Genomic DNA, 142,161 nt, shown 5'->3' with positions numbered 1-142,161 from the left:
ATACTTTGTGAAACTGTACACACCTAATGCATCCAATGATGTATGAGCAAGGAGCGAAGAGATAATGAAAAATTCAAATAGCCAACAGACAATCAGAAAACTGGAAATGTGAACCACAATCATTACAATCAGGTACCACTGTATATCTACCACAGTAGCAAAATATGTACATATATTTTTAAACTGATGATGCCACATATTGTCAAGGATACAAACACACACTGCTGTTGGGCATGCCAGCTGGTATATTTGTTTGGAAATCTATTAATACATAGGAGAACTAAACTTATTAAAGCTGAACATGGATATACCCATAAACAAATTCAAGCAATTCTATCTCCCAGTATACACAGAAAGAAATGTGTATACTTTGAAAGACATGGCTAATTATAACAGTCCTATAAGGCATTCTGACTTCCCAACACAGTATCTTCCAGAACACATACTGGAAGATTTTCAATTAGGGACTATGTTGGAATGCTCTTTTTATGTGGATCTTGGCTGGTACTATGAAGATTCCTTAAAGGAACTATGCTGGATATTCAGTGAAATTGTTGTGTCCGTAAGTAGAAATTCAAAGACAAAAAAATCAACAGATTAAACTAGAAAAATGATTAAGGACCTCAATTCAAAACAAAACAACCCAGTACAGTCATGCAATTTTAAAGAACAGGTAATCACAATACAAAAACGAAAAATATATTCTAAAAGAAAATCATCATATAGTCTCACACGATGTAAAAATTCTAAATAAAATAGTAGTAAGTGAAATCAAGTAGTGCATCCAACACACACACACACACACACACCAACGGCTAACCTGAGTATACCTAGAAACAGGAAGAAGTCAAAGAGTCTGTAAGTATAATTATCACAGTATTACAATTAAATACAACTGCAGGAAGAGATGATAAAATGGCATTTGATAAAACTCAGGAGCCATGCCCACTTAGCCACAACAAAGATATTTACTCATAAGTAAGAGAAAACATTAGAAGGCAACTGAGAGTACAATACTGTCATCCTGTCATAGCTAAACAATCAGACTTGGTGACTGAAATTTCCAGCTTTATCGTCTCCTTTAGTTATGGTTGCACCTCCAAATGCAGTTTCACACCCTCAAGATGTTAATAAGTCATGAGAATTGGTATTGCCATAGTGAAGTTTGAGATATGCCAACTTAAACACAGTTGAACAATTTTCTTCACTACTCTTCAGTCTTTTGATAAGCTGATAAGGTACTTTAAGTAGTTCTTTAACAGGGTATTTTAGAAGATGCTGCTTCATAAGCTTCTTTAATCAGAGAATTAATTTCCTTTGTTCCTCAAGTACTATTAAGCACTGGTGGCTTCTGAGACCTACAATTTCAGAAATGGTAGGATAAGGTGCTGTTGCCATATTGCCTCGTTAACATGCAAATATGGTACCCAGGAGGAGTAAAATACTAACTTGTGATGATATATTCTATTAAAACACTCTAAGTATTCTTTGTGTTACATTTTATTATTACAATTATGTGGAATAATGCTGTCAACCACTAGACCATAAACGACTGAACAGAGATACCATGGATGGCCTATCTGCAAAAATGGACATAGAGGTGAGTGCAGATGAAAACAATGACCAAGATGAACCACACACATTTGTCAGTCCAGTTCTGATGTAACTGATTTTTTGGAAATCAGTCATTTTTAAAGGGTCAAATTCTGAGTATATAAGCATTCTTTTATTTCATCATAACTAATATACTTTCATGCTGGCACTAAATCATAACAGCTACCCAGATGAAAATGAAAAGTCACCAATTTTGAGATGCATTCTGATTTAGAAATATTAAATTCTTCTTAGAATTAAGTCATTGTATGTAATTTCCTACTCTAAAAGTCACACAAATCTAAGGTGAACGATCGGAATGAATTAAACTTATACTGATTCTTTTTTTTTTTTTTTGTCAGTTAGCCTGTATTTCCATTTAAACCAGAAAATCTGGGGCTTGGATATTCCATAAAAATTATTTTCTATTGTGCAATCCTACATCTGGATTCTGCTTACTGGTATTTTAATTAAAAATTTTGCATTTACCTGGGTCAGGAAGTTCCCCTGGAGGAGGGCATGGCAACCCATTCTAGTATTCTTGCCTGGAGAATCTCCATGGACAGAGGAGCCTGGCAGGCTGCAGTCCACGAGCTCACAGAGTTGGATATGACTGAAGCAACTGAACAGGCATGCACGCAAATTCAATTAATCTAGCTTTTGCTTTTTAGAGGCTATCTCCATTTAGTTTTGTTACTAGATACATGTTATCCAGATGAGATAGCAAAAAATTTGTTTTTCCTCTTGAAATTGATACCTAAGAAGATGACAATTTCCAACTATTGTTTCTAAAAAATAGATCTTGGAGCAATTTTTTTCAGTCTTTTCCTTTGCTTATTGATCCAAATATGTTTAAATACATTGTGTTGCCTTAAATTAAAAAAAAAAAATCCATATCTCTAATTATATCTTTTCTTATTAATGATTCTACAATGTTGCCAACTTTCTTGACTTTTCCTTATTCAGATTTACCAGTCTGATGAAGTATTGTTATGCCCAGAGTCCGAGTCCCCAAAACTGACAGAATAAGATGTCCACAGCAATGCAAAAGCATAAAGGGTTTTATTGCTAGCTCGTTAGGGCCCAGGTCTCATCCAGCACAGTGGAATCCAACAAGAGCCCCGAGCTCTGAATCACATCTACTTTTATATAGACAGTTCTTTGTTTCTGTAACAGCACAGCTGATTGGTTAAACCGTAGGCGCGTGCGGGACTTTTAAACCTCGCATCCCTATCTGGATTGGCTCGGGTCTGGCGCGGGCTGGGGGGCTACGGGGATTTTTCTGATTGGTCTAGCTACACTGCCTGTGGGAGTTTCCAGTGCTTCAGCTTTCCTAGAGACTAAACCTCAGGCTAGCCTGCCCCTTAGAGCGTGTCCTGGCTCCAGTTTGGTCCTAACAGTATATACATCCTACATATCTTATGAAGTATTAAGTATTCTGCTACTCTAATCATTGTCCAAGGAGTGAAGAATTTCTTATTCTAATTAAGTTACTTTGTAACTTGTCTCCTGTTTTAAAGTATGAATGTTGTCTCTCAACTTATAAAGGACAAAGTTTTCATTTTTAATTTCCAGTCATTCGTTGACTGATACTTTTGTAAAATATAATGATAATGTTATGGCAATATCAAATTTCTATAAAAGTTTCCAAACATTTACTCTCACTTTCTGCATTTATCTCATGATTTACAGGCAATGATTTTATAGACTGGCAGAATGTCTCTGGACAATAGCTGGAGTGGCACTTGTCTAAAGGCCTTCCTACAATTCTAATTCAAATGGCTTCTCATTAGGATGAATTCCCTGATGTATTTTAAGACGTTTACCATGATTACAAGTCTTCCCATACTCCTTAAATTCACAGGATTTCACAGCAGTATGAATTCTCTGATATGCAAGAACCAAACTAAATTTAAAATCTTCCCATATCCCTTTAAGAGTTTCTGATGAGCATAATTTTTCCAACACTTATGAGACTTTGTATTATGAATTAAAGATCTTTACACATTTCCTACATTTAAATGGCTTCACATTAGTATAGATGTTCAAAATCATACAGAAGTTGAAAGGCCTTTTCATAGTCCTCATTTTCAAAATATTCCTCACTATATGAATTTTCTGATATCAGTTATCCATACACAGTTTAGGGTTTTGCACATTCCCTACATTCAAAAGGTTTCTCAAGAGTAAGACTTCTCACATTAAGTAAGTTGTCTATACACATACACAGGCACATTCTTTCACATTTCTTCAGTCATAAAGTTTCACCAGCATCAGCTGCCCCATTTGAATAGGCTGTCCATATAAAGGCTTCGCCACACTCTTTATATTTGTAGCGTTTATCATTATTACATAATTCTTTCATGTTGAACATGGCTTATCCCACAAGTAAAGGTCTTCCCAAATTCCTTACATTGATAAGGTTTCTCACCAGTATGAAATCTCTGATGAACACTAAGTTGATAGTCATTACTGAAGACCTTCCCACAGTCTCTACATTCATAGTATTTCTCACCAGTATGAATTCTCTCATGTTTAACAAGGCTTGAACCCCAACTAAAGGCCTTCCCACATTCCTTACATTTAAAAGGTTTCTCACCAGTATGGATTTTCTGATGTTGAGTAAGGTGATAGCCACGACTAAAGGTCTTCCCACATTCTTTACATTCATAGGGTTTCTCACCAGTATGGATTCTCTCATGTTGAACCAGACTAGAGCCACAATTAAAGGCCTTCCCACATGCCTTACATTTATAGGGTTTCTCACCAGTATGAAATATCTGATGTCGAGTAAGTTGATAGCCACTACCAAAGGTTTTTCCACATTCTTTACATTCATAAGATTTCTCACCAGAATGAACTCTCTCATGTTTAACGAGGCTTGAACCCCAACTGAAAGCCTTCCCACATTCCTTACATTCAAAAGGTTTCTCACCAGTATGGATTTTCTGATGTTGAGTAAGGTGATAGCCACGACTAAAGGCCTTTCCACATTCTTTACATTCATAGGGTTTCTCACCTGTATGGATTCTCTCATGTTGAACCAGACTAGAGCCACAATTAAAGGTCTTCCCACATTCCTTACATTCATAGGGTTTCTTGCCAGTATGAAATATCTGATGTCGAGTAAGTTGATAGCCCCAACAGAAAGCCCTTCCACAAATTTTACATACATAAGGTTTCTTACCAGTATGGATTTTATGGTGCTGAGTAAGTTGATAGCCACGACTGAAGGCCTTCCCACATTCTTTACATTTATAAGGTTTCTCACCTGTATGAATTATCTCATGTTTAGCAAGGCTTGAGCCCCAAAAAAAGGCCTTCCCACATTCTTTACATTCATAAGATTTCACACCAATATGAATTTTCTGATGTTGAGTAAGATGATAGCCACGACTAAAGGCCTTCCCACATTCTTTACATTCATAGGGTTTCTCACCAGTATGAATTCTCTCATGTTTAACAAGGCTTGATCCCCAACTAAAGGTCTTCCCACATTCCTTACATTCATAAGGTTTCTCACCAGTATGAAATCTCTGATGCACAGTGAGTTGATAGGCACTTAAAAAGTCCTTCCCACATTCTTTACATTCAAAATGTTTTTTAGCCATATGAATTATCTCATGTTGAACAAGTTTTGAGCCATGACTGTAAGCCTTCCCACATTCCTTACAAATGTAAGGTTTTTCTTGATTAGGAGTTCTTTGATGTGCAATAAGAGATTCATGCTTTTTGTAAGTGGGCATTTTTTCATAGCTGATTATCACTTGACTGAAGAATCTCTCTTGGTGTCCCTGGAGCCCCTTGAATCTGCTCTTACCCTTCCAGTTATTTTTGAAAATGGATGCCTCGAGCTCAGTGGTTTTACTTCTTTCCTTTATCTTCCACTGGGAAAAATTTATTTCAAAAATGTCCTTTTTTGAAAATGTATTTTTTGTCTCATATGTCGACTCCAAATCTGAAAGAAAACAAGAAAACCAAAACATTTTATTCCCTTTACCAGAAAAAAAAGTCCTTTATACTAGAAGTAAAGACACATTGAAAATAATACTCATAAGTAAACTGAATCAGGAGACTTAGTAAATTCCTAGGCACAAGCCTCTCTTCTGTTCAACAACAAATTCAGTTGTGACTTTTCAGCTCTTGTGATCTCATCATGTTCTTTTTTTTTTTTTTTTGCCTTTAAAAAAAATTTATTTCTTATTAAAGGATAATTGCTTTACAGAATTTTGTTGTTTTCTGTCATCATCATGTTCTGATCTGACAGTTTTCTGGAGGATTCCACAAAGGTCATTTTAACAAGTTCCTCATCATCTTCCTTTGTAAACAGTCTCTTAAACTAAAATGTGCCCTTCCACCAATCAAGTCACTAGGCAAAGAATATTAGGATCTGAATTCAGGGCTGCTCAGGTGAGTGGAATTTGTGGTTCAAGGTTTATCAAAGGAGAAGCCATGAAAAGGAGCCCCAGGAACCTATGCAGGGGTTCTCCCTTGGATCTGTAACCAAATGTTATGCATTCACAGGGTGCCTGGGGTATTGACTACAATCAGAGATTCTAGAAGTTGCACACTGGAAGTCATCCCAGTTCAAATGGAAAGACCTCAATGAACACTCCCAAGCATCTACTCTGAGGCCTCTCAAAGACCATATATTGAAAGTAAGAACCATACCCTGGAGCAATAGTTCTCAAACTTTCTGGTCTCAGTAGACTCTTATACTCTTCAATATTGTGAATCCCTTGCTTGCACATGTGTAAGTGTATCTGCAATACAAGTATACAAATCTAGTGTTTTTGCCTATTGGTGATTGTATAATACCTTGCTAAGCTAATAAATGTTGGATGAGTACTGTGGAAATAATTGTGGGAAGCAATTTTAATCAACGTTAATTGGGCACAGGCCTAAACTGCACTGACTATTGCTATTTTATTTAATAATTTCTTATTGTTTTGTATACAATAACATTTGGATGTGAAGACTGTGTGTATATCCAAAAGGAAGCCAGTATTTAAACTGACCAACCTAATATTACAATTACTTTGAGATAACCAAATATAAACTAAAAGGAGTGCACTTATGTACAACTTAGCCTCAATAAGTAGTTCAACAAATATGAATTGAGCTTCCATTATAATTACTTGGTATTTGAATGTTTTTGTTTAAGGCTCAACAGTGACAGTAAATGAACAGAAGTTTAACTTCCTTTTAGCTGTTTTTTTAAAAAAAAGCATTGAGGACCCAAAAGAGCTTTTGTTTATGTAGGTTATATCTTTTGAAATTAACCATATTAGAAATTAAAACTGAGAAATTTAAAGTTATTAATTTATTTAAAAATGATAAATCATTATGAATTTTATGAAAAGTAACCATATTTGGAAGAAAAATTCCAAAACAAAAAATTAATGAATAACTTCTTAAAATATTTTGTAAGTCTCTTTAATATCTGGCTTAACAGAAGACAACTGGATTCTTTTGCATTCAAACTGGCAATGCTACTTTGGTTGAAGAAATAGCACTGAAGAAAACAGCATATGAAGAAAATCCAGCCTCTAACAGATATGTAATTATAAAATAGCAGAATATTCTATGAGCTTGTTTAAGTAATAGTGGATGCTATTCTTTGATACAGTAAAACATGAGAAATGATGGTTTCTTAAAAGGTTAGTTCCAAGGTGGAGTATGCAACCATACTCATGAATTTTTCATATTATGTTACAGAATCCATTGCACTTTGGATGATTTTTTTTTACCCATGCATAATTCTGTAATATCATGCACTGGTCATTTGAAAAATACTGGTTCACTGAATTCTGCAGATATTTGAAATGCTGACGTATTTTATTACATAATATCAAAGAAAACCATAAGTTAAAAATATATCTACCTCATCAGAAAAATATTTACTGGGAAGCTGTAAACTCAAAATAATGGATATAAGCTTCACACAATTCTAATATTTATTTGAAAGTTTAAATTTTATCATTGGCAATAAATACTCTCAGTTGTTCTTAAAGTGACATGCTCATTTAGAAGAAAATGTTTTCCAACTACTCAAGGCTTCAACCATAGTCTGCCTGTCAATCATTCTTTCAAGAAAAAAAAAAAAAGGGGTGTTCCATGAAAAAAGCAGCTAGTTTAACTCATAATTCAAACATTGACACAGGCAATTTCCTGCAAGGTAACCACTTCACTTCAGTATACAGCAGAAGAGCTTAATGAAGATTTTCTGTCTCATCACACAGAATATTTTCAAAACGCATCCTCAAGGATCAGGATTTAAAAAAATGAGGCCCAAAGCAGGATCTGAAGGTCAGCCAGCATGAGGACGGTCACAACATAAAAGGGTTGTCTAATGTCAGGAGTCAGAATGCAAGCAAGGTAAGGACAAGTGTTCATGTGCCGAGTGACTTGGTTGTCAGCCCAAGGGGGTAAGAAAGGCAATCACACGATCAAGGTCGTGGTGGCAGTGGTAACAGAAGACTGGTTAGTCACAGAGAGTTTGATCAAATAAATACAGTCATCCCTTGGTAGTATCTTGGGGGATTGGTTCCAGAATCCACCTCAGGTACCCAAGGATGCAAAGTCCCATAGTTGGCCTTCCTTTTCCATGGATGTAGAGGCTGTGGAAACGGAGAGTCTACTGTATATTTCTTGAAAAAAATCTGCACATATGTGGACCTGCATGGTTCAAACCCATGTTGTTCAAGGGTCAACTATAAATACATTAAGAATAATGGAACCCAGGTTTTTCATTGTCAGAAAAGGGAGTTAGAAATGGAAGGTGAATAAGCTGAAATAAAACCTGTAGTGTTGAAAAGGCACTGGAGACATCTGTGTGAACTCATGAGATAGATGTAAATGTGTGTACATATATGCATGCATGCATGCATATAAACATATTCTCTCCCTACTCAGTTCACTGAGAGGGCCTAGGGACAGCCATTCCCCAGCAGCAATGAGCAAATCTAGCACTCAGATTCTGGCTTCTAAATACCATACTCAACTAAAAGGAATCAGGGCACCTTGAAGAAAAGGCTGACTTTAGGGCTAGAACATGGAGTTATGTCAGAAAATAAGGAGGTGCTCTAAGTGTGGTGGAGACATGCCAAAGGACACAGAAGCTACTATTTAGAGGGTTCCCATGGATCACATCTGGGACCAGCTCATATATTTTGAGCTTCAAAATAAATAATGGGAAGAACAAATTACAACCTGCTGACTAGAAATCTAACATATGAATAAACTGAAAGTTTGAAGAGGAATACAACATTTAATAGCCTCAAAGTTCCTCCTCATAAAAGCCTCATTAAAGGGATTAATTTCCAAAATATACAAACAGCTCATACAACTCAATATCAATAAAGATAAACAACCCAATCAAAATATGGGCACAAGATCTAAATAAACATTTTTCCAAAGAACACATACTGTTAGCCAACAAGCACATAAAAAAATGCTCTACATCACTAATTACTACAGAAATGCACAACAAAACTGCACTGAGGCACCCCTTCATACCAGTCAGAATGGCCATCATAAAAGTCTCTAAGTAACAAATGCTGGAGACAGTGTGGAGAAAAGGGAACCCTCATATACTGTTGGTGGAAATGTAAAATGTACAGTCACTATGGAGAACAAAAACAGAGGTTCCTTAAAAAAATAGAAATAGAGCAATTATTATTATTCAGTAATCCCACTCCTAGGCATACATATTGAAAAGACAAAAAACTCTAATTCAAAAAGATACATGTACCCCACGTTCATAGCAGCATTATTTATAATAGCCAAGACATGGAAACAACCCAAATGCCCCATCAACAGACAACTGGTTTAAGAGAATATGATATATATACACACAATGGAATATTACTCAGCCATAAAAAGGAATGAAATATTGCCATTCGTAGCAACATGGATGGCTCTAGAGAATATCATACTAAGTGAAGTCAGTCAAACAGAGGAAGACAAATATTATATGACATCACTTATATGTGGAATCTAAGAAATAATACAAATGAATCTATATACAAAACAGAAACAGACTCAGAGACATAGAAAAGAAACTTATGGTTACCAAAGGGAAAAGTCAGGGGAGGAAGAAATTAAGAGTATGGGATTAACAAAACTACTATACACAGAATAGAAAAACAATAAGCATTTACTGTATAGCACAGGGAACTATAGTCAATATCTTGTAATAACCTATAATGGAATACAATCTGAAATATAAATATATTCACATATGTATGTATAACTGAATCACTTTGCTATATACTTGAAACATAATATTGTAAATTTTTATTCAAGAAATAAGGAATGTAAATCAAGAAAAGATGAATGAATTCAGACCGAAACTAAACAATCCAAATTCCTAAGAAAACTACAACTGTATATTATCAAACCTGTGCTTATCTCCGGGGCCAGCACACACTCCTTTACTAACTCTACCCTTCTTAGAGTTCTTCCAATAAAGTTCCTTACCACCTTCAGGGCCTTTGCCCTTCAGTTCATTGTGACTGAAATGTTCCTCCCCCAGGTATTCATATAACCTGATCCGAGACTTCACATTTCTATTCAAAAATGCTTTCCCTGACCCCCTTATCTGAATTAGCTGTATCAGTTTAGTTCAGTTCAGTTGCTCAGTCGTGTCCAACTCTTTCCAACCCCATGAACTGCAGCACGCCAGGCCTCCCTGTCCATCACCAACTCCCAGAGTTCACTCACACTCACGTCCATCAAGTCGGTGGTGCCATCCAGCCATCTCATCCTCTGTCGTCCCCTTCTCCTCCTGCCCCCAATCCCTCCCAGCATCAGAGTCATTTCCAATGAGTCAGCTCTTCGCATGAGGTGGCCAAAGTACTAGAGTTTCAGCTTTAGCATCATTCCTTCCAAAGAACACCCAGGACTGATCTCCTTTAGAATGGACTGGTTGAATCTCCTTGCAGTCCAAGGGACTCTCAAGAGTCTTCTCCAACATCACAGTTCCCATCATTTTCTGTTCTCTTATGCTGCCTGCCTCTCATGAATAACATGTTTCATTACATGATACTATTTATCTATTTATTTACTTATTTATGTTTCTCCCCAATGACACAAAGTACACAAGAATGAGCAAGTTTTATCAATCTTGTTCCTGATGGTATTAGTAGTGCCCAGTATGCAGCCTGGCTAGGAGTAGGAACTCCAAATATGTGGTGAATTGATGAACGAGTATGTATATTCATTCACATACACAAATCCAAAACAGCTGGAAAATAGCTATATCCAACATGTAAGTAAAATGGTTCCAATGGAAACAAAAAAGAATTCCTCACTGAAATGGGAGGGAAATAGAAGAAGAGAAACAAGGAGTCTCAGAAATGAGATCAAGATGAAGTTCCTCTGGTAGCTCAAACTGAGATCTCTATTTTCTCCCAGGTGTCAGGCCTTCACTCTACAGGCCTTGGTCCTTCATAACGAACTTCCAAACACCATCCCAGCTGTTCCCTTTCTCCTCCTGTCTGACCTGTGAGGGTGTTCCCTGGCCTGATGGCTCCCTCCTGCCTTTGCCTTCCTGGGATCTAACTCCTTGCACCTCCTCACATCCCCAACAATTATCCAGGGCTCTTCTCCTTGCTCCAATAATGCTGCTATATATGGCTTAGAAATGGAGTGTCTGGTTGCAGGAAAAGAAATCTCAAATGGTGCAGAGATTTGTTTTTTGTTTTTTTTTTTAATAATAAGTGCAAAACATTTGGTCTAATTTGCAATAAAGGTAAAAATAATATTGACAAAGACTCCAGAGAAGAGAGAAACAGTGGGAATGAGGAACATGAGATCATATAAAGTAGAAAAATGACCTTGTTTTAGGCTCATTCAGGTTCTGGCTCTTTTGAGCAAACAGAACACATAATGGTGGTTTTAAAACACAGATTCTAGAGCCTGACTTCTTAGGTGCAACTGTTGCTACTGTGTCCCCACCAGCTGTGTGACCTTGGGAGGTCATTTAAACTGTGTATGTGTCTCAGTAATCTCCTCTATAAAAAGGGTTAAAAATAGTACCTACCTCATGGGGATGTTATAAAAGTTAAAAACATTCATGTATTTGCTCTGCTTAGTACAGGGCCTGGTTTTTAGTAAGTATAATGTTAACTATTAATGTTATTATTGTTACTGTTGTTATTTTGCTAAGGTGAAAACAAGTTTTGTGAGACATTTCCAGGCTTTAACTCAGTGTAGGATTTAACTTTGTAAAGTGCAAAGTTCAGGTTGTAATTTTCAACTTCAAATATGTTGGAAGTAAAAGAACATGTTCACTTAGTATGTAATGAATTTCTGTTCATTCAGTCCACCACTCTATTAAAGTAGAGAGGTTCTTCTGAAAGCCACAGTGTATCAGGATTTTGTTTCTAGCTGCACTTCCCATATGTGGGTCAGAATATAACAAATGGGAGCAACTTTTTAAGGGGAATAAAAATCACCAGGGACCATAAGTAAATACAGATGCTGGAGTAGGACCTGACAAGCTGCAATTTCTAACAAACCCTGGAAGCAGCTTATCATAGGTGTTTGTGTAACACTTAAAAATAAAAAAGTTAAAACCCCACGTAAACCAAATCATGGCTTCTAATCACTGAGAGAACAATCCACATTATTCCCCGAAACCAACACCACAGCCTGTCACCTGGGCTCTTCCTGTCTCCCTCACTCACTTCTGGGTACTCTCTTTCAGTAACTCTGTTCTGGCCTTTCTATGGTCCCTCACATAAAAGAACCACATAGGCAACGGCACTCCACTCCAGTGCTCTTGCCTGGAAAATCCCATGGACAGAGGAGCCTGGTAGGCTGCAGTCCATGGGGTCACTAAGAGTCAGACATGACTGAGCCACTTCACTTTCACTTTTCACTCTCATGCATTGGGGAAGGAAATGGCAACCCACTCCAGTGTTCTTGCCTGGAGAATCCCAGGGATGGGGGAGCCTGGTCGGCTGCCATCTATGCGGTCGTACAGAGTTGGACACGACTGAAGTGGCTTAGCATAGCATAGCATGACTAGCAAGGACAGAGATCACCTGTAGAAATGCTGATGTTAAACACAGTCTGAAATGTGGTTTCTCTGACAGTAGTTATGAAATAAACATATGCCCCATAATACAAATCCAGCTCCTTGGTCATTGAAGAGAGGCCACTGCAGAAAAGGCCAGAGGGTTGAAGCTCCTGAGGGATGGGATGATCAAGGTGCTCAATGAACCCATTTCTAAGCCAATGAATACCAAAGCATTATTTTGAGAACATGAAGGAGAAATTCACCTGATTTCTTCAAAAACAGCCCTGTAATTCCCACTGGAGACAGCTGATGTTGCAGATAGAAAAGTAAATTATTTCAGGCAGATGAGCTTACCCAGTGAGACCAAGTTGCTGTAGTTCTCCAACATCACATCCACATACAAGTCCCTCTGAGCAGGGTTCAGGAATTCCCACTCCTCCTGAGAGAAGTCAATGGCCACATCCCCGAATGTCACCAAGCCCTAAAACCAAAAACCCACTCATTACTTGTGAAATTAAAGAAATTGAAAAAATATTTCCAAGAGGAAAAAAGAGAGGAGTATGAAGGATAACCTATAAGAAGAAAAAAATATAGCAACCAAGTCAGCTGAAAGCCTGTGAAACAGATGGGTGGGAAAAAGTAAGGAAATTAGTTTGATTAAAGCAGAGTGTCTACATGTTCAAGAAGAAACCTGTTATCGCAGAACTTCCTGTATACTGTGAGATAACTCAGCTGTCCAGATCTGTCTGATACGCATAAAATAATCCCAGTTTCTCTTCTATTAAATAAAAAGTGTGTTGGGGGAAGGGACAGGGATGTTTATGGGTGTGTATACATACATACAACCTGCTAGGTGCCCACTTCATAAATTATATATAGGAATTGCTACACCATCTCATCCCTTTTAAAAAATATGGAAAAAACAAACAAACACTTTTCCCAAATGTACTATAAAATCTCTTATTTTAGAAAAATGATTTCCATTAAATTAAGGATTACCATTAAACCTCAAGTGAATCATTTTGTTAGATTATATCATAGGCATTTTCCTTTTTATAACATTAATTTTTTACTGACGTATAGTTGATTTATAATATTGTGCTAGTTTCAGGTATATAGCACAGGGATTTCAGATTCTTTTCCCTTATAGATAATTATAAAATATTGAGTATAGTTCCCTGTGGTTAGCATTCTTTTCTTATTGTGATGAATTGGATACATAAAACATTTTTATTAGATGCAATTCATTTCATCATATGAACGTACAAGATTAATAACTATTATACATTCAGAGTGAACAAAAGTTTTAAAGATTTTCTTAATTCCAGGAGTCTGTTATCATCCAGTATTTAAGAATTTGGATCCTCTTATGTGGTACCATCAACCATCCATCGCTTAACAGATTCCTTGTTCTCGAGTTGGAAGATACGGATAGAAGATCAGACATGACTCAGATGTCACAACCTGGTCAATAACAAAATGGACTTTGACACTGGTGTTTATTGATAAGGGAATCCCTGGAAAGAACCACTCACTCCCCACTCTAATCCTGAAAGTTTACAAAACATGTGATCTCATACAAACTGAAGCTGAAACTAAGAAATCCTATATTCTAAGTTATCTTTCTGGAAAACTCAGGTTTATGTAGAAGTTCCAAGTTTTCCTGTGTGATCCAAAGGAACCCTCATCACTAACTCATCACACCACAGACTTGTCATGGGAATGAGAAACCCTAATAAAGGAAACAGGGCAGCCCTGGCTGAACAAAGATGGAAGTAATAACAAAAGGCAAGACCTAAGACAGCCTGATATGGATCTGTGCCAGTTAAATACCAAAGCTCTACCAGAGAATACAAAATTGAAACTCTTCCCATGGGTGACCATTCAGCTGGCTAAGGGTAGAGCACCCTGACCCGCTTCTTTGATGGCTGCATATTAGCCTGAAAAAGGAAAACTATTGAGGGAACTTTATCCTTTTCTTTTTCTAGATAGAACATGAATTAATTGGCATCTTGACTTGCAAAAGGAAAACTGTTGCTTTCCAAAGGTCTGAAGTCTTCATTCTCCCCTCTTTCCTCCTCTTTATATGAATCCTCTTCGTGCCTTTGAAAGATGATGAACTCAACCTACTGTTGGTTTTCCTAGTATATAAATAAAAGCGAACTGATTGTTCAGTATATTTCTTTGTGTTATTCTTGGACAGATGCTCAAATATTTCCCTTAGAGGACTCCATCCCTTCACTACTCTTGATGGAAGACTGAGCCACAGGAGACACTGAGTCAAGTGGTTGATAAATACGATGGTGCTGACTGGAAATGGCACAGAGGGCAGACGCTGGGCTATTTGGCATCACCCTTTACTGGAACAGGACGAACTGAGAAGGAGGTTCAAGGAAGGGGTTCTGTTAAGTAGAAAGCTTTAGGGTAATTCAGGAAAAGATCCACATGACCTAAACATCACAACATGTCAAGGAGAAAGACCAACTTACATCAGTCATGGTTCTACAATCCCAGGAACTAATCAGTGCTCCATACGGTTCCTCTATTGGCGAAACACAGAGTCCAGAAAAGCCAGAGCTGCAGAAGGAGAAAGAAGCTTTAGTCTAGGTGTGCTGAAGTGAGCCTGTCCTGACTTAAACAACTGAATAAAAAGACATCAAAATAATAAGAATGATTAACTCTACAGGATATAATTTTTAACTTTCTTCTCTATACATTTCCCGGATTGGTGAATGTTTTCCAACAAACCTGTGTTAACTCTGTCATCAGAAAAATGAAAGTGAAAATTCCTCAGTCGTGTCCAATTCTTTGGGACCCCATGGACTGTAGTCTGCCAGGCTCCTCTGTCCGTGGAATTCTCCAGGCACGAATACTGGAGTGGGTAGCTGTTCCATTCTCCAGGGGATCTTCCCAACCCAGGGATCAAACCTAGGTCTCCCACATTGCAGGCAGATTCTTTTCCACCTGAGCCACCAGGGAAGCCCAAGAATACTGGAGTGAGTAGCCTATCCCTTCTCCAGGAAGTTTCCTGACCCAGGAGTCAAACTGGGGTCTCGTGAATTGCAGATGAATTCTTTACCAGCTGAGCTACCAGGGAAGCCCAATCAGAAAAATAAAGATATTTGCAAATGTAAAAAATTGAGTGACAGGGAATCAGTCATGAAGAAAACTGGACCAACAGGCCCAACACTGAAAATCAGTGGGTCTGAAACAAATGACATCTACCAGCTCCTCAACATCTTGTAGCTGTAGCTCACTACAGTGAGACACTTTCACTGTCAAGATTCTCCTGTGAACGAACACAAATCATTTTTTTCCTTCGAAGTCAGAGCAAGGAAATCTACACACATAAACACAACAATATTTCCTACAGAGTAGATACTTAACAAATGTGGCTACACCATTCTCATTCTTCACTGAATAGTCAATTTAAAACATCTGGATATAATCCTTGAAAAATGTCTTCCAATGCATCTGAGGATTTGAACAATTTGCCATATGAACAGATGGCTACTGACTGAGGAGAAGGACAATAGGGGGTCTCTGGGGAGAGGGCTACATCAGCGTGGTGGGTCATTCACCAGAAGGCCCAGGACAGACACTACTAATGGAGATATTTAAGGTCAAGGAAAACTAAAATTCTCATGATTTAAAAGCAAAGGTGGGACTTCCCTAGCAGTCCAGTGGTTAAGACTTCGCCTTCCAATCCAGGGAGTGTGAGCTCGATCCCTCCGCCAAAAACCAAAAAACCAAAAAACTCCATAACAGGAGCAACGTTGTAACAAATTCAATAAAGACTTAAAAAAGAGACGCAGAGAGAGAGAAGAAACAAAGGGAACTATGAATTAAAAAAAGAAAGACAAATTCACCTGAACCTTGATGTCTAAACATGCAGCAACAAAAAATATGCAACGATTCTTTCCTACTTCTCAGGGTCATCTCAGAAACCCAGCAGCACCGGGGGTGGGGGAGGACGTGGGGGTGAGGGGGGTCGGTAGGGGCGGCGAGAAGGGATGAGAAGAAATCGTGAGACACCAGTATTCCTTGGAACACAGATAGACCTACCTAAAAACAAAACACTTTCGGGGTCACATCTGCCGTAGTCCACACACAAGCAAACTGAATTAAAGGGAAAGCTGCAACTCAGCTGGGAGCAATTCTTGGGGACAGAGGTCTGGTTGCAGTGGTGCTGACACATGAAGCTGGCCCCGCAAAGAGGAATCCTACACATCTTCCCCAGGAGACTGTGATGAGGACGCTTCCAGATGTAAAACTGTAAAATCCTCATCTCAAGACTCGATCTGTGTCTTCTTGCCGGAAACACACATTCTAGAGCTTAATACACCGCTACTTTTCTTGTGGTCCCTTAACTCAGGCAGCGACTAAGAGAGTCTAGAACCTAGAGCGTCCCGCCAAAGCAAACCACACGTACTAACAAGACCACGCACCTCGTCACTTCGTCACACAGTCCCAATCTCGCACACCGTTAGGGAGACACACTGTGGCCCTGTCACGCCGTCTGTCACACACCATTTTTCTGGCTCTCGCTCACACACCAGGCTTGAGGCTCCGGAACAACACACAACCTGTCAGCCGCCGGGCCTTCTCACCTCGAGCGCCTCCCTCCCTCACTGCCATTTCCGACAGGGCGCTGGAGGAGTCCGCAGAGCCCTCCCACCCTCCCGGGGGGCTGACCACTTGCTCCAACGCGACCAACTCACCGCGCAGAGACCAAAAATCTCGAAGACACAGGACAGGGACCCAGAGACTGAGGTTGGTTTAGGCCCAGAGGTTCATGGGAAAGAAGAGCCAGAAAATCCTTAGAGGCTCTAGCGGAGCACTTCGAAGAGCTCTCCGTAAACTCGCCCCGCCCGGAGAGGATTTGTGCCGAAAGACGTCTGGGAAATGTAGTCCGGAGCCAGCGAATCCCCCGGAAGGTGGGAATTTGGACCTTCATCCCAGCATGCAACTTGGCTCCGCCTGTCACAGGCGCCTTTTCTAAAGCCAACCTGAATTTCTGATCTTTGCTGGAGAGAGAAGTTCCGAGTATTGGCCGAACCTAGAGGCTTCGTTGTCTTTGGCGTGGCTGAGGGAGAGTTAGGAAGTTGTCAGCGAACGTCGAGGAAGGCATTCTGAAGTCCAGGGCAGGTGGAGATGGGGGTTATGATAGCTCACTTTGAACGATGTCAGATTTGTGAGCTCCGAAAAAGATTTAGTTTCAGGACTAGGGACCACGCTTGATCACTCAAGAGCTTTTGTGTAGCAGAGTTTTATTAAAGTATGAAAAGGGACAGAGAAAGCTTCTGACATAGACATCAGACAGGGGATGGAGAGTGCCCCCCTCGCTAGTCTTAGCAAGGGAGCTATATACTTTTTAAATTGGCTACTACAATAAATCAAAAGAATGTCTCAAGGTTGTAATGGTCTTACTAGGCCCACTCCCACAATTTACATTTTAAGATGACAGGATTAGTTCATTTCAGTTCAGTCGCTCAGTCGTGTCTGACTTATTGCAACGCTATGGACTGCAGCACACCAGGCCTCCCTGTCCATCACCGACTCCCGGAGTTTACTCAAACTCATGTCCATTGGGTTGGTGATGCCACCCAACCATCTCATCCTCTGTCGTCCCCTTCTCCTCTTGCTTTCAATCTTTCCCAGCATCAGGGTCTTTTCAAATGAGTCAGTTCTTTGCATCAGGTGGCAAAAGTGTTGGAGTTTCAGCTTCAACATCAGTCCTTCCAATGAATATTCAGGACTGATTTCCTTTAGGATAGACTGGTTGGCTCTCCTTGCAGTCCAAGGGACTCTCAAGAGTCTTCTCCAACACCACAGTTCAAAACCATCAATTCTTTGGCGCTCAGCTTTCTTTATAGTCCAATTCTCACATCCATACATGACTACTGGAAAAACTATAGCCTTGACTAGACGGACCTTTGTTGGCAGAGTAATGTCTCTGCTTTTTAATATGCTGTCTATGTTGGTCATAACTTTCCTTCCAAGCAGCAAGCATCTTTTAATTTCATGGCTGAGTCACCATCTGCAGTGATTTTGGAGCCCCCCAAAATAAAGTCTGTCACTGTTTCTACTGTTTCCCCATCTATTTGCCATGAAGTGATGGGACCAGATGCCATGATCTTCGTTTTCTGAATGTGGAGCTTTAAGCCAACCTTTTCATTCTCTTTCACTTTCATCAAGAGGCTTTTTAGTTCCTCTTCGTTTTCTGCCATAAGGGTGTTATCATCTGCATATCTGAGGCTATTGATATTTCTCCTGGCAATCTTGAGTCCACCCTGTGCGTCATCCGCCCAGCATTTTTCATGAGGTACTCTGCATATAAGTTAAACAAACAGGGTGACAATATACAGCCTTGACACACTCCTTTCCCAACGTGGAACCAGTCTGTTGTTCCATATCCAGTTCTAACTGTTGCTTCCTGACCTGCATACAGATTTCTCAAGAGGCAGGTCAAGTGGCCTGGTATTCCCATCTGTTTCAGAATTTTCCACAGTTTGTTGTGACCCACACAGTCAAAGGCTTTGGCATAGTCAATAAAACAGAAATAGATGTTTTTCTGGAACTCTCTTGCTTTTTCAATGATCCAATGGATGTTTGCAATTTGATCTCTGGTTCCTCTGCCTTTTCTAAAACCAGCTTGAATATCTGAAAATTCATGGTTCACGTACTGTTGAAGCCTGGCTTGGAGAATTTTGAGCATTATTTTGCTAGCATGTGAGATGAGTGCACTAGTGTGGTAGTTCGAGCATTTTTTGGCATTGCCTTTCTTTGGGATTGGAATGAAAACTGACCTTTCCCAGTCCTGTGGCCACTGCTGAGTTTTCCAAATTTGCTGGCATATTGAGTGCAGCACTTTCACAGCATCATCTTTCAGGATTTGAAGTAGCTCAACTGGAATTCCATCACCTCCACTAGCCTTCCTAAGGCTCAGTTGACTTCACATTCCAAGATGTCTGGCTCTAGGTGAGTGATCACACCATCGTGATTATCTGAGTCATGAAGCTCTTTTTTTGTATAGTTCTTCTGTGTATTCTTGCCACTTCTTCTTAATATCTTCTGCTTCTGTTAGGTCCCTACCATTTCTGTCCTTTGTTATGCCCATCTTTGCATAATATGTTCCTTTGGCATCTCTAATTTTCTTGAAGAGATCTCTAGTCTTCCCATTCTATTGTGTTCCTCTATTTCTTTGCACTGATCACTGAGGAAGGCTTTCTTATCTCTTCTTGCTATTCTTTGGAACTCTGCATTCAAATGGGTATATCTTTCCTTTTCTCCTTTGCCTTTCACTTCTCTTCTTTTCACAGCTATTTGTAAGGCCTCCCCAGACAAACATTTTGCCTGTTTGCATTTCTTTTTTGGGGGGGATGATCTTGATCTCTGCCTCCTGTACAATGTCACAAACCTCCATTCATAGTTCTCCAAGCACTCTATCAGATTGAATCCCTTGAATCTATTTGTCACTTCCACTGTATAATCATAAGGGATTTGATTTAGGTCATACCTGAATGGTCTAGTGGTTTCCCCTACTTTCTTCAATTTAAGTCTGAATTTGGCAATAAGGAGTTCATGATCTGAGCCACAGTCAGCTCCTGGTCTTGTTTTTGCTGACTGTATAGGGCTTCTCCATCTTTGGCTGCAAAGAATATAATCAGTCTGATTTCGGTATTGAGCATCTGGTGATGTCCATGTGTAGAGTCCTCTCTTGTGTTGTTGGAAGAGGGTGTTTGCTATGACCAGTGCGTTCTCTTGGCAAAACTCTGTTAGCCTGTGCCCTGCTTCCTTCTGTACTTCAAGACCAAATTTGCCTGGTATTCCAGGTGTTTCTCGACTTTCTACTTTTGCATTCCAGTCCCCTATAATGAAAAGGACATCTTTTGGGGATGTTAGTTCTAGAAGATCTTGTAGGTCTTCATAGAACCGTTCAACTTCAGCTTCTTCAGCATTACTGGTCAGAGCATAGACTTGGATTACTGATATTGAATGGTTTGCCTTGGAAATGAACAGAGATATAATATATATTTTAAGATGACAGAATTAGTCAGAAGGTTCTCAAGAAGGAAAAATGTGTCCACAAGCAGGATACATTGTTGTTATATTATCATTCCTACAGAGTTTAAGGGAAAACATATCCTTGAGCAAGATGAGTTGTTTTCTTGTGCAATCATCGGCTCTGGGCTTAAAGAACAAAATGTTTGTCCTTTTCTCCTCCTTGAGAACTCCAGACCCCTCTCTCCTCCTCTGGGACCCTGAACTTCTTGTCAGCCTACCTAGGAATGATTCTCTCAGTTAGGGGGCTTAGGCCTCAGTGAGCTGAGGCATCTGGGGTAAAAGTCATGGAAATGACCCTGAGCTGGGCCACGACGAGCTTCCCTGGGTATGAGAGACTGGAGCAGGGTCTGGCAGTTGAAAAGATGAGTGTGTATTGCCTTAGGTGAGCTTGTGGATGCAATTCGACATCTGGAACACTGTGTAGAGTTGTTTATATTGATGGGATAGTTTCTGCAAGTGTGAATCTCTGTTTCCTAGGCTTCCCTGGTGGTTCAGCTGGTAAAGAATCTCCCTGCAATGCGGGAGAGCTGGGTTCAGTCCCTGGGTTGGGAAGATCCCCTGGAGAAGGAAATGGCTACCCACTCCAGTGTTCTTGCCTGCAGAATTCCATGGACTGTATAGTCCATGGGGTCGCAAAGAGTTGGACATGACTGAGCAACTTTCACTTTCAAAGCAGTTGGTATTAGAGATTATATGCCATTGTTGGGAAACAACAATAAATGGTCATGAATGGATATTGTGACCATGGGGACCTGTGAGAAGGACAGAGACTTGAGGTCTGTGTCTTTGTGTATTTCTTTTAATGTCAGTAAAACTGAACATGACAGTATTTGTGAGATGTTTTTTCTGATAGGTTTTTCTTTTGTGTGAGTACCATGGTGATTGTGAAAATGGGACACTGTCCAGCTGGAATTGAAAAACAGTACAATGTTATCTAACTTGGCATGTTAATTTTTTAGTTTGATTATCTACCAACCACTATATGTGCCTAAGAAATCATGACTGTGTGTTTTGATAGTGAATGATGTGACTGAACAGGACAATAATCCAGTTTCATTACCTCGAAAATAGAATAGTGTCATATCGTCTTGTCAGAGAATCAAATTTAATATGCAGAAAAAGACTTGAAATTAATCTGCCAAAAGATTTGGATATTTTATAGTGAATCAAAGATGTTTTATGGGAAAGAATGCAAATCAGCATAACCTTGAAAAAGAAAAAAGAAATCAAAGTAACAGCCAGTCATGGAATGGCTGAGGTAGGCTTCCACTCTTCTATGATGTTAAGGGAACTTGAGCAAATGACTTTGAAAACCCTGGACTAAAGAAATAAATTCCCACTGGTAGGGGCAGGTAGATTAGAGCAGAGCCCAAATTTAGGGAATCAGATGTCCTATCTTATGGGTCAGATAAGGGATGGAATCTGTTTGAGACGATGTAATTAGTCAGAAAATTACTTGTTTTATTTCTAAAAATGATTATTGCATTTAAAAATATTCTAAATATACAAAATCAAGTTTTTATTTCTTAGGCAGGACCTGTGCCAGTTGCAATGCTGAACCAAAATATCTATAGTTTCTTCTGCCAGACTTTTTTCTCTTATCTGAAATGGTAGATAAAAATAGATGAACAGTTAATGGGCATAGTATTAGGGGAGAAGATAAAACTCCTCTCCTACTGTAATTTCAGAATAAAATTCTAAGCATTCCTGAAAAAAAAAAAAAAGGATTTTCTTTTCTGACCTTTTTTTTGTTGGTTGGTTTGTTTCTCTTCCAAAAGTCTCTCTTTTGCTTCACCCTAATTGGTTTCCTGGGTGTTCACTGGAAGGACTGATGCTAAAGCTGAAACTCCAATACTTTGGCCACCTCATGTGAAGAGTTTACTCATTGGAAAAGAGTCTGATGCTGGGAGGGATTGGGGGCAGGAGGAGAAGGGGACAACAGAGGATGAGATGGCTGGATGGTATCACTGACTCAATGGACATGAGTTTGAGTAAACTCTGGGAGTTGGTGATGGACAGGGAGGCCTGGTGTGCTGCAATTCATGGAGTTGCAGTCAGACACGACTGAGCGACTGAACTGAACTGAACTGAACTGAATTGGTTTCATCAAAATTTTCACTGTCATCAAAATTTTCACTGTCATCAAAATCAACGACATTGATTTCACTACATTGCTTTCACTGTTTTCATTTCACTGCAATAACAAATCCAGAAATGAAACATGCCCACCAGAAGAGGAATGGATAATTAGGTGTGGAGTACATATACAGTGGGACAGTGCACAACAGTGAAAATTACTGAATTTAACAAATATGATGAACAAAGCATTATATACATACAGTATAATTTCATTCATAAAACTTTAAAAAGAAGCAAAACAAGCGATATTTTGTGCACAAGTGGTACATAATAAAAAACAAACATTATAAATTCAGGAATGTGGAAACTACAGGAAGACAGGAAGATGAAGAGATAAGCTGATAAAAGGATTTAAAGTTACTTTGTGTTTTCTATTTCTTGGGTTGTACTTACACAATTATATACTTTTAAAATATATTCATTAGTTATAAAAAATTTATCTGTGCTGAAATTTTAAACTTTTTGATATAGAAATTGAAGGCAACTGTGTTTGTATGAGTGTATGAACAAGGGCAAAGTTATGTATGCCAGATTTTTAACAATATTCGATGCCTGTTAAAAATGTCAAATACAGGACTTCCCTGGTGGTGTAGTGGATAAGAATCTGCCTGGCAATGCAGGGTACGTGGGTTCGATACTTGGTCCAAGAAGAATCCACATGCTGTGGGGCAACTAAGCCTGTGTGCCACAACCACTGAGCCTGCGTGCCCTAGAGCCTGTGCAGCAAACAAGAGAAGCCACCGCAATGAGAAGCCAGTACACCACATCCAGAGAGAAGCCCCTCCTCTCCACAACTAGAGATAGCCCATGCAAAGCAACAAAGACTGAGCACAGGCAAAAAAAAAAAAAAAAATTTAATAAAAATTTTTAAAATGTAAAATACATACATACACCTCTTATTTACATGTATATGTGTCAGAAGAGACTGAGAGCTACTAAGAATCATTATAACAAGGCAATAGATGTCCAGGTGTTTTCATTTGATATGTTTATGCCCTACTTGAATTTTTGACAAAATCTATTTTAGGTAATTAAAGTATTGCCACTCATGCTTTTGGTGGTTCAGCTGTAAAGAATCCACCTGCCAGTGCAGGAGACGTGGGTTCAATCCCTGGGTCAGGAAGATCACCTGGAGAAGGAGATGGCAGTGTTCTTGCCTGGGAAATCTCATGGACACAAGAACCTGGCAGGCTAGAGTCCATGAGGTTGCAAAGAGTTGGGCACAACTTAGTGACTAAACAACACCCATGATTTCATTTTTAATTTGCATGGTATATCTTTTTCCATGCTTTCACTTTCAGCTTCTGTGTGTCTAAATTTAAACTGAATCTCTTGTAGATACAATATAGTTGGATCTTTTTTGTTTATTCTTTCAACAACTCTGTCTTTTGATAGGGAGGTTTAATCCATTGTTATCTAAAGTAATAATTAACAGGGAAGGACTTACTATTGTCATTTTGTTAATTGTTTTCTGTTTGTCTTACAGCTTTTTTGTCACTTTTCCCTTCTTGCTATATTCCTTTCTGTTTCCTTGATTTGTGTGTGTGTGTGTGTGTGTGTGTGTGTGTGTGTGTGGTCAGCTGTCTTTCTCATTTTCTTTTGTGTATCTTCTATATGTGTATTCTTTCAGGTTACCATGATCTCACTGTGGATTACTTTGGATTCATCCTATTTTTGAGTCTATATGGCTTCTTGAATCTTGATGTCATTTATTTTCCTGGATTTGGGAAGTTTGGGGCCATTATTTTTTTCTTTTTTTTTTTAATCCAGGTAACATTGGTTTATAACATTATGTTTCATGTGTATAACATTATATTTCTATTTCTGTATGCACTTAGGCCTCCTTACCACCAAAAATTTAGCTTCCATCCATGACTCTACAGTTGACTGCCTGTGGGGAAGTAAAGATATTGAGTAATAGTCTCTGAACTGAGAAGAAGCTTTGAGACTGGAATATTAAGCAGGCCACTACATAAAGTGCAATTTTAAAGTTCATTGTGGTTAACTTACATACAGTCAGGAAAGATCTGGTAGATGGATGATCCAGAAGCATTCACAGCTGCACTCCATGTCACCAAAAAGGGTGTGGGGTAATTTAAAGGGGTCAAAGCTAAAAATAGAATTTGACTACCAAGTAAAAAGGACACCCACACTGACAGGAATGGGGCATTTTTCCTCTCGCTGATGGGTCTCATGACCACTGACCATCGGCACCAGCAAAGCATTCGACTATTTGCCTATCAGATGAAGGCAAGGGTAAAAATTGATAGAGAGCTTATCTGGTTTGGGTGCATTCCTTGTGAGGAGGCTAAGTTCAGTCACTCAGAAGGGGAAGATGGTAGGACTGTGAGTCTGAGAATGAGCTGACAAAATGGAGTCAGTGTGGTCAAGCCAGACACCCCTTTTAACCACTTCACCTTCTCCCACCCACCAACCTACTCCTTCCCCTCTGGCAACCACCACTCTGTTATCCATGTCTACACATTCAGTTTGATTTGGCTTGTTCGTTTATTTTGTTTTTTGATTCTTTTTTTGTTAATTTATGCCACAATATCCATGAAGCCATATGTTGTTTGTCTTTCTCTGTCTGATTTATTTCACTTGGCATAATTCCCTCAAGGTCCATCCATGCTGTCTCAAAGGGCAGGATTTCACCTTTTTATGGCTCAATAATATTCTTGTGTATCTGTGAATCTCCCACATCTTTATCCATTCATCCATTAATGGGCACGTAGGTTGTTTCCATAATACTAAGATGAACATAGGGGTGCATATATCATTCCTGTTTCTTTTCTAAGGTTTCTAATGTTCTTAGCCCTCGTCCAATTTCTTAGAGATTCCTCCATTTTAATTTCCAACCACTCTACTGAACACTTCACCTCTTCTGTCATGTTTCTAAGTCCCAGTAGTCTTTTTGGTCTTCTATCATTCTTTTGATAGCATACTACCCTTGCCTTATGCATGTAATAGAGTTTCATATCTCACCAACAATATTGCTTACAAACTGTAAAATTTTAGCTTACTTCTTTAATATCGTTTTTCTTCCACGTTATTTTCCCCTATCTGTTTGTCTTTGTCTTTGTTTCAGGATAGAATATTTCTTCAAGTGCCTGCTGGTCCTTAGCTGATCCATTTTAAGGATGAGGCCTTAAAAAGCTAAATCAAATTATATGTAGTAGGGCAAGAATAGTATCAAGTAGGTCTTCCACTGGAATTATTAATAGCTCCCTGTCATATAGGATAATGCCAAGAGTCAATAAAAGTGATCCCTTTTTTCTTGGGTAGAGGAAAACATATTTGCTGCATTGAAAGACAATATGCAAAGAGAAAATACAAAAGCATACAGAAAACTAAACTAAATCACAAATCACATTGAAAAATAATACATTTTAGATGAGTCTACAGTTAAACTCAGTCACTGAATATTGAGTGCTTAAAAAGTGTTGAATGAATGGTAGCTATTTGTAAAAGGACTCTTTGGAGATTTTTGTTTTACCACAAATAACAACGTAGGTTCTGAAGATTTGAGTATCACACCTGATGAGCACAAAGGGGCTGAGAGCTGGAAAACAAGCAGCCAGGAATGCACTGACATTCACTAGTTGCAAGCTGTGGTTGACAAAGCAAGTCATATAAAGTGATAAGATGGAGGAGAGAGAATAAAAGGAAACAAATGAGCTCACCAGAAGCAAGACAGTGCGAATGGCAGAAGCCTCCTGGGATGCTCTGGGAGAGCGACTATTGTGGTAAATATACTGGACTCTCTGCTTATGTCTTTGCAGGAAGAGCACTATGGAACCACTGGCCCAACCCATGGGTACCAAACACAACATATCAAGGAAGGGAAACAGGAAGGCATAGATTGAGGTCAAAAATGAATCAGGCATTTTTGCAGAACACAATCCAAAATGTTGCTTTTCTGTTACATTTGCAGTAATTATCTGGTGAGTCAGTTTCATGGGCACAACAACATTTATCAGGAGATGAACAATCCAACAGAGGGAACAGGCAGGTTGAACAAATTTTGGAGCTTCAAGTTTGAGTTTTGCCCACCTGGAATTACTAGGGCTGATTGTGATAGCCTGGAAGCCACTCAAGAGGCAGGTGGTACAGAGGGAAACCCCCCGGGCCACTCTGTGCGTATAAAAGCTAACCTTACATTCAGCTTCTCCCAGGAAATGTTTCAAACCAAAAGCATCCAGTGTCTGAGGGATTCCCCTAGAGAAAAGGACCAGGGAGTTGGCTAAGGTCAACTGATTGAGAATTACATTTGTGGGCCTCTGACTGTGTTTTGTGAACAAGGTCAACATATAAAAATAAAGGAGTGAAAAATTCCCTAAGAGCCCAACTCCAGTCTGGAAGAGAAAGAGAATCCCCAATACCAACTCACCAGGAGCCATAATGTCAACATCCAGCAGCTTATTTTTTTCAAAGCCAGATGGTCTAGAGGGAAAGATAAGATGTGTGTTATTTTTCCTTCATGTGGAAAATTTTACCTTGATTCATATTTGTAAAATCTTACTTCAGATTTTTGGATATACATATATTGATTAAAACTATCTTGAAAGAATAAACTAGCTATTTTCCAAGTTGTAAATGATTTGCTAGCATTTTATGTGGTTTTTCCAGTAGTCATGAACAGATGTGAGAGTTGGACCATAAAGAAGGCTGAGCACCAAAGAATTGATGCTTTCAGACTGTGGTGTTGGAGACGACTCTTGAGAGTCCCTTGGACTACAAAAGCCAGTCCATCCTAAAGGACATCAACCCTAAATAGTCATTGGAAGGATTGATGCTGAAGCTGAAGCTCCAATGTTTTGGCCACCTGATGTGAAGAGCTGACTCACTGGAAAAGACTCTGATGCTGGGAAAAGTTGAAGGCAAAAGAATGGGGCAGCAGAGAGTGAGATGATTGGATGACATCATTGACTCAATGGACAGGAGTTTCAGCAAATTCTGGGAGATAGTGAAGGACGGGGGAGCCTGGAGTGCTGCAGTCCATGGCATTGCAGAGTCTCACACAACTTAGCAATTGAAGAACAGCAATGTGGCTATGTATTTAGGAATGATGTTTGTCTAAACATGGGCTACACAGTGGCAGAAAATGGGCAGTTATGGCACTAGTATGTCTTTTCTTTTTCCCATTCTGTGGTTTTTAAATTTTAGATTAAATGCCAACTTCTGAACAATCTAGTGTTTTTGGTTTCTCTTAAAAAATTAGAAAATGCTATAGTCATGGCCAGTGTTTTCCCATGAAAAATGGTAAATGGAGCTAGGTAATGTCACCTCTATTGACTGGGAAGGCATCCTCTAATTCACTGTAGTCTCCATGAAATAAGCTTTATTTATTCACGTTAATGGCTTAACCTTGTAGGATTTTTTTTTTTTTGCCACATCGTGCAGCATGTGGTATCATCAGACCTGTGGCCCCTGCATTGGAAGCACAGAGTCTTAACCACTAGGCCACCAAGAAAGTCCCTTAATCCTGTAGGATTTTGAACTGACAGTTTCCTTTTTATAGTAAAAGGCTTTAGGAAATAGAAAGACACAAGATACAGTTTAACAGATATCTATCTGAAAAATGTCACTGAGTTCCCAAAATAAACAAAATATAGAGAATTTGAGTAACGTGCTCAGCCTGCCTGATTTGATAGATTTGAAGGAATAATTTTAAACTGTAAAAAAAATATTTAATTAACTTACGTATTTTGCTTAATTTTGCTTAGGACACTAGAGGGAACATAGCATGAAGATAAAAGAATAAATTAATAAAATAGAAATAAAAGTAACTATACTTGATAAAAGTAGAAAAGATGTAAATGAGACTAATATTGGTAAATGTGGTCAAGAAAGATGATAATTTTGGAGAGAGACCTTTGATATTCTACACTTGTTGCTCCCCTGTATAGTATTTCAAGGGTATATATTGACCCAATATCCATAATATTAGATAATAATATCCTAGGTGGGGATTTCCCTGGTGGTCCAGTGGCTAAGATTCCAGCTTCCAATGTAGGGGGCCCAGATTCCATCTTTGGTCAGGAAACAACATCTCACATCCAAAAGTAATTAAGAGTTCATATGCCACAGTTAAAAGATCCTGCATGCACTGTTTACAACAGCTAGGACATGGAAGCAACCTAGATGCCCATCAGCAGATGAATGGATAAGAAAGTTGTGGTACATATACACAATGGAACATTACTCAGCTGTTAAAAAGAATGCATTTGAGTCAGTTCTAATGAGGTGGATGAAACTGGAGCCTATTATACAGAGTGAATTAAGTCAGAAAAAAAAAACACCAATATAGTATATTAACGAATCTATATGGAATTTAGAAAGATGGTAACGATGACCCTATATGTGAGACAGCAAAAGAAACACAGATGTAAGGAACAGACTTTTGGACTCTGAGAGAAAGCAAGGGTGGGATGATTGGAGAGAATAGCATTGAAAACGTATATTACCGTATGTGAAATAGATGATGAGTCCAAGTTTGATGCATGAAACAGCACTGAAAGCTGGTGCACTGGGACAACCCAGGGGGATGGAATAGGGAGGGAGGGGGGAGGGGAGTTCGGGACAGGGGGACACATGTGCACGGCTGATTCATGTCAATGTATGGCAAAAAACACCACAATGTTGTAACTAGCCTCCAATTATAATAAATAAATTCATTTTTTAAATAGATAGATAAAATAAAATATAAAAAAGATACTGTATGCCACCACTAAGACCCAGTGCAGCCAAATAAATGATAACATAAATTGTTGTTGTTTAGTTGCTAAGTTGAGTCCAATTCTTTTGTGACTCCATGGACTGTAAGCCCTTTAGGTTTCTCTGTCCATGGGATCTCCCAGGCCATAATACTGGAGCAGGTTGCCATTTCCTACTCCAAGGGAATCTTCCTGACCCAGGAATTGAACTCATGTCTTCTGCGTTGCCAGGCAGATTCTTTACAGTGGTAAAGAGCCACCACGGAAGCCAAATCAAATAAATAAATTTTTTAAAAATCTCAAGTGATGTGACTTTGGAGGGGCTGATCCAGGAAAATTAAAAGCCTTGCTGAATTGAGAAAATTATGAAAACAGATGTAGGGTTACCAGCTCTGCCCAGATACTCTCTCCTTTCTTTCTCCACCAAACCCCAGGGTGAAAGGTGATGGAAGAAATCTCCCTACCAAGTTCTGCTTCATTAGGTTTTAAAGTGGAGTGCCTGGCAGGGAATTGGCAATGAATAGAGTGATCCCTGGGCTTTCCTGGTGGCTCAGTGGGTAAGGAATCTGCCTGCAATGCAAGGGACCTGAGTTCTATCCCTGAGTCAGGAAGATCCCCTGGAGAAGTTAATGGCAACCCACTCCTGTATTCTTGCCTGGTAAATCCCTTGGACAGAGAAGCCTGGTGGGCTACAGTCCACGGGGTTGCAAGAGTTGGACAGGACATAGCGACTAAGCTACTACTACCACCACCAGAGTGATCCACAGTCATTCTGTGGAACTTGAGGCTTTCCAATCTACAGCCCTTTCCCTCTCTTCTGCTTACACTCAACAAGGGCACAAACTGGAGCCTTGTTGTGACCTTTCCACAAGAGAGATTACCAGTCCGGAATGGAAAATAGATGCTCACAGGCTAAAAGAGTTAAGGGAGGGAATGACACTTCTCTAACTGAAAAAAATGTACATACTTTGATTTTTTTAAAACCATGTTTAAAACGTTCTACATTTTCCAAAAATAAAATAAAATCAGAAAGGATGGGAAAGGATTAAAAAAAAAAACTAAAACTGAAACCAATGAACCCAATTGGACTTCAATGACTACCATAACTGCGCTGAGGAAAGAGGGAAAAGAAAACAAGACAATATTTGAACAGACACCCCCAGTCTTGAGTGAGGTAGGTGGTGGAAGAGAACAGCAAATTAACTGCAAACAAATCTGGAACTCCGTTTAGCAGGTGTGTTTTCTGTGGTTGAAGCATTTCTGAAACTATATTTTACTGCATCGAAAATGTGAATAAATGTGTTGATGGGAGCCAGTGTTCTCACTGAGGTAGAAAAGACACATTCAGTAGCAATTCAATAGGAATATTGCAAGAAGAAAGGCAAAAATGCACCCATGGAGTTTGATCAGAGCCCCTTTTCATTCTAAATCTTTCTGGTTTGGAAAAGTAATTGTTTGTTCATGCTAAGCAGAAACTCTGGAAGTCATGAAGGGGAAGTATGTGACTGAAACATGTGTGTCAAGTACATAAAAACAGGGGAGGATGGCAATGTTCTAAGTATAGTACTTCATGTGATACTTTAACTTACTAATTTCTCTTTTAAAATGGGCTTCCCTGATAATTCAGCTGGTAAAGAATCTGCCTGCAATGCAGGAGAATTCCTGGGTCAGGAAAATTCCCTGGAGAAGGGAATGGCTACCCACTCCAGTATCCTTGCCTGGAGAATTAAATCAAGGGAGGAAGGCAATTTTCTAAGTATAGTACTTTATGTAATAGTGTAACGTAATATTCTCTTTAAAATATAAATGTTGGGATTTTCCTGGCAGTCCAGTGGTTAAGACTCCGTGTTTCCACTTCAGGGTGCATGGGTTTGATCACTGGTTGGGAAACTAAGGTCCTTCAAGCTGTATGATGGGGAATAAAGAAATAAAAGAGGTGTTATTATCATCATCTGTTACAGATGAGAAAAACTTAATAAATAACCTGAAATTACAGGACAGTAATGTAGGAACCTTTGAATCCAAGCATGGCTTCTCCATGTCTCCTATCTCAACTCCTACTTTACAGCTAAAGCACAAAGCCTTCTCAGAAAAGGAGGAATTAAACAGCATCTTACTTTCAAAGGCTCATGCCTTTGGTAGTTCTGAGGAAGCAGCTGTTGTATTTGAAGGAAGCGGGGAGGGCTATAGATTAGCAGTACGACCTTAAAGTCCATTTTTACTGTGTTATGGTAAAAGGGCAAAAAAAAAAAAAAGGGAAGAAAGGAAGGGAGGAAGGAGGAATGGAGGAAGGAGGAGAGGTGTCATTTTCAATTATTCCCATCAATCAATTTCCAAATATCCAGGAATAATGGCCCATGGGAAGACCTTCACGCCATTTCCGATTTCCAGTGCCAAGCACAGGATGCTGAAGGAACACACACACACACACACACACTCCATCTCAGAGATGTCTTTGATAACTGGAACATCAGTTCTAGCGGCTCAGATTTGGGGTCTCGTGCCTTTAAGCTAAGCCTCTTGTTCATTATGAAGCGGGATAATCAGCATTTTAGGTCAAGTTCCCATGGAGCAGAGCCTGTGATGGAGAAGCTGTGAAGCTGCTTAACTGAGAGAACTCTCAGGAGAGAGGGAGGGAGGGAGGCATGTGCCGCAGGAGAGAGGCTAAGCAAGCCTGTTCCCACAAGGGGGCCCTGGTGCACACACTGTTCAGTTCAGTTCAGTTAAGTCGCTCAGTCATGTCTGACTCTTTGCGACCCCATGGACTGCAGCACATCAGGCTTCCCTGTCCATCACCAACTCCCGGAGTTTACTCAAACTCATGTCCATTGAGTCGGTGATGCCATCCAACCATCTCATCCTCTGTCGTCCCCTTCTCCTGCCTTCAATCTTTCCCAGCATCAGGGCCTTTTCCAAGGAGTCGGTTCCTCACATCAAGTGGCCAAAGTATTGGAGTTTCAGCTTCAGCATCAGCCCTTCCAATGAATATTCAGAATTGATGTCCTTTAGGATGGTCTGGTTGGATAACCTTGCAGTCCAAGGGGCTGTAGCACACTGTGGCACAGAGTTAACTCCTCACTGAGACCATAGGCTGGGTTTACAGACCCCACTCCTATCAATCATTGATCGCTAGCCATTCAGGTGATAGCCTTGTAGGTCAGGCTGCTCTTTAATGAAGGGAAAAACTCCTGAGAGATATACAGGTAAGAAGCTTTAGTAGCCAACACACACAGCAACTGGGGACCAGCCAGATTTAAGGGAGTCCCCCCCACACACACTTCAATCTGCCTTGAAGGAGTACAGAGCCATGAACACCAGGGCAGATTCTGTGATAATTCCACAGAATCCCATGTGTTGTGATGGATGAACACAAGTCATTAGGAACAAGTACAATGTAGAGAGGGGCTTTCAGGTGGCTCAGTGGTAAAAAGAACCCACCTGCCAATGCAGGAGATGTGGGTTTGATCCCTGGGTTGGGAAGATGCCCTGGAGGAGGAGACTGCAACCCACTCTGGTAATCTTGCCTGGAGAATTCCATGGACAGTGGAGCCTGGTGGGCTACAGTCCATGGGGTTGCAAAGAGTCAGACATGACTTAGCGACTAAACAACAACACAGTGTGGAGATGGGAAACTAGACATGAGATAATGAGAATTAAAAATGTGGAATAAGAACGCAGACATCCAGGGACTTTCCTGGTGGTCCAGAGGTTAGGACTTGGCATTTCCAATGTGGGGGGCCCGGGTTCAATATCTGGTTGAGGAACCAAAATCCCACAAGCCAAGCAGCATGCTGAGAAAAAAACAGACGTCCAGATATTTTGGAGTGAGCTTTCCTTTGTCAAAAAACAGCATTACATATAAGGGAAAGAAAGGAGGAGTGAGTTCAAGCAAGTGGTCGCATACTCAGACAGAAAAGACAGTCCCCAGGTAAGAAGGGTAATCAATTTAGATTTTTCCTTCTTCAGGCATTGGCCTTCAGCCAGCTGGGGGGAAGCAAGGTGGCAACCTTCTCCCTGCAGGCACCAATGACTAATGTTAAAAATAATGGCATATTCAAATCTAGAGTGGATGTATGTTTATGTAGAACAATCACGTTGCTCTATGCCTGAAGTTAACACAACATTGTTGTTAAGGTAACATTGTAAATCAACTAGACTCTAATAAAAAGAGTTTTTTAATAATAAATAAAATAGTCAAACTCAGAACAATAAATAAAATTGTTAGAAAAACCTTTTAAAAAGAAAGAAGTCTGTTTGGTTTCTTTTCTTTTCTTTTTACTTTATCTTGATATTCTGAGAGTTTGGGGCACTGCAGGGAAACCAGGTAGAGAATGAGATCCAGAGAATGACAGAAGGCAAAGATTCAAAAACATCTGGGCCCTGATAACATCATGGAGCCGCTTTAAATAAAAAAGGCATATAGCCTCCCTACCTTCTGGACTTGTTACATGTTACAATAAATCCACTTTGCTTAAGCCAAAAAGCAATCATTCCATCATTCCTCACTCAATGGGCTCTTTGCCGGGCCCTGCCCTGGCACGTTTCATTTCCTCTCCAGCACCGAGGGCAGGGTGGGGTCATATCTGGGCATGTGAGAGGGAACCATCCTGAATTAGAGCCCCCTGTCCTAAAGTCATGGCTCATTTTGTGACTCGGGCTCAGTGCCGACAGTGTGGTCCATGAGTGGCTTTACAGCTATGCTTGGCTCTGGGAAATAAATTCAGGAATACATCTCTCCTTGGACTTCCCGGCTGGCAGGTGCAATGAATAAGAATCCACTTGCCAGCACAGGGGACATGGGACATGGGATCCCTAGTCCGGGAAGATTCCACACACCTCTGGGCAACTAAGCTTGTGCACGTGCTGGCTGAGTCCATCTGCCTAGAGGCCTGCTCTACAACAAGAGCAGCCACCACAATGAAAAGCCCATGAACTGCAATGAAGAGCAGCCCCTGCTTTCAGCAGCTAGAGAAAGCCAGCACGCATCAGCAAAGACCAAGTGCAACCAAAAAGAAAAATAACAAATGAATACATATTTTTTTAAAGGAATATATCTCTCCTTATAAGACTCAGAGTCAACAGTTGCATCTCTTCCCTATGGTCTAAGAAGAACTTGAAAAGAATAGGCTTTATGCCTTTTCCTCACACCACCCAAGGGGATAGCTCTTTATGGTTGTTTTTCTAAAGCTGATCTTGATCCCAGAGAAAACAAGAAAAAAAAAGAACCCACATTTTCTGTGTCAAAGCCAGACATTTATATATTTATTCTTCACAATATTCCTACAATGGAGGTCCTGTGGTCCCCAGTTTTAAAGAAAAGTTTTAAAAGCTTGGAAGGAAAGGAGAATTCTAGCAAGTCTAATCTTGAGAAAGTATGGACAAAAGGGGTCTCAGGAAGCCAAGAACAAAAAAGAAGGTGGGGACTCTTTACCCCCTCTCAGTGTCTATGCTGAGGGCTTTGTACTTTCCTCCTCTCTAATAAATTCTATTCTCTTGCTTTAAAAAAATAAAGAAGAGAAGAGTAACACAGTAAATGCCATAAAAAGGCAAGAACTGGGACTTCCTTGACCATCCAGTGGCTAAGACGTCACCTCCCAATGCCGGAGGTCTCGGGTTTAATTCCTGGTTGGGGAGCTAAGATCCCACATAACTTGGGGCCATAAAACTGAAACATAAAACAGAAAGAATATCATAACAAATTCAATAAACACTTTTTAAATGGTCCACATTAAAAAAAAATCTAAAAAAAACTGCAAGCGCTAGTAGAGTCCTCACGAAGGTCTTAGATTTCACTGTAATCTTCAGATTTAAGGTGACACACCGCTTCTTCCCAACTAAGAAGCATAGTAGGACTCCAAGATAAAGTTCCAACACCAAAAGTCACTTTGGGGGACTTCTTCTAAAAGGAGAGAAAAGAAAAACATACTCACCAAGCAGCCCTCTGATACGTGCCTGGTGAGCCTGTCTCTGCCAGGGTTCATGTCTCAGGGTATGAGAAAGCACCCCAGTTATAGGTTAGAGACACCATGACCTCATTTCCCACTAGGGCAGTCATTATAATGTCACTGGTAGCGGTGACATTGTCTGCCAGGAGAATTGATAATACCTCTGAGAAATGGCTGACTTTGGTTAAAAAAAAAAATAACGACATGATCAATTACTAACGCTTGATGAGAAAAATCCAGGAAGACCGATGCACCATGCAGGAAACTTTCCTGTGATGCAAGGAGACAGACATGTCCCTAGGGTGGAGCAGAGGGGACGTGCGTGACTTGCACAGACTGTGCAGCAACAGAATCAATGACAAACTCCCGTGCCCCCATGCTCACACTTTCTCCTGTGTTGATCGTCTCCACATCCAGCTCCACAGTCTTCTCCCTTCACCCCTCCAACTGAGCCGCTCTGGGTCCACTGCCTACCAGCCGGTGAGGCGAACCTGACTTTTCAGCACCCAGGAATCCCCTTTGCCTAATTGAAGCCTCTTGTTTTTCCACTGTTGGAAGAAAGTGATTGCTTTTAGAAATCCAATTGTAAGTCACCGATAACTCTATTAAAATTTTAAAAAAACAGATAAACAAAGGGCTTCCCTGGTGGCTCAGTGGTAAAGAATCCACCTGCCAATGCAGGGGACACGGGTTTAATCCCTGGTCCAGGAAGATTCCACATGCCTTGGAGCAACTAAACCCGAGAGCCCCAACTACAGAGCCTGCGTGCTGCAACTACGGTGGGCCTCATGCCTCAAACCCAGGGCTCCGCAATAAGAGAAGCCACTGCAAGGAGAAGCCCGCGCATGGCAATTAGAGAGTAGCCCCTGGCTGCCACAGCTAGAGAAAGCCCGCGCAAAGCAACAAAAACCCACAGCAGCCAAAAATAAATAAATAAAATTATAAAAATTTTAAAAAAGAAATAAAATTCTAGCTCGTGAGGTAAATGCCTGATGTCTAACTGATACACTGAATGTGGACAAATAAATCCCACTATCTGTCAGATATTTGTCTCTGTGCTGACTATAGAGCAGGAATTGGCACATTTATCCCATAAAGGACCAGACAGTAAGTGTCAAGACAGGGTGTCTGTTGCAACTATTGACGTGGTCACTGCAGTGGGACAGCAGCCATTGGCGAGGTCTAAACAAACAGCGGAGCTGTGTTCCCCTCACACTTGACTTAAAGACAGTGAAGTTCAAATCGTAATAATTTTCAACTCATCACAAATCTGTTTATCTCTCTTTTTAAAAAAAGTGACAACCACTTTTTTTTTTCCTTAGCTCATTAGCTGTACAAAACAGGTGGTGGGTCAGACTTGACCCAGGGTTTTTGTTTTTTTTTTTTAAGTTTTTTTTTTTTTTTTTTGCTGTCCCACCTGGTTTGTGGGATCTTAGCTCTCCAATCAGGGACTGAACACACACCCTTGGCACTGGAAGCATGGAATCTTAACCACTGGACCGCCAAGGAAGTCCTGGGACCATAGTTTTCTGACCCTTGCTATCAATGAATATGGAGGAGGAAATGGCAACCCACCCCAGTATTCTTGCCTGGAGAATCCTATGGACAGAGGAGCCTGGCGGGCTACAGTCCATGGGGTTGCAAAGAGTCAGACACGACTGAGCGACTAACATACATCAATGAATAATCAAACAGTCACAACGTCTGACCTAATGGACACTTTTATTTGACAAAGAACACAGCCACAGAATAATCCAAATATAAAGAAACATAAAATCACACATTGTGATGAGTTGTAAGAACAAAAAGAAAAGGATTTTTGGAGAACTTGTGATGGGTAATCATGATATGTGAGTGTAGGGAAGGCTTGAAAGAGAAATTAGTGATTAAGCTGCTGTTCCAAAGGTGAGAAAGAGTATTTCAGGTGAAGATATGGAGGAGAGAATTTCTGGCATTGCAAAGACTTTGTGAGGGGAAAGTGCTTTGAGATTTTGAGAGGAACTGAAAGGTCAGAGGTGTGTGGGGGCACCACTTCGGGGCGTGCCCCTCATCTATCCTTCCATGAAAATTTAGTTCTAATGTAAGTGTCGTTTGGCTGGATATCCTCCCTGAACAGGCTTCCCAGGTGGCTCAGTGGTAAAGAATCTGCCTGCTAAACAGGAGAGAGAGGAGACATAGGTTCAATTCCTAGGTCAGGAAGATCCCCTGGAGAAGAGAATGGCAACCAAAATTCTTGTCTGGAGAATCCCATGGACAGAGGAGCCTGGTGAGCTACAGTCCATGGAGTCACAAAGAGTCAGACACAACTGATCATGCGTGTAAGTATCTCCCTGAAGGGTTCCCACCAACAGTTTAGCTGGCTGACATCATTGCTGAGCTCCTCCACGACTAAAATTATCTTTCTTTTACCTTCATTGTGAAGGATATTTTGCCCAGTGTGGCCGTCAACAGTGACGTGCTGTCCAATAGCAATTTCCTTTTTTGATGACAGAATTGCAGTTTTGTTTGGTTTGGTTCGGTTGTTGTTATTACTGCTGGTTCTGTTTTTGTTTTGGCCATGCCAAGCAGCATGCAGAATATTAGTTTCCCAACCAGGAACCCGTGCCTCCTGCAGTGGAAGTGTGGAGTCCTAAAACCAGTGGGCTGCCAGGGAATTCCCAAGGCTTGTTTTGAATCATTAAGTTTCGGGGTGATTTCCTATTGTTGTTGATTAGTCCCACAGTCGTGTCTGACTCTTTGTGACCCCGTGGACTGCAGCACACCAGGCTTCCCTGTCCTTCATCATCTCCCTGAGCTTGCACAAACTCATGTCCATTGAGTCGGTGATGCCATCCAACCATCTCATCCTCTGTCGTCCCCTTCTCCTCCTGCCTTCAATCATTTCCAGCATCAGGATCTTTTCCAATGAGTCAGTTCTTTGAATCAGATGGCCAAAGTATCGGAGCCTCAGCTTCTTCAGCATCAGTCCTTCCAATGAATATTCAGGACTGATTTCCTCTAGGATTGACTGGTTTGACCTCCCTGCAGTCCAAAGGACTCTCAAGAGTCTTCTCCAACATCTTAGTTAAAAGGCATCAATTTTTTTGATGCTCAGTCTTCTTTATGGTCCAACTCTCACATCCATACATGACTACTGGAAAAGCCATTAACTTTTACTATACAGACCTTGGTTGGCAAAGTAATGTCTCTGCTTTTTAATATGTTGTCTAGATTTGTCATAGCTTTTCTTCCAAGGAGCAAGCATCTTTTAATTTCAAGGCTTCAGTCACTGTCTGCAATGATTTTGGAGCCCAAGAAAATAAAGTCTCTCACTGTTTCCACTGTTATCCCTTCTATTTGCCATGAAGTGATAGGACCAGATGCCATGATCTTAGTTTTTTGAATGTTGAGTTTTAAGCCAGCTCTTTCACTGGCTTAAAAGCTTTTTCTTTTTTTATATAGATTTCCTATGTATCAAAAACAATTGAAACTTTCTCTCAGATGTATAATTGTCTGTGTGCATGCCTGTGTGCTCAATTGCTCAGTCATGTTCAACTCTTTGCAACCCTATGGACTGTAGCCCACCAGGCCCCTCGGTCCTTACGTCCCCTCTATATCCTAGCACTCCCTACCTAGAAAAAAAGACCGAGGAAGCTGCCATATTGGATAGAAGTTTGGGAACCTTGTGTTGCAGGAAGACGGGGTGGATTAATGCTCCCTAGAGCTACTATCCACACTCATCACTCCTTAGGCACAGATTCCTCTGGGACTGAAGATTTGCACCTGCTTCTAAATCTGAGCACCCCTGGGTGAATCCTGTAGCTATCTCTGGGGAAATGATTCCATGACATAGTCTTGTCAAAATCAAGGATTTGGTCCACGTTGTTAAGAAATGATAATTCAGAGCACCCATTTTTCAGGTCTTTTATTTCTTTATTTTGACATAGCCTTCCTTGTCCTGTCATCTGGGATTGGTTATTGGGAAACAGGAACAACTAAAACGTCCAACATTAAGGAATTTGTTGGTACAGTTTTAACATCCAAACAATGATACATTGTTTAATAAAGTACTGAAGTACAAAATGTTTGAATGATGGGGGAAAGCCTATGAATTTGATGCATATTAGGTGCATCAAACATGACCTGGGACTCTCTACTGCAGTGATGACAGTGTTGGCGCTTGGCTCAGTGGAACAAAGGGTATTTTTCCTGTTCTTTTATTTGTATTGTCTTCTCATTTTAATGAGCAGACATTGCTTTTGTCATTACAAAATAAAAAGAAATACATTTTACAAAAACATTTATTGCTGTGGTTTTATTTATTTTTGGCCATGCTGGGGCTTTGTTGCTGCATGCAGGCTTTCTCTGGTTGCGGCGTGCAGGCTTCTGATTGCAGTGGCTTCTCTTGTTGTGGAGCACAGGCTCAGTAGTTGTGGTGCATGGGTTTAGTTGCCCTGCAGCATGTGGAATCTTCCCAGAGTAGGGATTGAACCCATGTCCCCAGCACTGGCAGATGGATTCTTTACCACTGGACCACCAGGGAAGTCCATTGGGATTTTAAATTGATCTCACAGATTTCACATTTTCTGATGCCACAATTCTTCACTGTTTGACTTTTTTCATCAATTCCTTTTGCTAAGGCTTTTCAGTGAGGAGATAGAGCAGTAAGGAGTGAAGTCTTTCAGTATATCAAGAAAGTATATCAAGAGTATATCAAGAAAGAGTAAGCATCTGAGAGGGTAGAAAGCAGCATAAAATCTCTCAAAACAAGTAAAATTATGCATTTGGACTTAGTAATACTGAGTTGATTTTAGTTTTTAAATATTCAAACAACAGAGTCCATGGTGTCACAAAGAGTCGAACATGACTGAGCAACTAATGCTTTCAGCATTTCCAATACAGCAACTGGTAGTCACATTGACTAACAAGCATTTGAAACGTGACTGGTTTGACTAAGGAACTGAATATTAAATCTTATTTAATTTTAATGACTTTAATAGCCACAAATAGTTATCATGTTGTTCAGCAGAGACTAACATGTCCTCAAAGGATTAACCAGAGGTTAATTTGGCATTACAGGCATGGCTTCATTAAGCCTTACTGTATTCACATCTTCTTTCAAGTCAGAATTTTTGTAAATTAGACTCTTATGTGTAACTGCTAAGTCACTTCAGTCGTGTCCGACTCTGTGCGACCCCAGAGATGGCAGCCCACCAGGCTCCCCCGTCCCTGGGATTCTCCAGGCAAGAACATTGGAGTGGGTTGCCATTTCCTTCTCCAGTGCATGAAAGTGAAAGGTGAAAGTGAAGTCGCTCAGTCGTGTCCGACTCTTAGCGACCCCATGGACTGCAGCCTACCAGGCTAGTGGGGTGCCATTGCCTTCTCCGTCTTATATGTAAAAATGCTGGTTTATTAGGGGTTTGCTTTCAGGCATTGTAATAATTATATCCAGATGAATTGCAAAAAGACTGTAGTCGTTCCCTATGAGAGTTCTCATTCCCCCACATTCTCAACAATACTGTATACTACATTTGTTTTTGAAATTGTTAAGAGACATCATTTTGCCAACAAAGGTCTGTACAGTCAAAGCTATGGTTTTTCCAGTGGTCATGTATGGATGTGAGAGCTGGGCAATAAAGAAGGCTGAGTGCCAAAGAATTGATGTTTTTGAATTGTGGTCCTGCAGAAGACTCTTGAGAGTTCATTTGACTGCAAGGAAATCAAACCAGTCAATCCTAAAGGAAATCAACACTGAATAGTCATTGGAAGGACTGATGCTGAAGCTGAGGCTCCAGTACTTTGGCCACCTTATGCGAAGAGCTGACTCATTGGAAAAGACCTTGTTGCTGGGAAAGATTGAAGGCAAAAGGAGAAGAGGGCGGCAGAGGATGAGATGGTTAGACAGCATCACTGACTCAATGGACATGAATTTGAGCAAATTCTGAGAAATAGCAGAGGACAGAGGAGCCTGGCATGCTGCAGTCCATAGAGCTGCAGAGTCAGACATGACTCAGCAGGTAAACATCAACAAGTGAAGACACGATAAGTCATTTGTTTCCATTATTAAACAATTGCCTCAGCTCGCAAAGGTAAGCTTAACCAAAAGAGGGCACTAGAAGGACATTGCAGGTGGAGGAGGTAGGACTCTGGGAAGCTCCCTCATCCCCAGACCAACAAAACAACACATCATTTGTAGTAATTACCAATACCCATGGTGTTAAGTGTCCTGTGATGGCCAATTTCTAGCTACCAATGTGGTATCACTGAAGGTGGAGTTGGAAAGAGATGTCCAGTGAACACCATGATACAGTTATCTCCACCCTACAGACACAACAGACATAATCTCAAGAGCATAGATAATAGTTAGGAAGTGATGTATTGAGTATTTACTACCTTAGTTTTCTAAACATATTTCTTTTAAGTCTATGTAAATTTTAAATATAATCAGCCCTCCATATCATAGGTTTAGCATTCATAAATTTAACTAAGCATTAATTTAAAAAAATTTTTTTTAATTCCAAAAAGCAAAACTTGGATTTGCTTTGTTGTTGTTATGTGGTCACTATGTCATGTCAGACTTTTTCAACCCCATGGATTGTAGCCAGCCAGGCTCCTCTATCCACAGGTTTTTCCAGGCAAGAATACCGAAGTGGGCTGCCATTTCCTTCTCCAGAGGATTGCCCCGACCCAGGGATCAAAACTGCGTCATTAGTTATTAGGTAAATAATATCTAATACAAGTAATCCACAGATGACAATGTGTAGGGAAGGATATGCACGGGCCACATGCAAATACTATGCCATTTTATTAAAGGGACTTCAGCATCCTCAGCACTATCCACAGCAGGTCTCCAGCAGATACTGAGGGTCTACTGTAATGGTGAGGCAGGAGGTAGATGGGCCTCCCTAGGGTAGATACTTCAAAACAAGAATGGCAGGATAGAGAGGGGAGGCTGGGCCCTGCCCAGATAGAAGATAAGAGACCACATATTTCTCATTCTCCAAGTCAGGAGACTGCCCCAACTACACATGCACAGAGAGGCTCCTTGGCGGTCAAAAGGGGAATGATGCTAAGTGATGTTAACTACCCATAGGCCTCTTCACTGGAATCCATCTTGGCTAAGAGATGCATAGAGGGGAGGATCCTGAGATATACCAAATTTGGACTCTGAACCAGACAAATCAAAATGGTTAGCCAAGGAAAACCAGAAGAAATGCTCCATATAAGTAATTCAAACTTCCATGAAGGTGAGACTCAGCAACTGAGTCTGCCCACGTGTCTATCCATGTATATTGTACTCATTTTTTCTCCTAATAAATACTTCGTTACACTACTTTCCATCATTGTGAGGATTCTTTTTCTGCAAAGCTCAAGGGCCAGGACCTTGTCACTGACCATTAGTCTAGTGGCTGGGATTTAGTGCTCTCACCTCCTGGACTGGACGTTGCTCTCTGGCCAGGAACCGAAGCCTTGCTTCAAGCCAGTGCAGGACGAGGCACTCCAGATCAACGGTTGTGTTAACACGTTTCAATTTTTCTGAGCATCTGACTGTAGGAACCAGCTCCAGAACACCGCCACACCCATCCAAAGCCATTCAATCTGTCCCTCGCCTGTCACAGCAACCCAGAGTCAAACACACACACTCCTGTTGGGACTCCAGGTGCTTGCGCACCTGAAGGGACCTTCAGCCTACACTGGGCCTTCCGGAGCGCAAAGGTGCACAGGTACTCATATCGTCCAGCACCTGCTGGCTTTGGAACACATCCTTGGCACCCAAGACCAAGGATGGCCAGATCCGGCGCCTGCGCACTATGAGCCCCGACTACAACTCCCAGAAAACTCCGCGGCGAGGATGCCCCAGGGCCCTTAGGCTTCCGGTGTCTTCTGCTTTCCCGGCTCTGGACTACATTTCCCACAGGTCACAAGGCGCGAATGACAGGCGGTCTCGAAAGTCCCCTTAGAGCGATCTTGTGGTTCTTGGGCTCGGGTTGTGAGCCGGTCCAGTGGAAACAGAAATAGATGTAGGGCGTGAAAGGGAGGACTTTGCTAACTCGGACCCCAGCCGGCGGTGGAGGGTAGCTGTCCAGGTGAACGCGAGCTGCGAGGGAGGTGATGGTGTGACAGACAAGAAGGGAGGGGTGGTCAAAACAGGTGAGGGTGTTTCCTGGTTGCGTGTGATGCAGAGTCAGGTATGGGACAAGGTCGGAGTGTGCTTCCGTGATAGTGAGGGACAGGTGTGGTGTAAGAGCTGTGTGTGAACACTGTGCGCGTGGTAGGGTCAAAAGTGGGTCACACTGTATGAAAGGTGATATTGTATTTGCATGACTGTGCACACGACAGGGCTGAGATGTCCTGTGACATGGAATTGGGTGTGTGGGTGTGTGTAAGCAGGCATCTGTGCCTACGAAGTGGCCAGTTTGTTTTTGAACTTCAATTATGTTCAGTCGCTCAGTCGTGTCCGGCTCTTTGCAACCCCACGAACTGTGACACGCCAGGCTTCCCTGTCCTTCACCAACCCCCGGAGTCTGCTCAAACTTAGGTCTGTCAAGTTGGTGATGCCATCCAACCATCTAATCCTCTGTCATCCCCTTCTCCTCCTGCCTTCAATCTTTCCCAGCATCTGGGTCTTTTCTAATGAGTCAGTTATTCACATCAGGTGGCCAAAGTATTGGATCTTCAGCTTTAGCAGCAGTCCTTCCAATGAATATTCAAGACTGATTTCGTTTAGGATGGACTGGTTGGATCTCCTTGCAGTCCAAAGGGCTCTCAAGAGTCTTCTCCAACACCACAGTTCAAAAATATCAATTCTTTGGCACTCAGCTTTCTTTATGATCCAACTTTCACATCCGTACATGACTACTGGAAAAACCATAGCTTTGACAAGACGGACCTTTGTCAGCAATCTTTGCCTTTTAATATGCTGTCTAGGTTGGTCATAGCTTTTCTTCAAGGAGGAAGCGTCTTTTAATTTCATGGCTGCAGTCACCATCTGCAGTGATTTTGGAGCCCAAGAAAATAAAGTCTCTCACTGTTTCCATTGTTATCGCATCTATTTGCCATGAAGTGATGGGCCTGGATGCCATAATCTTAGTTTTTTGAATGTTGAGTTTTAAGCCAACATTCATAAGCTTTGTATGAGCTTATCTGTTGCTTGTGATGGAGTGGGAGTGTTTTTCTATGACCGTGTGACAAGGCCATATGTGTGCACCAGAGAGAAGAGACAGGATGACAGGATTGGGATGAATCTGTGACTGTGGTGAAAGTGTGTGTGTGTTTGTGTGTGGCATGACAGGGCTAGAGTGTGAGTGCTGTGTGGCCTGCGGCATATCTCTGTGATTCTGTGTTACATGTGCGTGTATGCCCATCTATGCATGTGACATGTCAGCATATGTCTCTGACTATGTGTGATGGGCATCGTGTATGCTTGCTGAGTGGGTTGTTAGTTGGGTGGGTTATTTAGTATGATGTTTGCTCTAACTTTCTTTTTAAAAAACACACACTCTTAATCCAAAGAAATAAGTTCATTTCAATTATTAGTTTGCTAAAAAATCTTCATAATTATTATTATAATTTTCTGTTGATTTTTTTAATCAGATGTCTTTTCTGTGTCTACTAATACGACCATAAAATTTTTCTTCTTTATTTTGATAACATGGTAGCATACAGTGATTTTTTAAAATGTTAAACCAACCTTCCTTTTTTGGGATAAGCCAAGGGAGGGCATGATATAAGATCCTTTTTGTAAATTGCTGTGTAAATGAAAGTATTAGTTGATCAGCTGTATTTGACTCTTTGCAACCCCATGGACTGTAGCCCACCAGGTTCCTCTGTCCGTGGAATTCCCCAGGTAAGAATACTGGAGTGGGCTGCCATTCCCTTCTCCAGGGGATCTTCCCAACCCAGGGATCAAATCTGTGTCTCCTGCTTTGCAGGCAGCAGATTCTTTACTGTCTGAGCCATCAGGGAACCCCAAATTACTGTGTACCTCTCTTAATATTTTGTTAGTACCTTGATTTATATTGCTAGCATGTTCTGGGAAATTCAGGCTGAGAAATTAGTATAAAATCGATCCCGGGCTTGGAGTGCCAGGGTGTTTGGAAAAATCATCAAGGAAATTCTCTGGAGGATTGTAACTTCCATTCATACATTGAAGAGCTTTTACAGACAACCTCAAATTTAATGTAAGGAAACAAGCCACTATGCATTACAGTAGCAGAAACAACAAACAATATAAGTAGAACACCAAGAAAATTAGGTATTAAACTTAAAATACCAGAATGAGTAACAGAAATTGGAGCAAAGCAAGTGAATTAATGAAGCATGAGCTAATTAAGGAGAAAACACTGAAAGGAAGGAAGGAAGGAAGGGACTTCCCTGGTGTTTTAGTGGCTAAGATTCCACTCTTCCAATGCAGCGGGGGGTGGGTTTGATCACTGATCGGGGAACAAGATCCCACAGGTGGCAATTAAGACCTGTTGCAGCCAAATAAATAATTTTTTTAAGCGGGGTGGGGGGGAGGGGGGAAGAAAGGTAACAGATGACATAACAAATTCCTAGAAAGATACAACTTAAAGAATTGACAAGAACAAACAGAAACTTGTAATAGGTAGTTAATCACTGATGATAATAGTGTCAGTAGTTTAGGATCTAAACTCTAATCATCACCAGGCTCAGATAATTGTGTAGAAGAGTTTAATTAGGGGAGCATTCAGACAGGTCTTAGGTGCTACTTCATTCATAGCCTCTCAGCCTCACCTGTGCCTGGGGCCTTTGGAAACTTGTTTCTCTTGATTCCCTGCTGTGGCAACTGTCCCTGCATGAATTCTGGTCAATTCTACACGGGTACAACCCAGGGTAGTGCCCAACCTCGTGCCTGACCTCATGCCTGCACTGGGCACCTCTTGCCTCAAGGCATCTGGGCCTGTCTGGTTGCACTTTTATCTTGATGACACAAATAAAATAGATTCTCCAAAAGGTTTTAATGGGTACTGTGCCTCAAACGTAGAACTTCTTTGTGGGCAAAAGTTCATGTTTGTGAATATTTCTCTTCGCTGGCCCTTCATTATTGTTGCAGTTATTGCGTGAATGGGAGATAAATGACTGAGTTTCAAATCATTTAGCTCCTTAAAAATAGCCTGCAGTACCTAAGTGTCCAATAGATGAATAGACAAAGAAGATGCAGTATAAAACAAACTTATTTACAAAACAGAAATGGGGTCACATACTTAGAGAACAAACTTATGGTCACCAGGGGGAAGGGTAAGAGGAAGGGATAGTTAGGGAATTTAGGATTGACATGTACACACTGCTATATTTAAAATGGATAACCAAGGGACTTTCTTGATGGTCCAGTGGCTAAGACTCTGCACGGCCCATTCAGGGGGCCCAGATTCGATCCCTGGTCAGGGAACTAGATCCCACATGCCACAACTAAAAATCCCACATGCTGTAACTAAGATCTGGTGCAGCCAAATAAATAATAAATAAATAAACATTTTAAAAAAATAATAACATGGATAACTGACAGGACTGACTGCATAGCCCAGGGAACTTTGCTCAATATTATGTGGCAGCCTGGATAGGAGGGGAGTTTGGGGAGAATGGACGCATGTATATGTATGGCTGAGGTGCTTTGCTGCACACTTGAAAGTATCACAACATTGTTAACTGAATAAACTCCAATATAAAATAAAAAGCTTTTTAAAAATGTTTTTAAAAAGAAGATGTGGGGTGTGTATATATATATACACACACACATATGTGTGTATGTGTGTATATATATATATATGAAAATGAAAGTGAAGTCGCTCAGTCGTGTCCAACTCTTTGTGACCCCATGGACTGTGGCCTACCAGCCTCTTCTGTCTGTGGAATTTTCCAGGCAAGAGTACTGGAGTGGGTTGCCATTTCCTTCTCCAGAATATATATATATACACACACACACACACAATGTAATCTTAAACATAAGAAAGAATGAAATGATGCCACTTGCAACAAGACAGATGGACCTAGAGACGATCATACCAAGAGCAGTAAGTCAGACAGAGAAAGACAGGTATCTTATGATATCACATATGTAGAATCTAAAAAAAAGATACAAACGAACTTATTTACAAAACAGAAATGGACTCACAAACATAGAAACAAACTTACGGTTCCCAAAGGGAGAAGAGAAGAAAGCAGGGGTTTGGGATTAAAAGATACACACTAATATGCATAAAATAGATAAACAACAAAGACCTACCGTATATCACAGGGAACTATCTTGTAATAACCTATAGTGGAAAAGAATCCAACTCAGAATATGTATGTGTTTGTATAACAGAATCACTTTGCTGAAAAACTGAAACTAACAAAACATTGTGAATCAATGATACTTCAATTTAAAAAGATAGCCTTCAGAGAGGGAGAGGGAGAGTCATACTCGGGAAAAGATTCATTGCCTCCTCCAGGGTTTATATTTAGAAGTTAAGCAAAACGATATCTGCCACTTGCTTTTACTGGTTCAACAGTAGTAGGTAAATAGAGCAAAAGTGCCAGCAAATTTGGACAACTCAGCAGTGGCCACAGGACTGGAAAAGGTCAGTTTTCATTCCAATCCCAAAGAAAAGCAATGCCAAAGAATGCTCAAACTACTGCACAGTTGCACTCATCTCACACGCTAGTAAAGTCATGCTCAAAATTCTCCAAGCCAGGCTTCAGCAATACGTGAGCCATGAACTTCCAGATGTTCAAGCTGGTTTTAGAAAAGGCAGAGGAACCAGAGATCAAATTGCCAACATCCGCTGGATCATGGAAAAAGCAAGAGAGTTCCAGAAAAACATCTATTTCTGCTTTCTCGACTATGCCAAAGCCTTTGACTGTGTGGATCAAAATAAATTGTGAAAAATTCTGAAAGAGATGGGAATACCAGAGCACCTGACCTGCCTCTTGAGAAACCTATATGCAGGTCAGGAAGCAACAGTTAGAACTGGACATGGAACAACAGACTGGTTCCAAATAGGAAAAGGAGTATGTCAAGGCTGTATATTGTCACCCTGCTTATTTAACTTCTAAGCAGAGTACATCATGAGAAACGCTGGGCTGGAAGAAACACAAGCTGGAATCAAGATTGCTGGGAGAAATATCAATAACCTCAGATATGCAGATGATACCACCCTCATGGCAGAAAGTGAAGAGGAACTAAAAAGCCTCTTGATGAAAGTGAAAGAGGAGAGTGAAAAGGTTGGCTTAAAGCTCCACATTCAGAAAACGAAGATCATGGCATCTGGTCCCATCACTTCATGGGAAATAAATGGGGAAACAGTGGAAACAGCGTCAGACTTTATTTTTGGGGCTCCAAAATCACTGCAGATGGTTATTGCAGCCATGAAATTAAAAAACGCTTACTCCTTGGAAGGAAAGTTATGACCAACACTAGATAGCATATTGAAAAGCAGAGACATTACTTTGCCAACAAAGGTCCGTCTAGTCAAGGCTATGGTTTTTCCAGTGGTCATGTATGGATGTGAGAGTTGGACTGTGAAGAAAGCTGAGCGCCGAAGAATTGATGGTTTTGAACTATGGTGTTGGAGAAGACTCTTGAGAGTCCCTTGGACTGCAAGGAGATCCAACCAGTCCATTCTGAAGGAGATCAGCCCTGGGATTTCTTTGGAAGGAATGATGCTAAAGCTGAAACTCCAGTACTTTGGCCACCTCATGCGAAGAGCTGACTCATTGGAAAAGACTCTGATGCTGGGAGGGATTGGGGGCAGGAGGAGAAAGGGACAACAGAGGATGAGATGGCTGGATGGCATCACTGACTCGATGGACGTGAGTCTGAGTGAACTCCGGGAGAGCCTGGTGTGCTGCAGTTCATGGGGTTGCAGAGAGTCGGGCATGACTGAGCGACTGACCTGAACTGAACTGAACCATGAATTGGTCTTCCCCAGTGGCTCAGGGGTAAAGAATCCACCTGCAATGCAGGAGACACAGGTTTGATCCTTAGGTCAGAAAGATCCACTGGAGTAGGAAACGGCAACCCACTCCAGTATTCTTGCCTAGGAAATCCCATGGACGAACAAGCCTGGTGGGCTACAGTCCATGGGGTTGTAAGGAGTCAGACATGACTGAGCACAGCACACACACACACACACACACACACACACACACACACAAAGGATCTTTTAAAAAAATCGCTATTGGTATCTGTGCTTTGGCCACGTTCCGTGTTTCATATTGCAGTTCATAGTTTCTGCTAATTATTTACTATACCAGACTAGAAATGCTGAATTCCAAATTTAAACCCATATATGCTTTCACTTGGCCTAAATCGCTATATAATAACTAACATTTGATTAGGGTGTTAGTAATCCACAAAGAATGTAGGTGGGTGGAAAAAAAAGAGTATTACACAGTAGTCTCTTAACTATATTATACAGTAGTTGCTAATTATTGCTTTAGAAATTTCATCAGCATAAAAGCTATTCTAAAAATTAATTACTTGTTATGTACATGTTGTTTCAAGGCATTAAGATTTTTTAAAAATTAATCCTATCTGACATCTATCACCTGGAGAAGGAAATGGCAACCCATTCCAGTACTCTTGCCTGGAAATATCCATGGACGGAGGAGCCTGGTAGGCTACAGTCCATGGGGTCGCAAAGAGTCGGACACAACTGAGCGACTTCAATGTCAATGTCAAAGATGACATCTATCAAGAAGGAAAAGTAGGGAATTCCTTGGCAGTCCAGTGTTTAGGACTTGGTGCTTTCACTGCTGTAGCCCCAGGTTCAAACTGGTCAGGGAACTAAAATTCTGAAAAGTCAAAAAAAGAAAAATAATCAGGGCCAGAACATGGAAAGCTATTATAAAACTAATTGGATCACTGAATACATTTTTGTAAAAAATAAGGTGGTGGGTTGGAGGGACTGTCCCAGGTGTTATTTCAGGTGAACGTAGATGAATCCAGATCCATTAATGATTGGTCTGAATTTATCTCCTACCTCCATTTAAACTATGAAGGAAAAATTTCAAGAAATAACTAGAAGAGGAGGAAAACAAAGAATCCTTTCATCTAACTTTTTTTGCATACTTAATTCAACCCAAGGACCTAGCCATGTAATTTGAATATTAGACTCAAATCTAAACTCTAGAAATTTGAATGTTTGGATATTAAACGCAAATTTAAATTCTTAAAAATTATTCGCTTTAAGTAAGAACTTTGGGACCTCCCTGGTAAATTGACCTTGCAATGCTGGAGATGACGGTTCGATCCCTAGCCAGGGAACTAAGATCCTACATGCCTCAGAGCAACTAAGCCCGCTTGCAGCAACTACTGAGCCCTCAAGCCACAGCTAGAGAGCCTGTGTGCTGTAAGGAAAGATCCTGAATGATACAGCGATGGTCCTGCATGCTGCAGCTAAGACCCAACACAGCTAGATTAATTAATTAAAATAATGTCATTTAATTAATTAAGATAAGGACGTTTAACTTCCAAAAGACAGAAATGTTGTTTCACCAAATCCTTCCCACTGAGGAATAAATTATCAGATTCAGGTGAGTTTATTTCATCTCAAAGATTCTTAAAATTCATCTTTATTTCAAGCTCTGGAGATGGAAAAAATATACTAAAAAGAGAATGAGTAGAGGATGGTAGTTGCTGTGATGTATCACTAAGATCTTTTTAGGGATGAAGAACTTGCTTCTCATCTTAGCAGGTTCATGAAGAAGCTGCTAAGAACCCACACGCTAGAGCTTCCCAAGGTGGACTGAGCCCTTCGTGGGGCTGCACCACAGCCCAGCTTTTCCCTCTGCCCAGCCCTGCCCCCTTGGCTCCCCTTCCATGGCTGTAGAGTCCCACAGTCTTGATCACTTGCCTCTCAAGGAGTCACCTCAGAAACTGACAGACAGCCTGGATCACATGTTTGAAAACAAGAAAATGAGGGGAACAATCCACAACAGCTTGCAATATTCAAAGTTAGGATCAGATTTGGTATAAATACCAAAGAATTGAAAGAAAGGTCCCCAACTGATGGTTGTACACCCATATTCATCGCAGCTGCATTCACAACAGCCAATAAGCAGAAGCAATCTATGTGCACGTCGACGGATGGATGAATAAACAAAATGAAATAGATAAATACAACGGGCTGTTACTCATCCTTAAAAAGAAAGGAAATTCTGACACATGCTACGACTTGTGTCATGGATGAACAACAAGGTACATGGATGAACCTTGAGAACTACGTGAAATAAGCCAGTCGTAACAAGATAAACACCATTTGATTTCACTCATACAGAGTAGTCAGATTCATAGAAACACAAAGTTAAATGGCAAATGCCAGACTTTGGGAGGAGAGGGTAAGAGAAGATACTGTTTAATGGGTCTGAATTTTCAGTTTTGCAGCATAAAAAGGTCTAGAGATTGGGTGCACAACAATGTAGATATGTTTAACACTACTGAACTGTTTTAAAAAATTAAGGTCTGATCTGAAAAAGAAATACTGATGTAGCAGAGTCTGTGTGAAATAAGAAAATACTGGCACACAATGTACACAATTCAGCTTTGGGTAAGGCTGTGACTAAAGTCCCAGAAGAAAACTCCACAGTTCTGATCATGTATGTGAAGAACATTTATGCAGAATATAAAAACTGGCAGGGACTTCTCTGGTGGTCCAGTGGCTAAGACTGTGCTCCCAAAGAAGACAGACTGAACTCAGTTCCACTGAAATAAAACGGCGGGGGGGGGGGGGGGGGGGGTTTCAGCGCTGGACAAACTAGTGGGAAAGTGCCGGAGACAGAGGGGAGGTTGGTCCAAGGGGTGGCCCAGCACAATGACTTCCTCCTGTGTTTGCAAATGCTCTTTGCTGTGATCAGGCATCTGTGTTTGCTAATTTGGCTCCTGCCCTGCCATACACAGAGCCTGGGGGACAGGGGTACTATCTTCCTTAATGATGACATTTCGAAGGGATGGCTCCCAGGTCCCTGAGAAAGACATTCCTGGGCTGTAAAACTGGCAAGCAGCTGGGAGAGGATCTACCTACATTTTAAAGGAACAGGGAAAGAATCGGCAATGACAAGTTTTCTAAGGTAAATGCTCTAAGAAAAGGGAGGCTGGGGTCTCCTGTAGTCAGGAAGAAACCCCGTGTGGAGTTTAGTCAAGCTCAGGAAACCATCAAGGCTGTCCTGGTCACTGCCTCTGCCCGTCCATCTGTGGGCTCATGACTCTAGGTCTCTACATGTGCCTGGTGCCCACCCTGTATGGCACAGTGAGTGGGTATGACCCCAGCAAGCAAAGCCTTCAAGCAGCGAGAAGCAAGGCGGATCAGGCAGTGAGGACCTGGGCTCTCTGTCACAGGCCCCACTGCCCATCTGGAAGTCCCCATCTGCCCAGTGTCTGAGTGTCCACGTGGGCGTGTCCGCATCCTTGGGCAACAGGGTATGTCTCCAATCATCTGCCTGTGTCTGTCCCCTCCAGTGTTTTGAAATTTATTCATTTAACAATCTAGGGACTTCCTTGGTGATCCGCTGACTAAGACTCCACTCTACCAATGCAGAGGGCCTGGGTTTGATCCCTGGTCAGGGAATTAGACCCCATATGCAGCCATTAAAGATCCTGTGTGCCACAACTAAGACCCAGCACAGCCAAATCAGGAAGGAAAAAAAAAAGAATCTGACTTGCAATTCAGGGGACATGGGTTCGATCCCTGGCCAGGAACTAAGACCCGACATCCCACAGAGCAGTTGTGCCATGACTAGAAAGTCTGTGTGCCACAACCAAAGATCCCACGTGATGCAACTAAGATCCAACACTGCCAAATAAATAAAGTATTTAAAACAATCTAATAAAAGTATATCAAATACCTTCTGTGGGCACATCCGGTTCCTCAGGTCTGGGTTGATTCGTCTGCATAGATTTGCATCAGTCCATACCGGGTGTGTCTGTTTTTCTGCATCCCATGAGTAACTGCCTCTCTGGGAGGCTCTATCTCCCTGTCAGTTTGTCAGGTCTTTGATTCACTCATTCCTACATCATCACAAACATCCCCTGAGACCCCTGAGGAATTCACAGCCTGATGAAGGAGAAGGACGTTAGCCTAACCCAGAGTGACCAAGGCTGGGAGACAGGGAGGTGCTTGAGGCCGAGGGTGGAGGGATGATTGTTGGGGCGGGGGTGCAGGTCAGGGAAGGCTTCAGGGAGGAGGTGACGTTTGCTTCTCTGGGTCTGGAGGCATGGTCCCCTACAGGTGGCATGTATCAGGGTAAAGGAAGAGAAGTTGGAGGCCACGTGTGCCCACCTCAGACTAGGGCTAGGGGAGTGGGGTAGACAGCCCCCCAAACACAAATCCCCCAAAATGAAGGGTTACAAGGCCCCAGCCCCTCCTCTCTCAGACCCAGGAGTCAAGGCCCCAGCCCCTCCTCCCTTAGACCCAGTGTCCAGGCCCCCAGCCCTTCCTCCCTCAGACCCAGTGTCCAGGCCCCCAGCCCTCCCTCCCTCAGACCCAGTGTCCAGGCCCCCATCATGATTATCTAGGAGGAGACTAGCCTAAGCAGGGGAGGGCGGGGGTGGAGGAATGCCAACCTGCCTGGGTAGCCAGGATGCCTGAGGCTTGGCTTGGAGAACCAGCCAGGCAGAAGTCAGAGCAGGAGGAGCTGTCCTCCCTGTCTCCACTCAGGTCCACAACATGGCAGTGGGAGTCGCCAGAGTCATCCTGCTGGGCCTCTTTGGGCCTGTCCTCTGCCTGACCGATGTCCAGACTTCTGAGTCCAGTGGTAAGAAGGGCAGTTGGGTGGGTGGAAGCAGGACTCTTCTGGGTCTGAGGGAGCAGAGAGAGTGGGGGCCAGATTCCAAGGACTCAGGGAAAAGTGAACTGGAGGCCCTGACTCCTGGTCTGAGGGAGGAGGGGCTGGGGGCCTGGACCCCTGGGTCTGGGGGAGGAGGGGCTGGGGGCCTGGACCCCTGGGTCTTGGTCAGGGAGACTGTGTCCTCTCCCTTCTCTTCCCCTCCTCTAGTCTTCCCACATCACTCACTTGCTCCACTCTCTCTGGTTCACTACCCCAGCCTTTCTCATCCCCTTTGCCCATGTCCCCATTCATTCAAAGGTACTTCTGGGGAGGCATGGGGGATCTTTGTAGAACTGGCAGGAAATCTTGACTCAGGCAACCTCTTCCCCTACAGGGACACAGTCATATCAGGATTGAAGTGGCTACAAACTTGAGATATTTGAGAGATGGGAAGGAGGCTATGCCTGCACACAACTTTGTGTGCGCGCTCAGCCACAGAAAGAAGAGAGTTCTATTTCTGTGTGTGTCCATGGGTCAGCATGTGCTGTGGGTCTCTGTGCTTGTGTGTGTGTATCTACAGAAGGTTTTCGTGTCTGGGTATTTGAACAAATATTTTCATGGGTCTGTTCATCTCTGATCCTCACTTTTCTTTGTAAAAGAGATGCGAGTATAATTTTGCATCTCTGCTTCTCTTTGTGCACCTCTGTGCCAGGTAGGCCTGTATTTCTCTCTGTGTATGTGTGTTTGGGTATTATGATGCGTGTCTGTCTCTCTGTGTATCTCTTGTGTGTCTCTATAAATCTTGTATCTGAATGATTTTAAGTTGTCTGATTTTGTAGGTCTCTTTTTTTTATGTAGCTCTATCTTCGCCTAATTGTAGGCTCTGATTTTATTTGTGATTCTTGGGTCTGTATTTCTCTCTCTCTGGGTATGAGTTCCTGTGTTCCTGGGTCTGTGTGTTGTGACTGTCTCTGCATCCACACCTATTTCTGTCTGAGAGTCTGAATTTTGTGTGTATAAGATACCTTGGTTTAGAGAGTTTCTGTTGGAGGGTCTGGGCGGTACTTGTTTTGTGTGTGAATGTAGAACTCTACATGAACGCATGCAGGGTCCTCTGTGTATATTTCTGATTGGCATGAACCTGTGTCAATTTCGTTATTTTGTGTTTACGTCAGTGTGTCAGTGTTCTGTCCAGGTACTGCAGGGACTGGCTGTGTGTGTGTGTTTGTAGCATGAGATTGCACACCCCGCTGCTTGTACTAGAGTGTTTGTTTTCCATCAGCAGCCTTTTAGTGCTACTGGATGTTGTGCATTTTGGGGGGAGAGGGGAAAGCAGAGTAGGAGTGAATTGCTTCCTCCTTTATCAAAATCTTAAAGGGCTTCCTGAAAGAGGGTGGAAATTTGAAACAGTCTGGGGGAAAAAACTGGACTAGCAGGGGCAGAGGCCAATACCCTTGCCAACAGTCAGGCACAGTCATGAGCAGCCACACCAGCAGACCCTGCTTCTCTCAAGGCAACAAGGCCTGTCACCTCTCAGAGCAGAAGGGCCTGGCTGTCATCTTTAGGACGGAGCCCCAGGTGCCTGGCCCAGGCTCATCGCGGGCCTGTTCCTCTCACCGCACCCCTGCTCTCCCCAGGGTCCCAGGCCCGGCAGTGCTACAGCTTCCAACACATCTACTTCGGGCCCTTTGACCTCAGTAATGTGAACTTCAGCAATGTCTCCTGTCCGCAGGGATGCTCTGAGGCTGTCTTGTCCCTGAACACTGGTGAGGGGCAGGAAACGCAGAATAAGAAAGGGGCGGGGGACGGGGCACGGGGACGGGGGTGAACATCAGCCAGGTGGGGGTGGGAAAGGGGGGACGGAGTAGGAGACAAAGGATGCGGAGGAGCTGGGTAGAAGAGGAGAGGAAAGGCGGCGGCAGAGATGCGGAGGTGGAGGGAGGAGGAAGCCGGAGAGAAAGAGGGGATGAAGGGGTGGGAGGTGGAAGGAGGCGACCGTGTGGAAGAGCCAGGAAGGGGCGACGGAAGGGCAGACCCGGGAGAGAGAAAAGGAGGAGAAAAGGGCTGGTGGTGTGGGGCGGGGGTCGCGGCGGGGAGGGATGTAGGGACAGCGGAGAGGGAAGCGAGGGAGGAAGAGAAGGGCAGGGCAGCAGGGAGAAGAGAAGCCAGGCTGAGAGGAGAGTGGAGGAGGAGAGGAGGCAGGAGGGGGAGACTTGAGACGAGAGGGAGAGGAATGGGTGTGGGAGAGGAGGCCGGGCTGGAGAAGAGGCAGCGCCCCAGCCTCCATGCCCTCGCCCCCAGGGTACCGCTCCTCAGTGACCTTGGTACAGAAGGGCTGCTGGGGAGGCCCGCTTACGGGCCAGATGCTGTCGAATGACAAGTCGCTGCCGCCTGACTACTCGGTGGTGCGCCGCTGTGCCACCGACCTGTGCAACGCGAACCTCCAGAGCCACGACTCCCTCCCCAATCTGAGCCCAGGTATTAGCGAGGGCGGGGCTGGGCGTGGGGCGGGCGGGCCCCCGGCGTGCGGGGGCGTGGCCTCCGCTGGGCTCCTCCTCCCAGCGCGCTGGCAGTCCAGCCTTCCAGGCGCGCAAGGTGGACGCCGTGGCGCCGTGCGCACGCCCCACGTCCGGACGGCGGACGGTGACCTGAGTGTGCCTCCACGCTCTCTTGGCAGCGCCCAACCCGCCGACGCTCAGCGGCACCGAATGTTACGCCTGCGTGGGGATCCACCCAGAGGACTGCACTCCGGAGAAGTCCCGGCGGGTCCAGTGTCACCAGGACCAGAGCGTCTGCTTCCAGGGCAATGGACGATTGACCCTTGGTGAGGGGCTGGGAGGGCCTGGGCAAGGGGCGTGGAGGCAGGGCAGGACTGACTGAGACACCGCCCTGATCTGAGGGAGGAGGCGTGGCCCTGGTCTGGGGAGGAGGCGTGGCCCTGGTCTGGGGAGGAGGCGTGGCCCTGGCCTGGGGGAGGAGGCGTGGCCCTGGCCTCGGGAGGAGGCGTGGCCCTGGTCTGGGGAGGAGCCGTGGCCCTGGTCTGGGGAGGAGGCCTGGCCCTGATCTGAGGGAGGAGGCGTGGCCCTGGCCTGGGGGAGGAGGCGTGGTCCTGGTCTCGGGAGGAGGCGTGGCCCTGGTCTGGGGAGGAGCCGTGGCCCTGGTCTGGGGAGGAGGCCTGGCCCTGATCTGAGGGAGGAGGCGTGGCCCTGGCCTGGGGGAGGAGGCGTGGTCCTGATCTAAACAAGGAGGCATGGCTCTGGTCTGAGGGGACTGGAAGGAAGTCCGAGGACCCAGTCGTGGCCTTGGCCTCTGAGGTGAAGGTTCAGCTGTGGCTGCCTCCTTCGGTCCTGACCCCTCCTCACCACCCCCCTCCCAGGCAATTTCTCAGCCCCTGTGTACGTCCGAACCTGCCAACGGCCCTCCTGCACCATCAAGGGCACCACCAGCCCCTGGACAGACATCGACTTGCAGGGCTCCTGCTGTGAGGGGGACCTCTGCAACAGGGACTCCCTGACCCAGCCCTTCACCAGCGCCTCGGACACCGCCGCTCCCCGGGCGCCCCATGTCACGGGCCTGCTCCTCATGGTCTCCCTGCTGGGGAGCGCTCTGGGAGGACCCCTTGGGCTCTCCTCATAGTCAGTCCCTCCAGCTTCTTCCTGAGTGGGATGCTGGGGGCAGGGCACACATAACCTCTTCTCATTGCTTCACTTCCTGGAATGTGGAAAATCAGAGCTACACACCTGTCTCTCTCTCCCTCCCTCCCTCCTGCTTCCCTACTGATGCCTAGCAGGCCTGGAAGAAACTGGGCAAGGTCCCCAGCACCCCAGGGTGGGGAGCAATGGCCACATCCCACATAAAGAGCAAACCTGATCCCATGCTGAGCACCGAACAGGCCCAGCCTCCCCACAGCCCATTTCCTGTTGTGGGTTTCCTGGCCTGAGGCTCTCCCAGAACCTAACCAGCTCCAGCAGGGAGCTACAATGATGTCTTTATTAGTACCATCATGGGAGACTTGAAAGGCAGTATAACCAGCATATCCTAGACATTAGGAGCTCAGACCCTGAAGCCAGGCTGCATGGGTTCAAATCACGCCTCTACCATTTAGCCTGTGGGTGACCTTGGGTGGTTATTTAACCTCGCTGAGACTATGTTTCCTCACCTGTTGGGCAGAGGTGAAAATAAAACCTACGATAATGACAAGACCTACTTCACAGTGGTCGTGGTCAGAATTTAACAAGATGAACATGGAGTACCAAGGACAAAACTGCCACCCATTGTCATGGTCCTCATGTCACAGACGAGCAGATGTGATGCTTGCAAAGGCACCTGATTGACCTCATGTATCTCATGAGTGGGGAGCGTGACTCCAAGCCCTGTGAACCACTAGGCAACTCTGCCTCACAAACACATGAATGTTGACTGACTTGATAGAAAAACACTTGAGACCCCGCAGTCCCACTATTGGGCATATACCCTGAGGAAACCATAACTGAAAAAGATCTGTACTCCAGTGTTCACTGCAGCGCTATTTACAGTAGCCAAGATGTGGAAGCAACCTAAATGTTCATTACAGATGAATGGATAAAGACGGTATTGCACATCTTTATCACTCATTCATAAAAAGGAACAAAATCGGGTCATTTGTAGTGATGTGGATTTGGGCTTCCCAGATGGCCAGTGGTAAAGAACCAGCCTGCCAATTCAGGACACTTAATACACACAGGTTTGATCCCTGCATAGGGAAGATCCCCTGGAGGAGGGCTTGGCAACCCACTCTGGTATTCTTGCCTGGAGAATCCCATGGATGGAGGAGCCTGGCAGGCTGTGGCCCTTAGGGTCTCAAAGAGTCAGACACAACTGAAGCGACTTAGCATGAATGAACCTAGAGTCTGTCATTCAGAGTGAAGTAAATCAGAAAGAGAAAAAAAATCATATATTAACACATATATATGGAATGTAGAAAAATGGTACTGATGAACCTGTTTGCAGGGCAGGAATGGAGGCAAAGATGTAGAGAATGGCTTGTGGACTCAGGGCAGGGAAGGGGAGGGTGGGACGAATTGAGAGAGTGGCATTAAGTAGTGTCCATGTGTAAAACAGATAGCTACTGGGAAGCTACTGTATAGTACAGGGAATTCAGCTTGGTGCTCTGTGACTTAGACGGGTGGGGTGGGAGATGGGGTGGGAGATGGGGTGGGAGGGAGGCTCATGTGGCTGATTCACTTTGTTAAACAGCAGAAACCAACACAACATTGTAAAGCAATTCTATTCCAGTGAAAAAAATCAAAATTAAAAAAAAAAAAAACACAAAACACGTGAAGCAAAGCTGAACAAGGCAAAACTCTCTAACCTATGGGGATCAGGGAAGATATCCCGAAGGAAGTAAACCTTAGGCAAACTCTTAAAGGATAAAGCGTGCGAGCTCAGTCGTGTCTGACTCTGGGATCCCATGGACTGTAGCCTGCCAGGCTCCTCTGTCCATGGGATTTCCCAGGCAAGAATACTGGAGTGGTTTCCATTTCCTTCCCCAGGGGTTCTTCCTGACCCAGGGATCCAACCTGCGTCTCCTGCATTGCAGGAGGATTCTTTAGCACTGAGCCACCTGGGAAGCCCAAAAGATAAAGAGGAACTGGCAAAGAGAAGTAGGAGGAAGGGCATTCTAGGTGGAGGAGATAGCCTGGACAAAGATCTGGAGGTAGCAAGGGACTCAGCGTGTGTGGGACATTTACACAAGCTCGTGAACTTCAGAAATGGAACCCTCCAGCACATCTGTTTGCACACAGATTTTACAAAGTCCCTTCACATCATTTCCCCACAAACTGAATCCTCCCAGTGACCCAGTGAGGAAGCAAAAAGAAACCTCATGCCCATTTTGCAGAGAACTTGCCCAAAGCACAATGAGAGTAATTTTCAGAGTAAGTGATGTAGCAAGAGTGTATCCTCATAGCTTCAACTTCACCCCAACAGGCAGCCTTATGGGGAGCAGGGCATCTCAGAAACACTCCTACACTCCTCTGAGGTCATGGGGAGAAGGGCTCTCAATGCCTGTACATCCTGACTTAGGCAGGGAAGCTGAATGTCATTATCTATTCATTCATCTTCTTTACTGAGCACATTCTGAGTGCCACCTGATGGGAATAGTGACTCACTGGAAAAGACCCCGATGCTGGGAAAGATTGAGGGCAGGAGGAGAAGGGGGTGGCAGAGGATCAGATGGTTGGATGGCATCACCCACTCAATGGACATGAGTTTGAGCAAACTCTGAGAGACAGTGAAAGACAAGGAAGCCTGGTGTGCTGTAATCCATGCAGTTGCAAAGTCGGATACGACTGAGCGACTGAACTGAACTGAACTGAACTGTGTGCCAGGCACCATTCTCACTGCTGGACATATAGCAGTGAGGAAAACAGGCAAACATCCCTGCCTTCAAGGTAATGACTTTTCTTGTGCGGGGTGCAGAATTGGAATTTTATTACAAATGTGGTTTAAACCTGGGCTGGTCAGTCTGATGTGGACTTGTCTAGGTTAGGCTACAGTACCAGTCAGTCATTCAAATGCTAATCTCAGTGCTGCCTGGGAGGTATTTTTTAGATGTGATTAAAGTCTGTGATCAGATGACTTTAAATTCAGTAGATTACCCTAAGATCATCTGGCTGGGCCTGATTCAATCAGTTCAAAGGCATCAAAAGCAGAGGTAAGGCTTCCCTGCAAAAGAAATCTACCTAGGTGAGACTTCCCTGGGGGCTCAGTGGTTCAGAATCCTCCTGCCAATGCAGGGGACGTGGTTCAATCCCTGGTCCAGGAAGATCCCACATGTGGCGAAGCAACTAAACCCATGCACTGCAACTTACTGAGCCCGTGCTCTGGAGCCCTCATCCCACAACTACTGAAGCCTTCATGCTTAAAGCCCATGCTCTGCAACAGGAGAAACCACTGCAATGAGAGGCCTGCGTGCCAAAACTAGAGAGTAACCTCGACTGGCTGCAACTAGAGAAAGCCCATGCACAGCAACAAAGATTCAGCGTGACCGAAAATAATAAATAAGTAAATGAAAATGTTTAAAAATGTTAAAAGCACACAAAGATTCTGGGGAGTGGTGGCATTCTCTCTATGTGTGTGGTGACTTCATGGGCATCCACAAATGTAATTTTTTTCAAAGAATTAATTTATTTTTATTGGAGGAAAATTACAATATTGTGATGGTTTTTGCCATACATCAACATGAACTGGCCACGGAGAAGGCAATGGCACCCCACTCCAGTACTCTTGCCCGGAAAATCCCATGGACAGAGGAGCCTGGTAGGCTGCAGTCCATGGGGTCACTAAGAGTCAGGCACGACTGAGCGACTTCACTTTCACTTTTCACTTTCATGCACTGGAGAAGGAAATGGCAACCCACTCCAGTGTTCTTGCCTGAAGAATCCCAGGGACGGTGGAGCCTGATGGGCTGCCGTCTATGGGGTCTCACAGAGTCGGACACGACTGAAGTGACTTAGCAGCAGTAGCAGCAGCAGCATACATGTGTCCCTGCCATCCTGAACCCCCCCCCCCACCTCCCCCATGAATGTAATTTGTCCAGTGTTCTTAGTCACTCAGTCGTGTCTGGCTCTTCCGACCCCATGGACTGTAGCCCGCCAGGCTTCTCTGTCTATGGGATTCTCCAGGCAAGAATACTGGAGTGGGTAGACATGCCCTCCTCCAGCGGATCTTCCCAACCCAGGGATCGAACCCAGGTCTCCAGCATTGCAGGCAGATTCTTTCTGTAAAGAATCTGAGTCACCAGGGAAGCCCAAGAATACTGGAATGGGTAGTCTATCCCTTCTCTAGGGGATCTTCCCAACCCAGGAGTCAAACTGGGGTTGCCTGCATTGCAGATGGATTCTTTGCCAGATGAGCTACCAGGGAAGCTCCTATTTGTCCAATATATATCTCTACTTGTATCTACTTTATGCATGTGTGGTATACTGCATAAAAAAAATACTAATGACAACAGTAAAGTCAGACCTAGAGCCCAAGACTCCCACATTGTGGCTCTTTAATCTTTGGTGACAGAGGTCAGGATACTGGCCATCTCTGGTGCATCAGTTGGAAGAGGGGACAGGAGAACCTCTTGAGATAATGGAGTTGCTCTATGACTTGCTTGAGGTGACAGTCACACATGTCTACACAGAGGTAGAACTGCATCAATCTGGACACTTAAGATGTGTGACCTTTCCAAAGTGTAAGCCATACCTCCACAAAAGGAAGCAAAATTAAAAGTATGACATATAATTGAATGGTCTCATTCTGGGATTTGCATGAAAATAATATAGGAAGTGAGGAAATGGGTGGAGGCACTGATGAAATGCAATTAAGCATGAGTTGGTATTTGTTAGATGGGTACGTGGAGGCTTATTATACTCTTCTGTTCACTTCTGTATGTTTGAAGTTTTCCATAATAATATACATGTCTCTGTGTGTGTATACATGAACAGATAGATGGACAGAACAACTCCCATTTGAGTCCAGTGACCCAGGCACTCCCTCCCTTCAGAACTCAGATGCCTGCCTCCTCTCAATGGTCTCACATCGATCACCCTTCTCCTATGAGTCCCTTGCCCTCCCCAGGTTAATGCAAAAGGGAGCCTAGGTCAGCACCAAGGATAGATCCACACACTGGGTCTCAGAACCACAGACAGCAACTCAACTAATAAGTGGGACAAAGGACACGGCAATGAGGAAACAACATCCTTCCCACTTCCAGGAGGGTGTGGGACAGGGTGAGAGGGCAGAGTCAAAGGGGAGCCAATCAGTACTACTGAATAAGAGCAGTCCTTCAACCAATAGCCACTGAGCACCTCCTGTGCCCACCACTGTTCTAAACGTTCGGGATGGCAAAATCCTTGTCCTGAACAACTTGAAAGAGAAGAAAACAGGGTCACTTAATAATCCTAAGGGCCATGATAAAGACATAGTAATGAGATGTGATATAGGGTTATTTATGAGACAGGAGAGAACCATTTCTAAGTTGTATTTTGTTTTTTGGTATTTTTGTGGCGGGGAGAGGTGCTGCAGAATCTTAGTTCCCTGACCATGCCACTTGCATTGGAGGCTTGGAGTCTTAATCACTGGACCACCTGGTAAGCCCCAAAAGGAAGTGGATCTTTTTTTTAGGTTGCACTGGACAGCACACTGAACTTCCCCCACCAGGAATCAAACCCACAGCCCTTGCAGTGGAAGCACAGAATCTTAGCCACTGGACTACCAGGGAAGTCCAGGGACCATTTCTGAAGAAGTGGTCAAGGAAGAGACTATACTGAACAGAGAACTGGATGAAGTAAAGAAATGATCCAAGAGGAGACTGAAGATCAAAGCATTCAGGCAGAGAAAAGTAAGCACCAAGGTGCTGAGGCAGGAAACAGCATGGCATGTCTGAGGATCAGCAAGAAGGTCAATGTGGTGGAGCAAAGTAAGTGGAAGGGAACGTGGCCATAGGGGTTTTTAGTAAGATAGACAAGATAGGAATAGACATGCAGAGAGAAAAAGATAAAGAGAGATGGGAAAATAGGAAAGACAAGCAGAGACTGAAACAGTAAAAGCAAGACCCAGAGGCAAAAAGAAATTAAGGACTTCCCTGGTGGTCCAGTGGTTAAGACTCTGCATTTCCAACGCAGGGGGCACAGGATGGATCCTTGGTAGGGGAACTAAGATCCCACATGTTGCACAGTGTTGCCAAAAAATAAAAATAAATTTAAAAAAAGAGAAATAAAATAACACTAGCTATGATTTATAAAGTGCAATTTCTATTATCTATTGCATTACCTATTCACATATACATATTTATGGGCTTCCCTTGTGGCTCAGGTTTGGTCCCTGGGTTGGGAAGATCCCCTGGAGGAGGGCATGGCAATCCACTCCAAAAAACGTATTTATTCTTAATTGGAGGATAATTGTTTTAGTGTTGGTTTCTGCCATACATCAACAGGAATCAGCCATAGGTATATGTATGTTCACTCCCTCTAGAAAGATGGTACTGATGAGACTATCTGTGAATCTGCAGGGCGGCAATGAAGATGCAGACATACTTGTGGACTCTGCGGGGGGAAAGGGGAGGGGGTGGAATGAATTGAGAGAGTAGCAGAATTTAGTGCCGTAAAGCAAAAAGTTACTTCTCATGATTCTGGGGGTTGACAAGGCAATCCTGCTGATTTCTCTGGAATTTACTCACGCAACTGCAACAGATGGGGCTGGGCTGGGGCTGCGGCCAGGGTGCTTTGTTCCTCCTCTGCATGGCCGCTTCATGGGACAAGCTTGGGCTTCCTTACAGCATGGAGTCTTAGAGTTCCAGCTTTTAGTTCTCTTCAGAACTGGACCTGGATCTGGCCCAGCATCATTTCTGCTACATTTCAATGAGTCGAAGCAAGTCACAAGCCAGCAGATGGAAGGAGAAAGGACGCAGAGTCTACCTGTTGGAGGGAGACGCCACCTGCCAGCACAAAGGAGGAGGAATTACTGGAACCAGCTTGGGAGACAAAGTGCCACAGGGGCTTAACATATGCCAGGCCCTGTGTGTGTGTGTGTGTGTGTGTGTGTGTGTGTGTACTTAGTCGCTCAGTTGTGTCTGACTCTTTGTGACCCCATGGACTATACAGCCTACCAGGCTCCTCTGTCCATATATTTCCCAGGCAAGAATACTGGAGTGGCTTGCCATTTCCTCCTCCAGGGGATCTTCCCAACCCAGGAATGGAACCTGCATCTATGTCTTCGACTGGTAGGCAAACTCTTTACCACTGAGCCAAGGGGAGCTGCACCTAATCCTCAAGCAACCTTGCGACACAGGGTATAATCATCCTAATTTCACAGGTCTCACAGCACACACAGCTAGGGACAGCAGAGCTAGACATGAACCTGGGCCTGTCTCTAAACAAGGCTGTATGTGTGTTATTCTGTTCCACCCAAAAAACTCAGTAACGGTGGCCGTGTCAAGATTTAACCCAACTGACCCAAAGTCTCTAAACACCCAGATTGTGAGACTGATAGTTTAGCTGTTAAGTTGTGTCCGATTCTTTGCGAACTCTTTCGGACTCTAGCCTGCCAGGCTCCTCTGTCCATGGGATTTCCCAGGCAAGAATACTGGAGTGGGTTGCCACTTCCTTCTCCAGTGGATCTTTCTGACCCAGAGATCGAACCCTGGTTTGCTGCACTGCAGGCGGATTCTTTAAATATACATATATATGACTTAATAAAACAAATTGTTTTTAATTGGTAGGGAACACAGAAATACAAAGGACAGAATAAAAACAGAGAGGCATGCATTTGGAGACAAAGACCAGGAGACAGAAACTCAGAAGCAAGGCCAGTGAGTACAGAGAGAGAAAAGCAGATTCACAGAGACAAAGCAAAAGCAAGAGACAGATTGACAGAACCACAGGCTCTCCCTCTTTAGCCAGGAAGCTCCATGGGGCAGGGATTTTGCCTGTGTTGTTATTACTGTACCCCAAATGCTTACAGCAGTATCTGACACTCAGTAGGTATTCAATAGATGGATTGTTTAGTTGCTAAGTCATGTCGCTAAGCCCGCCAGGCTCCTCTGTCCATGGGATTTCCTAGGCAAGAGTGGAGTGGGTTGCCATTTCCTGCTCCAGGGGATCTTCCTGACCCAGGGATCGAACTCTCCTCTCCTGCATTGCAGGCAGGTTCTTTCCCTGGTGGCTCAGATCGTAAAGAATCCGCCTGCAATGCAGGAGACCCAGGTTCCATCCCTGGACGATCCTCTGGAGAAGGGCCTGGCTACCCACTCCAGTATTCTTATCTGGAGAATTCCATGGATAGAAGAACCTGACAGGCCATGGGGTTACAAAGAGTAGGACACGACTGAGCAACTAACACTTTTTTTTTCCTTTACCGTCTGAGCCACCAGGGAAGCCTAACAGATGAACATTATACTGGAAATGAGTTTGGGTAAGCTCCAGGTGTTGGTGATGGACAGAGAGGCCTGGCGTGCTGTAGTCCATGGGGTCGCAAAGAATCGGACACGACTGAACGACTGAACTCAACTGAGACTGGAGAAACAGAGAACATGCAGTTCCCCCAAAATACCGCCAGGTGGCAGGATCCCCAGGCCCTGACGCCTCCTGATGTGTAAATCCAAAAGACAGCGGTTGGAGGATTTGACGCCACAGGCCTCAGACTTTCAGGATGTCTTCCCCCCGGGCTGAGCCCCGCCTTTCCCTGCACGAGCCCTGGGCGACGAGTGACCTTTCCTTCTGAGACAACCTCTTCACCCGCTCCGCCACCCTGCCGAGTTAAACACCTCTTTGTCTTGGCCCCTTCCGGCTGGGCCCCAAGGCATGTGAGTCCTTTCCAGGCCCGGAGCTGGAGCTGGAATGAAGGTGGGGCAGCTGGGAGGAAGCCAAGCGAAAGTCCTAAGGACTTGCAAATAAGTTCTAGTCTTCCCGGACCAGCGCTGCGGGATTGAGGCCCGCTCCGCCCTCAGACACAGGGGTCCAGACCCCCAGCCCCTCCTCCCTCAGACCCAGGATCCAGACCCCCAGCCCCTCCTCCCCCAGACCCAGGGGTCCAGGCCCCAGCCCCTCCTCCCTCAGACCCAGGATCCAGACCCCCAGCCCCTCCTCCCCCAGACCCAGGGGTCCAGGCCCCAGCCCCTCCTCCCTCAGACCCAGGATCCAGACCCCCAGCCCCTCCTCCCCCAGACCCAGGATCCAGACCTCACCCCTCCTCCCCTAGACCCAGGGGTCCAGGCCCCAGCCCCTCCTCCCCTCAAAGTCCCAGGCCGCAGCCCCACCCCCTCCTCCGGGCAAAGACCTCCTCTGGAGCTCCCCCTCCCTCTCTCTTCAGAGACCCCTCTCCCCCTGCACTCCCCGCTCCAGGACTGAGAACAAGGCTGAGTCACAGGAAGCGCCGGGGTCCTGAGTCACCAACCCCCGCTCTGGGCTGCAGGGAGCTGGCTCTGGAGCCGCGTGCCCCACCAGCTGGCCCCCACAGCCCAGAACTTCCCTGTGGAGGCAGGTGCCCTTCCCACTGAACCTCGCCGCCCACCCTGGCATCTCCCCCGCCTGCCTTCTCTCCGCCTTTCTCTTTTGGTTTTGGTCTCTTTGGCGGCAAAATTCCCCTCTGCTCCACCTTCCAAGTCTTTGGTTCTGACTCCTGCTTTCTCCTCACCTTTGGGTCTTCTGTCTCCATCGCTCTGAGTTTGTAGAAAGAAGATCCCCTCCCCCCATCTCCCACCTTCCCTCCCTCTGTTCCTTCTCTGTCTGTCTGTCTCTCTGCCTCCCTCTCCTCTGGCTACAACATTCAAGCTTGCATTATTGTCTCTCTTCCCTCAGTGTTTCACAGTTGCCCACACGGGCACACGGAGGCAGTGCAGGGCCTGCGGCTAGGGGCCCCATCTGTGGCTACCGACCCTCTCAGGCAGCTGCAGGCTGGGTGTCTCTGGCCTTTGGCCCCTGACACGAGGCGGAGGTGGAACGGGGAGGGGGAGGCAAGGCCGTCCCCAGCTGTGTCCCTGAACAGGAGAGGGAAACTGAGGCAGAGATGAGCTTAGAGAGGTCCAGAGACACAGAGCTCTAGAGACAGAGAGAGGAGGAGACAGACAGCAAGACACAGAGACCCGGGGTGGGGGTGGGGATCCTCTGAGGTTCAGTGGTTAGGACTCTGCGCTCCCCCTGTTGAGGACCTGGGTTCAATCCCTGGTCGGGGAACTAATACCCCACAAGTCACGTGGCACAACCGAAAAAGAAAAAGAGACAGAGCCCGGAAGACAGAGACACAGACAGTGAGAACACTGAGGAGGGGCATGGACGCAGAAGGACGAGGACAGGGAGAGAGAGAAATAGAAAAGCAGAGGGGTTGTCGGGGATCACCTATATATGGAGTCTTAAAAAACCGGCACAAATAAACTTACAAAACAGATACAGAATCAGAGACACAGAAAATGAACTTATGGTCACCAAGGTAAAAGGAAAGTGAAGCTGCTCAGTCGCCTCCGACTCTTTGCGACCCCATGGACGGTAGCCTACCAGGCTCCTCCATCCATGGGATTTTCCAGGCAAGAATACTGGAGCGGGATCTTCCCCCGCCAGGAATCGAACTCTGGTCTCCCGCATTGCAGGCAAAAGGAGGTGGGATAAATTGGGAATTGGGGATGAACGGATACCCACTACTGTATATAAAATAGAGAAACAAGAAGGACTTACTGTATAGCATAGGGAACTATATTCAATATCTTGTAATAACCTATCATGGAAAAGAATCTGAAAGAAAATGTACATTTACACACACACACACATATATAACTGAATTACTTGCTGTACACCAGAATCATTGTAAGTCAACTATACTTCATAAAAATGTTAAAAAGCAGTGAGACAGAGATGCTGAAAGACAGAGACACCCAGAGAAGCAGAGTGAGAGAGAGAAACGGAACCACACAAATGCAGAGACTCAGAGGTACTCTGAGAGAGCGCGAGCTGGGAGAGACAGAGGGGCTTAGAACAGGGGAAAACAGAGACCGAGAAAGACAGCCGGAGACAGAGATAAAGAGGAACCCGGAGGCTTCCAGAGTGGGAGAGACAAGAGGAGTCAGGGGAGAGGCCCCGCGGAAGCCGAGAGGGAGGAGAGGAGAAATGGAGGGCTGCAGGTGGGCGGCTGGGGTAGCGGGCTGCAGTCTTGTGACCGCCCAGAGGCGGCAGCGTCTCCTCCGAGCCGGCACACGCGTGCGTCTCCATCAGCCTCCCGCCGCGTCTCAGCCTCTCGTCCCGAGTGGGAATCACACGCGCGGCACGGGGCAGCGCCCCAGCCTAGGTTGTGTTTTTGTCACCGGGTGTGTCTGAGTTTGCGGTTTGATGCCTCTGGGCGTGTCTGTGTGGGTTGTGTTGGTGTGACGCCAGGCATGTCTGTGTGTGTCTCATTGCTCGGTGGCTGGCGGGTCCATGTTCCTGCTTGACATATGACTCCTGGGAAGGGAGAAGGGTTAATGTCTTGGGTGTCCCTCCTCCCCACCCAGAGTGGTGTCCATGGGTCCACGGGCCACACCTTGAGAGGGCTTTTGTGTCACCCCGCCAGCAAGTCCTCGTGCGTTGCTGCGGGAGGGCTTTGACCTGTGCCCAGCTGTATACAGCAGAGACCCCTGCGTTGCTTCTATGCTGCTGCACGTGGGCACATGGCACACGCCGTGCGGCTGTCACTCTGGGAGTCATCACGCATCACTCTGCGCTGCATTTGCTATTCTGTACATCAGCGCACGTGTTGTGTCTCTTCATAGGCTTTGTGTGTGTAAAAGTTGTGTCTCACTCAGTGGTGTGACACCATGCTCTCCTTCAAGGTGTATGTCCATGTTGGGGGCCTCTCCTTTCCCTGCCAAGGACACAGCCCGGGGACCACTCTCAGAGTGTTGTGACCATGTGGCTGTGTGTTACACTGTACCAGAGGGTGTCCCCCGGTGCTGTGTGGGTGTTGGTGCCGGCCTAGGTGACGGACGTGTCAGTGGGCCTCGTCCGCCGGTTCACGGGACACAGTGTCTGTGCCGGGCAGACTGCATCGGCGCTTTGCGTCATGATGTCTTGGCGTAGTGCCCTGTGTATGTGGTGCTGGTGTGGCCCCTGGTGTTGGAGTGTATCATGTGCATGGGTGTGGAATGTGCTGTCTGTCAGTCTGAGGCAATGGTTGGTGTTCTACTCCGCGTATGTGGCTCTTGGGCATCAGGGCCTATGTAACCTGTGTGCCGGGCCTCCCTCCCCCGGGTACCATTCTGTTGTGTCCTGGGTGATGCAACGAAACAGCTCAGGACGTCTTACGGGGCGGGTGCCACCTGGGTTTCTGTGTGTGGCGCTGTGCCTGTGGGCCTTTCCCCACACGCATCCATTCCTACCGGTCTCTGACTGTGCATTTGAACGGCAGCGTGTGCTCAGGGTACATTGTGTGTTGAGGTGAATCCGTGTGTGTTGTGAGTCATTCCATGAGCATACGTGCTGCAGTCACTGTGCTAGGTGAGTGCTGACTGCATGGGTGTGTCACTAAATGTGTGTCTGCATGTACTGGCTGCTGGTCCACGGGTGTGTGATGGCTGCGTGCCTTGTTCATACAGATATGCTGTGCGTGGCACCAGGGGATTGCTAAGTCAATACAGATTGCGTGTTTGTGGAACACTCGTATAGGTCGTGTTTGTGTAGCTACTGACGGGCATCATCCCATGTGCCGTGTCTGGGTGTGGCTGTTTGTGTCAGACGATGTTGTGCCAGTTTGGACTGTGATGTCTGTGCTTCTGTGTGGACAATATTTGGGTGGCCCTGGGTGCCACGGGGACGCTGCCTGCTCGCTAAGTGCCGGCGTGTGTCACACCGTGTGTGTGTGGTGTCTGGGTGTGGCTGTGGGTTTCAGAGCTTGTCGGGAGTTGTGAGTCACTCGGTGTCAGTAGTGTTGTGTGCCCATGGGTGTTAGGTTCCGTCTCTGGCCATGCCATGGTTTAGGGTGTAGTGTTGCGTGGTGTCCGGGTGTGGCCCAGAGTAGGTGTGTATTATACGCTGCAGACCGCTGTGTGTCACAAAGCCCATTGTGTGTTGGTGTGTGTGTGTCTTAATCCACGTGGACGCACGCCTCTTCCTTGCTCTGCCCTAAGACACACCCCCGCCCCTCCTTAGTCTGAGAAGGGGGGTTGGGGAGCCTCCCCTCTGCCCGGGGGCCTCCCCAGCACCTCCCCGCCCTGCCCAGCAGTCACCACCTCCCAGAGGGCACAGACTCTGCTGCACCTCAAAGCACAAGCCCAGAGCAAGGGAGCAGAGCAGGCCGGGGGCCTCAAGCCACCGTGGCTGCCCTTTGCGTGCTGCGAGGTGGGGGACCCTGGGCAGGAAGCTGGCTGGGCCCCAAGACCCCGGGAGCCATGGGCGGGGAGCTGGTGCCGGGCCTGGGGGCCCTGCGGCGGCGAAAGCGCCTGCTGGAGCAGGAGAAGAGTCTGGCCGGCTGGACGCTGGCACTGGCAGGAACTGGCATTGGGCTCATGGTCCTGCATGCAGAGATGCTGTGGTTCGGGGGGTGCCCGGTGAGTGGAGGGTAGAGGCAGAGACTTCTAGTCTTGAAGGAGGAGGGGCTGGGGGCCAGGACTCCTGGGTCTGAGGGAGGAGGAGGCGCTGGGGGCTGAGACTCCAGGGTCAGAGGGAGGTGGGGCCAGGGACCCCCGGGTCTGAGAGTGGAGGAGGTTGAGCGCTGGACTCCTGGGACCCAGGGAGGGAAATGGTAGGGGGCCCCCTCTGCAGATGGAAGGGAAGAGGGGTGACAGGGTGTCAATTTGAAGATACTGCAGTCAGGCAGTTGGAGGTCCAAGGGGTGGCTGGTCAGATACTGGAGTCTCCTAAGAGCAGATTAGGGGAGGGGTAGCCCCAGGTTCAGTGAAGGGAAGGTGAGGAGAAAGGCTGACTTCTTCCACTAGGTGGAGGCTCCTTGGTCCTTATCTGAACTCAAATGTTTGCCCAGTATCTCAGAGGCAAAGGGCAGAGATGGAAAAAACTGGCTGGGGTTGGGGGTGCTGGTTGGGGGGGAAGAAGTATCCCCCCAGCCCCGCTGCCAATTCCATCTCCATCAGTGAGAAGCTCAGCTTCCTCAGAATTTATTTAGTCTGAGAAATAAGGGAGAAGTAGGTTTCTCGTAGGCTGGTCTCCTGGGTCCCGGGGAGGAGAGGCTGGGGGCCTGGGCTCCTGGGTTTGGAGGGGAGGGCGCCTTAGAGCATGTGTAGGGGAAGAGTCGCGGACTTTGAGGATAGTGTGAATAGGGAAGGGAAGGACAGGTGGGGCCGGGACAGGTCTGAGCAGGCTTCCAGCACATTCCAGCCCGGGTCCGGGCTGGGATGGGGGCAGATGAAGGACATGGGTCAGAACTGGCAGCTGAAGGACGGGACGGAATTGCTCAACAGGAAAGGAGGGGCTGCAGATCTGTCTGGGGTAAGGGGCGTGGAACTGGGCTCGTCAGGGGGGCCCTGGATTTGAGGGTAAGGTGAGGGCATTCCCGGGGACAAGGCTCGGGCTTGGATTTGGGAGTGGGAGAGGCAGGCAGCTTTGAAGTGCCCAGGAGCCCCACAGAGGGTCGGGGCAGGCTGGCTTCCTCTGGGCGGGTGAGGGCAGCGGGCACTGTGGGGGTGGGGCCACCGAAGCCCAGGCCAACAGGAAGCATGGCCGGGCTGACCCGCCGCTCCCAGGCTTCAGCACCCCGCCCAGCAGGGGAGGTGAGGCTAAGGGGGCAGATGCGATGGGTCGGGGGTCTTTCCTTCACCATCCAGGCCCTCCGCCCTCTCACCTCCCCTTGCTTCCCTCCACCGCCCACCAGGCTGCTGCCTCCAGCAGGGCGACTCTGGCATCTGCTGCAGCTCTCTGGGGCCGTTTTGTCAACTGGAAACTGGGGGTGAGGGTTGAAATAGATGACCTGAAGGGTCCTCCTCAGCCCCCTTTCTATGACCGCCTTGACGATACCCATGCCCTCTCCCCACCTCCATCACAATCCATCGCAATCTATGAATTCATTCTGCAGGGATCCAGACACCTGCTGGTAGCAGGGAGGGGCTGGAGGAGAGGCGAGGCCCACGCCCACTGAGACAGCGGAACTTGACCGACGCAGCCGGGCAGGAGAGGGAGGGTGGTGAGGGGTACAGAGAAGCTACCCAGGTGGTGCTAGTGGTAAAGAACCCGCCTGCCAATGCAGGAGACATAAGAGACGCTGTTTTCATCCCTGAGTCGGGAAGATCCCCTGGAGGAGGGCATGGCAATCCACTCCAGTATTCTTGCCTGGAGAATCCCATGGACAGAGGAGCCTGGCGGGCTACAGTCCAAAGGGTCACAAAGAGTCGGACACGACTGAAGCGACTCAACACACGCACAAACACACAGAGGCAGAGATACACAGAAAGACGAAGACAGAGAGAGATCAAGGCAAAGATGCGGTGAGAGACAGCGTGCTACACACAGAGAAGGGGGTGCAGGATTCGGGGCAAAAGGAATTGAAAGGAGAGAGGACCACCAGAGAAGTGGACGACGGAGCTGGGAGAGGCTGGGTCAGGTGGGGCGCCGGTTGAGACAAACTAAAGAAAGGGACAGGGAGCTGGGGAGCCATCGGATGACGGGGTGGGGGAGGGCTAGGGACAACAGCACCATTGTTCAGGGAGGGGTGGGGGGGCAGGCCCCCCGGGGCAGGAAACTGGCCCTTTTCCCCTGCACAGAGGCGGGGCCCTGGCTGTCGGGGAGAGCTGGCAGCATTCTAGAAGAAACAGGTGCTGAGCTCATTGCGGGCGCCCAGGTGGCCCTTTCTCCCAACACCACCTTCCAGGCAGGCACCCCCTCCCAGCCCCTCCTAGGGAATCCAGCAGTCCCATTCCCCTCTAAATCTCTCCCTTAAGAATCCTAGATTCCTCCAAGATATAGACGCACAAAGAGAGGGAAAAAAACTTCCCGTGGTTTCTGGAGGCCATGTGCTTCCGGCCAGATCTGCCCTGGGCTTGGAGCCAGGAGAGAGGGCAGGAGGTGGTGGGGGAAGGAACACACAGGGCAGGACTGGAGGCCTTTCTCAGAGCTGGGGCCGGGGTCTCAGGGACCCCAGGGAATGAGGGCAAGGGAGGGTGTCATTCATTCCTTGGGGAGTGAGTGACAGTTTCTAGGCTCCTTAGGAACTGGGTTGCTGGGTGGGGGGAGACTTGAAGTTGCTTTCTAGGGCAGAGACCAGCTGGGGAGGAAGGGAAGAGGAGGGACACTCTTTAGAGGCTAAATGTCTGTTTCTAGACACCCCTCCGCCAACTGAGAACTATTTTTGATGGGGACCCTTAAGCGGCAGTTAGGAAGAAATGTGCATTTTGAGGTCTTCTCTCAGGGGTGTGGTCTTAGGAGAGGCTGAGGAGGAGGGTGAACCCTACGTCTAGGCCAGGGCTGTCCCCTTAGGAAGGAAGAGGGTGCTCCCCTTGGGGACCCGATGACAGTTCTGAGGCTTCCCCAGACTTGGAGGAGACGGCTGGACTGGGGGTGGGGTTAGGAGCCTAGGAATGAATGGGAAGGGAGAAGGGATGGTGGTTTGGGAGGAGGGTAGAGGGGGCAGAGCCGGTGGAGACCTAGGATCTCACCCCTTTCTCTCTCCCTCCCAACAGTGGGTGCTCTACCTGTTCCTGGTTAAATGCTTGATCAGCATCTCCACGTTCCTGCTCCTCTCCCTTATCGTGGCCTTTCACGCCAAAGAGGTCCAGGTAGGGCAGGCCCCGCCCCCAGCCCCTTCTCGCTCCCCTCGGCCCCCACCACGCCCTGTCAGCTCACACTTTCCAGCCTGCTGGGCTGAGTAATGAGCTGCCTCCACCCTGAGATGCATCCACACCCTTCTCTACCCGGAGGGGACGAACCGTGGACAACAGACAGAGCCTCCCAGAGCAGCCCTGACCTTCCTCCACCTGCTGCCCTGACTCACCTGGCAGGCACATCTGTAGGTGCTGAGAGTTCCTGCCCCCAGGCCTCTCTGTCCACTCTAGCTCCAGGCTGCCTCACACCAGGCCCAGCCTCCCAGATCTCCCTTCTTCAACCCTTGGGCCCCTACCTGTTCCGGTCCCCAACAACTCAGATCCTAATTATGTGCGTGAAGTCCTTCCCTACGCCTGAGCTCCCTGAGCTCCCAATGACCCCCAGATCCAGGCGCCCTTCCCACCCACGTCCCCCCTCCCATCGCATGTCTCAGTCCACACTGGGCTCCCCACCCCTTCCCCTCTCCTCCCATCTTCCACACCCCCAGATCCTGTTCCCTTCCGCCACAACCGTGGTGTATAAAATGAGGGATATTGGCCGAGTGTGGTATGCCCCTTGCAGAGACTGGCATACAAGACATGCTCAGTAAGAAGTACACCTTATCATTCATAGCAGTCATTTCAAGTAGTTAAGCGGCCTGCCCAGCTGTGCAGCTGCACCTGAGCGCCCTGGGCCTCAGTTTCCACATTTATAAAATGGGGGTAAGAATACCTTCAGTCTCACTGTCTTGTGACCATTCCAGGAGTCACAACACCAAAGGGGATAGCGCAATGCCGGGCACCCCCCAGGTGCCCCGCACGTGTTGGCTATTGTCATTGTAATGGGATGATGCCAGTTACACTGCTGGGTCCCCAGAGACAGGAGTAAGCCTGGCTCCATGGGTGTGGAATGTAGGCTCCCGGGAGGAAGGCGTTTTTGTCTTGTTCACCCATATCCTCAACATATCTCAACGTCGGGCACACAGTAGGCACTCAATAAGTGTTCCTGGGCTGGAGGTTCTGGAAGTAGGCTGCGCAAGACACGGGAGTGAAGGTGGAGAGATGTCTTCCTCGGGTCCTGCCGTGTCCCTTCCCCACCCTCCCCGGCCCCAGGCCCTGCGCTATCTGCCTCCCTCTGCGGCCCCGCGGGTGCGCCCCCCTTATCTCCTCGCGCAGGCTGGGGAGCGGGCGCCTGACCTTCGCGTGACTCCCTCCTTCTCCGTCCGTCCTCCTCCCCGCAGCTGTTCATGACGGACAACGGGCTCCGGGACTGGCGCGTGGCGCTGACCGGGCGGCAGGTGGCGCAGATCGTGCTGGAGCTGGTGGTGTGCGGGCTGCACCCGCCGCCGGTGCCGGGCCCGCCGTGCGTGCTGAGCTCGGGGTTCCCGAAGACCGCGGCCACGCAGTCCTGGCCCAGCTTCCTGGACCAGGGGGAGGCGCTGCTGTCGCTGGCCATGCTGCTGCGCCTGTACCTGGTGCCCCGCGCCCTGCTCCTGCGCAGCGGCGTCCTGCTCAACGCCTCCTACCGCAGCATCGGCGCGCTCAACCAGGTCCGCTTCCGCCACTGGTTCGTGGCCAAGCTGTACATGAACACGCACCCCGGCCGCCTGCTGCTCTGCCTCACGCTTGGCCTCTGGCTCACCACCGCCTGGGTGCTGTCGGTAGCCGAGAGGTGAGGGTGCCAGGGCGGGTGGGGATGGAGGGTACCTGGAGCCTCTGGAGGGGCCGCTGACAACCACGCTTGCCCTGCACGGTGGTGCAGATCAGGACTCCCCGGGACCAGGCCGTGGAGAAAGCTATCTGTCCACACTCTTTTGCAGCAGGGTGGGAAGAACCGACAGACCAGCCCCAAAGCCTTTCGTCCGCTTGCAGCCTCCAGTCTCCCCCACCCCAACCCCCCAACACACATACACCCTAGGAAGCCCTGCCCTTCCTGCCTCCAATCTCTCCTGCTTCCAGAGTCCACGTATAATGCAGGCACTGGGGCCTGGCTGGCCAAGGGTTGCACCTGCTTTGAAGGAAGGAGACTTTCTGCTTTTCCAAATTAGCTCACCTGCACTGGTAGGTGCTCCTAACCACCCCGGGGCTGCCCTGGAAGAAATTCCCAGCTGCCTGCTGGACTCTGACCTGATGCTGGAACTGTACCCCATCAGGGCCTCCACTTACCTTTGTTGCTTTAGTCACCAAGTCCTGTCCGACTCTTTGCGACCCCATGGACTGTAGCCTGTCAGCCTCCTCTGTCCCTGGGGTTTCCCAGCAAGAATACTAGAGTCGGTTGCTATTTCCTTCTCCAGGGATCTTCCCAATCCAGAAATTGAACCCATGTCTCCTGCATCAGTAGATGGATTCTTTACCCCTGAGCCACCAGGGAAGCCCCATTTATCTTACAGATAAAAGAAATTAGGGGTAATCTTAGCCAGTGGTTCTGGGACCAGCAGCATCTCCTGGATTCAGTTTAGTTGCTCAGTTGTGTCTGACTCTTTGCAACCCCATGGACTGCAACACGCCAGGCCTCTCTGTCCATCACCAACTCCTGGAGTTTACTCAAACTCATGTCCATTGAGTCTGTGATGCCATCCAACTGTCTTATCCTCTGTCGTCCCCTTCACCTCCTGCCCTCAATCTTTCCCAGCATCATGGTCTTTTCCAAAGAGTCAGTTCTTAGCATCAGGTGGCCAAAATAGTGGAGTTTCAGCTTCAGCATCAGTCCTTCTAATGAATATTCAGGACTGATTTCTTTAGGATGGACTGGTTGGATCTCCTTACACTCCAAGGGACTCTCAAGAGTCTTCTCCAACACCACAGTTCAAAGCATCAATTTTTCAGTACTCAGCCTTCTTTATAGTCCAACTCTCACATCCATACATGACTACTGGAAAAACCATAGCTTTAATTAGACGGACCTTTGCTGGCAAAATCATGTCTTTGCTTTTTAGTATGTTCTCTATCTCCTGGGAACTGGTTGCAAATCCAAATTTGTAGGCCCCACCCATATCTATGGAATCCAAGACTCTAATGGGCGGGACTCAGCAATCTGCTTTTAACAGTTAATTCTGATGCTGGCTCAAGTTTGAGAACCTCTAGTTTAGTACATCGAGCAAAGGATTCTTGAGGGGAGGTGGAGAATGGGAGCATCTGCCCTGAGATTTCTCCTCTCTGAGCTTCTGAGAGGCGGAAGTCCACAAACTTGAGTGTACTTTGGGCTGAAGTGGGGGGTGGGGTGTTTAACGATACATTCAGTCCCCACCTCTGGGCACTAACTTAGTGGTTTTGAGGTTTCTGGGACCCTGGTGAATGATGCTTTCTATGCTCTGGGCTAACTATGGGTCAGAGTTAGACACATCCTGATTTTCAGTCCTTTCTATGACTGGACCTAAATATCCCCTTCCATGAAGTGTGGGGAAAGAAGAGAGTCCCCCCGCCCAAGCCTTTTTAGAGTCCCACCTTTTTAGTCCTGACAGAGCCACCTCTAGGCAACAGAGAATCTTTGTGGAAATCAGAAAACCCACCCTTTCTCTGGGTGGAGGCAGTTCCCTGCCAGGGACTGACAAGTGAACTTCAGGTTGGGTTTTCTCCCCCTTTCAATCCCTCAATCACATTAAATGCAGCAGCCCTGGTAGCCTAGCTGAAACCAAATGGTCTTTGGAATTGACAGGATCCAGGTTCAAAGCCCACAGTGATTGAGCATCTTGTCTAGGTCACACAGCAAAGAGGAGGCCAGGCAGGCTTGCCAAAGCCAGGCAAGCTTTGAGTGCTTTTTTTGAGTGTGGGTGTGTGCTAAGAAAAAGGGTATCAAACACCACAGGAACCCCAGAACTAACCCGCTCTTCCCCTATAGGCAGGCCGTGAATGCCACCGGGCACCTTTCAGACACACTGTGGCTGATCCCCATCACATTCCTGACCATTGGCTACGGTGATGTGGTGCCAGGCACCATGTGGGGCAAGATCGTCTGCCTCTGCACCGGGGTCATGGTGAGTACATCCACTTAGGGACTCCTGCACTGCACACTGCTCACCCCCCGGGCCCCAGGAAACCATGGAGCCAACTGAGGCACTCAGGGACACCCCAGGGAACTTGGGTGTCTGGACCCCCACAGCCTCACTCCCTGTCCAGGACACAGTCGTTGTGGTTCAGATGCTAAGTCGTGTCCAGCTCTTTGCAACCCCATGGACTATAGCATGCCAGGCTCTTCTGTCCTCCACTGTCTCCCAGAGTTTGCTCAAATTCATGTCCATTGAGTTGGTGATGCTATCTGACCATCTCATCCTCTGCTGTCTCCTTTTCCTATTGCCTAAAGGCTCTCCTAGCATCAGGGTCTTTTCCAATGAGTTGGCTCTTCCCATCCAGTGATCAAAAGTATTGGAGCTTCAGCTTCAGCAAGAGTCTTTCCAATGAATATTCAGAGTTGATTTCCTTTAGGATTGACTGGCTTGATCTTGCTGTCCAAGGGGACTCTTGAGTCATCTCCAGCACCACAGTTCGAAAGCATCAATTCTTTGGCACTCAGCCTTCTTAATGATCCAGCTCTCACATCTGTACACGACTGCTGGAAAAACCATAGCTCTGACTACATGGATCTTTGCTCAGAACACAGACACCAGCCCTATTTCCTTTGAAAATCCCAGGAATCCATCCCCTAAAGTCCTAGCTCTCTCTGGAATCTAGCACCCCAGACCTCATCCTCCTTGGGAACCTCCCAGCCCTTTTTCTCTTTTTCCTCCCAGAATTCAGGAATTCAGCCCTGAGTTCCCCCAAGGCTCAGGATCTTGCTCTCTCCCCTCTTTACCCTCTCAATCATCCAGGACTCAGGGTACCTGGTTTCCCAGCTCCAGGTTCCTTCAGGACCCAGGGATCCAGTCTCCCAGTCTCCTTTAAGGCAATTGCATATAGATATCAGGAGCTTGCCTGTGGGCTCAGGCTGCTCGAGTTCAAATTCTGTTTCTGCCACTTCCTAGCTAGGAGTCAGCCATATAATCTTTCTGGGCCTCAGTTTTCTCATCTATAAAATGGGGATGATGATACCAGTGTACTGCTTCTGAGAAGACTAAATGAATTAAACCATGTAAAGGGTCTCAAAAGGGCTTCCCAGGTGGCTCAGTGGGTAAAGAATCTGCCTGCAATGCAGGAGACACAAGAGACACCAGTTCGATTCCTGGGTCAGGAAGATCCCCTGGAGAAGAGCATGGCAACCCACTCAGTATTCTTGCCTGAAGAATCCCATGGACAGAGGAGCCTGACAGGTTGCAAAAAGTTGGACATGACTGAAGTGACTGCGCATAGCGCAGCACAGCACACAAAGGGTCTCAAGCACAGGAAAGGCTCAGGAAATGGGCCAGGGGTGGCGATGGGGGAGCTGTTATTGTAGCTGTTCCAAGCACGTGGCTGTCTACCATCCTGGCTCCTGTGCCCTCAAGCATGAGACAGAGGGCTCCCTAAGCCGTAGACCCAAACCTATTCCCCAGAGTCGGCCTCCCTCTGAATCTAGACACCCACCCTCTTCCCTTCATAGACCCAGCACCCAATGCCTTGGCCTCCAGCTCCCTATGAGATCTGGCTCCCCTCAAGCTCAGGAATTCAAGCCAACAGCCCCCAGCCCTGATTTGTCCCAGGAAGGACATGCTGAACCCCCGAGTCCTGGGTCCACAGGTGATGCATGGGCTGGCAGGGAAATGCGGCTCACATATACACACAGACACACAGACACACACAGACACACAGACACAGACACACACACACACACACACACAGTGGTGAGTCCCTGTGACTAGGAAAGAGGGGCAGGGATGCAGCCAGGGAGACACTCCCAAAGGGTCAGGGGCCCTCGGGCTTCCTGGGACCTCCTCCTTCATTTGAGAAAGGGAGAAGCTGAGACAGAAAACTCTCTCATGGTGAGTTTTGCACTAACTTTGCATTAGAGTTCACAGCCTACTCCCGGCTGAGAGGTTCCAGGGTGCAATAACGGCTAACTTTTATTGGGTCCGTACTCTGCCAGGCTCTGCTCTCAAGGTGCTAACTGACGGAATCCCTGGAGTAATTCTGTGAGGGCGTGCACATTTCACAGATAAGAAGCTCAGGCACTGTGAGATTAGATAACTTGCTCCAAGCTGGGCTTGGAACCCAAGCGGTCCCTGTAGCTAGCAAATTGTTCCGAGGGTCAAAAGCTGAAACATAATGGGATGGGGACAGACTTCAGATGAGTCATTCTAACCCCAGGGACAGTGAGCAGGTGGTACAAGGCAGTTGGGATTTGGTGGGGCCTTGATGGATCAGAGGCCTCAAGAAGGAAAGGATGAGAGTGAGGGTTTGGGACAAGGTGCTCAGGCAGGTGAGGGGTGAATTGCCTGAGAGGGAGGCTGGGCAGAGAAGAAGGAGTGGCCTGGACCTTAGCAGACCCTGAGAGCCGGGCTAAGAAGTCTGGGGCCGTGGGAGCCCAGAAGGAGATTAGGGTGAGGGGGTCAGGGTCACAGCTGGGTCAGGATGGGGTGAAGGGGAGGCTAGAAATTGTCCAGGAGGGAGAAGATGTGGCCAGAGCTGGGCAGCGTCTATAGGGGTGGGGAGGAGGGGGAAGAACACCCCTGGTGACCTGATGGCCAACTGGAACGTGGGGAGGCAGGGGTCCTGCAGGAGCCTGAGCTCTGCCCGTCACCCAGCACCAGCCCTTCTCCCTCGTCTCCAATCACACCCTTAACAAAACAGGAAATGGTGAAGGTGTAAACACCATGCCCAGGAGTTGCACTCAGATGTGTGATTTTGATCTCAGCTCCACCTCTGGAACCTCTGAGACCTTGGTTCTCTCCCAGCGGGTTTGCTTGTTTGTCAACTAGGGGGGCGGTGCCTGCCAGCTGTGTCTGTGGGGAGGGTTCAGGAGAGAGAGGGAGTTGGTGGCACATGGCTGGCCCTCAGAGCCCCAGGGCCCCTGTATACCTGCTGTGCCCGCAGGGGGTCTGCTGCACAGCCCTGCTGGTGGCCGTGGTGGCCCGGAAGCTGGAGTTTAATAAGGCGGAGAAGCACGTGCACAACTTCATGATGGACATTCAGTATGCCAAAGAGGTGAGCGGGCCTCCAGCACCCAGAACACACCCTCTCAGAGCCAGGAGTCCAGGTCCCCAGCACCCCCTCCCAGAGCCCTAGGGGGTCCCTCTCCCCTGACACTGTGCCCCCCACACCCAGATGAGGGAGTCGGCTGCCCGAGTGCTGCAGGAGTCGTGGATGTTGTACAAACATACACGCAGGAAGGAGTCTGGAGCCGCCCGCAAGCACCAGCGCCGGCTGCTGGCCGCCATCAACCGGTGAGGACCTCTGTGTGTGCACACGCCCTGCACAGCCCTGTCTGAGTCTACTCCTCTCTGCAGGGTGTGAGTGTGTGTGTGTGTCCGTGTGTGAGCATGAATGCATACCCAGGTCAGGATGCCCGCGTGTGGTCCCACTAAACAGATGCCCACCTGGACGTCACAGTGACTGTGTGTGTGTGATGGTTTCATTTGCATGTTTCAGAGTGCCGGTGGGTCTGGCTACCTGGGTCTCTATGTGGGGGGTGGGCTCATGGGTGCAGCCATTCCCTCCCACCCCTTCAGTTCTCTGGCAACTTTTCCTCATTATACTCTATCTTTGTGAGTCTCTGCTCCCCTCATCCCACCCCTGTGCTAGGCTGCTCTGACCCCCACCCCCTGCTGTTCTTTTAAACCCCCAGGTTCCGCCAGGTGCGGCTGAAACACAGAAAGCTCCGGGAGCAAGTGAACTCTATGGTGGACATCTCCAAGGTACTGGGATCCCGCGAGAGGGGTCTAGGAGAAGAGGGAGGTAGGGGGTGGCTGGTAAGGAGCTCTGGGCCTGGAATCGGGAACGCTGGCACACAAGGGCACTCAAGAAAGCTCTTGTGGTTGAAGGGACAAACAAATGAATAAGTGAGTGGTGCAATAGAGTTTCTCGTGAAAGGTGCAGCTTCCTTTGAAGCTTAAGGAACTTGTGCAAAGAACTCCAGTGTTTGATGTGAAATTATTCCCATTGTCAAGTTCCCTACATGTGGGTAGATATAAAATTCCTTTCAACTATGACTCTTATACAACCATAAAACCAAAGCAAATTGACAAACGAAGTTCAAACGCAAAGGGCAAAGCAATGAAATGTGAATTAACAGCACCAACACACAGACGGGTGACATTGTTCCGGGAAAACTCAATCTGTGCTGCTGTTGTGAAGAGGAGGAAGGTGGCCGGGAGCGCTGGGCGGGCTTGCCTGGTCAAGGGCTTGCCCTCCTTCTGCTGGGTCTCCTTGATTCTGAAGTGCTCGGGGTCAGTGACGTCATGCCCCGCTGGCTTGGTTAGCAGCTCCTCTTGCTTATCCGGTAGCCTTTGCTTTTTTCTCATTAGTCCGTGACAACTCAAACAGTGGCCCTGGGCCCTGATGCCATGGTAAACACAGCCGCAGGTGCCGGGCCCCTAAACTGCACGGCAGTGGCCTAGATCTGCGGAATCGGCAGGTCGTGATTTCTAAGATTATCCACCTGGCCCCAAACGCGGAAGTCAAGAGTCTTCATAGAAAGCTCCCACGCCCTGAAGGACGAAGCTGTGAATCCTAGTTTGAGAAGGCAGAGAAGGGGCTCTGTGGGTTTTAAAGTCAGACGGCCATCAAGGCCACAAAGATTTAAGTGAGCGCCTACTACATTCTAGGGTCACCCTGATCCAGGCGCTGACTTGGCCATGTCAACTTATCTGCTCCAGGCCTGTTTCCTCAGCTGTTAAAAATGGAAACAGGATTCCCATTCCCGCACTTTTAGGAGGATTTTAAGCTGCATATGAGGATCACGTGGCCCAGTCGCTGGGCGGTGGCAGGTGGTTGGTAAATGGTAACTGTTATCATTGAGGATAATCTCCCGGGCCTGTAAGGACTTAGGAAATGCTGGTTCTGCTGCCTTACTCTGCAGGGCAGGGAGGGAGCCTCCCCCAGCCCCCTGATCCCTCTGACCTCTCTCTGCCCAGATGCACATGATCCTGTGTGACCTGCAGCTCCGTCTGAGCAGCTCTCACCAGGCCCTGGAGAAGCAGATTGATGCGCTAGCAGGGAGGCTGGACACCCTGAGCGAGCTGCTCAGTGCTGCGCTGGGGCCGCGGCAGCTTCCAGAACCAAGCCAGGAGGCCACGTAGCTGGTGAGGGGACTGGGACTCGGGCAGGAGAACCTCCTGGAGGAAGGGTGCCCTGTGGCCAGCACCCCATGTGGCTAAGGGGGAGGGGGCTGGAGGGGCTGGAGTTGAGGCCAGCAGATCTCTTCTGCTCTGGCTCTGCCTGCAGGGAGGGACACCAAGTTTGGGGCTGGACCTCCCCCCGGCCTCTTTCTTTGCTTGGTCTGTCTCTTCCTCTGGTGTCTGGCCTGCCTTTCTATCCAACTCTCTGTTCGTCTCCCCAGGACCCATCGAGGAAGAACCAGGCTACCCTTCCCCAGGATTGAGGTCAAGGACATTCTCTCTGCTACTCCTGACCCAGCCGCACATATAAAGACCCCCTCAGTGTGAGGACTGCTGGGGGCCCCGCCTTGGATGGTGAATGCTGAAGGATGCCAGAGGGGATGCTGGATTAAGGAGGGAGGCCGTGGCCCACCCCCCACCGAGGCCCCAGATGGGAAAACGGTCCCCCCTGCCCCACATACCGTCGACAAAAACATCCTCACTCTGCCGCTGCAGATGGCCACCAGCTTTCAGTTGGATGTGGAGGTGCTTGGGGGCTGGGCCTCCTGGGTCCCAGAGGAGGAGAAAGAGGGGAGCAGGGACCCGGAGTCCAGGATCCAGGGCTGTCTCAGTGACCCGCCGGCTGGCCCGCAGAGCTGAAGGAACCCGGCCCGAGGCCGGGAGGAGGCAGGAGGCAGCGCCCCCTGGCGGGAGAGCGAGGAGGACACTGTTTCTCCAGAGCTGCAGAGAATTATCTGGTGGGAGAAGGTCGGAGGGGCCAGGGTGCAGCCCACCAGTCTCTGCTCTTATACTTTGCAATAAATGTTAAACAAAGCCAGAAGAAGTTGTTGTTTCTTTCTAAACACATCCACACTCTAAACAGGCAGCTCAGCCAGTGAAAGGCCCTTTTCCTGTCTGAACCTGCTTGGGTGCTCACAGTCGCTACAGCCGTGTTTAACTCTTTGTGACCCTATGGACTATATCCCGCCAGGCTCCTCTGTCCATGGGGATTCTCCAGGCAAGAACATTGCAGAGGGTTGCCGTGCCCTCCTCCCGGGGATCTTCCCCACTCAGGGATCCATGAGTCTCCTGCCTTACAGGCGGATTCTTTACCTCCTGAGCAGCTGAGGAAGCCCGCCTGAACCAGCTTTGGCAACTATAAGAGGCCTCCGAGAGTACCCTCCCAGGTCTGCAGGCTTGGGAGTCCTCAACACTGTCCCTACCCCTGCCCCAGCCCAGATCTTAGGCTAAGAGCAAGGGCTTTGAATTCAGACAGATTGGGGTTCAAACCTTGGCTCTGCCATCCACTGGCTGTGTGACTTTGGGCAAGTGGCTTCATCTCTCTGAACATTTCACTTCACCTGTGAGATGGGGTCACCTTCCCACAGGGAGGGGCACAGAGGGTTGGGCATTTAGTAAGAATTCATGAGAGATAATCATTTTTATCAGTGCTACTGATTTTCAGACACAATCAGTACACGGCTACTCTTTCCTCTGCCCCTCTCTACTCATGGCCCACCAGAACCCAGATGACAACTCATCCATCAGGAGAGTAACGGGAACTCCAAACCATCCCCTGTACTCATTTCTCGTATCTGCTAGGACTTGGCCAGGAAATGGGAAGGGGGCTGGCACTTATGGAGGTCCTCCTGTAAGTCACCACCACCTCTGCCTGCCCCGCCCCACCCCACTGTACAAATACGGAGACTGAAGCTTCGAAAGGAGCAAGGCCCCAAGGGTCTGGCTTCACACCCAGTGCATCCTGAGACCGAGCCTGGCTTGAGGTGAGTCAGAGACAGAGTGGCCTTGGACCCTGAACCTGGGTCTCACTTCCCACAGCCGCTGCCTTACACTTTGAGATGCTGATTCATCCCCACTTCCTTGACTTGTGGGGAAGCCCGGGCTGCGAGTCATCCTTCTCTGCTGAGCTATCTTTGGATTTCCCTGCAAGTCCGCAGCCAGCCCCACCCCTCAGCCCCCAGAGCTAAACTGGGGCTTGCACCACCCACTGCCCCTTCCTCTGGATACCAGCCCACCTGGAGGGCAGAGGAAACAGGAACACTTCCAACACCCTCCCCTGCAGTAAGCCCTCTTCAGTGCTGCCAGATCCCTTAATGGGACCACCCTTTCCTGGTTCTACTTGGCTTCACTGGGCAAACTCCTTCCAACTCCTTTGGGCCCCAGCTTACATGTCTCCTCTGCCAGGAAGCCCTCTCTGTAGCTCCCACAGCCCCCCGAACCTGTCTCTATCACAGTAATATTTATTGTGCGAAGTCCCACATTAAATGCTTTATATGAATGATCTCATAAAATCTCTACAGAAGGAAGCAAGGTGGTATTACTGGTCCTGTTATATAGATGAGGAATCCGAGGCACAGAGATTAAGCACCCTACATGACCCCGCAGCAAGGAGATGGCGAAGCTAGGATTTGACCCAGATGGCCTGGCTCTGAAGGCCCAGAGCTTAGCCAATCAGCTCATTCATTTAGGGATCATTATACCCTACTTTCCGGAGAAGGCGATGGCACCCCACTCCAGTACTCTTGCCTGGAAAATCCCATGGACAGAGGAGCCTGGTAGGCCGCAGTCCATGGGGTCGCCAAGAGTCGGACACGACTGAGCGACTTCACTTTCACTTTTCACTTTCATGCATTGGAGAAGGAAATGGCAACCCACTCCAGTGTTCTTGCTTGGAGAATCCCAGGGACGGGGGAGCCTGGTGGGCTGCTGTCTGTGGGGTCGCACAGAGTCGGACACGACTGAAGCGACTTAGCAGCAGCAGCAGCAGCATACCCTACTTTCATTTTTGCTCTCTATATTGTGTCTTCAGTGTCGAGGGCCTGCATATGCTAGGCCTCAGTGAGTTATCACTGAATGAACACACTCACTACCTGGGGTGGCCGGAAGTGCCGCACCTTCTATCACTTGTTGGTTTCTCCTGGGACAAGGTAGGAACTGGTGAGAAGGGGCTTTTTGCCTCAGGCACTAAGAGCGTGGGAGAGCACTGCTGTTCTGAATGCTCAGATCTGCCCCCTGCCACTCTGCCACCACTGACTGTGGGGCACGGGTCCCGACGCCCCCCTTCCAGCAGTCTTTGCAAACCCCCTCACACCATGACCACTTCCTGAATGCCCTGCACCGGCGTGGGGGCTGCAGGCATGAATTAGCAGGCTCTGCTCCCGAGGGACTTGGTTTCACGGTGATTTTGGCAGCTTCCCCCTCCTACTTCAGTTTTGCCTCCATGCCTGTAAGAGGACAGGGTGGGGAAAAGTGGGTCCAGAAAGGGCTGGGGGATTACTGGGGTTCAAGAGCCAGTCAGGGGTTGGGGCCACCACCCAAGACACGACTGGGCCCTTCCCTTGCTCAAAAGCCTGCCATGGTTCCCACCTGTATTTCTGTCAAAGTCCAGCTCCTAGAGCTAGCCCTGCGTCATGCGGGATCCTAGTCCCCCCACTAGGGATGGAACCTGTGCTCCCAGCAATGGAAGCCAAGATTCTCAACCACTGGACTGCCAGGCAAGTCTCCACTCATTCTTTCTTTTATTGAGCTTTATTTTACATAAATGACACAAAGTTTAAAAGCAGCCTCAATAGATTTTTTTACAAATGCATTCACCCGAGCAAATACCAGTCAGCTCAAGCTTGAAGTTTCCATGACCCTAAAAACTCTCTCTTTCCTTCCTTCTTGATTTTCTTTTGCCCAATTTTGAACTTTGGAAAGGAACTTGCTGCACACCCTGGTGTGTACCTTGCTTCCAGGTATCAGCCAGGGCTGTGTTCTTTTTCCCTATAGGATGGCGTTAAGACACCCACAGGCCTCACCTAGAGGGCTCTTCAGGCTGGGGCCCCACCCCTCCTCCAGCCTCCCTACCCACTCCCTGTCACAGCAGATAATGATTCTGCACCCAATTCCATTGTTGTGGTTTGGGTTTTTTTTTCCCCCTCAAGCAATTCTCAGACATCACAATTCAGTTCAGTCCTGACACTGTCTACCTGGAGACAGCAACAGATTCCACAGGTTAAGGGTTGGGTCCTGCAGGACTGCCCCCATCCCCTACCCCTTCAGATGCCAATTTCAAGTCCAGATTATCACCTGTGTGTCTGACCAGCTGGCTACAGATCCAACAGCCCCTTCCTTGGGTTCAATGAGTGACTCACAGAACTCAGAGACACAGTTTATTTACTAGATTATAGGTTTCTTATAAAATGATGCAATTGGGGAACAGCCAGAGGGAAGAGAGGCACAGGGCAAGGGTTGGGGAAGGGGCAGGGAGTTTCCATGCCCTCTCTTGGCACCGCTCTCCCCAAATCTCCAAGTGTTCACCAACCTGGAAGTTCTCCAAGCCCTGTCCTTTGGGGGTTATTATGGAGGCTTCATTTCATAGCCATGACCGATTAAATCATCGAACTTTGGTGACTAATCCAACCTCCAACCCCTCTCCCCTTTCTGTAGATCTGGAAGTTCTAAACCTCTAATCACCCCTTAGGGGCCCTGGCACCCAGCCCCTATCCTTAGGTTACCGAGATGCTTCTCAAAGCCATCTCATTACAAAAGACACCCTTATTACTCTCTTCACTGGAAGTTCCAAAGGTTTTAGGAGCTCTGTGCCAGACTCCAGGATAAAGACCAAATCCATATTTATTATAAACCCAGTATCACAGCTGCTCCAGCCACAGGGCTCCTCTTCCTTCCCAAGGATTGCCGAAACTGGTCATCTCTCCTGGACTCTCCTGTCCTCTTTTCCCCATCCATGTAGAACAAATATCACCAGTATTTTTCCAGTTCTTTATGAGGGTCCATGAAGGAAGCCATGTCATCTACATCAATACCAGACCGCAGACTAAAGACTTATTTTTAGCTTTTCTGCTGTGTAGGACAGCTGCTAACATGTAAAAACCAGGAGTGCTTTTGCAACTTGAAGCAATGTCTTTTCTTTCTTCTAACAGAATGAACTGGCCCTTCTTCTAGTCCAGCCAAGGGTATACCCTGGCTGCACCCTTTCTCACTTCCTCATGGCCAGAGTCCTAAGTTTCTTCCCTCATCCATTTTCCCTGCTATTGAAATAGAAGGGAAGGGGCAGGGGGCAACCTTTAAAATAATGACACTGTCATAGGACATGACAAACTAGAACCAACTAGATCCAAGATGGCTGAAGATTCGACTTCCGGTAGACCCGAGTCTCATTATACACTCACTGTAATACATTAGCTAAATGACACACCCACCAGCTCCATGACAGTTTCAGGGCCAATGATAAAAGGTCAAAAAGTGGGCTGTGGTGCAGTTCCTGGCAATCCCTGCCCCTTCTTAGAAATAGTTGGACTAATCCTCCCACTCACTAGCCTATGAAATTACAAAGTCCATAAAAAACTCACAACCCCAAAATTTCCAGGGCCTGTCGCCTTCTGAGACAGCCCACATTCTGTCTGTGGGGTGTGTTTCTCTCTAGATAAATCTATTTCTTACCTGTCACGTTGTCTTTCACTGAATTCTTCCTGCACGGGGACATCAAGAACCTGAGCTTCATTAAGTGCTGAGGCCAGGTGTATGATCTCAATTAAAAGACCGTAGGTTCAAGTCCCAGTCTGGGTTTGGCCAGGTGTGAGTCCTGGCCCCTGGGTTCAAGTTCCAGTTTGAGCGGCATGATTTCACTATCCCTCCAAGCAGCACACAAACATGCTGTCTTTCCTCCCATGTTAAAGCTGGCCCCCCAGAACTTTAAGCAGTTTACATCCTCCACTATCCTTAAAGCCCATCAGGTATTCACCACATTGCAAAGCAGCTGGAAGTCAACTTGAGTCTTTATTTTCTATATTGTAAAACAACCTGCATGTAGAAATCCTTTCAAAGTTCTTACAGAACAAGCTCCTGATACATTCAACAGCAGGGAAGACTCTCACAGACCAAAGAGCTAAAGAAGGCAACACAGAAGACCTGCTGTCAGATTTCTATCAAGTTTCATTTCTATCAAGTTCAAGAGCAGCCACAACTCATCTGTAACGACTGGAATCAGAGCAGAGGCTGTTTCTGGAGTAGGGGAGCTGACAGGGAAACAGCCCATCAGAAATCTCTGGGGTTTCAGAAATGTTCTCTATCTTGACCTGGTTAGTGGTTACATGAGTACATATACATATTTGTAAAACTTTAATGACCCTTTTCTGCACTTGGCCACATTTAAGTTATACTGAGACCAAAAAAGATAAAGAAAAATAAGTGCCTATAAACTTTTCCTTATAGATTCTCTATCACGGTATTGAGAAGTTTCCACAACAGAGTGAGACCAAGACAGGAGGGAAGGGGACAGGACCCAACCTTTAAAAGAGAGATGCAGATCTTGATGATACAATTAAAACTAGGCCCACGAGGCCCAAGATGACAGAAGATACAACTTCCCTAGACCCTGAGCCTCATTATACGCTCATTGTAATATATCAGCATATGCTAAGTGACACACCACACATGCCATGACCATTCTGAAGCTGACCATAGAAGGTCAAACAGTGGGTGGTGGCCCAATTCCTGGAAATTCTCGCTGTTACCCCAAAATAGTTGGAATAATACTCCCACTTGTTAGCTTACAAAATTATCCAACCCATAAAAACTAACCACCCCCACACCCACTGGCCACTCTTCTTTCTGAGATGGTCTCCTTTCTGCCTATGGAATGTGTCTCCCAATAAACTTACTTCCACTTTATACCATGGCTCACTCTTGAGTTCTCTTCTGTGTGAAGCCAAGGACCCTCACTTGGTGGCCTCTCCTAGGGACTCCTCTGAGGCCTGTGACATGGCCATCCTCTTCCAGACAATTCTCCTGCAACAAGACTGGGGGATAAGACAGCCATGTTTTCTTCACGGTGGACTCACATCTACCTCCAGCTACCGCTCTGTTATCTCTGCTCTCCAGCTGATCACCAGCTTTTAGGAACTCTTCTTTCCCTTGGCCCTAGGTTATCACCTCTCCTGATGTTCCTGCTCCTTCTCTAGGACAGTGGTTCTTTCTCTGATTCCTAAACCAGGGCCCAGTCTCTGCTCAATCTGCTCCCTCAGTGTGGATGGTTTCAACAAATCCCCAGGCTTTAAATGCCATCTATATATTAACAGCTCCCGAATTTAGCATACTTGTATAGTTATTAATAAAATGACAGGACATCTGAGAGTCTGCTTAAAAGCTTAAAAAATAAAACAGAAACTCCAGGAGAAAGTGTACTTATAAAATCAGAAAGAAGAAAACAGAAGAAAAAAGATAAGTAAAATGGGCTGACTGGCCATACTGGGTGGTGGGTTTAGAGGAGTTCTTCATAGCGGAAAAACTTTTGTGTGTGTTTTTAAAACTCCACAATGAAAAGTCAGTAAAACATTCTGTATCTACAAATGCTGGCTTCTCTCTACTGTGACCACTTACTTGGACCAACGTGCACCTCAAAGCTTGGTCCCATCAAGTCTGCTCGTTCCCATCTTCAAAAAGCATCACTCTTCACCCAGTGGGTCAGGCCCAAACCTCCAGGACGACTTTTAAGTCATCTCTGATTCATGCTTCCTCTCACCCAACCCTCCTCCTGAGTCATCATCCTCTCTCGCCCCGGGAAGGGACAGTGGCTTTCTCATCTCCTGCTTCCACTGCTGCCCAGCTGCAGCCCACTCTCCTCATGGCAACCAGCACTGCTTTAACTTTTTTGCATGTACATAACAGTCTCATAGTTCAGAAATGGAAAAGTCTTAAGAAAACGTACATCACAACACGCTGGGCCTTGCTTACAGCCCTCCAAAGGCTTCCTGTTTCACTTAGAAGTCAATTCAAAAGCCTTTACCATGGCCTACAAGGCCTCCTGTAACTTGACCCTCTCTATAGCTGTATCCCTAAATAAGCCTATCCCTATTTCACTATGCTTCAGCCACTCTGGCTGATAGTCCTTCAACTTGATAATCCTTGAACACCCAGGTCCGTTCTCACTTTGGGATCTTTAATCTGTTTTTCAGCATCTGCCTATGGTTCATCCCCTTACCATCTTTCAGGCCTCTGCTCAGATATCACCTTCTCACAGGAGCCTTCCCTGACCACCTGTCACTCTCTGTGAGCTCTGTCATTCTCAATTCCCTTATCCTGATTTTTCCTTCCAAGCATCTTTTACCTGACATCATCCACTCCACCAGAAGATCTGTTCCAGGAGGGCAGATGCTCTGTCCTATCACTAAAGCAGTGGTCCCCAACCTTTTTGGCACCAGAGACCAGTTTTGTGGAAGACAATTTTTCCACAGACGGCATGGGGTGGTTTGGGAATGATTCAAGCGTCTTACATTTATTGCACACTTGATTTCCACTATTACATGAGCTCCAGCTCAGATCATCAGGCATTAGATCCTAGAGGTTGGGGACCCCTGCACTACAGGATCTCCACCCTACACCATGTCTAGCAGATGACTAGAGTTCTAGAATTCATTCAATAGATATAAACAAATGAATGAAACCAATGGAGAAGTGCCTTGAGAAATGAACAGATCATTTGGCAAAGGGCTCTTAAAATTCCCAGTGCATGTACTCTTTGACCCAACAATTCTACTTCAAATGAGGTACTCTGTTGATAATACTATCACTTACATGCAATCTGATGTACAGCAATATTCATTGTGATGAATGTTTGTAACAGCAAAAGTTCAGAAAGAACCTGAGTGTTTCTCAATAGGGAAATGGTTAAATCCTGCACATCCACATAACTGCATACCATCCTACTAATACCAAAGGCAGCTCTCTGGGTGCTTGATTGTGACTCACCGCTAGCTAGGCAGGCTGCCCACTGCCTGTGAAAAAATTGTGAGCTCACCCTAGAATGAAACAAGCTAGAGTTTGAATCCAGGCCTTGATGCCTCCTGGTTATGGGGGCTTCAGTAAGGCCCTTCTTCTCAGACTCATATTCTGCATGTGTTAAACAAGGAGGGGAGGTGGTTACAGTGGGCCCACAGTCCAATGCCAAACCTCTCCTTTTCCCTTAACTCAAATTCCCACCTCTAAGGGTTTCCCAGAGGTGAAACTGGCATGGAGGCTCCTCTGGGGTTGAGAAATTCAGGTAATAAAAACAGATGCAACCTAACAGATGAAGATGCTAAAAAGGGACACTGACAGACATAACACAAAGGTGTCCTGTCATGCATATCTCTGCCAAACACCCACAGTCTTCTGGAGAATCCATCAACAACAGGACTCTCAACTCAGTCTGTGTGATGGTTTTCACCCAGACTGTAACAACCTGGAGAAATAATTCCACCTGCCACCTGTGCTGAGAAAAGGGCAGCAGGGATGAGGCCTGGAGGGGAGGGGAGCAGTTCAGACTCAGTCACTATCACTGTCACTGTAAACCACCAAAGAATAACATAGTGCCACTCTGCATGGGCGCTCAGTCCCTCAGTTGTGTCCCACTCTTTGGGATCCCATGCACTGTAGCCTGCCAGGCTCTTCTGTCCATAGGATTTTCCCCAGGTAAGCTTACTAGAGTGTGTTGCCATTTCCTACTCCACGGGATCTTCCCAACCCAAGGATCAAACCTGTGTCTCCTGCATTGGTAGGTGGACTCTTATTCACTGCACCACCGGGAAAGTCCACCTCCATTGTACCATTTCGTTATTTGGCTGTACTGGGTCTTAGTCGTGGCACTCTGGACCTTTGCTCTTTATTGGGGCATTTGGAAACTTTAGCTGGGGCACATGAACTCTTAGTCGAGGCATGTGGGATCAAGTTCCCAAGCCCCTTGCATTGGGAGTGCAGTGAATTAGCCACTGGACCACCAGGGAAGTGGTGATCCATCACTTCCCTTTTCTTTCTTTGGCCTGGCAAAGCTGGATGCAGGACCTTTGTTTCCCAAGCAGGGATCCATCCCGTGCCCCCCCTGCACTGGAAGCATGGAGTCTTAACCACTGGACCGCCAGGGAAGTCCTCCACTGTAGAAACAGACGAAAAGGCAGAAAGGGTTAAAGAACTTGGCCAGGCTCAAGTTCTCAGCTCCAATGCTTTGGTGTAACAGCAGCTCCAGGACACTAGGAAGCGGTGCGCTAGGAATGGAATATGGGAACCAGCGTGGAGAAGGACTTTTCTCGTGTACCCCATGGGCTGCTCGAATTTTGTCAAAAAGTACATGTATTCCCTGTCCAAATAGAATTTTTACATGAAAAAGGGTAAATTCTCCCCTCATCTACGTAGCGATGAATACATAGACACTTCTCTCTTCTCTTGAAGCATCTATCGTTCCCATGGGTAACCATCAGCTCCAGCTAAGTCGCGGAGCCCTTTGGACTGACTGCGCACGCACCCTCTGCAGACAGCGCTCTGCCTGGCATTCCTTTTTCGCGCGCAGTGGGCTCCACACGCAGGCGTTTGAATTTTGACCTTTAGCACTGTTCCTCCTCCACCGCGGCTCGCGAAGGGTTTAATACGTGGTCTTCTTCCCACCAGTCCGCGTCTCGTTTCCCTCAGGATCTGACCTGCCCATGTCTGCTGCCTCATCTCTCACCCGTGGAACTCCAGGAGTCCAAGCCCGTCTGGCTGGACCTTTCTTCCCAGGTTCCCTCGCCTGGAGTGTCCTTGCCCGCCCTTCAAGACCCGCGCCCTTTCCTAAGTGATTTGATTCCCCAACTGTCTCTTTCCACAGGCCGGGATCCCTTCCAGCGTATGCGCCAGGTCTGATTCATCCCTGTGTTCTCAACACTCAGTCAGCCCGGGACACTTAAATTCTCCCTTGCTGTCTCACCCTACAGCGTCTCGCCGACTCTGCTAAGAAAGAACTCAAACCTAGAGTCCTCGGCGCCACGCCCACCCCACTCCTCTCTGCAAGCCTACGCATGCTCCCTGCGACGCGCACGCGCACTAAAGCAGAATCGGCGAGCCCGTTGAGGCCAACCACTTCCATCGACGCATGCTCAGTCTGGCGCTCACGCTCGATTCTTGCGCGCCCAGCCAGCGGCGCATGCGTGGGGCCGGCAGCCCGCGAGACCTGATTTCAGTTTGGCCTCGCGATATTTCATCCAGCTGTTCCTCCCTCCGGCTGGCCTTCCTTCGGTGCTGCTTCCGGGATGCCCCGACCTGTCCTGGGTTGACCGGTACCGGTTCTCTTCTCTCCTGCGACGCTCCTGGGTCCCCAGACTCCATTTACAGGCCGGTGGCTTCTGGTGGACCCTGCTCACCCCTACCCTACCCCATCTCGGAGAACCCGCTGCGCCCCAGGAGCCAATCAGCAGCCGCCTTAGGTAAGAGGCCCGCGTGTCCGCTCGAGGCCGGCGCCCCTACCGGGGCGGGGCGCGGGGCGTGTTTCGGGGCCCGCCCCTTCCTCGACCGCTAACTGGTTGCCCCGACTCCCGGCGGCTGGGTGTCACTGAGTACCCAGCTAAAGCGACCCATTAAATGCTGGCTGGGTTGGCGGGAGTTCGGTGGAGAGGAGACAGATGATATGTATATAGCAATTTCAGTTCTGGAGGACCATTAATAGTGAGGGCCTGTAAACTACCGGCAAAGTACTGCGAAATCCCTTTAATAACGTGCAAAGAGAAATTTAAGTCCTGGGGACACTCGTAGAGGGCCTGCAAACGGCTCCTTGACTTTTGTCTTCCAAATGACAACAGATACTGTGTAAATAGAAATTTAAGTTCTGGGGTTCTCCCGTGGGAGGCTTCTAAACAGATTCATAATTATGAGGACGTGTCCTGAGTAAAACATTCTAGACTCAAGTTCCAGGGGAGACCCCGTATAAAGGACTGTACATATATATGTAATTGTTAGAGAGCCTTTTAGAAAAAGTGTGACGACTCAAGTACTGGGGTGGGGTTGCTTCATTATACCATAAGTATGGGGTTAGGAATTGGGAGACTCCCCAGACAACTTGCAGATAGGCACTTTGATTCTGGGAGATCCCCTGAAAGAGGCGTGTTAAGATATGCCTGAGTACTGAGGAGGTTCCTCAAAGAGCCTTAATTTAATTAGGCTCTTAATTTCTGGGAGGTCGCCTTAAGAGTCCTGTAAATAAACACAAATAGGCTGGCTTTATTCTTTTGGAGGGAGGGTAGAATCCCCAGAGGAGCCTAGAGACAATGTTGTGAGTCCCCAAAATGCTTGCTTGTAGGTGAACTCTTAAACTCTGGGGAACTTCCCTTCAGGGCTGTAGAATTGACTCAAATACTGCGTGAGTTCCCAGAATAACATGCATAGGAAGAGGGTCCTTATGGGACACCTTGCTGCTCAGGCAGAATACCCATTGAGACAAGAAAACAGACACTTCAGTGCTGGGAAGGTCTCCAGGATAAAGTGTAAACAGACCCTTAATTGCAAAGAGGGGGGAGTCCCAATTTCTGAGGGGACTCTCCAGAACTGTAAACAGTCATTTAAGTGCTGAATCAGTTTCCGTACGCATCTTTAAACTGGCCTTGCCCTCCTTTGTCTCAGAAGGCAGTCTTCCACCTCGTTTGTGGCTGGGGAAGAGGTCATGTAAAGCAGTGGGAGAGGAGCTAGACAAAATTACTAGCTAGCAAAATTACTGCCGCATCCAGTAAACAGTTATTTCTGTTCTAGCGAAAGTGGCTTACACAGGGATCTCTTAATGTCACTGTGTAATTGGGTAGGAGGTGGCGCGATTCATAGAATGATTTGAAGGCACCTAAGAGCTAAGCAAAGGTCAGCATACTTTTTCTGTAAAGGTCCAGAGGGTAGTTATTTTAGACTCGGCAGTCTGTCTCGACTGCTCTGCCATTGTATCAAGAAGCCAGCCGTAGACTGTTTATAAATTGATGGATGTGGCCGTATTTCAATAAAACTATTCCCCCAAACAGAAGGCAGACCAGCTGTCTCCCTGTGAGCTATAGCAGTTGGCCTCATAGTCCTGCCAAGAGACATACTCAGAGATTTCCCTGGAATGAGATGTAAACAGCTGGATAAACTCCCTGGGGACCTATAAAAGAAAGAAAAAGTTAAGTCACTCAGTCCTTTCTGACTCTTTGCGACCCCATGGACTGTAGCCTAGCAGGCTCCCCCATCCGTGGGATTTTCCAGGCAAGAGAACTGGAGTGGGTTGCCATCTCCTTCTCCAGGGGATCTTCCCAACCCAGGGATCGAACCCAGGTCTCCTGCATTGCAGGCAGACGCTTTACCATCTGAGCCACCAGGGGTAGAGAGTGGGTTATTGAGGTAACCATACATTTTATAATGTCTTAGATTAAACCCTGGTGAGAGCTTGGAGTTTGAGGGATGGCAGACCATCAGAAATGGAAGGTAAACACACTGAAAGCAGAGGGACACCAGATGAAAATGGGTCCTTGAATATTGGAGCCCCCCCACCCCCCAAACACGTGCTATTGGCTTATCAGAAGAGTAGTTGTCAAACTGGAAATCATGTTACAAATATGTCTGGACAGGATTTGCTACACTTTGGGAAAGAATGTGTCCCATTTTGGGGGCTTCCCTGGTGCTTCAGTGATAAAGAATCCGCCTGCAGTTCAGGAGATGAGGGTTTAATCCCCAGGTCAGGAAGATCCCCTGGAGAAGGAAATGGCAATCCACTCCAGTATTCTTGCCTGGGAAATCCCAAGGACGGAGGAGCCTGGTGGGCTACAGTCCGTGGAGTCACGGAAGAGTCTGACACGACTGAGTGACTAAACAACAACAATATCCCATCTTTATGTGACCCTCCTGCTGTGTGTTATTATTTATGCTGAGCAAAGTGATTAGTAGTTGGGAATAGTTTTGGCTACAAGAGAAGGGGATATTATTTGTCTCTGCATCCAGAGATAGCCAATTTAAGGTTAATATTCAATGTAAGGTTAATAGGGAATCTCTGAGCCTCGTGTTTTGTTCTGTCATGGCTTCTTTCCATTCAGTTGCCTCAGAGGCCAAAATAGCTGCTTAAACGCCAGCCTCCAGGCCCACATTCCTTTCAGCCAGGAGGAGAAGGGGACAAACGGCATGTGCCAGCATCTGTGAAGAAAAGTTTCCCAGCGCTGCCAAAACACACTTCTACTGTCATACTGTTGACCAGAAAGAATTTAGTCACATGGCCACACCTAACTGTAGATCAGCCTGAGAAGTGTATCCTGGATAACCATGTACCCAACTCAGAACTGTGGGTTTTATTTCTTTGAAAGAAGTGGAGAATGGATGTTGGGAGCCCATTGGCAATCACTGCCGCAGCCACAGAGCTCTCTTGAAAGGAAGTGCTTTCTTATGTTCCAGGGTAAGCCAGATGGAATGAGGAGGGACTCTCTTCACCCTGGAATCAACCTCATTCTCCCCGCAGGTGACCATGTCTGAGTCTGGGCACAGTCAGCCAGGGCTCTATGGGATAGAGAGGCGGCGGCGCTGGAAGGAGCCAGGCCCTGGCGGCCCCCAGAATCTCTCCGGGCCCGGAGGTCGGGAGAGGGACTACATCGCACCCTGGGAAAGAGAGAGACGGGTGAGTGTCTGGGTCCAAGGGCGGCATTCATGCATCCACTCATTCCGCAAAGGTTTATTAAGCGCCTGCCTTGTGCCAGGGATGTATCTGTGGACAAGATGAACGGTCCTCAGAGAACGATACAGGGACTGTCTTAGATGAAGTGGTCAGAGGAGGCTTCTTTGAAGAGCTGACTCATGAGCAGAGACCTGAGGTGAGAGGACAAGCCCCGACAGAGTCTGAGTGAAGAGCCTTCAAAACAGGGAAACAGCCAATGTGAAGGCCCTGAGGCCTTTATCTGGTGGGTTCAGAGAGGAGCCTGGGGGCACCAGTGGCTGCAGTGGATGGAAAAGGGAGAGCAGTAGGAGATGAGGTCAGGGGACACTGGGGCCAGGCCATGTGGGACCTGCTCGGCCTTGGGAAGCACTTTGGATCTCACTGAGTGGGATTGGCTTTGGAGTTGGAGCTGAGAGGTGCCAGAGCTCCTGTCTTCCAGAGTTGTGTAATCGTAGTGGCCATTTCTGTTTGCTGAGCAGTGTGCTCGCGCTCTGCAAAGTGCTTTCCGTCCTTTGGTTCTTCTTGAACTCGTGCAGCTGCCCTGTGAAGTGGAGCCTACATTTGACCTGATTTTCACTAATGAGGAGTTGAGTCTTAGAGGGGAAGGGACACCCCCACAGTCACAGGTCAATAGCCTTTCGAGCCAGGACTCGAACCCAAATCCAAGGGAGCCTAAGGCATAGCACCCTCACGCCCAGTCTAGAGACTGTCCTGTCCTGGGATTCAGGACTTGGGAACTTCGGCCGGGTCCCCATCCCACCCTGCTCCTCTCACTGCCAGAACCACACTCCCAGGTTCTTTGTCCAGCGCCCTGCCCACCTCTGAGGGCTGTTTGTGGGGAGGTGGAAGAAGGTAACAGTTCGGACAGTTTCTGAGCCATAAAATGGTAGACATGAAGGAAATTTCTTCACAGTGAGCTTGGCTCTTGCTCCTTCCCTTGGGTCTCAGGGTAAGTGGTAACAACAGTCTCCCGTCCCACACATCCTTCTGCGGAGCGTTACCATCTTCCTGCACTTTCAGCTTCAGTCCCTGAACAGGCAACTCCCAGATCTCTGGTCTGTGACTCTGCCTTCGCTGCTGAGCCCCGGCAGCCTGCTAACTGGCCAGTGGACTCCCCACAGCCTCCCCATCTCCCGCTGACCCCAGTGTCTTCCTGCCACTTCTCTTCCTCTCAGGATCACTGACAGCCCATCAGGCCTCATCCTGGACACTCCACACCCCCACCCTCCCTGCACCTGTTGCTGCGTAAGGTGCCTCCTGACTGTATCTCCAGTCCATCATCATCTCTCCACCCTCGCCTCTTTTTTTTTAAATTTTAATATTCATTTATTTGTTCATTTATTTAATTACTTGGCTGTTAGTTGCAATATACGGGATCTTTCCTTGTGGCATGCAGTCTCGAAAGCCCAAGGGCTCCATAGTTGCAGCATTTGGGCTTAGTTGCCAACCAGGGATCAAACCTGCGTTCCCTGCATTGGAAGGCAGATTCTTAACCACTTTTCCCCCAGGGACGTCCCCCTCACCTTTTCTTTCCAAAGCACTTTGATATCCTTTGGTTTGTCCGTCGTAGGCCAGTGAGTGAGCAGGATTTAAATGTGTCCTCAGTATGTGGGTGAAGAAACAGACCCAGTGAGGGGTCAGGACCCTCCCAAGGTTACTCAGGGCACCCGTGAAGGAACAGGTCTTTAACCCAGATCTCTCCCCTTTCTTAGACAGATTTGGGGTGAGTCAGAAGAGGCCTGAAGAGGGCAAGGCGTGGGATTCAGCTCGCAGGTCTGAGGAGGAGAAGGGGACCGCAGGGCTGTCAGATAGCAGCTCTAGGTAGCTTGCTCCTGCTGCGTGCCTGATGCCATGTGAACAGCTGGGGAGTCCTGTCTACTTTCAGCCTCTTAACAGTCCTGTGAGGAAGGAGTTCCTGTCCCAATTCACCAAATGAGTACATAGCCCTGAGTGAGGCTGGTTCCTGGTCCAAGTCTACACAAACAAAACCCAGGGCCAACATGAACCCGGTTCCCTCTCCCGAGCCCCAGCTCCTCCCAACCCAGGCTTGTCCAGCAGAAGAGCTGGCAGCGTGGTTCTGGAGCCGGATCCAGAACTGGGGTCTTTCTCCACCACTTAATGGCTGTGTGGCCTTGGGCAAGCTGGTTAACCTCTCTGGATCTCAGTTACTTCCTTCGAAATGTGGGGCTCAAGGTACCTGTCTGACAGCGCTATCTTGGTAGGTTAGGAGGGGTTCATGTCTGAAGGCATTTAGAGTGGCACTTGGCACTTACCGAGTGTGCAGGGCATCATTGCTGAGTAACTGCCCTCCCTCACCACAGGATGGCAGCGAAGAGACTAGCACGGCGGTCATGCAGAAAACCCCCATCATCCTCTCAAAGCCTCCAGCAGAGCGGGTGAGCAAGGCAGACCCTTTTCTGTGGAAGGGGAGGCTGGGAGCAGTTAGGGCAAGGATCTCTCCTGCTGACCAGCACCTTCTCACTCCCGCAGTCAAAGCAGCCCCCGCCTCCAGCAGCCCCTGCCACCCCACCTGCCCCGGCCCCTCTGGAGAAGCCCATTGTGCTCATGAAGCCCCGGGAGGAGGGGAAAGGGCCGGCGGCCACAACGAGCGCCTCAACCCCCGAGGGCACTGCCCCACCACCCCCGGCAGCCCCTGTGCCACCCAAGGGGGAGAAGGAGGGCCAGAGACCCACACAGCCCGTGTACCAGATCCAGAACCGGGGCATGGGCACTGCCGCCCCAGCAGCCGTGGACCGTGAGTCGGGGGCTGGGTGGGGTCTGGTTGGGAGCCGACACCCCCTCGCACAGAGCCTCACCACGTCCTCGGTCTCCTGCTTGCTCTCGCCTGCAGCTGTCGTGGGCCAGGCCAAACTGCTGCCCCCGGAGCGCATGAAGCACAGCATCAAGCTGGTGGACGACCAGATGAATTGGTGCGACAGTGCCATTGAGGTACTGGGGTGCTGGGCGGCGCCCTGCTCGAGCTTCTGTGGGTTCCACCCTCCCCTCCACTCCCCGGTGCCCTCCACGCTCACCCTCTTGGCAGGCAACACCAGCCTAGACAGCTTTTGGGCAGTGACAGCAGTGAGAGGGATTCTCCAGTGGCTCAGCTGGTAAAGAACCTGCTAGCCAATGCAGGAGACACAGAGGACTCGGGTTCCATCCCTGGGTCGGGAAGATGCCCTGGAGAAGGAAATGGCAACCCACTCTAGTATTCTTGCCTGGGAAATTCCAGGGAAAGAGGAGTCTGACGGGCTCCAGTCCATTGAGTCACAAAGAGTCAGACACGACTGAGCGCGTCCACGCAGGGGTGAGAGGGAAGGGATGAGGGAGTTTTCACCTAGCTGGGCGGAATCTCAATGGCTCAGCTGTGCTGGTGGTTCAGTTACTGAAATACTTTGATACTGGTTGGCCAAGAGGGCTCCCCTAGCACTGCAGAGTCCCTGGGATCCCCTCCCGCCTCCCACAGCAGGGCAGCCTCCAGGGCCTGCGCCAGTCCTCCTGATTGGCTGAACCCCGTGCTGGACCAGTGCAAACTGGCTTGAGTGTCAACCCTCCGAGATTCCCCGCTCCATCCCAGGAGTCCCCACTCTGGTTCACACCTCACACTCCTGGCTGTCAGACCTACTTCCAGTGTCCCAGTCTTTGTTTCCCCTCTTCTGATGTGTTCCCCCCGATACCTGACACATCACTTCTCTGCTCGAATTCTTCCAGGTGACCCCCTCTCCTTCCCAGCTTGGCCTGAGTAGGACAACATGCCAGGCCGTCTTCCAGGACAGCATTCCTGGCCCCTGCTGCCTTGCTGGGTCCACTCCCATGTTGATATCAACTGGGGCATGGGGGAAAAAAAAAGATCACTGTCCAGGCCCTGCTATTGAGCGCTTACCCACAAATCCCCAAATATGGCTCCTATAACTGAGGAACTAAATTTGTAGTTTTAATTTTAATTAAACTTCAGTCATCACGTGTGGTCAGCATCTACCATATTGAATAGCGCTAGCCCTTGATATTCTACTTTGATGGGTTCAGGGTTAGGCCCAGGATTAGATTCTTTTTTTTTTTCAGAGCTCTCCTGGTGATTCTTAGGTGCAATAGCCACATAGAGGGCATGACTGTTTTCCTTGAGGAGTGTGTCTCTCACACCCCCTGGTGGTGAAAGTTAGCATCACTGGCAGCCCAGAGGCGAAGGTCTCCAGACTCCACAGGACTCTTAAATCCCCGCAGACAAGAGCCAGGACCGGCCCGGCTCCCCTTCCTGCTTGCTGCTCCCTTTCTCACGCTTTCCCAGTTTTCCCAACTTTGCTGAAGCCCAGGCCTCGCGGGGTCACTGCAGTGGCCGCAGCTACCCGGTTCTGTCTTCCACCTGTCCTTCTGTTCCCTTTCCGTTGCCAAAGTCAGGTGCCCCTTGTCCACTGTGTTCCAGCCATGCTGACTTCTGTTAGCTTCTCGACCAGACAGGCTCCCATCTACTTTGGAGCTCTCACAAATGCTGTTCTTTGTAGCAGGAACATTCCGTGTGTGCCTCCACCACCACCACACACACGCAGTTTCTGTGCCCAGGTGAGGAGATTTGGGGCCATATATCTGACAAGGCAGGGGGGCAGCCACGAACGTCTGTAGGGCCCCCATCTCCCACATTAGCAACGGGCACATTTTTGAGGGTTGCATTCCGGCGTCTCCCCACAGTACCTGTTGGATCAGACTGATGTCCTGGTGGTTGGTGTCCTGGGCCTCCAGGGGACGGGCAAGTCCATGGTCATGTCGTTGTTGTCAGCCAACACTCCGGAGGAGGACCAGAGGTGAGGGGGCCATTGGGTAGGAGTGTGGAAGGCTGTGGGGGCGGTGGACACCCACCTGTATCAGCCGGGTGTTGCAAGTGGCATCACCAAAGAACTTGGGAAAGTCACTTCCCCTCCCTTAACCTCAGTGTGTCCGTCAGAGGAGGAGGAGGATGGGCTGGACCACACTCTCCTCTTGTGCAGCTCCAAGGAGACCAGTCCCGTTCCTCCCTCTCTCCCTTCCTGCCTGACTCCAGGAAATGGTGCAGGGCCAGCCAGGAACTGGGATGGCCCATTCAGTAAGTCTGGATTTAGGTCCACCTTGGTCTGAGCCCTGCACCAGCTGGTTGACCTCGGGCAAGCCCCTTCACCTCTTGGTGCCTCACTTCCTCATCTGTCAAGTGAGTTTTGGGAGAGTGAGACAAGACTGGGGAGGCAGACTTGAGCATGAATCTGGCACAAAGCAAATGCTCCCAGGATGAGGCTGTTTGGGCCCGGAAAACCAGAGTGAGGGGAGAGGCCTGGAAGAAGGCTGTGGCTTCCAGACTAGCCTCTCGCCTGCCTTGTTAGGGAGGATGGGGTATGGTTGTGATGGGAGAGGGTGTGGGGGAGGGGGGATTTTAAGAACTAGGGCTCCAATCTGAGGGCAAGGAAGAGAGACAAGCAGGGATTATAAGGACTAGAGTAGGGGACATAGGCAGTCTTAATTCAGGAAGAATCCAGATGGGGGGTGAGCAGAAGTAGTAGCCATTGGGGATTTCTTTGAAACAATAGGGGTCTGTTTTTTTTATGAAACCAGTGATTTTGCTGTGGACTCCATGGATGGGCCTCAGGGGTCCGTGAACCCCCCCAGTGGTGTATGTGGGGTTTTACATACATCTACAGCCAGGCTTTGCTTCTAGGGAGAGGCTCCATAGTTCCCGGCAGATCTCAGAGGGGCCCGAGGGAACCCCAGAACGGGTTAAGTTTCCCTGTGGCGAGAACATACACCCCCAGACCCAGAGCTGCGGGCGCTCTGCCTCCCGGCTGGCTCCGTCCTGCTCTTGCTCACGACGTCATCTCCGATCTGGCGCAGCTGCGGCTCTCTTGGCTGGCATTCTTTCCATCTCAGCTTCCACCCCCAACTCTTGGCGCAGAGTCCTCAGCTAGACTCCCGTCAGCCTGCCACGTCTTTCTGAGGCAGCTCAGCCTGTGCCGTGGTAGACGTTACTACCACCTTTTGTCATCAGGTCTCATGAGGTTTTTTTAAATTTTTTATTTTGTATTGGGGTGTGGCCAGTTAACAATGTTGTTAGTTTTAGATGAACAGCAAAGAGGCTCAGCCATACATACACATGTGTTCATTCTCCCCAAACCCCCCTCCCATCCAGTGTAGGCTGCCGCATAACCCTGAGCAGAGTTCCATGTGCTATACAGTAGGTCCTTGTTGCTTGTCTGTTATAAGTATAGCAGTGTGTACATGCTAATCCCAAGCTCTCTAACTGTCCCTTCCCCCTGGCAACCATTAGTTCATGTTCTGAGTCTGTGAGTCTCTTTCTGTTTTTGTACGTTCATTTCTTTTTAGATGCTGCATTTAAAGAATGTTGTACAGTGTTTCTGCTTGTCTGTCTGACCGACTTTGGTCAGAGTGGCACTCTGTAGGTCCATGCATGTTGCTGCAGATGGCATGATTTCCTTCTTCTGAACGGCTGAGTAACACTCCATTGCATATATGTGCAGCATCTTTATCCATTCCTCTGCTGATGGGCAGTTAGGTGGTTTCTGTGTCTTATGCTTTTGTAAACAGAGCTGCAGTGAACCTTGGGGTGTGTGTATCTTTTCAAGGTCTTACGCTGTTGTAAACAGCACGGCAGTGAATATTGGGGTGTGTGTATCTTTCAGAGATACTTACATTTTTTTGTTTGGGATTTTTTTTCTGGTCACACCACACATGTGGAATCTTCATTCCCCAAGCAGTGATTGTGCCCCCTGCATTGGAAGTGCAGAGTCTCACCCCTGGACCACCAAAGAAGTCCAGATCTCATAAGTTTTACTCCTAATTATCTTGAGAGTAGGCTTCCCAGGTGGCTCAGACGGTAAAGAATCTGCCTGCAATGCAGGAGACCCAGGTTTGATCCCTCAGTTGGGAAGATCCCCTGGAGAAGGAAATGGCACCCCACCCAAGTATTCTTGCCTGGAGAATCCCCTGGACAGAGGAGGCTGGCAGGCTACAGTCCATGGGGTCTTACAGAGTCAGAACCTTGAGAATTCATCTGCTCCTCCCCTCCTCACACCACCTCCTGGCCCAGGTCACTGCCACCTTCCCTGGAGGAGGCCAGGAATCTCCTAACTGGCCTCCCTGCTTCACTTCAGTCAGTATTTACGAGGCACTTGCCATGGGCCAGGCCCTGTTCTCCACTTTGGGGCTACAGCAATAAACAAAAACTGGCAGAAATCCCTGTCCTTATGGAGCTTGCATTTTCATGGAGGAGATGGTAAACAAGCACGTTAGATGGTAACTGAACGGACAAGGGTTATAGGGAGGCGGCATTGGAGCCAGGTTACTGTTTTAAATCAGGTGGTCCGGGAGACATTTGAGAAGCAGCAGCCTTGGAGCAGGGGAGCAGGGAAGGCATTCCAGTCAGGGCAGGAGCTAGGCACCGGGACACCCACATCCTCACTGTGGGGTGGAGGGTTTTCAGGTCCGTCTGTCCTGTGCCTGGCGTATGGCGGGTACACTTGGCAATGAATAGCTAGCAAGTTTACATCGCCGTGTGTCAGCCACTCTTCTAAAGGCTTTACGTATGTTAACCTCACAATCACCCTGAGAGGCTGAGACTACTGTCCCCACTTTACAGATGAGGAAACAGAAGAAAGATTAAGGAACTTGCTCAAAGCCACACAGCCGGGAAGAGGCAGAGCTAGGGTTTGAATCTGGGCAGCCTCGGGGAGTCCCTGCTCTGAAACACCTCAGTCTAGTGATTTTGTTGAGAATTCGCAGGTCCACTTATGGGTTGGGATGAAGTCACATGATATAAAACGTAGCCCCCAGACAGCAGGGCCACAGATGGAAAGCTTTGCAGGCCGGTGGGGAGTCAAGTCCCACAGGCTCACGGCCTCACTCTGGAGGCGGCAGAGCCCGAGAACCTGACCTCTGATGACCCCACCTGCTCCTCCGCAGGGCGTATGTTTTCCGGGCCCAGAGCGCCGAAATGAAGGAGCGAGGGGGCAACCAGACCAGTGGCATCGACTTCTTTATTACCCAAGAGCGGATTGTTTTCCTGGACACACAGGTGCCGGCCCCCACCCACCCCACCCCACCCCGCTGCATGCCGTGTTAAGCTCCTTCCCTGGAAGTGTCTAAGCCACAGCTTTGCTTGTGTCCCCGTTGCTCCAGCCAAGCCGTGGACATGCTCATGCCTTTGGGCAAGTTGTGTCTCTTCTTGGCCCTTAGTCTCCTCTTGTCAGATTTTATCCCCCTCCCCTCCTGTCTGTTGTGTGCAGAGGTGCCTGAAGAATTTTGTAACACAGTGGTCCCCAACCTTTTTGGCACTGGGGATCAGTTTCGTGGAAGACAATTTTCCCACAGGCTGGGCAGTTGGTGGAATGGTTTGGGGATGATTTCTCATAAGGAGGTCATGACCTAGACCCTCACATGTGAGGTTCACAATAGGATTCGCGCTCCTGTGAGAGTTTAATGCCGCTGCTGATCTGATAGAAGGTGGATCTCAGGCGGTAATGCGCACACGGGGAGCGGCTGTAAATACAGGTGAAGCTTCATTCAGTTGCCTACTGCTCACCTCCGGCTCTGTGGCCTGGTTCCCCCGGGGATTGGAGACCCGTGCTGTAACCTGATGGTTAAAAGTGGGGGCCCTGGAGTCAGTCTGAAGCCAGATCTGACCTTCAATTCTTACCAGCTGGGTGACTTTAAGTTTTAACCTCCCCCAGACACCTCAGTTTGTTCATCTGTGAATGGGGTTGATGGTTGTTTTCAGCTTCATGGGAGGGTTTCAGGGAGTCAGTGGACCAGTCCAGGCAGCATGCTTGGCACAGGAGCAGGCACTTGGGAGAACTTCAGGCACCTTAGTGTCATGGGAGCTGGCCTGTCCTGTGATGCCCGGCAGCTTTCCTTAGCTCCTCCAGGTTCCCTGTTCCTCAGCCTGGCATCCAGAGCCCGTGTGGCTAGCCTCCCTCAGCCTCACCACGGGCTCCTTCCCGAGCTGCACGACCTCGACCAAGTTACTTAACATTTCCATTCCTTAGTTTTCTGAAGCAGGATAGACAGTATTACCTCCCTCGTGGGGCTTCTGTGAAGTGTCAGTGAGTGAGCACAAGTGAAGTCCTGTCAGGGCCTGGCAGGAAGAGTGTTCTCAGTACTGTTGGCCGTCAGGACCGGCACCATGAGAACGCACTCTCTCCCCCTGCCCTGTTCCCTGGCCTCTGCCTTCTCCCTGAAGACTGCTTGGGGGAAATGCCTCCTCCCAGTTGCCGCCGCCTCTGAGCGCCTGCTGGTGCCCATGTGGCCGTCCCAGCACCGCTCGTGGCTGACCGCGGTCTGGTTCTCGAGTACTGCGCTCACTCCCCCACTGCCTGCAGCTGCTTAGGGAGAGGCCCGGCCACGGCTGGCGCTCAGGGAATGCTAGTGCAGCAGAGTTCTGGCCGCCGCCCACGTGGGTGACGGGAGAGCGGGAGACCTTGCACAGATGTGGGGTGCGCCCTGTGCGCTAGGACCACCGGCCCTTAGAGACACAGTGAGATGGCTGTGGGCGGGGCCAGGGCCTCCGCGGAGCAGAGCAGAAGTTACGACCCAGACACTGTGCTGTTTGGATCCTGTTTTAGAAAGTGAGCCCTTGGGGAACCTCTTTCTTAAAGGATTCCACCAAGTGCAAAAAGAAAGAGATAGCCCCGCCACTAATTTAGGCTCTTGTTTTTCTAAATGGAGTGTTCCTTTAAGAAGAGCTGATGAGTTCACCGCTGATTCTTGCACACCCACTGATGCTGCTGTTAAAATCCTCACCAATCTTTACATTAATCATGGTTATTTGACCTAAGTAATTATCTTAGTGAAATTTTGAAGGCATTTGAAACAACAAAACAAGGGTGTTGTAGGGACATGACTCATTCATGTAGATGTTAGATTTATTGGCCCTGGAAGCGTTCTTCTAGGGCAGGCGACTCTGGAGAGCAGCGGGGATTTGCAAAAGCGCTGGGGAAGGTGAAAGTGCTTTGAGACTTTTTCCTTTCACCTCCTCTGGCTGATTAGCTCTGTACTAATTAGAAGGAAGCTGCCTGTGTTTCCAAACTTACTTTGTCCTGAGAGGCGGTGTACTTGCCATCACCAAGTGGAACTTGGGTGACTGTGTCCCCTGGGGTCCCTACGCCCACCCTGACAATCCTCTCTCTCCCTACCCCAGCCCATCCTGAGCCCCTCCATCTTGGACCATCTCATCAACAACGACCGCAAGCTGCCTCCAGAGTACAACCTGCCCCACACCTACGTTGAGATGCAGGTGAGGGGACCGAGCCAGGCCTGGGGACCCGGGGCAGAGAGCTCATGGGTATGGGTTTGCCAGTTCTACTTGCAAAGAGCCCCGGGTACCCTGAGAGCTGGTGGGAGAAGATGGCACCAAGAGTTGGGTCTGGCTCTGCCCCTTGGGAAAGTAACCCCCCCCTTAAGCCTCCACATCCGCCTGTATGACCAGGGGCTGATCATTGCCATCTGGCCCGATCTAGGGACAGCTTGGGAGGGAAGTACCAGTGCAGTCTGGGCACACAGTAGGTGCTTATAGGCTCAGAGGCCCTTGTCCTGCGGCCCCCTCAGCTACCTTCAACTCTGTTGTCCCTTCCTGCCCCACCTCAGTCACTCCAGATTGCTGCCTTCCTCTTCACGGTCTGCCACGTGGTGATAGTCGTCCAGGACTGGTTCACGGACCTCAGTCTGTACAGGTGAGGAACTGGGGCAGGGGTGAGCCAGGTGAAGGATGGCCCCCCAGACTCAGCGATCTGCCCAGCTCTCACCACTCCCATATGGCAGCCAAGGGACCCTTTGAAAATTTAAGCCAGAGAGGGTCACTGCCACTTTATTCTCTCTCAGCGCACGCACATAGACTGTGCCTATCACTCCTGGTAAAATCCGAAGCCCTTCCCCTGCGTGGTTTACAAGGTCCAGTTAATGTGGTCCTGGTCACCACACTGACCTCTCCCACCACGTCCCTCACTCCTTCCATCAAGGGTATAGAGGCCCCATAGCTGTTCCTCCTGCTACTGTGAACCTCTGCACGCCTCATCCCTCAGCCAGAAAAACTCTCCCCGGGTGCCAGGACCACCCTCATGTCCTTGAGGTCGACCTGAGGCCTCCCCTAACCTACTGAGTCTCCTGTGACCCTGCTGTGTACTTCTTTGTACCGATGACAAAGCCTTCTTTATGGTCCTTCTCCCTCCTTAGAATGTGATTCCCAGTGCCTCGCACATTGCCTGGCACAAGGTGGATGTTTAACCCTAGTTTGTTGAATGAACAGCGTGCTGAGGAGCTGGCATGTCTGGTTCTTCGAGCCTCGTGGTCCATCTCCTCCAAGCACGGGTGCTGTCCCTGAAGTACCCTGCTGGGCTGGGAGGGGAAGGAGCCAGGATCTGGCAGGAGTGCTGCCTAAAGCAGCTGGAGGTTCAGAAATGCCCCCAGATAGGACTGGCTCCCATCCGTAGGTCCCAGGAGGTAGCTGTGGGTTGGCCAGCAGCCCTGGGCTTGAGGCCCAGACAGACAGATGGAAGGAACGGGTGTTCACAGGGAGAGGGAGCCAAGCTGAAGGCAGCAGATGTCCCCAGAGTCAGGCAGCCCTGGGTTTGAATCCGCGTCCTTGTTAGGCAGTGGCTGCTTTTTCCACAGTTTGTCGTAAGCAAACGGTGTCCTGCGATGAAGTGAGTTAAAGAATGTAAAGCGTTCAGCGCAGTACCTGGTACATAGTAAGGTGTTGACAAGTAGGAGCTTAATGTGTGTGCTAGGAACTCTGGGGATGGAGATAGGCTGAGGGTCTGGCCAACAGTAAAAAAACAACTTGTTGCGAGAGCCGGCTGACATGACCAGATCTAAGTGGCTTCATTCTGAAACATCCCCCTCCTCCCACCATTGTCTGTTGGTTTATTCAGGGGACAGGTGTATTGGACGTTGTTTAGGCCAGTTGCTGTCCTTTGCCCTGGGGATACAGGTGTGATCGAACAGATAACACAGGCTGCCCTGGGGAGTTCACATTCTTGGTGGGGTAGGGGATGTGCTGTGGGCTGACCTGGCCCACGCAGAGCCTCAGTTTTAAGTCAGTGTCTTTAAGGTGGACTTCCCAGAGTGGGTGAATCACTGGAAACTGTGGGCAACATATTTGTGCGTGTGTCTGTATGAGGAGAATAGCCAGAGTTAATCAGACCCCATTATCTCTTATCTCAGGTAATAGGTTTATTTTATTTACTTTTATTGACATGTTTGGAAAAATTTACTTTAAAATTGCGTAAACTGAGAACTTATACTGATGCAAAAACCTGCACAGCTTTATCCATAATTGCCAAAACTAGGGGCAGCCAGGATGTCGTTTAGTAAATAAATGGATCCTAAGTTGCAGCACAGCCACATGTTGTTGTTGTTCAGTCGCTCGGTTGTGTCTGACTCTCTGCGACCCCATGGACTGCGCTGCACCAAGCTCCTCTGCCCTCCACTGTCTCCTGGAGTTTGCTCAGATCCATGACCATTGAGTGGGTGATGCTGTCGAACCACATTATTCAGTGTTGAAAAGAGATGTGCTGTCATGCCATGAAAGACACGCAGAAGCCTCAGATGCATACAATTAAGTGAAAGAAGCCAGTTTGAAAAGGCTTCATACTGTACGATTCCAGCTCTGTGACATTCTGGAAAAGGCAAACCATGGAGACCAGTGAAAATACCAGTGGCTGCCAGGATTGGGAGGGGAGAGGGAGCAGAGACAGCTTAGGGCTGGGCAGCTGCTCAGTGTGACGCTCTACGGTGTGCTCACGTGATTTTTTTTTTTTTTTGGGTCAAAACCCATAGAATAGACAAGCAGCAGGAGTGAACCCACATGTAAACCAGGGGCTTTGGGTGACGGGGGAGGGTCATCAGAATGTCGCTAAGTTGGGGGTGCGGCGGGGGCAGGCAATCTATGGGAAGTCTCTGTACTTTCCACTCAGTTTGCTGTGAATCCAAAACTCTCAAAAAATAAAGTCCTTCTGGATGGCATGAATTCATTAAAAAATACATAACATGTTGATCTGGGTCCATGAATTGGTGTCTAAGGGTTGTCTCTGGATTCCCTGAAATTGTGTGAGGAACGTGGTGTCTGTGTGGTGTTTTTTCCCAGCGTGGCTCTCGCTTCAGTCAAATCAGCAAAGGGAGCCCCCTCCTTCCCTAGACAGTGGGATACAGAGGGGCCGGTGCTGGAGCGCCAACCTCTCACCCCGAACCCTCAGGTTCCTCCAGACAGCAGAGATGGTGAAACCCTCCACCCCATCTCCCAGCCACGAGTCCAGCAGCTCGTCAGGATCCGACGAAGGCGCTGAGTACTACCCTCACCTGGGTGAGTGGCTTCCCCGGGGGCCGGAGGAGTGGGCAGGGGGAGAGTGGAGGCGGAAACCAGGAGTGCTCTGGGGAAGGGGGCGCCAGGAGGAGCGCCTGCTAGAGCCGTGAGGGGAGGGCCAGGATTGTCTGCCACTCCCTCTGAAGGCCCTCTCAGGCATCAAGGGCTCGGCCCCCAGGTCTGACTTAGGCTCGTTGATCAGAATGGGAACCTCTGGGCGGGTAGGACCCTAGTCTTCCCTTACCTGGATCCCTGGCCTGGAGCTCAGGGAGTAAGTGTCAAGTTGGCCCGAGTGGCGCTGTGCACCCTGGCCGCCCTGCCTGGGGCCCCTGCATGCATGTCCTTGGCCTGCTCTGTCCCTGCCCTGCTCTGTCCCTGCCCTGCTCTCCTGCAAACATCTGGCTCATATTTGACGCCTCAGACAGGCTCTTCCCCATTCTTCCTCTTGGCCTGACTCCTGGTCTTTCTAGCTCAGTCCTGATCACGTGCCCATCTACTCTTCATCTTTTCCATCAGACTGGGGGCTTCCTGAGTGCAGAAGCCATATCTAACTCATTTTTCCAGGTCCCCAGCATCAACCAGCACAGGGGCCTGATACTCAATACTTACCCGTGATCAGAACTCTGGGTCAGGGTGGGTCTTTGGAGTGAAGAGGGGAGTCCGCGTGGTGGAGCACCAGCTGCCTCTCAGGCTCCGCCTCCCCCCCCAACCCCCCCCCCCCCCAAGTCTTCCTGCAGAATAAAGCTCGCCGGGAGGACTTCTGTCCCCGCAAGCTACGGCAGATGCACCTGATGATCGACCAGCTCATGGCCCACTCCCACCTGCGGTACAAGGGTGAGGGTCCCCTGGCTGCCCCCAAGCTGGCCTGTGGCCGCCTGGCTCCTGATCCAGTCCCATGGCCCCTCCCCCAGACTTGGGAGGGAGGTCAGACGCGCTCTCCGGACCCCAACTTGACCACCCAGCACAGACCTCCTTCCCCGCCCCCTGGCCCTGCACCGAGGTGCTTGCAGCCTCTCACGGGTTCTCTCCACCAGGCACTCTATCCATGTTGCAGTGCAATGTCTTCCCTGGGCTCCCGCCTGACTTCCTGGACTCTGAGGTCAACCTGTTCCTGATGCCCTTCATGGACAGTGAGACAGAGAGTGAAACCCCACCTCGCGCAGGTAGGGATCCCCCTCGAGGGGATCTGGGCCCTGGGGAGACACGGGCTGCCCTGGTTTGAGTGTGAGAGAGACTCTTCCTGGTCTGAGCAGAGATGCAGGCCTGTCCCTGAGTTGCTCAGACCCTTTCTTGGGAGCATGTTTCCAAATTGTGGAAGAATGGGAGGACCTGCACGGAGGCTGAACTCAGGGGTGCTCCTGGGAGGCCAGGACGCTGTTGATGAGGAGGCCGGCCCTCTCCTGGCAGGCTGCCACCTCCCCTCCTAACCTCTAACTTTCCAGGACCTGGTTCCAGCCCCCTCTTCTCCCTGCTCCCCGGGTACCGAGGCCACCCCAGCTTCCAGTCCTTGGTGAGCAAGCTTCGGAGCCAGGTGATGTCCATGGCCCGGCCGCAGCTGTCACACACGATCCTCACCGAGAAGAACTGGTAAGAGTGCTCGGCAGAGGGAGGGGTCAGTGTGAGGGCCCCATGTCGAGGGTCTCGGGGATCTCTCCACCTCAGCACCTGTCCTGGAACATTGATAGCTGCCATCTTGCTGCTGTTCCCTGTGATTTTGAATCCTCAAGAGCCGGTAGTGTGTAGGTCTCGTTATCCGTTTTACTAGTGGGGAAGGTTAGGCTCAAAGAAAGGAGTGTTGTGTAGTGAGGTCACACACCTGTAACTGGGTGTCACTTGACTGCAAGGAGTAGGAGCAGTGTGCCTGGCCAAGTTAAAGGATTCATGCTAAGACCCTGAGTGCAGAAAGCACGGCAGCACCGGAGAGGAGAGCAGAAAACCGTCAGGAACCATGGGCACTGTTCTGCAGCTCCTGCTGGCTTGCGGGTCCCGTCGTCCCCTCCACTTTCCCACCTCTGCCCTCACAGAGCCCGGCACCGCCTCCCCAGCCCTGACTCTACGTGACTTTCTATGTCCAGAGCCCACAGCAGGGCTGCCGCAGATCCAGGACTGCCTCGTTTCCAAGAGAAACAAGAACCTGAGAAGTAGCTTCAGCTCGGCTCCCCTGGGTCTGTCCAGTCGGCTGTGGGCAGAAGGGGCAAGGGAGTGCAGGCGCAGCAGGATGCCGCTTGGCGCCTGCAGGGCTTGGGGGATCGGAGGTCTGCTCTTGTTGGTCTGAACCAGGACCCAGCGCGGAGGAGAGAACTGGGGAGCTGGTAGGCTTACGCTGCTGCCGGACGTTCCTGAGGGGCTTCCCTGGTGGCTCAGTGCAGAAGAGCACACGTGCCAGTGCAGGAGCCTCAGGCTCAGTCCCTGGGCTGGGAGGGCCCCTGGAGGAGGAAACGGCAGCCCACTCCAGTCTTCTGGCCTGGGAAATCCCGTGGACAGACGAGTCTGCCAGCCTAGTCCGTGGGTCACGAGAGTCAGACACAACTTAGAGGCTGAATGACAACACAGGACGTTTCTGATTGTCACACGACTCGGGGGCTGAAGAGATAGACCCACGCCCACGAAGGCCGCACTGAGGGGAGCGGGGAGCAGAGTGGGTTCTCAGCTGGGGGCCTGTGGACTCCAGCCCCGCTGCCCCGGGGAGGTGAGGGGCTCGGGCCGCCTCACAGTCTCCGCATCCCAGGCGATGGGGCCGGTCGTGCAGGGCCTGCAGCCAGGGCAGCGCTGACTCTTGGCCTCCCCTCACAGGTTCCACTATGCCGCCCGGATCTGGGACGGGGTGAAGAAGTCCTCCGCCCTGGCAGAGTACAGCCGCCTGCTGGCCTGAGGCCGAGGGGAGGGTTGTCACACAGAAAACGCCCTTCCGGGCCCCCGGTGGGTGGTGACGGGCTCCCACGTTCTCCTCCCAAAGGGTGGAGAAGGGCAGCTGGCCTGATGGACGAGGGACCTGACTTCCTCGTCTGGAGACGTGAGGGGTCCAGGGCCAGGCCCCTACCCTCCAAGGAGTGTTGTTCAGGGGGCGACTGAGATTCAGCCCTGCAGCTGGGCGGGGCAGTCCATCCTCAGCCCCCAGGGCCAGGCGGTGGGAGGAGCCTGCATGGTCACCAGGAAGCCCTGCTCCATGCCGGCCTCCCTCTGCAGGGACCAGAGCAGCAGGTCCCTCTGCCCTGTCTCCAGGCTCCTGCCTGGAATGTGAGGCATCTGGGGAGCTCTTCATCGGAGCGTCTGGTGGTTGGAATAAACGCAGTCACACAAGTCTGTTCTGGTGCTTCTCTTCCTCCTCCCCAGCGTGCCGTCCTGAGAAGCCCCGAGATTGCTGTTCCCAGCCCTTGGGGGCAGAGGAGCCGTGGCCTCCCATTGAACTTCCTGTGAGGACACGTCCACTGTAGGTCAGAGTTGTCAGCAGATAAAAACAAGTCTGCTGAGGAGGAAGCCTCTAGAGAGGGGCTTTCTGTTTTGTGAGGTACCGTCAAGCCTCCCGTCTATGTGTGTCATGGAGAAGAACGTGCAGGCCCTCACGTTTCATCTGTTCCCTTGAAGATGGTGGCAGCCTTTGGTGATATGGCCTAGCTAAGCGCAGTGCCTAATTCAGTACGTTAAAAAGAGGACAGGCCCCTAGTTAAATATCATACAGAGTCACTCAGTGTCCACGAGGGATTGGTCCCAGGACCCCTACAGATCCCCAAATCGTGGCGGCTCAAGTCCCTTAGAGGTTAGATAGCATAGCATGTTCTTATAACCTATGCACATCCTCCCATCTACGTAAGTCATTTTCTAGACTGCTTAAAGCACCTAATCCACTGTCAGTGCTAATAAATGTGAATACAATGTAAATAGTTGCCAGCACTTAAAGTCAAGTTTTGCTTTTTGAATTTTCTGGGGCTTTTTTTTGTTTGTTTTTTTTTGGTCTTTTTACTATTCTCAAGGGTGGTTGAATCCGCACACGTGGAATCCTCTAATATAGAGGGCCAAGTGCCCTTCCCCTTAGTCAAAACAGGTGCTGCTGCTGCTGCTGCTGCTAAGTCACTTCAATCGTGTCCAACTGTGTGCGACCCCAGAGACGGCAGCCCAGTAGGCCCCCCTGTCCCTGGGATTCTCCAGGCAAGAACACTGGAGTGGGTTGCCATTTCCTTCTCCAATGCGTGAAAGTGAAGTCGCTCAGTCGTGTCCGACCCTCAGCGACCCCATGGACTGCAGCCTTCCAGTCTCCTCTGTCCATGGGATTTTCCAGGCACGAGTACTGGAGTGGGGTGCCATTTTACCCTTGTCAAATACTCATACGTTATTAACCATTAGACATGATGGCTTCCCCTATATACCTCAACTACTCTTTGAAAAATGGCCCCTCCCTTCAAAGCCAGAACCTAACCTGCAAATACACCATTCAGTTCATTACAGTACCTGCCCTCCCCTACTCAGTTAAATACAGTACACCATCCTAGTTCAGTGTTTCCCAAAATACGTCTCCGAATTGGTCTGGTCACCACACCCTAATCCCAAACTAGTCCTGACCCTCTAATGATGCCACTCCACCTTTGAGTAAAGCGCTTGGTTCCAGTCTAAGCGGCTTAAGCCGGTCTGCCCAGCCTGCCCCCCATGCCACTTTGGTCTGCCTGGCTTCCCGTTGCTCCTGGGCACATCCTGTACACAGTCCTGGTGTGCAGGTCATGGCAGCCCCGGGGGGACTGGCCTTCGGAGGAAAAAGTACAGCTGAAGAGGGTGAATTAAAGTGATAGTTGCTGAGTCGTGTCCGACCCTTTGCAGCCCCATGGGCTGTAGCCCGCCAGGCTCCTCTGTCCATGGAATTCTACAGGCAAGAATACTGGAGTAGGTTGCCATGCCCTTCTTCAGAGGATCTTCCCACCCCGACCCAGGGATCAAACCTGGGTCTCCTGCACTGCAGGCGGATTCTTTACCATCTGAGCCACCTGGGAAGCCTGAAGAAGGTAGGGGGACAGGGAAGAATGCAAACCTCTGGCCTCAGAGCAGGTCTGGCCGAAAGTGGGGAGTCTGCAGAACTGCAGCAAGTCTGACTGGAAGCCGCAGACTCAGAGCAGGTCTGGCCAGAAGTCTGAGTTACGAGGCCCAGGGCAGACTCTGGCCCTGCCACACACTGCCCAAGACCTTAGGCGGGGCCTCCCTTTGTGAACCCCAAGATTGCTGAGCACTGTTCACTGCCCTCTTACAGAAATGCTTCTGGACCCTTTGCCTCAGCCCGCCCCCCCCTACCCTGACCTGCGTGGTGGACCACCCTCCTGACTGCCCTCCCCAGCCAGGCAACTGGCTTTTCCTTGCCTTGTCACAACTTAGCAGGCCCGTGTCTGTCCCCTCCCTGTGATTCCCAGGGGACTGCTGGTTGATGTGGGGTTCACCAGAAGAGGGAAAGTGGGAGCCATGGCCAGAGAGGGCAAAAGCACGAGACAGCACACGGCTCAGTCCAGGACAGTGGAGTTTCTTCCTTCCCCTCCCCCAACACCCCCCCAGCCTGGGCACAGACAGAGCCTGCAGGCTCCCAGCCCCTCGCTGCCACCTCTGGCTGGCCTAGGCGCCGGGCTGGGACCACTGACCATCCGGGAGCTTGCGGTCAGGGCTGTCTAGGGAGGCCTGGACCAGCACGCTATGGGCATCACTGACAGCCACATCCAGGGAGGTGCGGAGCATCCGGTAGACGGTGGCAAAGGATAGGCCACAGGAGGCCAGGGAGCCCAGGACAGGCACGTTGAGGAGCTTCTGGCTGAAGGCCAAGGCATCCCCGGAGGCCTGACCCAGCAGCTCTGCCACCAGTGCCTCAGTGACCTTGGTCTTCGGGCCCTGGAGCACCTGCAGGATCTTGTGCAAGGGCTGGCCCGTCTGCTCTGCCAGCCTGATGAGGGATCCCCCGTCCAGGCCGAAGCTGTGGTGGTAGCCCTCCAGGGCCCGGGTGAGCATGTACAGGTCACATGCCACCTCCGGCAGGCCTGGCACGGGCCTTGGGTTGGCCCCGCAGGCCACCGTGGCCACCAGCCAGGTGTGCTGCCTCAGCGAGGCCGCCTTCCGCTCCAGTGTGGGCTTGGAGACGTTGGGCAGGGCCACCAGGAATGCGTGCCGCTTGTGACTCTCAAGGTCCCTCACCATCGACTCCTCCAGCAGGTGGAAGTCATACTTGCCCAGCTCAAACATGGACAGCAGGAAGACCCTGGGGTCCCTGAGTCCCTGTGCTGCGGGAGACAAGGGCACCTTGGGTGAGTTTCCCCACTGAGCAGACCCAGGTGTCCTGACAGCTGCCTGTGAGTGTGGGGGTGGGGTGGGGGAGGGATGGGGGGTGATAAGCTGTGTCTACATAGCACATGGCTTAAGAGCATCAGCCCTGGAGCCAGGCTGCTTGAGTTCAGATCCCAGCCTCCCTCCCTATTCCCTGTGTGGCCTCAGGCTAGTTACCACACCTATCTCTCTGGGCTTCCATGTAAGTAAGTAAGTGAAGTCGCTCAGTCGTGTCCGAACTCTTTGCGACCCCATGGACTGTAGCCTACCAGGCTCCTCTGTCCATGGGATTTTCCAGGCAATAGTACTGGAGTGGATTGCCATTTCCTTCTCCAGGGGATCTTCCCTATCCAGGGATCAAACCCAGGTCTCCTGCATTGTAGACAGACGCTTTACCGTCTGAGCCACCAGGGAAGTCCATGTACTTATCTATAAAACAAGAGAATGGGTGTACCATCCTCCTAGGGATATCACGCTGGTGAAATGAGCTGTGAACATGGTGCCTGGCCTCTGGTGAGCCCCCAAGAAATGTTAGCTGCCCCCCGGCCCCCCGGCCCAGAGGTGTGTCAGCGTGGGCGTGGGTGCATAGCATTTGCACTGGCCAGTGGGACTTCCCAGGTGGAGCTAGTTGTAAAGAACCGGCTTGCCAATGCGGGAGATTTAGTAAGAGACTGAGGGTTCGATCCCTGGGTTGGGAAGATCTCCTGGAGGAGGGCATAGCAACCCACGCCAGGACTCTTGCCTGGAGAAGCCCCATGGACAGAGGAGCCAGGCAAGCTACAGTCCATGGGGTTGCAAAGAGTCGGACATGCCTGAGCGACTTAGCACGCACACACCCTTTTCTTTAATGCAAGTGACTGGTCTCTGTCATCTGTGACTGAAATTGCTGCTGTAAGCGGCATTTCACCAACAGGGGCCACGTAACTTACCCCACCTGGGGCCTCAGTGGGAAGATGCAGGGGAACTGGGGTAATCCCTCAAGAATCCAGCCCCCCCCCCCCAGCAGTCAGTGAATAAATAGAATAATTAAAAATAGATAGGAATTTCCAGGCAGTCCAGTGGTTAGGACTCAGCGCTTTCACTGCCAAGGGCCCAGGTTCCATCCCTGGTCAGGGAACTAAGATCCTGCAAGCCGCATTGTGCATCCTAAATAAATAAATAAATAACCCAGGCCCCCAGAGCCTGCCCCTCACCCTCCATCCCGGGCACACAGGCGTCCCGGATCTGGTTGAGCACCCGCTCCTCCGAGAAGGAGCTGGGGCGGCGGCTGCGGGAGGCGGCGATGTCCACGTCCACCTTGGAGCGGATGCAGTAGAAGTGCTTGCCCTGTCGCAGGATCTCAAGAGCCAGCTCGGCGAGGTCGGCGGTGAAGCTCTCCGAGGTAATGATGAGGAAGAAGTCATACCGGAAGAGCTGCACCCACCGGAAGTACTTGCCAGCCCGGAAGGCGGAGGTGCCGACGCCCGGCAGGTCCCAGAAGACGACACTGGGGTACTTGGGATGTGGGTCCGGTGTGGGGTCCACGGTCATTTCCACCACGCCCGTGCAGGCCGAGTTGGTGTCCTCGTCCCCTAGCCCCCGGATGGCATTGATGAAGGTGGACTTGCCTGAGCCCATCCCCCCGGTGACACCGATGTCCAGCCGGACGTTCTCCAGAGAATGAAGTATAGATTGTAACTTGGCGGCAACTGCTGGCAGATCCCCCGCCTCAAAGGCCTCCTTCAGGGCCCTGGTGTCCTTTGAGAGCTCCAGGATCTTGCATTGGCTGAGGCACGATTGGAAGACCTCGCTGGCCATGGGCTGCCAGACCCCCAGTTCTCCGTCTTCAGGACTTGATGACCTTGGACAGGGAAGGGAAGGGAGTGTTTTCCCTCTGAGTTACCCTATCTTCTCTACATCCCTCAGCTTTCCTGGAGTATTTGTGGCATCACCAGTAATAGCGCTGAGGGTGTTACAAGATGCCAGGTCTGGTGCTAAGCACTTTATTTTAATTCACATTTACTCATCACCGCCAACTTCTCCTGAAGTATCCACAAATCCTCAAACCAGCTGGAGAAGGAATTTCCCTCCCTTCTTATCCACATTTGGCATTGAGAAAATAAATGGGGTCCAAGGTCCTCCCCTGGAGAAGGAAATGGCAACCCATTCAGTACTCTTGCCTGGAAAATTCCATGGACGGAGGAGCCTGGTAGGCTACAGTCCATGGGGTCACAAAGAGTTGGACATGACTGAGCAACTTCACTTCACTTCAAGGTCCTCCAGCTAATGTGTGGGAAAACTGGGAATGGGGCTAAGGTCTTCTGGCCCTAAAATTCAAAGTCTTAACTTTGAGGAAGGGGGCAGGGGTTTTACCATGCCCCCAGCACCAGAATTAAGAGCTGGAACCTTCATCACTGGTAGTCATAGCTTGGGTTTATTTGAGGTTTATTCGGGGCCAGCCACTGTTCTAACCGCATGCACGATTTTATCAAGTCAGTATGATGGGAGGGGCAGCCACGCTCACATCCAGGGATTGTGTGACTGTGTCTGGTCCCAGCCGTGTCAAAGATTTGCAGGGGTGACACCAGCCAAGTCACAGCCCCTCTGGGGCTTTTATTTTCCCCTCCGTGAAGGGTGGGGGCGCCAGTTTCCTCACCTGTGGAATGGAAAGATGACTCCTCAGAACCCTCCAAGCCCTACTGTTTTAGGAAGACTCGAGGTCTTACTGCTGACGAGGTTCAGGCAGAGGCCAGCTTGGGAAGGGCGTGGAGCATCCGGCTGCTCTTGATCGTTATCTGTGGGTAGCCGTGGAAGGGTTCTGAGCAGGGAAGGGAGAGGTCCACTGGGGACATTACCAAGAGCCCTCCTGGGAATTCCTTGGCGGTCCAGTGGTTAGGACACCATAATTTCACTGCCAAGGGCCCAGGTTCTATCCCTGGTTGGGGAACTAAGATCCCACAAGTCTCGTGGTAAAGCCAGTTAATTTTTTCCAAAGAGCCCTCTATGACCTTATGGTTCAGGAGACTGGGGCCCGGGAGACAAGGGGAGTGGCAGGGGCAGGACCTGGGTGGGCAGGGCCAAGAGCCGGAACAGGGGCTGGGGGTGGAGATGGGGAAGGGAGAGATAGAGGCAGAAGGGACAGGACAGAATGAGGCCACCAGTTGGAAGCAGGGGACAGTGGTCACCCAGACTGTCTCTTTTAACCTCAGGCCCATTGTATTGAGAGCATGCCCAACCTTTCCATCCCAGCCACTTGGGGCCAGTGAGTCCGAGGGTCCTCAGGTATAGGGATGTGGCCTATGCCTTTTGAGAATAGATTTGAAAGAGACCATCTTTCTCATGCATCTGAGAAATGCCTACCATGGAGATTTCGCCCTGGGGGTCTGGAATATCCCTACCATGATCCTTTGTACCCTCTTTGGTGCAGAAAGGTCCATGTGAACCCCAAATAGTCCTTGCAGAGCCAATGGGAGGCCTTCTGGGAAGACAGGAATCTTTTTTGCAAAGCAGAGAGTTCTTCAGCAAAGAAATTTTAACATCCCAGGTAAAAGTGGACCCTCTTAGTCCATTTCCCAGAGTCAGGGGTAATTTGAGGCCCCTAGATGGGGCTAGAGGAGCTTCCCAGGTGGCGCAACGGTAAAGACCCTGCCTGCTAATGCCGGAGACGCAGGAGATGTGGGTTCGATCCCTGGGTCAGGAAGATGCCCTGGAATAGGAAATGGCAACCCGCTCCAGTATTCTTGTCTGGAAAATTCCATGAACAGAGGAGCCTGGCGGGCTGCAGTCCATGGGGTCACAAAGCACCATATATGACTGAGCATGCATGCACATACTCTTATGTACAATGAGGCTAGAACCATCATCAGGTCCTGGAGCAACTCAGGGAGTGTTAGTGAGTCCGCTGCACCGGAACCACCCTGTGAATTCCTCAAATCCCACCCTTCCCTGCACCCTCGTCCCAGTCCACGGATGCTCTTGGGGCAGCCCCTGTCCTGTGCAAGTGCCCCAGTCTGGTGATTCCTTTTTAAACATGCGTGACCCTCAACTCGGCATGTGAGTCTTGGTTTGAGCAGATAAGGGTGTCAGATTCACTTCTGCATCCAGCTGGAGAGCTCAGCACAGAGCAAGGGGCTGTAGCAAGCAGTTGAGGTCCCAAGGCCGCCTCACTGTGTTATACAGCCCATGTTTTTTGAAACCTGGTGCAGCTTCAGAAATCCCAACAGGCACCCTGTCAGACCCACGGCCTTACAGCACCATCCCCAAAACTCACGCCCAGCCATGCAGCCAGGCACACACAGACCTGGAACCCCAGTCTCAGCCAGTCACTCACAATCTTAGACCCACCTGCAGCATCCAAATCAGCAAGGCTTACCAAGAGCCCTCCCGATCAGACACACCAGCAAGCGCATTCCCACGTGCATCCACATGCAGACACGCTGGCCATCTTTCTGAAATGAGGCTTGTTCCAGGGGGCCGGTGCCGTCCCTGCCTTTCTCCGTGGATGCTCATAGACGCTCCCACCCACCCTCTCACCACCCCCACTCTCATTCTCTGTCCCCAGGTTCTGCACAGAGGCCAGTCCAGTGGCCACCTGGCTGCCCCCTCCCTCCTCCCTCCCGCCCTACATCACTCACAGGCAGCAGGGCTGGCTCAGGATGTCCCATCTCCCGGGCATCTGTTTCACTCAGTTGGTTGCTAGGCACTATTGTGCCCAGCCCGTGTACCAGTTGGCTGCCCCTCCCCCACCACAGCAGGCCTCTGGAGCTCTCAGGATGGGACACGAGACTGCAGGCCTCTGGAGCTCTCAGGAAGGGACACGAGACTGCAGGCCCCAGGGCCCATTCAGCCACGCACCTATGTTGACAGTGGGCTCCTGGCTTGGCTCCAGGCCAGGCTGTCCTGTTGTCCCCAACCGCCCCCCTCCACCTCTCCCATGGCCACTTGGGGATCAAGGGGAGAGAGCCTTTTTCTTTTTAAAGAGTCCTGCCACCCTCATCCACACCTTGAACCTCTGCCTCCCAATATCAATTCCTGTCCTCGGTTAGGGACTTGGCCTTGGGCCTCCCTCCACCTGCCTCCCTCAGCCTGCCCCACCCTGTCCCCACTCAGCAACCGCACCTCTCATTTTCACCACATTAGGCCTTTTTTGATTGTTTGGTGGGTTTGCAAAAGGCTTGGTTTGTGGGTGAGGCAGTGGGTAAGGGCTGCACTTTCATTTGTCTTCGGACAAGTCTCGCTTCTTCCAGCTGTCCAGAATGTACTTAAGGAGGAGGCCAATCTTCCGGCGGGTCGAGAGTGGGGCTTCCTCCATGCTCCCCTCCCCGGATCCCCGCTTCTCCACTCCGTTGTCACCAGCCGCCTCCAGGCTGACATCAGGCTGAGCGTCCTCCTCCTCCTCCTCCAGAGCCTTGATGCGGACGCGCTGGGCATCCTCGGCCATCTCGTTTAGGCAGCCCTGGAGCACGGTGTAGACGGTGCCGAAGCTGATGCCCCCCGCCACCAGCGTCCCGAACACCGGGATACCCTTCTCAAAGGCCCGGGCCACCCTCATGGCGCCGTTGGACGACTGGGAGTAGAGCCGCAGGACCGTCTCGGGGGAGACCTCGTTGGCCAGCGGGGAGCGGATGACGGAGCGCAGGTCCCCTGCCTGTTTGCCCACCTGCTCGGCCAGCTTGGCCAGCGAGTCGTCGTCCAGGCCGAAGCTGCGGTGGTAGCCGCGCAGCGAGCGGATGAGCAGCGCGTCGTCGTAGGCGGCCGCCAGCCCGGGCACAGGCAGGGCCTGGATGACGCCGGACACCAGGGCCGTCTTGAGCACCTGCTCCTGGAGCATGTCCTTCTTCTTCTGCAGGGCCTCCAGCGAGATGTTCGGCAGCGACAGCAGGCCGGCGTGGCGCCGATGCGCGGGCAGATCGCGCTCCCAGGTGGACATGAGCAGCGGGAAGTCGTAGCGCGCGGGCCAGAGGTTGGACACAAGGAAGACGCGCGGGTCGTGGACGCCGGCCCCGCGCAGCCGCTCGGCGCAGTGCTCGCGGATCTCGTGCAGGACCGCCCCCTCGCTGAAGCCCGAGGGCCGCTGCATGCGCGTGGCCGCCAGGTCCTCGTCCACCTTGGTGCGCACGAAATAGAACTTCTTGCCCTGGCGCAGGATCTCGGAGGCCAGGCGGGTCTCCACCGCGCCGCAGCGGCGGGGCGAGACGAGTAGGAAGAAATCGTAGCGGCCGAAGTCCACCTGCTTCAGGTACTTGTCGGCCGAGCAGCCGGGAGAGCCGGCCCCTGGCAGGTCCCACAGGGTCACGTCTGGAAACTGCGGGTGCGGGTAGGGCGAGGGCGCTATTGTGGTCTCCACGACGCCGGTGAGGGCCGCGTCGGGGTCCTCGGCGCCCAGGCCGCGAAGGGCGTTGATGAGGGACGACTTGCCGGCCCCCGATTCGCCTGTGACGCCCACCTCCAGCCGGGTGCAGTCCGAGGAGGCCAGCAGCTCCCGGAGGCGGGAAGCGGCCTGGGGGATGTCGCCCGACTCGAAGGCGGTGCGCAGGGCCTCCAGCTCTTCCTTGGCCATGAGGATGGTGGTCTCCTCCTCCCCGGACACCGCTGGCAACTTCGAAGTAGCCATGGTGACTGGCGGGTCAGAGGGTGCGGGGGGTGGGGGGTGGGGGAGAGTCACGGACGGACGCGTGGTCCTCAGTGTCTGCGGAGGGGAGAGCAGAAGGGAGCCAGCCGTTCAGGCCTCCTGGAACGTGGCGTGGGGCAGGGAGAGACACACCAGGGCTATGAGGGAAGTCTCTCTGGAGCCCCACAGCCCTCTCCTTCTTAGAAAAAAGCCCGGGATACCTTTCAGACAGGAGGTAGGGAGGGGGCTTTGTAGTCGGTGGCCCCAGGTTCCCATCCCATCTCTGCCACTAACCTGCTGTGTGACCTGGGGCAAAACGAAGTACGCCTCTCTGAGCCTGTTTGATTCTTGCTTAACGAGTGTACTGACTGACCTGCCTCCCAGGGCACTGAGGAGTCTTCTTCGGGATAACCCTAGGAACTCCCACCCTTTTATGGGCAGCTTGAGACCCATGCTGTCACATGGGGCCCCACATTAAAAGGCCCAGCTCTCCTGGGACTTCCCTGGTGGTCTAGTGGTTACGAATCCACCTTGCAATGCAGGGGACGGGGTTCGATCCCTGGTTGGGAAACTAAGATCCCACATGCTGCTGGGCAACTAAACCTGCGTGCCAGCTCTAGAGAGCCCAAGTGACCTGACATAGCTAGATAAAATAAATAAAATTTTAAAATAAATAAAAAACAAAACAAAACTCAGCTCCTGCCTTAATGCTCTTTTGACATCGACTAAAATTCTAAACATTCGAAGCAAGGGTGCTGCATTTTCATTTTTGACTGGGCCCTGCAATTTATGTATGTAGCCAGGCCTGCAGTGGAAGGGGCTTTAGCTCAGCTCCTGGGCCCAGGAAAAGGGAGCAGTGGGTCTTCCGCTGCTGCCTCTGCGGTGATTAGAAGCAGCAAGAAGTGATGGCCAAGGGGACCCAGACCCTGGAGCCACACTGCCTGGGATTCCATCCAGACAGGCCCTACCACACACCAGCCGAGAGACTTGGGGCAAGTTCCTGACCGCTGCCTCACTTTTCTCATCTTACAGATCAAAGCGATGTGCAATCCTTACAGCAGACCACCTCCTAGAGCTTTTGAGAATGAAATGAGTTCATCCAGAAAAAGCACTTAAAATAGTGCCCAACCCAGTATCTGTCCAGCAGAACCCATTGTGAATTTTACCACAGAGGCCAAGTACATTTAGCATGGCATTGAGCTGTGATATCGTTTTACTCTGATGTGCGTTTTGAATTTCAGCTACACCTAGATAGATGTAAAATGATAATTAAAATGCTGTAGCCACCTTATCTAGTGAAATCAGCACCCAGCCACTATTTTGTTGACTATGAGAAAGTTTATGTTAATTTTTAGGGTCTGATATAGAATATTTCATGTGTATTGCAGTGGTATTCATATGCTATGTCTCTAAACTTTATTTTCAAAAGCTTAAGGCCCAAATAAAAACTTCTCTGGAAAAAAAAAATAGTGCCCAACCCAGAGCAGGCGGTCTGCATTATCAGCATCACTGTTATCATCATTATTACTATTCCTGGCTGTGTGACATCCCTGCCCTCTCTGAGCCCCTGCTGTAGCACCTGCATGGTGGAAGATAAACCTGCCCTCGTCGCCGGGCTTCTGTGACCATCATGAGCCCCATCACCTGTCTGTCTCTAGGTCACCTTTGAAGATATTCTTGGGTTCAGCCAGGCACAGGGAGGGGTGCCCCCACCCTGGACGTCTCCTTAAACACCCAGCCCTGCTTGGCAGGGCTGGCTAGGCTAAGTCCCCTCCCTCCTCCAGGAGCCTGTCATGGTGGTCTCTCCTGAGATCCTTCCTCCTCACCTGGGAGCTTCCCTGGCCCTCCCTCTTCCCGATCACACACTCTCCTTGTCTCTCGCCTCTAAAATACCCTTCCTTATTGACTAAAGACTCTTCAGAGAACCCTGGGAGAGATGCTCAGGTCAGGGATCAGTGTCCCCATCAGATGGAGATGGATTGAGGTTCAGACTAGACATGAGATGTCCCCACTCAGAGGCACAGCCAGGGCTCAAACCCAGGTCCTTCTGAAGAGCTGCTCTCCCTTCAATCACGTGTCTTTACCTCCCCTCTTTCTCCTCAGCTGTCCCTGGCCGCATCCTCACCCAACCTTCTGCAGGAAGACAGTCCTTATTCCATTGTTCCCGCCAGGTCTGATCACCCATCCCAGGTGGGGCCATTTCACCCTGGGGCTCTACCCAGTCCCTCCTGCGTCCCGACCCCTGACCCATCTCAGAGCGTGGCCTGGGTAGAGGAGAAAGGGAATCCTTGGACAGGTCTCAGTGCAAGGGGCGGAGGGGCCAGTGCCCACTGGGGTGGACCGAGGGGCTGAGGGAGCTGGGCCTGGGATTGGACAAGGGGAGCTGCCCTCAGGGGGACTCACCTGCCCTGCAGGCTCTCCCTCTCCCCTTCACTCTTCCCGCTGGTGGGGCCTCCTCTCCTGTTAGCACAGGATCAGGGCCTGTTGCTAGGACCCATTATAGTAGCAAACCACAGCTTATTGGTCAGCCAGCCCCGGTGCAATAATGTGAGGGTGATGTCAGGGGGTGGGGTCCCAGCCCCACTGTGGGACCCCACCCCTAGCTGCTCATGGGACCACCACTGGGTGGTCTCGGGCCCTTAGCCCCCCTCCACCCCCATCCCCCAGGGACCCAGAGAGAGCTTTCTGACACCAAGGCTTGTTCAAAACCCGCCCGTGGTCTCTGTCACCCCCAGCACAAAATCCCAGCTCTGGCATCTGAGAATCTGGCCTTGCTCACCATCCCACCCTCTATTTCTCCTCCATCCCGGGACTCAGTTTCCCAAACAAGTCATTTACTCTCCCTCCTTTGCACTGTCTACCCATTCACCCACCTTACCAAGGGTGGTGTAGGCTCTGTGGGTGGTGATTAAGCTCAGCCAGCTCTGGCTGAGTTGGGAGGAAGTGCTAGGGAGAGCCCTGTGCGATTTGGCCTGGTCCTGGCCGGGACTGGTGGTCCATGGGGCAGTGGGGCAGCACCCACACCCCAATTCAGTATCTGGTTTCTAAGCTCCCTGATTGGCCTTCCTCCTTCCCTAGCATTTTAACATCCTCCGATGCTGGGAAAGATTGATGGCAAAAGGAGAAGAAGGCGGCAGAGGATGAGATGGCTAGATAGCATCACTCACTCAATGGACATGAACTTGAGCAAGCTCCGGGAGATAGTGAAGGACAGGGGAGCCTGGAACGCTGCAGTTCAAAGAATCGGACATGACTGAGCAGCTGAACAACATTAACAACAGTGTACCCTCAGCCCATCCTTCAAATCCCAGCTCAGGTGCCGACTTCATAACACTTTCCTCCTTTCTCCTGTCTCCCTCCCCTGCTTCCTCAAAACCATTTAAAATGGCATTGAGGGGGCTTCCCTGGTTGTCCAGTGGTTAAGACTCCACAGTCCTGGTGCAGAAGTCACGGGTTCAGTTCCTGGTCGGGGAAGTAAGATCCTGCATGCTACATGGCATGGCCAAAAAGTAAAAATAATTTTTAAAAATAAAATGGCATCTTTTAGTATGACAAAGAGGGAGATGGAAGCAGGGAGAGATGTGAACGAGAAAAGAGAGTTGAGGGGGGTGGTTGGGGGGAGGCTCAAGAAGAGGAGGATGTATGTACCCTTGTAGCTGATCCACATTCTTGGACACCAGAAGCTAACACAACATTGTAAAGCAATTACCCTCCAATTTAAACTACATTTTAAAAAACAGAGAGAAAGAGTTGGGATGGAAAAGAGACTCCTTAAAGAGGAAACAGGAGAGTCAGGCAGGAATTCAGGGATGAGAGAAGAGTGCGGCAGAAAACCACCAGAGATGCTCTCAGAGGCGCAAGTTACAGACAGAGCAAAAAGATGCAGAGCCGCAGAGATGGAAAGCGAGGCGTGGACCCAGGTGCACACAGGGAAGAAGCTGAAGGTCTAGAGACCGGGACACAAGCACACCAGCCTCCTGGGGGACATCTCTTGCTCTCCTCTATTCTAGCACCCATCTCTGCACCTTCCAAGCCTCCCTTCCAGTCCAAGGGAATTTTTTATGACAGTCTCCACCCTGGCTCTCCTCCCAACCCCCTCTCTGCCCAGGCCACGTGTCCCACCCTCACTCCCATTTCCTGGGATGAAGCCAGAAGCCCCCACTACCCAGAGGCCCCTGCTTCCAAGGTGGCACTAGGGGTAAAGAACCTGCCTGCCGATGCAGGAGACATGAGAGATGCAGGTTCGATCCCTGAGTCAGGAAGATCCCCTGGAGGAGGGCATGGCAACCCATTCCAGTATTCTTGCCTGGGAAATCCTATGGACAAAGGAGCCTGGCAGACTACAGTCCATGGGGTTGCAAAGGGTAGGACATGACTGAGCAACTTAGCACCCACACAGCCAGAGGCCCTGGATACTCAGAGGGTTTTGCTGCCAATCTGAAGCTCAATTCTGGAAAGAACCCTCCAAAAGAACAGCTGAGGAGGAGGTGGAGGCCCAGAAAGGGACGAGAGGGGACTTCACGCCCCCCGCCCAAAAAAAAAAGAAGGGAAGAGACTAGTTGAAGACCACAAGGAGAATGGGAAATGGATAGTCTGCTGACTACACTGAGTTCTTAAACCACAGGCGAGACAGAAATGCAGGTCAGCACACAAACTCATCCACATCCTCACTGACTGACACAAACACAGAGACCAAGAGTTGAAGAAAGATCCTCAGACATTCCCAGACAGCAAACACACGACCTAAGTTTTCTCCCCACAAATCCAGACCCAAAGTCTGGCCCAGGAGGGAAAGGAAAGACACAGAGCCTCAAGTACAGAGCCTTTACAGACAAGTCCAAAGCAGGCAGACTTACAACAGCCTCACAAGCCACACGCAGACCAGCAGACCAGAGGAGCCGCAGTCACATTTGCAGACAGCGTACTCAGACGGCGGCCCCTGAAACCCTCCACGTCCATGCATCCTGTTCCAGCTCCTAAGCTGTGTGAGCAGCCACGAGCCAGGGTCCCCAAAGTAGACACATCAGGCTCTGCCCTTGGGAGCTCCTGGTTGGAGGAAAGGAAGGGGATGGTCACGGCCAAGGGTAACTCTGGACCAAGACCAGGACGCAGGACGCCTGCACAAATGCATCTAATGCAGGCTGGCACACTGCCAGGGGCACTTCTCCCAGCTCCGGAGAGTGCCAGCCCGCGGGAGGCTGCGCCCATGCCTGTCCGCCAGACCTCCTCTTCTGTCTTCATTTATCAAACACTCAGCACGTCTCCAAGGCCCTGTGCTGGGCTAGATGCTGGGAACACAGCAAAGACCAACCCCCCGCCCCCGGCTCTGTTCCCGCAGGACTGATTCATAGTGCAGTTAGAGTGTCAGTTGCTCAGTTGTGTCTGACTCTGCGATCCCATGGACTGTAGCCAGTCAGGCTCCTCTGTCCATGGGATTCTCCATGCAAGAATATTGGAGTGGGTTGCCGTTTCTTCCTCCAGGGGACCTTCCCAACCCAGGGATTGAACCCGGGTCTCCTGTATTGCCGGCGGATTCTGTACCATCTGAGCCACCAGGGGAAGCCAGGGTAGTGGGGGAGTCGGATCCATCCCCAGGCCATGATGACCCGGAGCGGGCCAGGCTGGGATGGGGAGGGTGGCCCAGAGGACTGTGGGAGCACCAAGGGACCACCTGAACTAGCTCAGGGGTCAAGGAGGGCTTCCTGGAGGAACAGGCACCTGAGCTGAGAACTGAAAGATGGGTAGGAGTGAGCCAGCTGGTCTGCTTGGAAGTTGCATCCCAGCCCTAAAGAACCTAGGCAAAGACCCCGAGCTGAGGGAGAGCTCTCCTTTGTCTTGTCACTGACTCAGCCGTGTGGTCATCCCCACAAACATTTGTGTGGACCTCACCAGTCCTTGCGCTGCTCCCAAGATGTGACTCACACATCCCTGCTCCTGCAGACCTCCCAGGCTGGTGGGGGCACTCTCTCCTCACATGCTAAAGCCAAACGCTCACTTATAGGACATTGTTGATACACCAGGTGTCCATGGACTTCCCCGGTGGCTCAGTGGTAAAAAACACCTGGCTGCCAATGCAGGAGACGCAAGTTCAATCCTAGGGTCAGGAAGATCCCCTGGAGAAGGAAATGGCAACCCACGCCAGTATTCTTACTGGGAAATCCCATGGACAGAGGAGCCCGGTGGGCTATAGTCCGTGGGGTTGCAGAGTCAGACGTGACTTAGCGACTAAACAACAAGGTGTGTGTGAAGCCTGTCAGGTGGAGTAACTCATTTAGCCCAGACTAAAATTCTGTTCTCCCACCTGTCATCCCAAGATAGACACAACACCCAGGAGCTGAGACTGGAATAGAGAGAAAGATAGAGAGAAACATACCAGTTCATCCTCTCCTTCTGTGGGTTCCCCAGCTCATCCAATCTAAGGTGCCGTGGTTGTCAGGTGCACCGTTTTCTATCCCATTAACAAAATTTTAAAAGTGCTGCCAATAAAATTATGATGTATTTCACTATCACTTAAAATGTTTAGGAAATTCCCTGGCAATCCAGTGGTTAAGACTTGGCACTTCCACTGGAAGGGGTATGGGTTTGATCCCTGTTGGGGAACTTAGATCCTGAATATCACATGAGGTGGCCAAAAAGCAGAAAATAAAATTAAATGCAAGAGCACTTGGTAGACTTACTGAGAAAATATAGGTTTGTATCTTATACTCTCCGTGTGTGCATCTAACTAGGACAATACAAGAGAAATAAGTTAGCTGAGCTGAGCCTAAAATCACAGACTCTGACTCTGTGGAGTCACTTCTGCTCCAAGCAGTGGATGTCCACACTTTCTCACGCAATACATCTTCTGTCCTCCATGCCAACAGGCACAGCCACGAGGCTATTAAAAGCAGCTCAATTATGGGTAAAGAAGATGTGGTACATTATACAATGGAATTCTACTCAGCGTGAAAAAGAATGAAATGGTGCTACCGGCAGCAACATGGATGCAACTAGTGATTATCATACGAAGAGAAGTAAGTCAAAAAGAGAAAGACATACGTTATCACCTGCATGTGGAATCTAAAATATGACGCAGCCACAGCTAAGCTGAGCCCATGTTCCCTGCAATCTGTGCTCTGCAATAAGAGAAGCCACCTCAAGGAGAAGCCTGCTCACTGCAGCTAGAGAGTAGCCCCCTCTCACCACAACTAGAGAAAGCCCATGTGCAACGGTGAAGATGCAGTGAAAGTGTTAGTCACTCAGTCGTGTCCGATTCTTTGTGACCCCGTGAACTGTAGCCCTCCAGTCTCCTCCATCCATGGAATTCTCTAGGCAAGAATACTGGAGTGGGTTGCCATTCCTTTCTCCAGGGGATCTTCCTGACCCAGAGATCGAACCAGGTCTCCCGCATTGCAGGTGGATTCTTTACCATCTGAGCCACCAGGGAAGCCCAGTGAAGACTCAGCACAGCCATAAATAAATAAATAAAAATTTTAAAAGTAGTAAAATGTGACACAAATGAGCTTATTTATGAAACAGAAACTCATGGACATAGAGAAGACTTGTTGCCCAGAGGGGCAGATGGGAGAGGGATGAAGTGGCAGTCTGGAATCAACAGATCTAAGTTATCATATGTGGAATGGATAAACAATAAAGTCCTGCTGGGTGGCACAGGAAACTATATTCAATATCCTGTGATACCTCATACTAGAAAGGAATATTAACAATAAAATGTGTGTGTGAGTCACTCAGTCATGTCCAACTCTTCGAGACCCCACGGACTGTAGCCCGCCAGGCTCCTCTGTCCATGGAATTCTCCAGGCAAGAATGCTGCAGTGCGTTGCCATTCCTTCCCCAGGGAATCTTCCCAACCCAGGGATCAAACCCGGGTCTCCTGTGTTGCAGGCAGATTCTTTACCACTGAGGCACCAAGGAAGCATACATATGTGTAAACTGAATCACTTTGCTATATAGCAGAAATTAACACAGCATTGTAAATCATCTATACTTCAGTAAGAAAATAAATTAAAAAAAAATGCTCTACCACTAAAATAAGGATAACCATCGGGGTGAAAAAATCTTCGTGTTCACACCCTGTCAGTGACAGCTGAGTCACAATGACTGCCTGGATGTAAGGTGTCAACCTCTATGACTCTTCCTGATCTCAGAATTACTAAAAGGCAGGGTGAGTGCGGGGGATGAAGGGTGCATCTTAGAATCGATGAAGGTGCTTCCTGAGTGTTTGCTCTGCACCTGCTAGTCCCGGAACACAGCGATGACGCAGACGGTACTTCCTGCAGGGAGGAAGTTTGTGCAATAGACACTGACTGTGGGCCAAGGCTGTTGGTTGACGGGTCTCACTGTGGTGGCGTCCCTGTTGGGGAGCCCGAGCTCTGGGGTGCTCGGGCTTCAGTGGTTGCAGCACGCGGGGTCAGTAGTTGCGGCTCCCGGGCTCTAGAGCACAGGTTCAGTAGCTGTGGCACACAGCCTCAGTTGCTCCGAGGTCATGTGGGATCTTCTCGTATCAGGGATCGAACCCATGTCTCCTACACTGGCAGGCGGATTCGTTACCACTGAGCTACCAGGGAAGCCCCCACCTTCTCTCCATTTGCCGTCATCCTGGGGAAACCTGAAGCTAGCCCCCAGGGGTTCATTCATTCATTCAGATAGGTACTGTCTGCCTTCTGGATCTAGTCAGAGTTCTGGGCACCGACACACGGGTGAACAAGCCACAGGTGAGCTTTGCGCTCATGGAGCTTATACTTTTGGGAAGATATAGATAATAAACAAAAGCAAGATAGTGTCCAATAGCAATAAGAAAAGAGAAGAACAAGGCAGCAAATGTAAGGGATGGACTGAGGGGCTGGTGGATCGCCTGCAACTGGGACTGCTGACCATCTCTCCACCTCCTTCGACACACGCCACTCTTCCCCACTAGAGGGGGAGTCTTTGTCCTCGCCAGAATCTGAGCTGACCTTGTAACTCGCTTCGATCACCAGAATGTCTGTGCAGGATTGTCTGAGTTTGGGAAATGAAAACAGGAAGAGATATCTGAGATTGTTAACATGAGGTTCCTGGGATGAGCTTCCCTGGGGAAAGTCTCTGGGGAGAAAACAGAAAATGCAAAGGGAAAAGGCTTGGTTCAGAAAACTCAAAGCGTGGACATAGGTAGCAAAACTGCCACTGTCGTGCTTGGGGCAGAATTTATCTCAGGCGAGGAGAGAGGAAAGGCAAGCAGCCAGGGAAAGGGCCGCAGGAGCTTTCAACTGTTTTGTTAATGCTTTTTGCCTTTTAGCTGAGCCGTGAAAAACACTACCCATTTCTTTATTTGTATTTGTAGGCTGATTTTGGTTTTTGTTTATTTTTTAATTATTTAAAACTTTTGTTTGCTTATGTAAGCTTTAAATAATGAATAGTAAAAATTTTACCTTGAATCATGGACCCACATGTATGCCGTTACAGAAAAGTAGAAATTAAAAGACTTGACAATAAAAAGACCTGAACAATAAAATTCAAGCTTCTGCCCAGGTCAGCCCCACCCCACTCCCAAAGTACCTTTCTCTTCCTGCAGACTTCAGGGTTGCTGCTGCTGCTGCTAAGTCGCTTCAGTCGTGACCCCATAGAGTTACAGCCCACCAGGCTCCGCCATCCCTGAGATTCTCCAGGCAAGAATACTGGAGTGGGTTGCCATTTCCTTCTCCAATGCATGAAAGTGAAAAGTGAAAGTGAAGTCGCTCAGTCGTGTCTGACTCTTAGCGACCCCATGGACTGCAGCCCTCCAGGCTCCTCCACCCATGGGATTTTCCAGGCAAGAGTACTGGAGTCCAGACTCCAGGGTTAGGGTCATTCAGTGACTTTTTTCTTCTATGAGCAGTTCCTGACCACCTGACATGGGCTCCAGCTCAGCCCAGGTGGATCATATCCTGGCCTCATCCCTGGGGACCTCTGATCTCACAGGAACACTTCCTTCCTTCCTCATCCCCTCCCTGCCACCCCAGGTCACTCTGCACCCACACCTCAGGGCAGGCATCCTCTAGACAGGCCATGCTGGGGAGCAGAAAGAAAGGGACTTTGTTTTTTAAAATAGTGTACGTTGTTGTTGTTCAGTTGCTGAGTCATGTCCGGCTCTTTGCGACCCCATGGGCTGCAGCACGCCAGGCCTCCCTGTCCCTCACTACCTCCTGGAATTTGCTCAAGTTCATGGCCATTGAGTCGGTGATGCTATCCAGCCACGAATAAACAGTGAGTATTCTTTTTTAAAGACTTATCTATTTTATTTTATTTTTTATTTAATTTTTTGGCTATGCTGGGTCTTTGCTGCTTTGTGCCCGCTTTCTCTAGTTGCAGCAGCAGGCGTGGTGTGCACACCGCACTCCTCGTTGTGGTGTGCGGGCTTCTCACTGCCGTGGCTTCAGTCACTGTGGCACACGGGCTTAGTTGCTCTGTGGCCTGCGCGATCTTCCCAGACCAGGGATGCAATCCGTGTCCCCTGCACTGGCGGGTGGATTCTTAACCACTAGACCACCAGGGAAGCCCAAGAAAGGGATTTTTAGAGCCAAAGGGCATTCTCCCTCCCAAGTAATAGTAGTAAATGCTCTTGGTTACTTACAAGAAACTCTTTTCACATGTGCCTTTCTGATTTCTGTACACATATCAACTCTTGAGTAGGAAGCATGATCACCCCATTTCACCAATGGAAAAACTGAGGGGTAAAGTCTCACCCAATGTGATAAAACTAGTCACTGGCTAAGCTTGGACTTCTAGCCTAGACAGACTGGTATCAGAGTCCATACTCTTAACTACCGCGCTGGACTGTCTTTTTGATTGTGTCTCCAACTGCAAATTGAACTTTTGACATGATTTTTCTATGAAGACTTTAGAAGAATGTCACTACCCCAGGGGTGAAGTGAGATAGATATCTGAAGGTGAAGGACATTCGGGAGCCTTTTGCTAATGGGCAGGGATGGGGGCAGGTCATGCTTGGCTCTCATCAGGTTTATTTAGTTAATCCTCTCTCCCAGGAAGGAGGGATGACCCAAAGGGACTTCCCTGGCAGTCCAGCGGTTAGGACTTTGCCTTCCATCACCAATGCTTTACAATGTTATGTGGGTTTCTGTTGCACAACAATCATTCAGCTATATGTAAACATACATTCCTTTCCTCCTGAGCCTGCCTCCCACCCTTCCAGGTCATCACAGAGCCCTGAGCTGGGCTCCCTGGGCTACACTGCAGCTTCCCACTAGCTAGCTATTTTTCACACGATAGTGTGTATATGTCAATCCTCCTCCCCCGGGTGCATCCCGGTCTCCCCTTTTCCCTCTAGGCCCACATGTCCATCCCCTCTCCATCTGCATCTCCATTCCTGCCCTGCAAATAAGTTTGTCTCTCCCATTTTTCTAGATTCCAATATATGGGTGAATATAGGATATTTGTTTTCCTCTTTGTGACCTGCTTCAACAGATCAGAGTTTTGGATGATGAATCCAGCACAGTCTGAAAGGTTATAGCGATGGCCTGGGAGAAATGGATGATGGCATTATCTTTCCAGACCCGTGAGAGAGTAAAGGAAAGACAGGCAAGAAGAAAGAACGTGTTTTATGTTTAGCTTAAGTACAAAGTCTTTATCTGGCATCTTGGGAGGAAGCAGTCCGCCGCAGTGTCAGCTACATCTCTTCCCAGTCAATTTGATTCGGAGGTTTCTAGCATTTTCACAGGATCAGATGCCAGGCAGGGCCATTTCAGCTGTGAAATGTGTGTCCAAGTTTCCAGTGCCTGAAGTTTGGCTGCCATCCAGGTAATGAGGAAGACCTGGTGTAGTCCCTTCCAAGGAGATCCAAGGGCGGAGGAGCCTTTGTTTCTACTGATTGAAACATTAGTGTGGGGATTAATAGCCAGATATCTGTGGAAACTAGCAGAATTCAGGGGCTTCCCAGGCGGCACAGTGGTAAAGAACCCACCTGCCAATGCAGGAGATGCAAGAGATGAGGGTTTGATCCCTGGGTTTTGAAGATTCCCTGGAGGAGGACATGGCAACTCACTCCAGTATTCTTGCCTGGAGGATCCCATAGACAGAAGAGCCTGGCGGGCCACAGTGCATGGGGTTGCAAAGAAGCTGACCACACACACACAGACATACACAGAAGAATTTCCAAGATCCAGTTCAGTTTATAGGTATATACAACCTCAGAGACTGTTGACAAGATCAGAATACATATAAAGGTGCAAACATGATTTCTTTCTCTCTACAATTGCCCTCATTTTCATCAAAGATACACAGGGAATCCCCTGGCGTTCCAGTGGTTAGGACTAAGCACTTTCACTGCTGGGGGCCCAGGTTCAATCCCTGGTTGGGGAACTAAGATCTCACAAGCCACACATACACACACACACACACACACAAACAAGACCCCAAAACCCACACACAGTCAAAATAAATTTATTTGCATGAAATGTTGCCCGATTGTTGACATAAATACAGCAAGAGCAGTGATTGACCATATATTAATATGCTCTTTTTAAGACTGCTCTGTTAGAAATTTTTATAGGGAGTCTCAGAGTAAATGCTTAAAAAGAACTCTCAAGGCCAGGAAGTCATACCAAAGTTAAAGTCACTCCTTAAAGCTGTCTGGTCATATTTAAGCCTATGTATATCTCTCTTGACTACAATATTCCAGTCAACATCTTGGTAATACATCCAGTGTTTCTAATTATCCTGTTATTAGAAGAATAGCTTTTTGGGGGGACGGAGTGGGTTGTTGCATGGTATGTGGGAGTTTAGTTTCCCAACAAGGAATCGAAATCATGCCTTCTTCAGTGGAAGCAGAGTCTTAACCGCTGGACCACCAAGGAATCTGTCCGCCAGGGAGGACAGATTTTTATTGAACTTATGTAAATAGCTAACTATATTGCCACGAGACTAATGTGCAAGGATTTCCAAATTTTGGAGAGATCAGGTAGAAAGAGAAAGTAAATGTTTCATTTTTGTTTACAAAGGTATACTTTGCCAAATGACTATAAGTCATGACAGCTTAAGACAAAAATGTATATGTTCGTCTCTCAGTTGTGTCTGACTCTTTGTGACCCTCATGGACTATAGCCTACCAGGCTCCTCTCCATGGTATTTTTACCAGGCAAGAATACTGGAATGGATCGCCAAGCCCTCCTCCAGGGGATCTTCCTGACCTAGGGATCGAAACTACATCTCCTGATTCTGCCTTGGCAGGCGGGTTCTTTACCATTCACGCCACCTGGGAAGCCCAGCTGAAGACAAAAGGTTTCCTTAAACTTGAAAACACAAACACTAAGGAACAGTATGGTTTCAAATGAAAAGTGATTTAAAAATTATAATCCTCTCATTTCATTCAATCCTATGTGATTAATACTTGTTCTTCTTGAATCCAGTTTTTCCATTAGCTCTGGAAATTCTTACCTAGTTCAGTTTGATGATCTTCAAGTTATCAGAAACCTGTACTTTTGAAAAGCCCTTTCCTTGAATCTCTTTGACTATGAAGTACTTCTACAGAAACGTTTTTGTGAAAGCATCAGGATAAAAGAATAACGGTCTATAAATGACAAAAGGCTTAAAAATGCCAGTGGCTAGATATCTGATGAGAGTTTAGTACAACGCAATTGACAAGAAAATGCCATTGTTTCTGAGACATGCATTTTAAGACAGTAACTGGAATTACAACTGAAAACATTATATCAGAACATATCAGAATGTTAGGATTTTATACAGTTTCTAGAACACATATTAACAATATTCACCCATGCAATATAACTTAAGAACATTTATCATCACTTACTTGACATTGCTTCTCATGTCATTTAACATACCAAAGAAGCCTAGTTAATTTAAAATTCTGTTTTCCATAAAGAGAACAATTTTTTTTTGCAATGTTCCAGAGGCCCTCTGGAAATCCCCAGAGTTACTTTAGATCAAAAAGACTTTCTTTAGAATTTGGTTTGGGAGAAGTTTGGCAAAATTATCAAAAGATTTTAGACATTGACTAAATTGGATCACAGACTATCATGAAATGATAATTATTATCTACTTTACCAAAGTGACAAAAAGATTTCTAAGGTAAATGTAGAAAGCTTCATAGTTCTGAGCAAAACTTAGCTCTTTAAATATTGAGGAGTCTCTGTTTTCCGTGAGTAATCAAAGATCCGATTAAGATGACATGAAGCCCAGGAAATAATTTTAACAAAACACAGAATCTTTGCTTTCTAGGCATATTACTTAAAAAGTAAGGGAAATTGATTCACATTTTTGTACAGCAGAAACCAACGCAACATTGTTAAGCAATTTTCCTCCAATTAAAAATTTTTTTAACAAAAGGGAAGCCTTTAACAACCCCCTCTCAGAAGCAGACCCATACTCCAAGAAGCTGTCATTTTAGCAGATGAAAGAAGGTTAAGTTCCAATTTTACACATAAGTACACTATTGATATTAAAGCTAATTAAAAAAAACTGTTATAACAAATTTTTTTTCAATCTTATCCAGCTTGATCACACCGTAAGATTTCTTTCCCAGATTCCTTTTCCACAAACCTTCAGATTCCTGTGTTCATTTTCATTTCTTTCCCAGCTTTATTTTAAGACAAAATGACTTTCATTTCCCTCAACAAAAATGCATCTCCATACCTCGTACACTTTTTAATTTTTAATTTTCTTGTACACTTTTTAATTGTATCTGTGTTTTTGGCTGCACTGTCTTCGTGGCTGCACACAGGCTTTCTCTGGTTGTGGAGAGCCGGAGCTGCTCTCTACTTGCGGTGCCCAGGCTTCTCATTGCAGTGGCTTCTCTTGTTGCAGAGCACACGCTCTAGGGTGCTAGTTGTGGTTCACAGGCCTGGTTGCTCCCCAGCATGTGGGATCTTCCCAGACCAGGGATGGAACCCGTGTCCCCTGCACTGGCAGGTGGACTCTTACCCACTGGGCCACTAGGGAAGTCCTCTCATACCCTTTCTAACAATAACAACAAACCCATATCTTACTTTTCTTGCATACTGAGTTATTTCCCTTATCATTTCCAGTAGCTTTAATTGCATATATTAATTAGAATTCTTAACCCTTAGAAGGGCTTCCCTGGTGGCTCAGCTGGTATAGAATCTGCCTGCAATGTGGGAGACCTGGGTTCGATCCCTGGGTTGGGAAGATCCCCTGGAGAAGGGAAAGGCTACCCACTCCAGTATTCTGGCCTGGAGAATTCCATGAGCTATATAGTCCATGGGGTCGCAAAGAGTTGGACATAACTGAGTGACTTTCAAGAAACCCTTAGAAATCTCAACTTTTAGTGACTATGAAAGAGTAAAGAATTATGAACTTTCTTTTCTAATTAGCATTCTGTGGCTTGGCAAATTTAGATATACTTTTTATAACTTCCAGAAACATACTTTCTCATGGAACATTTTCTCAGTGTGGCATCAAACATATTTACCAATAAGCCCAACTGTCTAAAGGAAGCCCAAAATGATAAACCTATGTTCAATATTTAGTGTTTCAGTGTTTTATCTTATTTGGAAATGATCTGGATATTCAATGATTTTGGCTTAACTCATTATTTAACTGAACTTGACTCCCCTGGTGGCTCAGACGGTAAGGCGTCTGTCTACAATGTGGGAGACCTGGGTTCGATCCCTGGGTTGGGAAGATCCCCTGGGGAAGGAAATGGCAACCCACTCCAGTACTCTTGCCTGGAAAATTCTGTAGATGGAGGAGCCTGGTAGGCTTCAGACCATGGGGTCGCAAAGAGCCAGATATGACTGAGTGACTTCACTTTCACTTCACTTAACTGATCTTACCAAAACTAAGGTTTCCAGGTTACCAAAAGATATGGGGAAACGATTTGTAAAATTCTCCTTAAAACTTTTTATTCTACTTACATCTATTTAATTTTGGAGGAGGGAATGGCAACCCACTGCAGTATTCTTGTCTGGGAAATCCCATGGACAGAGAAGCCTGGCAGGCTACTGGGCCACCCCTGGCAGGGGTGGCAAGACAGTTGGACACGACCTGGTGACTAAACACCAACTATTTAGATTATTTGTGAAAGTTTCTTCAAACCAACTTACTTTTCTTACTGACAAATTTTGTGGCCTGAACTTATTTTACTAATAAACCCAAGTAGAATAAAAATTGTATGTTTGCATTACACCCCATGTTTATAATTCAAAGACATGTCTATTTTAATCGAACCAACAAACAAAGTAGTTCTAATATTGAATATTTTCCCATATCACATGAACCTGAAAAGCATTTTGGTGATGTTCTACTGTATTTCCTAAAGTTTTATGAATACTTAATTTATGCAAGCACTTGATTTTCTTTAAGCCAATTCGATAGAATTCTTTTACACATTCATTTTTGTAATACCATCCAAAAGTAAAAAAAAAAAATACCACACATCTATAACACACTTATTGACACACATAAGCAGAGACAGATACAGAGACCTTAATAGTCTCATTTTAACATTTCTTCCATGAATCAGGTACAACAATACAAAATACACACTAGTTATAAAAGGACAGTTGGAACAAGTTCAGCTTATCTTCTCAGATGGCTATAGCTCTCCTCTACCACCCAGGTATATTTTCGCTTAAAAGAAAGGGCCTTAAAGAAAATTTATCTCAGGGACTTTCCAGGTGGTGTGGTGGATAAGAATCCACCTGCCGATGCAGGGGACACGGGTTCGATCTCTGGTACCGGAAGATTTCACATGCCACCGGGCAGCTAAGCCTGTGCACCACAGCCACTGAAGCTCCAGCACTCTGGAGCCCGAGCTCTGCAACAAGAGAAGCCACCGCAACGAGAGGCCTGGGCACCGCAACCAGAGAAAGCCCAGGAGCAGCAATAAAGGCAGAGCACAGCCAAAAATAAACCAGTGAATAATCATAGTAGTAAAAGAACCTGTGCGTTCACTGCAGAGGGTGTGGGTTCAATCCCTGGCTAGGGAACTAAAATCCCACGTGTTTGGGTGTGCTTAGTACCTCAGTCGTGTCTGACTCTTTGTGACCCCATGGACTGTAGCCCACCAGGCTCCTCTGTCCACGGGATTTCCCAGGCAAGAATACTGGAGTGGGTTGCCATTTTCTCCTCCAGGGGACCTTCCCGATTCAGGGATTGAATCCGAGTTTCCTGCATTGCAGACAGATTCTTTACTGTCTGAGCCTCCAGGGAAGCCCTAAATCCCACATGGTGCTGGTGGTTTGGCTACTAAGTCATGTCTGACTCTTTCAACCCCACGGACTGTAGCCCACCAGGCCTGGGATTTAGACCGCCTTGAAAGTGAAAGTTGCCCAGCCGTGTCCGACTCTTTGTGACCCCATGGACTATACAGTCCATGGAATTCTCCAGGCAAGAATACTGGAGTGGGTTGCCATTTCCTTCTCCAGGGGATACTCCAGGAATCGAACCGGAGTCTCCTGCATTGCAGGCAGATTCCCACGTGTTCTGCGGCAAAAAGGGTCGGGGGAGGGGGGGAAGGAAGGAAAGAAAGAAAGACAGTGGTTATCTCTGGGAGAGGAAGAGGTCTGGATCTGGAAAGGAAGAGACAATGTGAAATGTTATATTCTTCTCTCAACTGGCCACTACAGATGGAGATGCGGGAGAGCTGATTCGGGTAAGAATTTTCACCTTTCGTTGGCTCCTGCCAGGTTTTTTAAGGATCCTGTCTACAGGTTCTATGTGGGATTTAAAGTGGATAGTGTAGCTCCAATATTTACCGGGATTTGGCAAGGTTTTCTTATTAATTTTTAATTTTTGTTTCCCCTTATCTGTTTAAGGGTATAATGTAGCATTTAGCAGGAAATCCCAGAGACTTGTCAACTCTAGGGGAAACTACGTGTCAAGACAGGAAGTGGCAGCTGGAGAGCCAGAGAAAAGGGGAAAT

General features: G+C 48.4%; 6 protein-coding genes across 7 annotated transcripts; 3 read left to right on the top strand and 3 right to left on the bottom strand.

Annotated features, from left to right (window-relative positions):
- Positions 1–3,408: 3,408 nt before the first annotated feature.
- ZNF283 (zinc finger protein 283) lies at positions 3,409–17,257 on the bottom strand. The gene is given in 5 exon segments (XM_068993082.1): positions 3,409–3,943; positions 3,945–5,551; positions 12,974–13,100; positions 15,109–15,215; positions 17,176–17,257. Coding segments are annotated over 5 exon segments (2,019 nt in total). The 3' UTR covers positions 3,409–3,847.
- A 36,873-nt stretch (positions 17,258–54,130) lies between these two features.
- Positions 54,131–57,866, top strand: LYPD5 (LY6/PLAUR domain containing 5). The gene is made up of 5 exons (XM_068993267.1): positions 54,131–54,218; positions 55,868–55,996; positions 56,532–56,708; positions 56,908–57,054; positions 57,607–57,866. The coding sequence occupies exons 1-5, from the start codon at positions 54,131–54,133 to the stop codon at positions 57,864–57,866; spliced, it is 801 nt and encodes a 266-aa protein (XP_068849368.1).
- Positions 57,867–71,106: 13,240 nt separating this feature from the next.
- Positions 71,107–83,609, top strand: KCNN4 (potassium calcium-activated channel subfamily N member 4). The gene is made up of 8 exons (XM_068993006.1): positions 71,107–71,265; positions 74,344–74,439; positions 75,705–76,135; positions 78,302–78,437; positions 81,406–81,516; positions 81,637–81,755; positions 82,157–82,226; positions 83,445–83,609. Exons 1-8 carry the CDS (start codon positions 71,107–71,109, stop codon positions 83,607–83,609), a joined length of 1,287 nt encoding a protein of 428 aa, XP_068849107.1.
- Positions 83,610–94,697: 11,088 nt separating this feature from the next.
- Positions 94,698–114,659, top strand: SMG9 (SMG9 nonsense mediated mRNA decay factor). 2 transcript variants are annotated; one of them, XM_068992150.1, is made up of 14 exons: positions 94,698–94,861; positions 97,894–98,049; positions 100,407–100,481; positions 100,576–100,840; positions 100,937–101,034; positions 102,769–102,881; positions 106,021–106,132; positions 108,254–108,349; positions 108,700–108,785; positions 111,306–111,412; positions 112,139–112,246; positions 112,447–112,575; positions 112,855–112,999; positions 114,206–114,659. In XM_068992150.1, the coding sequence occupies exons 2-14, from the start codon at positions 97,900–97,902 to the stop codon at positions 114,282–114,284; spliced, it is 1,563 nt and encodes a 520-aa protein (XP_068848251.1). In that variant the 5' UTR covers positions 94,698–94,861; positions 97,894–97,899; the 3' UTR covers positions 114,285–114,659. The 2 variants fall into 2 exon arrangements, 1 of the variants encoding a protein (XP_068848251.1); XR_011146424.1 differs by lacking the exon at positions 114,206–114,659 and having other exon boundaries at positions 112,139–112,238; positions 112,855–112,982.
- Positions 114,660–116,998: 2,339 nt separating this feature from the next.
- LOC138096825 (interferon-inducible GTPase 5-like) lies at positions 116,999–120,153 on the bottom strand. Its single transcript, XM_068993081.1, has 3 exons — positions 120,149–120,153; positions 118,891–119,537; positions 116,999–117,654 (listed from the first exon to the last, which is right to left on the bottom strand). The coding sequence occupies exons 1-3, from the start codon at positions 120,151–120,153 to the stop codon at positions 116,999–117,001; spliced, it is 1,308 nt and encodes a 435-aa protein (XP_068849182.1).
- A 2,735-nt stretch (positions 120,154–122,888) lies between these two features.
- On the bottom strand, positions 122,889–124,289 carry LOC138096653 (interferon-inducible GTPase 5). The gene has a single exon (XM_068992927.1). The coding sequence runs from the start codon at positions 124,287–124,289 to the stop codon at positions 122,889–122,891; it is 1,401 nt and encodes a 466-aa protein (XP_068849028.1).
- Positions 124,290–142,161: the final 17,872 nt, after the last annotated feature.

The sequence above is a fragment of the Capricornis sumatraensis genome, chromosome 20, assembly GCF_032405125.1.
Source record: "Capricornis sumatraensis isolate serow.1 chromosome 20, serow.2, whole genome shotgun sequence".
NCBI classification, from domain to species: Eukaryota; Metazoa; Chordata; class Mammalia; order Artiodactyla; family Bovidae; genus Capricornis; species Capricornis sumatraensis.
Note: the sequence above shows the minus strand (reverse complement) of the source record. Positions and strands in the feature narration are given on the sequence as shown.

Coding starts and splice junctions, on each gene's coding strand:
- KCNN4 (XM_068993006.1), top strand. CDS start 71,107: ATGGGCGGGGAGCTGGTGCCGGGCCTGGGGGCCCTGCGGCGGCGAAAG. Junction 78,438..81,405: donor GCCTCTGCACCGGGGTCATG/GTGAGTACATCC, acceptor CTGTGCCCGCAG/GGGGTCTGCTGCACAGCCCT. Junction 82,227..83,444: donor CTATGGTGGACATCTCCAAG/GTACTGGGATCC, acceptor CTCTCTGCCCAG/ATGCACATGATCCTGTGTGA.
- LYPD5 (XM_068993267.1), top strand. CDS start 54,131: ATGGCAGTGGGAGTCGCCAGAGTCATCCTGCTGGGCCTCTTTGGGCCT. Junction 55,997..56,531: donor TGTCTTGTCCCTGAACACTG/GTGAGGGGCAGG, acceptor CCTCGCCCCCAG/GGTACCGCTCCTCAGTGACC. Junction 56,709..56,907: donor CCTCCCCAATCTGAGCCCAG/GTATTAGCGAGG, acceptor CTCTCTTGGCAG/CGCCCAACCCGCCGACGCTC.
- SMG9 (XM_068992150.1), top strand. CDS start 97,900: ATGTCTGAGTCTGGGCACAGTCAGCCAGGGCTCTATGGGATAGAGAGG. Junction 108,786..111,305: donor ACGGACCTCAGTCTGTACAG/GTGAGGAACTGG, acceptor CCGAACCCTCAG/GTTCCTCCAGACAGCAGAGA. Junction 112,247..112,446: donor CTCCCACCTGCGGTACAAGG/GTGAGGGTCCCC, acceptor TCTCTCCACCAG/GCACTCTATCCATGTTGCAG.
- LOC138096825 (XM_068993081.1), bottom strand. Junction 117,655..118,890: donor CTGTGTGCCCGGGATGGAGG/GTGAGGGGCAGG, acceptor TGTCTCCCGCAG/CACAGGGACTCAGGGACCCC.
- LOC138096653 (XM_068992927.1), bottom strand. CDS start 124,289: ATGGCTACTTCGAAGTTGCCAGCGGTGTCCGGGGAGGAGGAGACCACC.